Here is a 114,889-nt window from a genome sequence, read left to right as displayed (position 1 = left end):
GTTAGCGAAAGAAAAAACAAAACAAGCAATTTCGTGGTGGGAACTAATAATTTTAAATTTGAGTCAGTGTGTATTTTGTTGTATGCACTGTACTTTATATGTGTTTTTCATGCCAACAATGTTAATAAAATGATCAAATGCATTCAGTGGCACTCATAATTGGCTATTATAAGTGGAAATTCTGATTGGCTGGTAACTTTAGAAAGTTACCAGCCACATTGGCTGGTGATCAAAAAAGTTAATTTAGAACCCTGCTTAGACTAAGCCAGGATTAGACCATAGATCAATTAGGACATTTAAGTAATTTTTATAAACATGCTTAGAAAAAAACATTACCGATGTGCATCTTAAAACTAAAAAGGCACTGATATATTTTTAAGATCAGTCAGTGCAAGTTTATTTCAGTGGAAACAGCTCAGACTTACATTTTAGTCTAGGACTAGTCTTCCTGTCTGTGAAACCAGGGGCAAATGTTGATATATATGCAAAATATCTGCTCAAACTCCAAATGCAAGGTTTCTATGTATCTATCTATTTTTGATTTTAACTACACAGCTTTGGGAATGCAATATTGAAGTGAATGTTTGTACTAATGCGAACTGGTGAAATCCTCTCAGGTTACACTCCTCCTTCCGTAACTTTCACTTCTCACAAAACGAAAGTTCACAACAACTCGCTAGCAAGGATGGACAGGACGCATCTGCTGAGGTATGTTTGACAAAATTATGAAGAATAACTCAAATTATGAATTAATATAATTACAATTATGAAGCGAAGCCCTTTAGAAACAGCACGAATGCGGAGAATCGCAATTTCTGTCAAAACACCATAAACGCGGCAGCGTACTTTATCTCGCAAAACGCGATAAAAGATGACGAACTAAGGCTTTAGTCGCTAAATAAGGACTTGTCACGGGCAATGAGGCATTTAAGTGTCTCTTTCTTACTTTCTTTCTTATAGCAGCTTATTTCGAAGCGTCGTGGAACGATATTCTTATCACAATGTAATTGTTTTGTTTTTGTAATAGTGACCAGGATGAAGCCCACTGTGGTCCATCGTGTCCTGCTGGATCGTATGCAGGTAATCATACAGTTATAAAAAAAAAAGCACTTAAATCACTTAACCTTCGTGCACGAGCACTGTGAAGTCAAAAGGCCTGCAAGTAAATACTCAAACAGAAAACTTAGACTCGAATAATGAAGTGCACTTTAAAAAAAGCAGCAAAAAGCTGAACTCAGCATGAACAGCTGCTGAGAAATGAGAAGTTATATGTTGAAATGAATGTGTGCTATACGTGATGCAGATCCGAACACAACGCCGAATGCCGGGGCCACGGCTCCTCCTGCAGATGTGATGCCCGTCGTTCCTGGATATGAGAGTTTGGGACCTAATGGTGAGAACCGTTTCTGTAGCTTCAGCTGAAACCGAGAGCAAAATGCTGGCAATGAACGATACAGTGAATGTTGTATTGCATCCACAGTTATTCCACCATCAGATTTTGGAGTGGCTCAACCACAAGCCCCGTCCAGAGCTCCAGAGAGACGCTTCGAGTAAGAACCCAGCACTTACACAATAAAATGATTCATGATATCAGTTTAAAGCAGACTGAGCACAAATCCTAAACCAATTTTTGGGCTCTATCTTGGTGCATTATGGCTAAAATGCTTCATTAAGTGGAAAATATAAAGACATTTGACAATTTATGATTTCCCCTGATGAATAACCTATAATCACCCATATCCTTTGTCTAGTCTCTTTCATTTGGTCATGTCAGTTTTTTTTTTCTGAGGCAATTCTGGATTTATTTATGAGCTCCACCCTGTTTCTGAGTCATTTAACAATAGACTCGTGGATGCTCAGGTGTTGTGCAACAAAGACTCATTAAGACTAATTTAAAATGTGCAGGGAATCTAAATGCAGCTTAATGGGTAACAGAAAGAAGAAACTTCAATCACCAGCCAGTGGGCGAAACTAACCACCCCTCTCATTTTCATATCGAAATAGGAAATAAACATGTAAATAAATAAAAAAGAACAGCTCATAGAAATAAATGTAAAGATAAATACATTTTCAAAATTATTATTATTGATAATTGAATGAATGCATTGGTAAATAAAAAAAGAAATATTTTAATAACAAAAATCTTTATTTTTTGTATCTATAATTTATTTTGTGCAGCATACACTTTGGTGTTATTTTAGTAGCACTGGTGTATTATTTTAATTTTAGGTTTTATTTTTATACACTCTGTTTTAATTTAATACTAAGATGTGTAATTTTAGTATAATTTATTTTTAATTATTATATATATATTATACTTTATAAATATATATAATATAGATTATACTATACAGAATTATAATTATTATTATTTTTAATATGTCTATAGTTTTTATGAAGTCTTATATTTATTTTTTGATGTTTAGTACTTCAGCCTACACTAAGGTTAATCTTTATTTTTCAAATAATGGAAATGTTCTGTACACATTTTCAGTTTAATTTGCTACAATGGTTGACTGTAAATGACTGGTTATAAGTTGCGAACCCAGCTGAAGTTCACGTGTCATGTCCTCAGCATTCCTGCGATCACTGAAGAACTGGCTCACGAGGCCTTCATAAAATATGCTAGCAGCAGATGCTGTTACAGCTCGAAACCAGCCAAAGAGATGGTGTTCACAGACCTGCAGTCGCTCAACACATATCGGGTCAGCAGCAACAATCACATTCATCACATCCAGCAGTATACAGTATATGGCAGCCATGCTTACATTTAACATTGATATCTGTTTCTTCTAACAGTACAGACTGGAGACTTTTACTGAGTCAAGAACAACAGAATGGGACAGTGAACCATACAATGGTGAATAAAGACATTCTAAACCATAGATATTTACATATAATTCTAAATGATATGTTTAGATATGTCCGTCCCTTCATTTATCAGGTCAAGTGGTGGATGGTTTCGGAGTGGCTCCTGCTCCGTGGAGCATCCCAGTGCCCATCCCTTCACTTTTCCAAGACTGCAAGAAATCCATCCGCGTTCCTCACACATCCACTGTCAAAGTAAAAGTTGTTTTCAGTTTTGCATTCATCAAGTTCAAAGAAAAGTCCTCTTGGTTAATTTAGTTGTTGATTCAAAACACAGGGCTGTCATTCGTGCCTGAATCTGGGTAGATCCGCTTGCAGTAGATGCACGAATTCCGGCAGAGTAAGTGGCGTACGACGATCAGATGTAATTTTATCATTTCTGTGGTTTCATTACAATGATTGTATTGTTACAGGCTCGATGTGGATCCTGCAGTGGCATGGGCCGAACTTCCCCCGATCAGCGCTGTAATAGGTGTCACGGCTCTGGCATGATCAGGTATGGAGTCAACCCTCGGATTAGAAAATTTGATTTATTTAGTATAATTAGTTTCAGAAATTTCGGATTTGGTTCACGGTTTAAATTTCAACAAAAATTTAAAGAAAAAAAAAAGCAGAAATTGTTCTGTAATGCAGGATGTTTTAAAGCTTGTTTTTATTGGAGGAGATGTTTTAAGTGATGTTAATGATGATAATACTTTACAGTTGGGTTTAAATTGAAGTTATCTTGCTTCGTGAACTTCATATTTAACCCTCATGCAAAAGAAAGTTTTAGTCATCATCTAGCTGCTTAGTATTGCAAGAAAAATTGTGAAAAAGAGCCTGGGCTTGGAAAAAAAACACAAGAATTAAAGATGCTAAAAGCCAGAAATGTTTGGTGTAAGAACAGAAATAAAATATGGGAGAGGAAACGTCTCCCTCCTTTTGGCAAAACTGAATTAAATATTTATTATAAAGCCACTAAGGATGCATAAATTAAGTGCACTTTTATTTTATTATTAAACTAAAATTTGTTGCCTACTATTCATACATTCTTAAATGAACATTCACATTTTACTCGACTGCGGAAATGGTATCCCATTAGTCTGTTCTAGCTTGGCAACCACCTAAAACATCCCAGCAACGTGGCTGTTGGTTTTGTGCAGGGCCAAACCAGTCACATTTTCCTCAGAAAATGTAAGAATACATCACTCATTCGGTTCTCTGTATCTCAGGTGTCATTCCTGTGGAGGAGCCGGTTCAATCACCTGCAAAACATGCCAAGGGCAAGGAAAGCTCCTCTGCTTCATCAAACTTCAAATCACATGGTGAGAAGTCAATGGTTAACACCCATTTTCACAACACACTTTCACAGGTTCTCGATTTATTCCTCTTTTTTTCTCTTATCTTCTCAGGAAGAACAACATTTATGTGGCTGTGATTGACAAGGGTTCGGGATTCCCGGTTGCGCTTCTTGATCAAATTACTGGAGAGAAGCTTCTTACTGATATGGCTCCAGTGGTGAGCAAAACATCATGGGGCTCACAATGCCTTTGTTATTTAATGGGTTCATAACATAATACATTTCCTGTTGTTTGACAACTTTGGAAACATATTCAACTCAAAAGCAGTCCATTTCTTGAAAGCAAATGTATTGATTGAGAAACTTGGTCTGCTGTGTAGCACCTACAGCTCTGCATTTCTACCTGAATGAAGCCAATGTTTCTCAGTGGTCTATTATTATCAAAAGATCTCTGATTATTTCAGTCTAAGCAGCATATTTCAAACATGCAGACCAGTGACCAGTGAAAGAGTTCAAAACAGTTGCTAATTTCACTTTTAAAAAGGGCGTTTCTTAAAGGTGCAGCAGCTAAAAATAGCCTGTTAAATTCTTAGGTTAGAAAAATTTCGGAAGAGGTCGTAAAAAAACGAAATAAGTATACAATATAAATATAATGATACACTATTTTAAAATAAGATACGGTACATGTTTTGTAAAATAACAACAATTTATAATATATTAAATATGTTTAACATTATTGCTGTGCAAAAATCCTTTACCTAATTTAACATTAGCTAGCATTTTTGGGAGACAAAAATTTAAAATCTTAAAAATGACTGGAACACAAGATTACAAAAAACCCCCCCAAAAAAACAAATTAAAAACATGATTTGACTCCTAATATTAATGCATCAATCGTTTCACAATACAACCTTGTTTGTTTGGCGATGACACTGGAGTTTTGACTCATCACTGCAGGTTTATCCAGTTGCCAGTTTCCCAGACTGCTCCATAAACGCAACATCTCAAAGTGCCGTGACGGAACACCTGGCTCAGTTCGCCACCACTTGCCGTATTCTGCAACAGGTATAAAAACAAATCAAACACTGCTTCTGATGAAACCCCAGAAACCTGAGCATGTCTCTTTAAATCCACATCTCAGCCTCCCATTCTTCTGGGAGTTGATTAAATGAGTTCTTCATGTTGGCTCAGTCCCGTGGAAACCAGATTATAGCTTGTCAGAAAGCCTATAAATTCACACAAATTCATACAAACAAGACACAAATGTTGACAAGAAACATAATCCACTCACTGCTCTTGTCTCCTGTCACATATAATTCACAGTAAATTATTAAAAACACTTTAAAGTGGTTTGGCTTTGTCTTTTATTATTATTTCTCTAAAAGTATTAAAAGTGAAACAGTTTAGAAATGGTATATGTAAGGAATAACTGATGATGAAAACGTTAGATTGTATGGAGACAGAGCATGTTCTGACCCTGTGTTTGATTTTGCAGAGGCAGACCATTGAGCTAATTCCCATCACACGAGTGCATTACACCTGGAATGAGAAAACCCACATTTATTTTGTATATGGAACCGAACACGAAGTCTTCACCAAGGACTATCCTGCCAAATGCTGCTGTTGCTCCATCCTTTAGACTGCTGTGTAATGCCTGTGCTGCCACTGATTTCTGTTAAACCTATATGTTCTTCATATTATTGGTGAAACATCTTTGGCATTATTACAAAGAATTATATATAAGAAAATTGAAAAAAGATGGAACGTAGAATATCTAGATGTAGTTAGAGCATATAGGGCGTCTGCATTTCACTTTATCTGTATTTTCCAAAAGAAAAAAATCAGTTCTGTCCTCTTTTTGCAATTTTTTTTAAAAAGTCAGAAATATGAGGTAGAAAGTCTGAAACGCAAGACAAACTCGTAATTCTTATTTTTTCTTGGTTTTTCTGGCAACTGCGAGAAATAAACTTGTAATCTTCTGATCTGAGGAACGTTGGAACTAAGTTTTAAAACTGCAGTTGCAAGAAAAAAAGAAATTGAGAGATAAAAATTCACACTTAACTTTAATTTTCTCTTTTGTGGTGGAAGCAAAAAAAAATTAATTGAAAAATTTGAACTCGTAGATGTAGAATCGCAATTTTAAAAAGTCTGAATTTTTAGATTAAAAGGTTGCGCATATATATATATATATTAGTAAGTTCTATGACTATAAGTCCATATTTAATCTCATTGGTAATTTTTTTTATTGAGCATTAAAGATTTATTTTTTTAATCAGCGTTTAATATTAAAGGAGCATTGCGTAGGTTCTGAAATTTCTAACCGTTACTGACACCAGTGGCCGTTAGAGGAAATGCAGCCAGTCTCATGCTCGTTCTCAGTGCGCACGCTCTTTTTTTTTTTTTTTTTTTACTTACGAGGAGTGTCCGTGGGTGTCTGAATTGTGCTGGAGGCTGGTCGTTTCTTCCCATCCGCAGAGTCCATTTGAAAACACTATTGCCGCTGCTTACTATAATGGCTGGCGTGCCGTACGGTTGTAATCCCAAGTAGACGAGAAGGCGCATGACGTCACATTTTGTGAATTTTCGCGCCAATTCGGGCCCTACTCCTCCACACACAATTGAGCCTACAGGCTGATAGAGGCAACCGTGGTGGACAGTCGAGGTGTCATTCTTTTTTTTACATCATGGTTGGCTCATACATGTACAAATGAAAACTCTATCTTAAAGATTTTAAGAAGTAAAATCCTCCTCATAGCTCCTAAATTGTAATTGTTCAATTGTTTTTTTTCCTTTGAATTTGGGTAAAATGTTATGTTACAGTAGGGCTATTGTTTTTTGTTGTGTCATACTTAAACAAATTTCACGTCTGCTCATAAAAAAAAAAAACACTTAATATGATTGTTGTTGTTCTTAAAGTTGTTACACAGAGAAAATTATGACAGTCTTTCGTATTACAAAAAAAAAAAAAAAAAAGTGAAGTGCATTACATACATTTTTTCAAGTTTTGTATACACTTTTACCTAGGCTTTAAAAGCGTATTTTTTTTTTCTAATGTAGTCCCAGAGCATAGCCTACAAGTTTTCACGAATGCGTGTAGCTATATTAAATCATTTTATTTTAGAGTGTACTGTGCCTTTAAGGATTCTGCAGTTCGTGAGTTGTGTACATAGACTGTATAATGATATAATTGTTTGCGCTCTGCTTTAACACTGGGTTTTGTTATTGGCATAAACCATAAATATTTGACTGAAACTTTTCTATTAAAATCTTTTTGCCTGAACTTTAATTTTGAAATGTTTTAAGTGTTGCCCCGCCTTCTACTTCTCAAACCGTTCTTTCTATGATATAGTGCTGGAAAACACGGAGGAACATTGTGGTAGGGCTGGGAATCGATTCCAAAAAGCATCGATTCCGAGACGTTGGGAATCGAGAGTCTTTGGAATCGATTCCATCAAGGGGAATCGACTCCTCATTCAGAGTGTTTTTCAGTTCAAACGGAAGGCTAGATCTCTCTCAAAGTCTCTCATAGGCTACATTCGACAAAGGCTGCAGACATTTAAATTCACAAAAATAAACAGAAATAAAAAGAGTCAGTAGGCCTACTGATCAATTTAATTTTAGGATGTAGCCTTCCGTTTCAGAAGCACAAGTCGCCAAATCCATAATTACAAAAGTAGTGAGACAAGATTCATTACAGTTAAAGGGAACGTTCACCCATAAATGAGAATTCTGTCATCATTTCCTCACCCTTGTGTTGTTCCAAACCTTCTTTCTTCTGTTGACAGTAGCCATTGCGTGTGTATATATATATATATATATATATATATATACACATACATACACAAGTTTTCACCTACGCATATTAAATAATTTTAAGAGTGTACTGTGCCTTTAAGGATTCTGTGAGTTTTATCAGGCGCGCTTCACATTAAAACCAGACCATCAGAACATTATTGTGGGCGTGTCTTCATTACTGCCCAGTTTTCAGAGTTCAAAACTGAGGAAAAGCTCTCAGTGAACATTAATGGAAAGCGCTGCTGGAAGATCACTGTGAAACTGACTTCACCAGCATTTTGTGCGTTATGGATGACAAAGACGAAGACACAGGTGGGTAAATTAATGTGTTGAAATATCTGCATATTAGGCTACAGCTAACCGTCTTTTGCTTGTTTTATTTTCTTAAAGTTTTACTTGAAGATTTAATTCCCTACAGTTGCATGAAACAAATCTGTATGTAGTAAACATGTAAGCTTTTTATCCTACAAAAAGTTAGTTTTTATCAATGAAAAAAAAAACAGTTAAGAAAGTAACTTAAAGTAATAACAACCAAATGTTTTTAGAGACTGTAGTTTAAATGCTCTGTTCACTTTTGATCTGACAGCACATTTGCAAGAATATGGAAAGATCATTTTCTTTATGCACAACGTCAAATAAATGGGTTTGGCAACAAAAGCATTCATTATGTTCGAACGAAACGCATTGATTTAGTGCTAAAGTCATTTTGTTAAATATTAAGTCACTATCACGCTGAAGATCACGTTATATCTTGGCAATTGCGTCTTCACCACGGGACGTTCCACATTTGGATACCAATAAAAAACAGGAACTGCCGCAAACACTTAAGAATAACCTTTTTCAGTAACTAAATATCAGCAGTCTTGCTAATTGCATGTAATATAATTCGACAAACAACTCGGATTAAAAAAAAAGATCACTACACTCGTCAAGAACTCACACTTTAAAATACTTTTAAACAGAGTATTTATTAGTGTTGGGTGGAACTCATTACAAGTAATGGTAGTTATGTAATCAGATTACTTTTTCTAAGTAGGCTAACTAGTAAAGTAGTTTCAAATAAGTAACACCAGTTGTGGACCAATTATGGATTGATTTAATGTTAAATAACACAAATATCCTTTAAGTAATCTACCCAATTCCTTTGATGCTGACCTTTGATGACCCAGTTAAAAAAAATACAGTATATAATTAAATTAAATAAATAAATATCCTTCAGCCGGAGTCTTATTCATTTCACTTTTGGAGTGAAAAGGCTTATACATTTGTCAAAATTAGATTTTTATATGTTTATTTAAATTAAAAACAAAGAAGAAAGCCCAGCCCAGATGTGCAAACATTTATATTATCTTTATATGAAATTTCATAATTATTTTTATACGGTCTTTGAAAAATGGTTAAAGTGTGCTGCTGAATATACACTCACCTAAAGGATTATTAGGAACACCAGACCCCCTTTCACCTTCAGAACTGCCTTAATTCTACGTGGTATTGATTCAACAAGGTGCTGAAAGCATTCTTTAGAAATGTTGGCCCATATTGATAGGATAGCATCTTGCAGTTGATGGAGATTTGTGGGATGCACATCCAGGGCACAAAGCTCCCGTTCCAGCACATCCAAAGATGCTCTATTGGGTTGAGATCTGGTGACTGTGGGGGCCGTTTTAGTACAGTGAACTCATTGTCATGTTTAAGAAACCATTTTGAAATGATTCGAGCTTTGTGACATGGTGCATTATCCTGCTGGAAGTAGTCATCAGAGGATGGGTACATGGTGGTCATAAAGGGATGGACATGGTCAGAAACAATGCTGAGGTAGGCCATGGCATTTAAACGATACCCAATTGGCACTAAGGGGCCTAAAGTGTGCCAAGAAAACATCCCCCACACCATAACACCACCACCAGCAGCCTTCACAGTGGTAACAAGGCATGATGGATCCATGTTCTCATTCTGTTTACGCCAAATTCTGACTCTACCATCTGAATGTCTCAACAGAAATCCAGACTCATCAGACCAGGCAACATTTTTCCAGTCTTCAACGGTCCAATTTTGGTGAGCTTGTGCAAACTGTAGCCTCTTTTTCCTATTTGTAGTGAAGATGATTGGTACCTGGTGGGGTCTTCTGCTGTTGTAGTCCATCCGCCTCAAGGTTGTGCGTGTTGTGGCTTCACAAATGCTTTGCTGCTTACCTCGGTTGTAACGAGTGGTTATTTCAGTCAAAGTTGCTCTTCTATCAGCTTGAATTAGTCGGCCCATTCTCCTCTGACCTCTAGCATCAACAAGGCATTTTCGCCCACAGGACTGCCGCATACTGGATGTTTTTCCCTTTACACACCATTCTTTGTAAACCCTAGAAATGGTTGTGCGTGAAAATCCCAGTAACTGAGCAGATTGTGAAATACTCAGACCGGCCCGTCTGGCCCCAACAACCATGCCACGCTTAAATCACCTTTCTTTCCCATTCTGACATTCAGTTTGGAGTTCAGGAGATTGTCTTGACCAGGACCACACCCCTAAATGCATTGAAGCAACTGCTATGTGATTGGTTGATTAGATAATTGCATTAATGAGAAATTGAACAGGTGTTCCTAATACTCCTTTAGGTGAGCGTATACTGGCAAGCAAAATATGCTTTAACATTATTTCTATTAAAACAAGAATGTCATGTATTTAAATATATTTGGAATTGTCCATTTGTAATGTTGAAGTTGCATTTTAGTACATTTAAGATATAGTAACTTCAAATGTTATGATTAATAACACTACAGTAAAAACAAATCATGTGCTTTAGAATTTTTTTAATCAACTCATCAAAATAAGTGAAGCTTAATTTAAAACAAGCAAATTTTAAAATAATTATTTTTTTAATATACTTTTTAAAGTAACATTTTAACATTACAAAATGCACTTATGTATTTAAGTGTTAAACATAAGTGGCTCTCAGTTATTCCAACTGCAAGGTTTTTTGTTTTGTTTTGTTATACTTTTAAAGATCTGATGTACACTACAAGTCCACATTTATTACAATTAAAGGGAAAGTTCACCCATAAATAAATTCTGTCACCGTTTCCTCACCCTTGTGTTGTTCCAAACCTTCTTTCTTCTGTTGAACACAAAAGAGGATATTTTGATTAATGTTGGTAACCAAACAGTTGACGGCAGCCATTGACTTCCACAGTATGTATAAAAAAAAATCCTATGGAAGTCAATGGCTATCAGCCGTTTGGTTACCAACATTCTTTAAAATATCCTCTTTTGTCAAGCTTATACAGGTCTGGAACAACACAAGGGTGAGGAAACTGAGGGTGAGAATTTTCATTTATGGGTGAACTCTCCCTTTAAGTGCACTTTTCATCAGACTTTGTCCAAAATCTGGTTCAGGTCAAGATTAAAGCTTTTTAAGTAGCACTTTTCAGCAATAACATCAAAACACTCTTAGGCAGGACTTGCATAACTTGTGCGTAATAGTCTTTGTTATCTAGACTTTTTTTAACTTCACTTACAACACTTTCATGCATCGCAAGAGCAAAAATGCATTCTGAGGAAAACTGTACTATCTGAAACTGTTAACTGCAAATGTTATCTTAAAATTGAATGTATCCTGTTTGCTAAATAGATCTCTGCTTCACAAAGCAGCAGCGCATGTCTGTCAGTAGGAGCACAATTAATCACGTACTAGATTCTTAAAGGCACAACGGCCAATTGAATGAATCTAGACCGAAGGAATTGTTTACATGTTATTTCTTTTATCAATGCATTTTGTTCATGCGGGTGCTATTATTAGGCACCAGACTGTTAGAAAGACTTTTTATCAGGGTGTTTACCCTTTCACAAGTTTGCAAGTACACAGCAAGTGTGCCAGTTGGGACAGAGCCTTTGAGTGCTGCACTAATGATGTATATTTGAAGTTTGTACCCTCCACAAAAACCCCAAAAGGATATTTCCAATGGCTTTTGGATTATTGCAGAAAATAAGCTTTGCAACCAAGAAACATTTATGATTCTTATACATTTTGTTTATCATGATCAAAATTAACCCTCACAAATTAACGCAACTTTTATACATTTTGAAGCCTAAATACAATCAGCAGAAGTAACCACAAAAATGTAAACGCAGGCTATAAACGAATTACACCATGGTTGCCACAAAGGACAATCTCATTTTTATTCATAGCTATAAAATTTTGATGAATGTGCATTGCTAAATTAGCAGTTGAATCGTATCAGAGACGACCTGCTCCTCCCATCATTCACTGCTGCTGTATATTTTGAGGGCATTGTTTCTCTGGCATACAGGCCTGATTCTGCCCATTCTTCATGCTAAATCTGAAGCACGATCTCGGTTGAAGGAAACCCATTTCAGCTGATATTTATATCCACTTGCTAGCAGCATTGTTCACGAATCTAACAAGATGTTTGTGTGAAGTATATATAACTCACTGATGCATTCAGACAAGCTCTTTGGAGGGAAAGAACCTTAATGACTAAATGAACAGCTGCTAAGTGTAAAAGTGTTTGTATTCCGTTGCCTAGAAATGCAACATATCTTAAAGAAGTAGTTCACCCAAAAATGAAAATTAGCTCAGAATTTACTCACCGTCAGGCCATTCAAGATGTCTTGAAGTCTGTTTCTTCATCAGATTTGGAGAAATTTAGCATCACTTGCTCATCAATGGATCCTCTGCATTGAATGGGTGCCGTCAGAATGAGAGTCCAAACAGCTGATAAAAACATCACAATAATCCACAATTGATCAACTCCAGTCAATGACTTGTGAAGTGAAAAGCTGCGTGTTTGTAAGAAACAAATCTGTCATTAAGTCATAGACTGGAGTCATGTGAAGTAGTCTTGTGGATTTTTGTGATGTTTTTATCAGCTGTTTGGACTTTAATTCTGATGGCACCCATTCACTGCAGAGGTTGCAGAAATATAAAAATGGGAAAGAAAAAATAAAAGCACTGTTGTGTTTGTCAATAAAGTGTCATAACTGTTGGAGTTTAGTAGGATTTTCCCTCTTTTTCTGTCTTGCTTGTCCAAAGCCATTAAATCTGGTTGATAAATATTCCAGGATCTCCGATGAGGTTCCAGGATCAACAAAAAATCCGTCACTGGTTTAAGGCAGTGGCTGTTTGATAGGAATGTTCTTCCAGGACCAACAAAGGATGTTGATTCAGGATCATGTTACTCTTGGATAAATCACAAATGCCATAATCTTTCTCGCTCACTGCAGACACTTTTGACCCCAACCTTCCTGAAGAGGGTCCGTCTGCTCCACCTCCAGGCTGGCTTGACAGTGTAACAGGCTACGAGGAACACACGGGTGGAGGTGAAAAAACCCTTTGTGCCTACCACTCATAATGGCATTAATAATACTTATATTAAGATAACACTTTTTATAATAAAACAAAATTATATACACTAAGGCACAACAATCATTTTAATAATGACAAAATATTTTTATTAAGACGTTATTATTATAATTATACATATATATATATATATATATATATATATATATAGACACTATAATAATAATAATAAATGCTTTCTTATTGTAGTTGTGCTTTTCTTATAATAATACACTATTATATACATTAAGAGATATTTATCATAATATTTAACAATATAAAAAATATTTAATAATTTAATAAAAAATATATTTATTAAGATGCTGTTATTATTGCTGTTATTATAAGATGCACTATTATTTACCCTAAAGCACTGTAATAAGAAAAATAATAATTTATTATAAATATATATTATTGTTGTTATTATTTGTATGACACAATTATTATTATAATATACTGTTATTTATAGTATCTTTATATTATTATTGTTGTTGTAATGTCTATTAAGTTATTGTGTGAAAATGCTGAACTAATTAGAAATTGCTTTTGCTTACCGGTTATAGGATGCGTAAAAATATCATTGGTCAAAAATGTTAAATTGGTGAATATTTAACATCTTGTAAAATCATGTGAATATAGTATGCAGGATATGACCTAGTATCACAGTTGTCTTGAATGTCTATTTCTTATTCTTTTTTCCCCATTTGACATTTTTGTTGTTCATCTTGATAGACTGCACAGATCAAATCTGTCCTCCTCCGCCAGACTTTGTCCCTAAGCCTGAAAATGACAAGAACGCCTCGGTTCCAAATGTCATGTAAGTACAACATAATTTTTTGAAGGAAGTTACAGATTAAAAAACATATTCATACTACATCTGATGTGAAAAGAACATAATTTTTTTAATTGCACACTTACTGACAGGGTGCCCACCGTCTCAGAGGATGTTGCGAGAGACGCTCTACTCCAGTTCGTGGGTAAAAAATGGACGTACAGCAGCAAACCTGCAAAAAATCTGATCTTCAAAGAGCTGATACCTTTTACAGTTTACCGTGTAAATCTTGTTATTATCCATTCTTAATATGGAATAATTCTTGTTTTATTATTACCCCATTATAATAATAATTACATGAACACATGTTCTGTATCATTTCAGTACCGCTTGGAAACTTTCACAGAGTCCAGATCAAGCGCCTGGGAATCAGAGCCACACACAGGTGCGCGATGACACCAGTACATATACATATTACATACATATTAATATATTTTTCTCAGGTCAGTGTGTGGATGGGCCTCAGAATGGAGTGAGTCCTCCACCGTGGAACGTCCAGGTGTCTTACCCACCCAAATTCACCAACGCCGTTCAGAAAGTCAGGGTCCCCCACTCGTCATTCATAAAGGTATGCCTTTAAGCAACTTTAATTTACCATCAAAACCAACTCACTTAGTGTATCTTACCTTATGTGCCTCCTGCTCTAAATTTATTAGCGTAAGTCAGACTTTTGCTTATGTTTTGATGCCTGTCGGATTGCATCAGTGCATTGTCATTGCAGCCTTGCCACCGGTGTCATGGTAATGGCAAAGTGAGGTGTACCCACTGCCGAGGAAAAGGGTTGGTAAGTGATTTTTTTATTATTCATAATGTCTGCCAATGTTTTATTCTACTGACTGTTTTCTCCAAAACAAATTCAGACTCGCTGTATGTTCTGTCATGGCTCTGGTCACAGTCGCAACCGACGGTGTACAACCTGCCAAGGAAGAGGGAGAAAAAGGTAATTTGAGGGTTAAACTGACCAACAGTGTGGTATGATGTGTTTTATATGCTCACATGAAAATAAAAAGATCTCACCCTTTTTTTAGGTGTGTTTCTTGTCATGGAAAGGGCTACAAAGGCTGTCTTACGTGTAATGGTTACAGAAACCTTGTGCATTTCATACAGCTCACAGTTACATGGTAAATGTGCCAATAAAATAGCATTTTATGTGTGTGTTTTTTTTTTAAGTGCGAGATAAGCTACTGAAATGTTACACACTATGGTAGATGCATCAGTTCGTTATTAGTTATGATCTCAGTACCTATTTTGGTTACTGTTTAAGTCTGCACAATAATCTGTCCTGTTCATCTTTGTAATTCTGCTGTTATCTGTGTATAACACTACATTATTTTACAGGAAGAACCAGGTGTTTGAGTTTATACCCAACCGGGTGCCTGAATTCCCGCTGAAGAAGTTTGAGAAGGTGTCTGGGGAAGCATTCTTTGTAGATGAAAACCTCCTGGTATATATTGATTCATTAACTAACTGATAAATCCTTTATAAATAGGCCTATATATTATTTTACTTATTCATGTATAGGAGATGTAGAATTAATCCTTCTCAGACCCAGTGTCTCAAATTACATTTACATTGATGTAAAATAGTTTATATTTTAATGTCAACATGATATCATACTTCGACTGTTCGCTGTAAGTAATGTCAATTAGCCTCCGTTTACATGTAAGACATGAATATACATAATGAATTTACACATGACTGCCACCAGCAGGATCGATGTCTGAAGAGGTGACACAGCATCTCTTTCCCTCTCAGGGAACCATGGTTATATGTGTAACCAGAGACGTTCCCCTTTTAGGGAACTCGTGCTGCATCCTCTAGCCAACACTATGGGGAACAGAATGCCCACTAGGTCATGCCATGGCACATGTCTGTTCATTTGTTAATAGAGCACCAAGGGAAGTCCATCCCTACTACCTGACTTAACATAAGGGATAAAGGAAGTAGACCATCTATTTAAAAACCCCAAGGGGAGACAGCTAGAAGAGGCTCAGAGAACTGCCTACTTGAAAAACTCTGATAAGAGGAGCAACCCAACCTCAGAGTACTTGAAAAAGCCTACATCAAAAGGAAGAGACTGGACCTTCAGTCAGTGGTTTGCCAATAAAATAAAAAACACTTGAGAACAATACTAATCCAGCCTCGAAAGCCCGATGTAAGCAGTATCTCTTAGCGTTCACCTGCCTCTGCGCACAACCCCCGGAAGGCCACAGCAGAGCATCAAGATAAAAGAGGCTTACACCTCTCTCTCAATATCCGTGAGATTTAACCACATATGCAACTCCATAACCACCATTGCTTAGTGGTGTGCAGCCCTGCCTTCATCTAGGTTTCTGAGCAAGTCAGCTTCGTAAGCTTGTAACACAACCATCGTGTGCAAGGCTCCACCAGCTTGACCTGCCACCACATACACCCTGCCATCCAGATGTGCCCTGAAGATGTCTGGATGGTGGAGAACAAGTCTTTAAAGAAGACGACTCACCCTGGGAGAGAATGCTTGCAAGGGTCCTCTTCACAGGGGGTATCTTTATGTATCCACGCCCAGCCACACCCTCAACATCAGCGTAATCCACATGCTGAAAAAAGATGCAGCTGAGCTGAATATGGCTTGTCCTACAATCTCACTAACTCCATGTGGAGGTCAGGCAGAAATAGGAGACTCTTGGGGGAAGGGAGTTCGTGACTGGCCAAAAAGTGCTCGTCTAATCTGCCATGGTTAGGGCTTCTGCCTTTCACATGACCGGACTAAATCAAGCCTCGGAGGGTGTATTCACACCAAGAAAGTCCGCTAGTTCACTTGCTTTGGTCTGGGCCAAATACAATGTTGATTTTATTTTATTTTTTTTGCTGCTTTCACACTGCCTTTTTTTTTTGCAAGTGAACCAGAAATTTTAAACAATAACACGTGTGCTAAGATCATGCATTCATTGGACTGAAATTCTGAGGGAAAGCAGGGAAAAAAACAGATGGTGCAAAAACAGGCTTATCATGGAGATCTTTTGTAGTTACATTTTTATTCTTTTACCGATTTGGTGTTATAAGATACTAACGCAATATGAAGAAACTTAAGAGCATCATAAGAGACAATGTCATACGATGTTGTAATTACAACTTGCCGAAATTATATTATATAGAAATATAATCCTTAAAATATAACACAATGTTAGTTTAAACATTTAACCTATATAAATGTGCACTATAAGGTGCATGTCCAATTATTTGTTTAGAGATCGCATTTCAGAACATCAGTGGAAACAAATTAAATACGCTGTCATTTTTGCTCATAACGATAAGAATAATACATTGTTCGGAACTGTAAAAGGTCTATTTTCATCTGTGTGCACTCACAATATCAAGAAGACATTGTGCTTCTGTAAATTAAGAAAACAAATAGGATGTACTTGCCGTCTCTGTCTTTGAACAGGAGTGCTTCACAAAAATTCACCGAAACCTATTATCGAATATTTTCCTTACAGGCATGATGAATATATCTATAGAAAGCTTTAAATGACAACAAAAAATAGTTCAAATCCAAAACAAAAACTCTTTCTATTATGTAATTGGTAAAGATGCCTTTTTTTTCTAAAGTTGCATCCAATGATGAGTTGTGAGTCAGGATCATCATCTTCATCGTGACACTCGACACATAAAACACTAGTTTATTAATTTATAAATAAATCAAATATCTCCTTACTATTTTCCCCCAAACATAGTCATGGTAATTTTTGTGGCAAGCTTTAATCTATTTAGCGCACTCACATCACATTCCTCTTCAGCTGGGTCTTGGTGCGGTTGTTTGGTCTGCACTCAAGTGTGATTGATGTATTTACACCTGTCCAAAAGGTCCGCACCAGGAGGGGAAATGAACTTCAGTTTGATTCAATCAAACTAAACAAGACAGGTGTGAGTACACCCTTAGTAGCTCACGCCATTATGTCTAATATTCCCTGTATGTGGAACTGGAGCTAGCCAACCACTTTTACCAGATGAGCCCAATGTAGCACTATCCATGGGATTAGATGGCCCAAGAGAAAAGTATCTGGATCCCATCGAGCCCCTTGAGAGCCGGACATGCTGATGCAATTGCTCACTACTATACCTCGTGAGAGAACAGCATGAAAGGAACTCCAAGGGAAAGCACTTCCTGTCAGATTCCTTCCATGCCCTGCCTAAAATCCCCATGATTAGTCTACCTAGCTGCCTTGGCATCCGTGGGACCCAAACCATGGATAATAGGCATCAATTCTCATTCCTCAAAAGATAAAAAAAGCATACAAGGCATTTCTCAGCATGATAGCATCATGTACCATGGACTTAGCTCCCCTGAGGGCCATACATGATCTGTTCAAATACAAGATTCCCTCAAACATCAGGCAAAAAACATATTGCAAGACCTGAACCGCAAGACACAGACGCTTGTACCTGTTACCTCAAGAAGAGAGACAAACGCAAATGGAGCATTCTCACTGGAAAACTTGTCACAATGAGCACATTCAGAGTCCTCGAGAACCGAACATGCGTGCTCCTCACCAAGACACATAACCCATACATTGTGTGTGTCCTTGGGTCTCAGAAACCTAGGACACGGAGGCGTACACTTACTAAAATGCTCACTTTCCTTGGTTGCACGTACGTCAGAAACTGGTCCTGCTGGCAGAGGTTCCCCATAGCGTCCGTTAGAGGATGCAATGCGAGTTCTCTAGAAGGGGAACGAGAGATATAGCTTGAATCCTTAATGCCAAGGCTTGTAACGGCACCCTGGCAGCAGTGATTGGATTGCAACCCAAATGCATCAGAATAAAGCACTTGCAATCCAATCTGACATACGTGCTCCTTTTTTCCACTATCCTGTCCCTGACGAAGGTCTTTAGATCCTTTCTAATAATGCTTGATTTAATAAATTAACCTGATTGTGATTCCAAAATGTAACACACAGATGTTTTTAGCCTAAGTCACAATGCTTGTTGGCAGGTTTATCCGATAGAGGGCTTTCCTGACCAGGACATCTGCGATGCCTCAAAAGGAGCGATTCAGAATCACCTGCTGAAATATCCTGCTGTGAGCCGCATCCTGCAGCAGGTGAGGAGAAACTGTGCCAGCAGTGTGTGCTACCAAATACACAGCAGAATTAAATTGCAATAAATAAAACACTTTTGCAAATGTGAATACAGAGGGTTGCGAGAATGCATTTCCACATTTGACCACCATGTGGAAGCACCACCCCGACCAACTTAAAACTTTGAAAACTTGTGTGCATCGGCCTGTTTGATTGAGAATGATGCTTAAAACTTAACATTTCCACATTTACAGGTTAAAATATTAGCAATATATGATACAACAACAGATTGCACATTCTATAGCTGATATTCAGTGGTTACATTGACATTTTCTCATTCTCTTACAGCGTCAAACGATCGAGCTGGTTCCTCTCACTCATGTATATTACGCTTACAGTGGGAATGACTATGATTACTTTGTTTTTGGGCGAGAAAACAAAGTTCACACTACAAAATACCCTTCTTCCTGTAGCATCTTGTAATTAGTTTTGGTCTCAACCAATTTTGTAATAATTCAAACCTTTTTTCTTTCATAAGATGTAAATACAGTATATACAGTGTGTATGTATAATGTGGTATATAGATAAACTGTAAATGTCTGTGAAAATGAAGCTCCTTTCTCCTCATTCTCTCATTTAAGCATATAACAGCATGTCTCTTCATTCTGTATATTAAAAATACCTATACTAGTATTAAGTATTAAAAATAATTTGAGTACAGTTTGTTTTTTTTGCCATAAAAGCGCAGTTGATTTGCTAAATGTTTACAGATTTCTAGATATATTGCTATATAGCTTGATTATTTGAAAGGACTTGTGTTTATGTGTTATGTGTTTATATTTCTCAGTTTATAACGTTTTGTACACTGTTCCTTTTTAATCTTGTTAACCCTAACTTATAACATTATATGGGGTAAATTGTCACAGTGGGAACCTGCTGATTAACAATCCTGATTTGAGAATGATCCCTTTGAAATTTAAAGTTAATAAAGCTGGAACATTTCTAAAATAGCAACAATAAAAAAAAATATAGCATATTGTACAAAAAAAAATTATAATGAATGATTTGAGGAAAAAGGTGACAAAATGTGACCATGTAAACCTGACATGAAACAATATTATTGTTATTGTTATTAATCGATATGAAAAATGCACACTAGTGCGATTTTATTGTGTTCACTTAAAATGTAACTTATATGACTATAAATGTTTTTAGAGTTTAGATAAAATTCACACACACACACAAACATTTAAAAGTGTTTGAATTATAAACCTTAGAGAAAATGCACTTGGATTGTTCATATAAAATACTAAAAAAAATAGGTTTTCTACAGGTCTTAAAAAGTCTTAGTCCTTTCACAAATTAAGGCCTCAAAAAGGAAAGTATTCAAGTCATACAGTTATTAAATGTTGTATATGCACTGCAAATATGTAATACCTTCTGTAGGGTTTTCTTTTTTCTTTCTTTTTACAATACAAATATCTAAACATCCTTAAAACAAGATTAGTCGAGATGCAAAATAAAGATATGAAGTCTTGTTTTCTGAGAAAATGAGTGGGTTTAAATCTAAAACAAGAACAAATGTTTCTCAATGCGGTATGGAAACTTTAAATTAAGTTGATTTTTCTGCGCCAAGCAGTTTTAACCATAAACTTACTTCCCTTTGACCTAATTCTCAGAAAATAATTCCCATACTCGAATGGTTGGAAGCAGAGACAAAGATTTTCAAACTCTCAAGCGTTGCTAATACCACAACTATTGTGTTCTCCTTTAGAGACCATGTGTTATCCTTACATTTTCTAGGCTACTTATCTTAAAACGTCTTTTAACAGTCTTAAATGGTCTCTAATTGTCCTGCCCATGTGACAACTAAAACAATGGCGGTTCATCGCTTAGCTTTCGCCGTCGAACGGAGTTTCTCCGGGTCTCCTCGGGTTGGCGGGTGAACAGCACACCTGCCTCAGTAACCCTCCCAGAGGACGGATGTGATGACATCAGTGCAGGAGGCGTGGCTCTCAGCTCACGCGCATCTTCACTCCACTCACCTCACTGGCATTTACGCCCCAAACTGGAATAAAACCCATCAGGAGCGAGGAAAGCGACGGGCAAATAACACACGGTAGGTTTTTAAATGTTGTTTGTGGTTATTCTGTCAGCTCTAAATAACGATGAGTCAGTATTACATGTTTACTCATGGTGAAAGATGATAACACCATGATATTTTGATGTATGCATAATATAGGAGCTCTTTAAAAAAAAAAAAGAAAATACCATGTTTTACTACGATACTTTCTGCCACATTTTTTTTAAGTGACGGCTGCTAAAATTTAAATCGGTTGAAAATTGGTTCGTTTTACGTTTGTTTTCATGCTATGAAAAAAATAATTTTGTTGAATTTTACAGGTGTAATCGTTTTAATAGTCTGTTTTGTAGGAAAACATTTATGCCTTACTTATGCTATGTGAAATTATTAACTGAAGACTTTTGAAACGTTATTTTAACATGCAACATTTGTTAGTTACGAGCTCATTAAATAGAGAGAAAGAGAAAAGGTATAGGCTCAGAAGTGTAGGTTACTTGTTGTAATTAAACTATTAAAAGGAGCACGTGAGGGGTCTCCAGGACCCCAAACAGGGCATGAGGGTTAATCATTCAATACTTTTAAACCAATTCAATCTGAGTAGTTTCTGTTTGTACAGTATATAGTACAGTTTAATACAGTGTAGGTTCACTCTTGTGAACAGGACAGGACCTACATTAAATTTAGTTAAATGCTGGACGTCAGTGATGTTCATTGTCCTCTTGATTCTTTCCTTTTCCTGTTTGCTGGTGTACATATTGTGTTGCTCTGATTTGTTTGTTTCCGTCCTTCACATGCTGTAAATTTCCTCCCATATATAGGAATATTCAAAGATTATTTCATTTCATTCATATATCATTGTGGTTAGACATGAGTACTTACTAGTTTTAGATATATACACACATTTGAAAAGTAAATATTTCAAACACACATATATCTAAATATCTAAAACTCTAGATATCTATGAGAAAAGAAAAAAAAAACAGCAGAGTAGTAGTGATTTCTTATAAAACCATGTTAGGGATCCAATGTATAAAGCATATGCAAATTTTGTGAAGTCGACGGACACTTTGTCAGATTGGCTTTGATTTGAAGACTGATGGATTGCATTGTCAGGATGTGTTGTAATACATCTGTAAGTTCTTGTCAGAGAGGGTTTATGTTTCACACCCACTCTGAGCACTTGAAAACGAGAGGAGAAGCTGACAGATCGACTGTGATCTGCTTTTGGGAGGAGTCCTCACGTATAAGCCACGTGAGGAAAGCCAGGCGCGTCTGCGAGGGCCTTATCTGTGCTGGCCAGCACTGCAGTCCCGCAGATATTGTTGTTTTATCCGGTAACAATATCTCTGCTCCATGAGCAGTCATACAGTTTGATTGTTCAGCGCAGGAAACTTGAAGTTCTTCAGTATTATCAAAAGTAATAAGTTTACTTTTCCTTAAGTTGTGCTTTGATTTACCAGTCAAAAACAATAGATAAACCTACTCTTATATGATAACTAGCATTTGTTTGTACAACCTGTTAACAATAACTAGGTACTAACCCTGAACCTACCCCTAAACCTAACCCTACCCCACGAAGTTACCTTGTATTACCAGAACTTTCTTAGATAAATACACTGTAAGTAGACTATAAGTACATGTTAGTACACGTACTGTAAAATAAAGTGCAACCAATATTTTTTACGAATTGAATGCAGAATTTTGTTTTATTAAAATAAAATAACTAGATAATTGTAATTATTGATCGATTTTTTTCTTTTCAGTTTAACTAACAGTATTTTTTTTACACATTGGATGCAATGGTTTTATAAAAATATTTGTATAATTATTTTTACAATTTAACTGACAATATTTTGTTTTTGTTGTATTTTGTTTTTAAAAATTTAGTGCAATTACGTATCTTATTAAATGTTTTACATTTTATTTAAAAAAAACATTTTTTTTTGTTTTTACAAATTGATTGCAATTATTTATTTGAAATATTATTCACATTTATATTAATATATATATATATATATATATATATATATATATATATATATATATATATATATATATATAAATTATTTATACTACAAATTATTTTTATTTTTAACTTTTTTTTACAGAGTACATATTTTATTAAAATAAATATTGTATTTATGTAATACATTTTTACATTATTTTCAATTTAACAACACATATTTTTCACCAATTAAGTGTGATTTGTATAATTGTATTCACATAAGTATTAATATTATTATTATTTTTATTACTAAATCAGTTGGATGTGTAGACTTTCTGTTCAAACTGAAATGTTCCTTTAATGTTCTATTTATATATTTAATTTTAATAGGAAGATATGCATTGATGATTAATGGTTTGGGATTGGTTTTCTGATCTTGTGCCCAGAGAGCTCTGAGGGTTTTCGATTAAAACAAATCTCTGTGGTTTCACATAGCAAAATATGTAAAGCAATCAAAGCTTTTGTGGATTCTGGATTGGTGTGATATCCAGCTGACCAATTAAAATTGGTCTTGAAGATATCAGATGAAATTTTAAGAAGTTTAGGGAGAAGATGTTCACCTTTTTATCCCCTGAACAGATGAATCATTTCACTTTTTGGCTCTTGAAAATCTGATATAGCAGTGTCCTTTGTACTTGCTATGCATATCAAGAGTTTCTTGGGAACGTCCCAATCTTGCACTGCACTGATTTATACTTTCAGATCTGTTTCAGATCATCAGAGCATCTGCATCTGGTTCATGTCTATTTCTCTCTTATCTATACTCTTCTGGTTGTTATATATTAATTCCAGATCTTTCATCCAGTCATGCATTTGTGATTAACTGCCATGTTGCTGATAGTTCTTTATAATAAATATTCAAAGTAGATGTTTTGTGTATGCAGTTCATGGATTCTAATAATTAGAGTTTACCAAAGAGACCAGAGATCTTTGTATAGTACATATATTGTTCAAACTTTTCAACAATTCCTTATTTAAATGTGTTTCGGCAGTTTGCTGTACGTCATTGAACTTGGTAACCTGGGCAGGTGGATCTTGGGAAGCAAGCCAGAGTTGCCGATCAGCTGTCATTGTATCAGTGCGTTTGTAAAATAATTGTTCTGAATGTGCGTGTGTTGGTGGGACAGCAAACAACATCCTCAGTAAATGACTCAATAGCCCATTGTGGTGGCTTTCTATTATCTTAATTAATTGGCCCTTCTCTCTATCAGCTCAACAATAACAATGCTCTGGCAAACACTGCACTTCCTTCCAACAATGCATCTGTTTGAACCTGCTGTCTGGCGCCAACCCCAGGAAGGTCAGAATGAGGTTGGAAGTAGCTCTATGTGGGACAGGGCGAAGGGAAGCTCTGTCTAAACACCCATCCAGCTGTTTCAACAAATAATAGTAACTTCGTCATCATTCAGGCTAACTGAACTCTTCAGCCAAGCTAAATTCTGATGTTATTTCTGTTTGCAGAGCCCCAAACAAGCGCGGGTATCATTGTACTTCCACTGAGATTCACAATTTGTCGGTCATGAGTCATGTACAGTATATATTTGTCTTTCATTGTTTCTGAGTGATTCGATTGTAATCTGCAGCTGTTTATTCTTCCAAAATTGGGATGGGGTGTGTGGAGCTTTGCGGAATAGGGAACAATCCTAACATTTGTTTACATGTGTTATTTTATAATTGTGGTCACAGACAACAAATGACTCAAGAAACTCTTTTGACATTCAAGATGAGCAGCACTGAATCTAGACTGGCAATATAATACTATAAAAAGCAAGTAAATCAATCTAGAATCACCCAGGAGATGTTAGCAACAATATAACAGCGATCTGGTAGCATTCCACATGTAGCATTATGCTCATTACTTTTGCACGAGGGCAAATGTCATTTTCTTCACAAAATGTAAAAATCTAGCACATTCTTACTGTAAACTGTCTTTTCTCGCACTTATAATTTTGGACCCCATTGGCTTTCATTGTATGGACAAAAGGGGTTGAAACTAGCTTTTGTTTTCTGATGAAAGAAAGAAAGAAAGAAAGAAAGAAAGAAAGAAATAGTTTACATGCTTTTAGTTTAAACACTGCCCCGTCACCAAACACAACCCAGATTTACAAGAAAATTGCACCTTTTCCATAATTTCTGTAATTATTACATTGCTTCTTGATAATTTACGACACTTTCAAATCGCGATGTCTTGTGAGTGGTGCTAAAAGTGCATCCAGTTTTATCCGAAACATATGAAAGTTAATCTGGCAGTGTTTTATTACGATGGTTGTTTTTTGGTATTGCAGCAGTTATTACGCATCGCACTTGAAAAAAATGTAACACTACACTTGAGCCTAAACCTAATCAATAGTGTTAACAAGAGCAAACATGAGATAAAATCACAAGTTTTACAAGTCTTTTATTGTGACTCGTGTTTCTTGGATTTGGAATACTTACCGGGTGAGCTACCAAGCAAGTTTATTGCATCAGAAAACACAAAACATGTTCTTATGAAGAGCCTATGTGCCCAATAATATTTCAATATGCAATAGTATGTTAATAAATGTCTATAAATCTGTATTTTGGAGCTGTAGTGTACTGACTTTCTATTTTCTATATATTTTCTATATATTTTCTAATATTCTGTTTCCTTTCTGTGCAGAGTACTTACAAATTGTAGTCCATTACTGATTACAGATTACATGATGAAAATTGCGGTTAGTGACATAATCTAGGTTTCTCATTTTAGGTTATGTATTATGAATACTTTTTAGATTCAGAATACTTTTAGATTACTTTTGACCAAAATTGTTATAAACTAGTGTCCCCTCCCCCACCCAAATTCATAAGCATGGATGACAGAATTATTTGCGTGACATTTACATTGCCATTCTATATTGTGAAAATAGTCAAAGACTCAAAGTAGGATTTTTGGAATGGAAACGTTTAAAGAGATGAATCAATAAATTGTGAATAATTTAGAGCTGAAACAACGAATCGATTATTAAAATAGTTGTCAACTAATTTAGTCATCGATTCGTTGCTAAATAACTTTTATTTGCCGTAAGCGGCTCATTTCGTGCATATGTTAAATCTGCGGTGACCAAAGTATGGTAGTAATGAGCCACTGGAGGATTTACTCAGCCAGTACAGCAGGAGAAGTAGCGAATAGCCAATAGCTGGCCTCGTTTTATGTCACGTGCTTCCCGAACAGCGTCTCTGCAGCATTCAGCGTGATGTGGAAGACGGAGTACTGTACTTTGAGCCTTCAAAAAAGAAGAGTAACCTGTAAACTCTGCACTACTGAACTGTTTAAGGGGACGTTCACATATCGCGTCTTTTGCGCGCTCAAGTTCGTTATTTCCAACACCGAACAGCATCGAGTTAAAACATTTCAACTTTTCAGAATGCCGCAAGCGCACCGCGGGTCATGTGACAAGAACTAACCAATCAGCTTCATCCTTTCCCGTAACAACGTTAAAAGCTCAGTCAAGATGAAAGGAACAGCTGATCATAGTTGTATATGGATTTCCATTTTGAAATAAATTTAGTAGCAGAGCTACTGCAAGCGATTTTTGAGCTGCAAATCCATTTATCCTTTGCTGAAATTTCCGCGTCTTCAAGGAGAGAGCACATCATGGTTGCTTAGCAAAGACAGACGCCTCAGGGGCACTTCTGCCCGAGCGCTTTGGAAAGGAGGAGAAAGCAGTGCGCCTAGCGTTTTCCACGCGTTTTTAGGCGCGATATGTGAACGGCCACTAAGACTTTTATTTGTGCAGATTCTCCAGTACAATGTTGTTTGCAAATGTTTAGTCGTAAAAGCTGATAACATTGCTTTTAAACAGTTAACATTTAAAGCTTTACAAACATGTTCTGTGATCAGTTTGTCGTTTACCAGTTCAAAATTCAGTCGTGCAGCCTAATTATGACTGAATAAGAGAGGTAAATGTTTAAAGATATATGAAATGCACTTTTTTTTCCTAAGTATTCGCTGCTCTTTTTCACACAGCAGGTTTTTTGTGTGTGTCCAATTTTTTTTTCTGGACAACCTTCTGATGGATTTTACTTTAAATTGTGAGTTCCATTCAGGTTTCATGCCATTGGCACTTTATTCGAAGGATTGTTTACAATTTCACAGCATAAGCTATAAAGCTGTTTCCCAGTAAATAATAAAATACAATGCACTGCAATTTTATTCTGTTTTATCCTTATTCTTCGTGAAAATATGTTCTGAAAGATTCCTTAATAAGCTTTGTTCGGAATGTTAAACTACTTTAGGAGCTCTAAGGACTGCCATGGTGAAAACATTATTTGAAATCTACTTGTGAAATTTGCTAGAGTATGGGTCAGTGTTGTGATTGCAGAAGAGTTCGACAAAGGATTACTAACACAATAAAACAACTCCAGGTATATTTTTGATGAGGATATGACAGTGCAAAATGGTTAAAATCTCTTAAAAATCTATGCTGAAGGATAAAGACCATTTATTAACAATTTACTTGGGGAAAAAATGGAAAAAACTAAAATATAAGTACATAAAGGTTAATCGATTAATCGTAAAAATAACCGACAGATTAATCGATTATCAAAATAATCGTTAGTTGCAGCCCTAGAATTATTTACTGCCATTTTATAAATAATATGTAATCAAAAAGTAACTGTAATCTGATCAAGAGCATTTTAAAATGTAATATAATCCAATTACGAGTACTCATCTGTACAGAATCTGTTATTACCCAGCACAGAAGCCATACATATGATGAAAGGACCAAAATGTATTATTTTTTACTATTAGTTTTTTGTTTTTGTTTTTAAGTCATGCACTACGGTTAAAGTGTTTTAAGGCCATATCTTAGTATTGTGCAGTCATTCATCTTTAATCTATTCATGATCGACTCATGATTTGTGAGAAAAGGTTGAAATGAAAGTTGATGTTTTCTGCCACTATTGGTCATTTTATCTGGAAACTGCATTGAATTGTACATTAAGGTACATCTTTTAATTTTGCCATTTAGTTTTTTCTAAGATGTTATGTCACGCTGCTCTGAGTACAGTTCTGTTTGGTGCTACTAGCAGCGCAGAAATCCCACGCTTAGCCTTTACACCCCAATAACACAATACTAATTTTTACTATACCTCAGAGACGGAGGTGTCTTGGACACATATATCTGATTAGCCGTATCCTGACACGCCTGTCTAAACCTCTGAACCCTGCGTTCCTTGCCATCACATATCACTCCACCTGGAGCAGAGATACTAGCACCCCCCCTGGCTGGACGACCCTTGAGGTCCCAGGATGTCAGAGAGCCCGGCGGGGATCCTTACCTCTCTGTATGGGGCTCTCGCTCTGTTTTCTCATCCTTTCAAATTAACTGCACTGGAATTCTTCAAGGCCAAAGAGCCAAAGATAAATCTAGTGAAGATTATAGAGGATTGCGCATCAGCTGAGATTAAAAAAAATCAAAATCATAACGGGGGGCCTTTTAATATAAATATGTGTGTGTGTGTGTGTGTGTGTGTGTGTGTGTGTGTGTGTGCGTGTGTGTGTGTGCGTGTGTGTGTGTGTGTGTGTGTGTGTGTGTGTGTGTGTGCGTGCGTGTGTGTATATATATATATATACAGGTGCATCTCAAAAAAATGTTTAATATCATGGAAAAGGTCTTTATTTTTTGTAATTTAATTAAAAAAAGCTAACTTTCTTATATTCTAGGTTCATTGCTCACAAACTGAAATATTTCAAGAGTTTTTTTTTCAGCTTAGGAAAATAAAAACTTCAGTATCTCAAAAAAAAAAATATATATATATTCCATTTTGAGCTTGATTAGTTTGATTAATTTTGAGTATAGATACTGGGTACCTCTTGTGCCAGTTTAGAACATGCAACCACAATTATGGTAAAGACTACTGATATGACAGCTGTCCAGAAGATGATCATCAACATCCTCCACAAGGAGGGTAAGCCACAGAAAGTCATTGCTGAAAGGACTAGCTGTACACAGAGTGCTGTATCAAAATATGTTCATAGAAAGTTGACTGGAAGGAAAAACTGTGGTAGGAAAAGGTACACACACAACAGGGATGACCACAGCTTTGGGAAGATTGTCAGGAAAAGCTGATTCAAGAACTTGGGAGAGCTTCACAAGGAGAGGAATGAAGCTGGATTCAGTGCATCAAGAGTCACCACACTCAGACGTCTTCATGAAAAGAGCTACAGCTGTCACATTCCTACAACTAAGCCACTCCTGAACCAGAAACAAAGTCAGAATCATCTCACCTGGGGTAAGGAGAAAAAGACCACAGTCCTGTTTTCAGATGAAAGTACATTTAGCATTTCATTATAAAATCAAGGTCTACAGTCTGAGGGAAGACTGGAGAGGTCAAGCGCACATGTTTAGTGATGCTCTCTTTTTTTATTATGACGGTTGACCTGCGGTGTTTCATCGCCTGCAAATTGCTCTCAAAGGCTTAGCAGAGGGATTTCTAAGCTATCGGTAATTGATTTTAATTCATGTGCTCTCAGGTTCTGTTATGTGAGGCAAAACAGAGTCCTCTTACTTTCCTAATGAACAGCATTCGCAGAAAAAAACAGGAAAAGCCTCTCTAATTTTCATCCCTCGCTGCTGTAAATATAAGCCTCAAGTGCCATGGGAAAATACTAATGTACAAAAGAGTCTCTCTGGAAATACTTTGCTTAATTCCACTGGAGTACCTTATAATAATGGCCAGAAGGAATCTGCAGACGCTTTTTGGGGATTTTATTGATTTTGGGGTAATTGTCAGAATGTGTTATACAGACTACTTTACTTTACTTCACTTTACGTTGCTTTACCATTGATTCAGTCGAGTTCACTAAACCAACTACCAACCGACTCACTGAACCGTGGCCCTTTCAGACATGACAACAAAATAATTAATTTTAATTAAACAACAGTAGTTATTTTAATATTACTTATTCTGTAAGCTTAACTATTAATAAATATATTTACATTAATTAATCAATAAAATTTAAAAGTGGTTAGTTGAATCTCTTTCAGACACATCAACAAAATAATAGATAATCTCTAAATTAATAATTATTAATTGTAATTATTATATAAGCTTTATTATTAATTAATAATAATTGATTAATAAAACATAATAAAAAAAACTATGGAAAAAATTAAGTCCCTTTCAGATATGTCAACAAAATAATTAATATTAAACTAAATATTATTTTGAATGTTAATTATTCCAAAAGCTTAATTATTAAATAATATATTAATGTCAACAAAACAACTGATACTATTATAAATGAATTAATAATTATATATTATGTTATGCTTAATCATAAATATCTAAAAAAAAATCAAGCTTAATTAATATTTGATGTGAGTTAAGAAATCATTCATAAATAATCAATTTTTTGTCTTTGTTTTTGCTGTTCAATTTAATGATGCTAGTGGTGCAAAAAGGCCCATACAGAAATATATAAAAGTGGCAGATGATTTCCACTTGTGTATAAATACTGCACACATGTGAATCCCCTTCGATTGAAAGCTGTGTTTCGTACTGTGACTGGTCCTCAAACACAAACCCATCAAAGAACAAATACTCAAACAAATCCTCTCAGCGTAACAATAATGTGTTCCAACTATAGCATACTAAAGGAAGAGACAAAATAAGCATGAAACAATCTGGCTCCACTGGCAGTCTGAGTCTGAGTCCAATCTGCAGTCTGAATGTTAGTACTTGAGGTAGCTCTGTGGGGAACCATGACAGTGGTGTGAGATCCAATGCCTGGATTGAGGTCCCTTGGACCACCGGGGAGGAAAACACATGATAAGTCTGTATCATCCACTGAGCCGGAGTTTGTTGACATTGTCAGTGAGGTCAGACATATAAGGAGCGTCACACATGAATCAAGATAATTGTTATCAATGACAAAATTATGAGATAATTAAAGAGGAGCTTGAATGATGAAAGACATTTATGTCTGCATGCATCAGAGAAAACAAAGTCATTTTACTCTCCCTCACGTTGATATAAACGTGTACGACTTTCTTCTGTTAAACACAAAAAGAGATATTTTAAAGGAATAGTTCACCCAAAAATGAAATATTGATAAACATTTACTCACCTTCAGGCCATACAAAATATAGATGAGTTTGTTTGTTCATTAGTACGGATTTGTAGAAATGTAGCATTACATTATTTGCTCACTAATGGATGTTCTGCACATTGAATGGGTGCCGTCATAATGAGAGTCCAAACAGCTGATAAAAACATCACAAGTAATCCACACAACTCCAATCCATCAGTTAATGTCTTGTGATGTGAAAATATGCGTGTTTGTAATGAAAAAATCCACCAAGGTGTTTTTAACTTCTAACTGTTGCTTCTTGCCAAAATACCAGTCCAGGATTTTTTCCCCCCATGCAGTTATAATGGATCAGACCTAAATATATGTATACCCCATACATTTATACTGTATATACCGTATAAAGTGGGTAAAGTGATGAAAAAAAGCTATATGATAGTTTTGTTTGATGTTTGTTTGTAGTAGTTTTGTTTATTTGTCGAAATAATGCAGGTGTGTAAAATTTATGAAATAATCCAGCAAGTATAAAACATTTTACATTCTTAATCCAAGGAAAAGTCAAATATTTTATTCATAGATTTATTAAGTTTAAATTAACTTTAAATGTATTATTAAGTATGTATTATTATTTAAGTTTTTTTATTCTTTATTATAATTTTTTTTATTATTATTTTTTGACAGTTGAAGTGACCTTTAATAACTTCTCAATATATTCAAAAATATATATTTTAAAGTTTACTAGAAGAAATAGTTTACACTCCATGAAAGGGTGTTGGCACTGATATTGACTTCAAATGTGATGTGAGAATGATTTTACCAGGACTTTACATGTTTTATTTAAACAGAGTTCTTTTAGTAAATACTTATTATCTGAAACGTAAGCCAAACATTTTGATTTCTCTCTGGTATTTGTGTTTTTGTTCAAAGCAGGTTGTTAACATACATACCTGTTATTACACAACAGCCTTTGCTGTGAAGCCTTTGTTTTGTATCCAAATCAGGGATGAGCATGTTTTTGTCTTTACAATAAAACAAACAGGTATTAAGTCCAGCAGGTGTTGTCTTGCATTCTTTCTTCTCAGACTAAACAAAAAACAAAGCAGCATAATGTGTCTAGACAGTAATGTTAACAAACTTCCTTTAACCACTCTGTTGTAAAACTCCAAATATAGACAAGAGATGAGTTTTATTAGAGAGAAACAGTGGACACCCACTCTTCCCTGGGTGCCAGAAGTATTTTTCCAGTTCTCCATGGACATTTAAGGGAATCACAGGGATGAATCACAACATTAAAAGTACAAGACTATATATTTCACGTCCTTTATGGAAAATGAAGTGCATATCCTTTGAAGCAATGAATGCAACTGATGCAACTTAAAGTTGAATACACTAAAACTATTTAAGTATATGCAAATATATACAATTATTTAATGCAAATATATAAGTTTGTTTAATGTATATGTATAAATGTAAAAAAGTACAGTAAAAATTACATATAATGCAATGCAATGTAAAATTTTCACCATATATTATGTGACTTGCTGTTAACCAATTAACATGTTTTTACAATAGCATTTTACAGTATTTTACTGTAAAAATGACTAACTATTTTTGTACATATTAATTTAGTAATTCATCAGGAATTAAGCACAATTTTGCTATTATATAGCTGTAATCACATAGTATCTACATAATAGTGTAATGTTATTTCAGTATTAATGAGATACTATTATAGTTTTTACTAATAATAGTAATAATTTGAATCAGTTTTTTATTTTTATAGTTCATATTTTCATTTTCATATATGTTACCAATTCAGTAATTTTGACATTAATAGTAGATTGTTTAAATGTATATCTATATAGATTTTATTAGTTTATGTTTCCGTTTATGTTTTTTGTGTTTTTTTTTTTCAGTTTGGGCCCTATCATACACCTGGTGCAATGAGGTTCAGGTGTTTTTGCTAGTTTCAGCCAGACACAGTTCTCATTTTACCATCCTGTGCCACCTTGTTTAAAAAGCAAATGCATTTGCGCCAATTTGTGCGCCCATGTGCGTGCTGGTTTAAAAAGTATGTGTGTTCAGGCACATTGTTGGTGTGTTGCTATTTTGAGGAGCTGAAAATAGACCATTGACCAACTCAAACCTGGTATAAATTCTGGTGCAATATTTTTTCTTTGTTATTTAAAGAGCGCGTTAGTAATATTCGCCTATAGGCAGGTGCACAACGCATGTACACTTTGCTTATTACACACACAGGGAAGTGCAGCACACAAACATTTTAAAAATAAAAAAAATGAGATTCGGCCATGTAAATAGCGAATCCGCCATGGTGCGAGTGCAACTGGCTTTTAAAGGGGATGGGAGATGAGGCTCTGATTGGTTTATTGCACGTTACGCCCAAAAAACACCCATTACTCATTAAGAGAATAGGTACAACCCATTTAGACCATTCGTCCAGGCCACCAACCGTTTTCCCTTCGTCAGTCTAGCCAACATGGATTCGGACACACTCTGAGTGCACCTGCGCCGTGCGCTTTAGACCATGCACTTAGATCATTAAAATAGGGCCATATATGTCTTATATGGGTCATATGATGATTTCAAGTTTTCCTTTCTCTTTGGAGTGTTACAAGCTGTTTGTAAATTGATAAGATCCCTAAAGTTGCAAAAGACTAAAGTCTCAAAGCCAAAGAGATATTTTTTATAAAAGTTAAAACTCATCCACGTCCTCTTTAAAAATGCCTCTTTTAAATATTTATTCTCGCTGTAGTATTGTTGACGCAGCTGCCATATCAGACAATGGTGGAGACAATGGTTAAGTTGTATTAACAACACTGTTCCAGAACAGTTCAAACTAGTTATTCAGATGTGCCGATGCACACAAATAATGCTGACTCACAGTCTGTAAGTACGTTTTCATATGTAAAGGATTTGCCAATGACTATTCAAACGCGATTTCTGATTAGTGTAGAGCGCTTGTTGTTTGTCGTTTCTCTGATCCCAAATCCAGACATGGTTTTATGTTTACGCGACATGATGCAATGCAACACATAAAAAGACATTATAAGTCATTATAATCCATAATTTTTTCCCCACTGGATGCAACAAATGCCTCGTTTGTAATGGGTTTTATTGGTTTTGTCTCGTCGTGCTGGGACACATGGCATCACAGTATAAAGGGGCATAACATTTCCATTACACGGTTGAGGTAATCATCCAATCACAACACACTGGATAGCTGGCCAATCAGCGTACACCTTGCTTTTCAGAATGATAAGCTTTGTAAAAATCAACAAGTTTCAGAAAGGCAGGCATAGAGGAGAAAAAATAATGTAGAGTATGTAGAAAATAATGTATTTTTTAACCTTAAACTACATAAACACTTTGCATTACACAAAATACACGAAATAATGTGTAAATAGAGATGTCATATGACCCCTTTAACATAAAATTGTAATAAATTAAAATGAGAAATGCTACCTTGGCAACCTTTTTTTTTTACATTCTATTTTATTTAATTTAACGTTTATTTTAAGTAATTTTTTTAATGATTTAATTTTAGTTTCATTTTTACAGTTATTACAATTAATTGCAAGAACCCATATTATAACTAAACTTATAGTCAGTGTAATATGTAAAGTGTAAACAGTATATACAAATACCTACAGTACAAATTTGAATGCAGTCATGCTTTTTTAGTACCTAAGGGTTTGCTGTAGTAAAATCTTGAGAGGAAATCTCCTACTTGGATCTTAACCAAACCACTAATGGAAAAATTGTCATCATCCTATGCCCGGCAGGTTCATGCATTTTAAAAAGGGGGTCAGTCTGCTCGAAGCTGTTTTCTCCATCCCAAGGTCATGCAACTGTGAAGTACCCTGCTGTTTAGTTGTCCTCACAATTACTATCAGGAAGGCTCCTTGGAAAGGAGGAAATGAAGTGGAATTTTGCACATTGTGTTTCAGATTTTCTATTCCACTGCAACCACCAATGGCACTCTGATTATGAGTAATGGTTTTTCATTCAGATTCTCTAGTGAACATAACAAAACCATCTAGACGGTTGTTTTCCCAGTTTTGAGGGATGTGCAACATGTATTGTTTGACTCCCTCTCAAAACTCAATTCTGTCTGGAATGAACACCGCAGCATTCCATCAGGTTTCCTGAACTGGGACGATTCTTCCCATTCCCTCAGCCAAGCTGAAATATTTGTCTAACTGTATTTTCAAACATTTCAGTTTCACATCTCACATGCTGGATATTCCCCGCTCTTAAAAATACACAGACGAGCAGCTGTTTATTTTTTATTGTGGTGAGATGTAAAGGGCCTGACAGTAAATCACTTACAGTTGCACATGTTGATTTAAAACCTCCAGTGGTAGGACGTAAATTGACAGATTACTAATCGTAGATTTTTTTCCCATATTTTCCCACTCAGACTGCTGCTTCACGATTCAAAGATGAGAATGGAGCATTTCCGACAGACAATAACAGAGTTCAGACTCTTTCTCAGATGCTTTGTGGTGATTTTAGACGTCATTTAGGGAGCGGGAAAAGGAATCTGGCCCCTTTTATACAAAATTGAATTGCTCTGAGTGGCCCCCACCAGACAATCTCAGATAAACAGCTGAAACTATTCCATGTTTATATGCAGTTTACATCCAATGGGCTTCCTGGATGCTGATAGGAAACAGAAACATTCAGTGAGTAACTAGACAGACAATTTTCCTTGACATTACTTTCCAAGACGTAGTTTTGATTTATGACATATTATTCTTCTCTGTAGTTTCAAGAAATGAAGAAAGAAAAAGATAAAGATTAATTTCAAATTAAATTGGTTGTAAATCAGTATGTTTTAATGAGTTTTTATAAAGCATTCAGATTTACTGTTTTTTTTTTGTTTTTGTTTTTTTATAAAAAAAACTCAACAAATTTGACAAATCATTCTTAATCCTAATATTGACACTCATGTTTTGTTTTACCATTTGTTCTTATTTCGCTTTGTTGTTTTGTTTTGGTTTGCTTTGCTTTCTTGTTTTTTGCTTTGTTAATGTTTTATTATGCTTTATTGTTTTTCAGTTTTTTTTTTTCAGTTTTATTTTGCTCTACTTTCCTGTTTTGCTTTGTTTTGTTTTGCTCGTTTTCTAGTTATCTTTGGTTTAGTTTTGCTTTACCTTCTTGTTTTGTTTTCCTTTCTTGTACTTAACATTCAAACTCCATTTAAACACCTTTATTGAACTTAAGGTCTAACAACAATTTAATGCGTTTGGCAGACGTTACACCTACAAAGAAATTTAAGACTACAGTATGAAAATCTCTCGTTGCCTTCCAACAGTTTGTTCAGCATGCACATTTCAACAGCGATGACATGATATGCATACTGAATTGTTGCTGTAATTAATAAAAATACCAATAATATAGTAATAAAGCAGAATAATAGATGTTGTATGTATATTGTTGACTAACTCTCACACATTTAGACTCTAATACACATCTGAGAAGGAAGGAACCTTAATTTATTATAACCTAAATTTTACTTATTGTTTCTTGCTGGTAAATAGTTAAAAGAAACAAATGCGTGAAGTATTGCTGGAATGTTGCAAACAATGACGCCTAGTAAATATAACATCACTCATTAATGCTGTATTTCTGAAAATCCAGAACCCTGGACAAGATGTGGCAGATATTTTACCTTTTTAAATATTATTATAACTTCTGGCCTTTCAAGGCACCCCATCACATCACGCCTTAAGGCAGAAGTGGCCGATAGCCCTGGATCCTGTCAGACTGAAAACAGCTGAAGTGGACAGAACATCTGTCTCTCTTCATCCTGGTGCCAGACGCAGGTATTTGCGGGTGAGGAGTGCAGAGATGGGCTGGTATGAGAAGGAGAGGTGCTTTCTCTGGTCTGTTGATGACTGATTTCAGTGCCGAACTGGACTCGAGGAGCAGAATGTGATGTTTAAGATCACTGGGGTACTGCTGTGGGAGTTGTAGGGGTGGACGGTAGAAAGATCTCACGCACGGGGCAAAACATTGAACCATGTGTCACGGCCATGCTTGGTAATTTGGTTATGAAGCAAACCAGAGTTTCCAACACTGCCTAGAGGGTTCATCTGTTTATGAGTGGGGGAGATATTCTCCACCTGAATGCTCACATGAATCGTAATTGGCCTACTGCCACACTTACATTGAAAATAATACGAGTACTAGAAGAAAAAATGCATACATTTTCATCGTTGTCAAAGTATAAACTGAAAAACCAATAGCAAAATGTTATATATTTGTATTATTATTTTATATTATAAAAGACTGTGATTTATTTTATCTTCATTATTTAATATTTTTATTTAGCAATTTTATATTTTAGTATAAATTGATTTTATTTTACTTTTTGTAAACACACACACACACACACACACACACACACACACACACACACACAGTATATATAAAATGAAGAGTGAACATATCATTCATTTTTGTTTATTTAGGATACATGTATCATGTATCATGTATGCACAACTGCTTTCAATTCTGATACTACTAATAAAAGCTTCCTGAACAGCAAATCAGCCTTTCTGGATTTCCTCCAGGTTTTGATAAGTTGAGAATGAGTTCATAAGCAATTAACAGCCTACATAAAAGTTTACATTCATATTACAATGATCTCAAAGAGGTTTATGAATGTCTTTATACTTAACTTCCAACTTAACTTCTACGTTAAACAAATAAAGCACGTCACAAACAACAAAAGAACAAATGACTTTTAATAAAAGTAAATGGAACGGTTTTGCCTTTGCAATGCCATTTGTAAGCAGGGTGGAGGTCCACATACTCATTCAACCTTGACACCTTCCTAACATGCTCAGATAACCTTTCTGCCCTCTAGCACTCGACACATCCCTCGCCATCTGCTCCATATTATGTTGCAGAGAAACTGTAATCCTTCCTGAAAACCTAAAGTCTTCCTAATGAGTTAAACAATGACGTCCTCAAAATCGAGGCGGATGCTTTCATGTAAACTATCCTTTCTTTACTACAAAATCTGCTGGCATGGGTTGTGTTTATGCCCCTGAAGCTCACTAGTGCAACGGCCTGAATCTACTTCAGCTCACTCACTGAATGATTCCCAACAAACATGAAACCTTTTGACTGTTGTTTCTTTAAATTGTGGATTTTTGCATTATGAAAAGACTAATGAATTGTGAACAGTTCAGTGTGTCTGCACTCAATGGCAGTGCTTTGCAAACAATAGGGCTGATTTTGAATGCATTTGGTGGAAAAGCGTTGAGCTGGTGTCTTTGTGCGTGTTAAATGGGAGGTTTGGTTGCTTGTTTTTCTGCTGGTTGAACTCAGTGTTGTTTGCTCACTGGGTAGCAGATCCTTTCACAGCTTGCTACGGATCTTAGTGTGCCAACCGTCCCATTTCATTCACATTGAGACTTTCAACGAATAAGTCATTTTCTGCATCTCTCTTTGTACAAGTTGAGTTTGGCTGCTCATTTCTGAATTCACTTTGATTTTATAGAGTTAGATGTAACTGTAGTTTTAATGGGCCAGTTAGGGCATGATGGTACATGCGACGCCATTGGATACCACTATATATATGCAATATATATGAATGTGGATCAGCCAATCAGATTTAAGAGCCTTTGTTTTATAATTTGAGTTGATTCTTGTGTTTTAACACAAGATTTAGTCTTTTGGTCATATATACAACCTGATCTCATGAGAAACATAATTGTTTTACAAATTTCCAATCCTGTATGATTTCATGCAATTTTGTTTGCGTACAAAATATGCATTTATTTTTTTAATATCTCTATTTAACATGTGAGGTCCAGACAGAAAAGTGTCCCAGCAGAAGATAGGAGCTCTTTGACAGTATTTTCAATTGTCTAAAGCAGCATTAGTCAGCTTTGCCGGTCAGGGTTGTAAATGAGGTCATTTTTTCGAATGTGACCCTCTAGTTTTTTTATCATTCTTACCATTTTAGAAAAACGTATCCAAGGAAGCAGGCTTTAAATCTGGAGTGAGCTGGCATTTCTCCAGTGTTGGGGAGTAACTAGTTACATGTAACGGCGTTACGTAATTTAATTACAAAATTATAGTAACTGTAATTAGTTACAGTTACTAAGAAAAAATGAGTAATTATATTACAGTTACTTATGATTTTTTTTACGATTACAAAGGGGATTACATTTGAATATTTACACACATCCACATGCAGATTTAACTGATTTCTTTCCCAAATTGCACTGACTATTCTGAGACATACCGCCCTAATAATTTCCGGGATGCGGAAATACAGTCTGGTTCGTAGAATAAAAACGGATTGCCTAACGCGGACGGAATATGCCACATTTTGGATGACTAAATCAAAAGTAGGTCAGTACACTTGAATCAAAACATGACATGGACTAGTGTCTGTTAATATAAAGCCCCAGAAATGCAATATATGACTTGCACATTCTGCGTGTCTGTGGAAATCAGGCGCGGACTGGACACCGGGAGAACCGGGACAATTTCGGTGGCCTGGCAGCCGATTTTGCCATCTATTTAATATCATTATTGTATAATTGCCTGCCGAATGTACTAAAGCGATCATTTGCGAATCCGCCATTTGATAATTAAATCTCTAATAAGTCATGAATTGTTAAACATGACTAGCGCGCTCTCCGCGCCTCCGCCAAACGGTTTGGATCAGACTCAGAGTAATCAATGCGAGAGAGAGAGAGAGAGAGAGAGAGAGAGAGAGAGAGAGACAGAGAGAGAGAGAGAGAGACAGAGAGAGAGAGAGAGACAGAGAGAGAGAGAGAGAGAGAGACAGAGAGACAGAGAGAGAGAGAGAGAGAGAGAGACAGAGAGACAGAGCGAGAGAGAGAGAGAGAGAGACAGAGAGACAGAGCGAGAGAGAGAGAGAGAGAGAGAGAGAGAGAGAGACAGAGCGAGAGAGAGAGAGAGAGAGACAGAGAGAGAGAGAGACAGAGAGACAGAGCGAGAGAGAGAGAGAGAGAGAGAGACAGAGAGAGAGAGACAGAGAGACAGAGCGAGAGAGAGAGAGAGAGAGAGAGAGAGAGAGAGAGAGAGAGAGAGAGACAGAGCGAGAGAGAGAGAGAGAGAGACAGAGAGAGAGAGACAGAGAGACAGAGCGAGAGAGAGAGAGAGAGAGAGAGAGAGAGAGAGAGACAGAGCGAGAGAGAGAGAGAGAGAGAGAGAGAGAGAGAGAGAGAGACAGAGCGAGAGAGAGAGAGAGAGAGAGAGAGAGAGAGAGAGAGAGACAGAGCGAGAGAGAGAGAGAGAGAGAGAGAGAGAGAGACAGAGCGAGAGAGAGAGAGAGAGAGACAGAGCGAGAGAGAGAGAGAGAGAGAGAGAGAGAGAGAGAGAGAGAGAGAGAGAGACAGAGCGAGAGAGAGAGAGAGAGAGACAGAGCGAGAGAGAGAGAGAGAGAGAGAGAGAATACAGTGGATTGCTGGAGCAGAGAAGCAGAACTACTGTTCAGGGTTTCAGGTCAGTTTCATCTGTAAAGATGCTTTTTTTGTCTTTTTTTTTTTTTATTTAATCAAGCAGCAGCACGTTGCTCATCAGTCATCACTCAAAATACTATATAAAGGACATCATTATTATCTGTTGTAATGTTACAGTAGTAATTTAGCTGAAAAAAAAATCCGATTTTTTTTATAGGTTTAGGGGGAGCTTGACAGACAACAACACAACCCTTACGAAAATTAACATTTTAATATTTAACTATAAATCCAGAGAAAATGGTTACTATTGTTTAACTGTGATCACCAAAAATGTAAAATTATTTTACAAATGTATTTATTTAAAAATAAATACAAATCCATTTGCAAAAAAAACAAACAAAACAAGGTTATTTTACTTTTATATAGGCTAATAAAAGCATGGTAATTTTTTGTAAGGGAAAAACATGACTCGTGTACAGTATTAGGATTTTTCTATAAAGATATTGTAGTATTGTAGAGTATTGTATTGTAAAGTATAGTTTTGTTCAATCTTGAGTATTAAAGTCACGAGAGAGATGGATAACAGGGCAAAATAAAGAGACTGAAGAGAAAAATGGAAGTGAAGGTACAGTTCAGGAGAGAACTTTTAATTATTTTGCATGTCCCCAAATTAAAGATTTAAACCTTTTTTATGTCAGGTCCATACAAACAATAGTATTGTCCATGAATTTGTTTGTATGAGTTTGAATTTTTCAGTCGTAATTTTTTCCCAGTCCGCCCCTCCTGTAAATTAATGGCAAAGACATGGTTTCATTTTCTACACATAGGCCTACTGAAGCTTGCAGTGTTTTCAACCTCTGCCATCTCAATATAGGAGTACACGAGCACATAAACATAATTTCTAGAACTGCTTTGTGTCACTTCATGTGCATTTTACTTATTTTGAGAAAACTATCATCATATACAAAGAGACAGCAGTTAAAAAAAACACCAATGTTTCAGGAGTTTAGTACACAGAATACGTCACATGCTTATTAGATAAATGTATTTAAATTGATGTATATGCTTTTATTTATTATTCTTTAAATTTCACAAATTTAGAAAAGTAATCAAAAAGTACTCAAAAGTATTTAGTTACATTACTTTAATAAAGTAATTGAAAAAGTTACACTACTATTACATTTTAAACAGGGTAACTTGTAATCTGTAACCTATTACATTTCCAAAGTAACCTTCCCAACACTGCATTTCTCTTATGTTGTTCATCTTGTGTGGGGCATTTTCGCCTGGAAGTGAGTTATTATCAACTACTCCCTTTTCCCGAAGCTTGATGTTTTTCCCAAAGTTAGTGTTTGTTTGTTGTCTTTCCTCAAAAGCTGATGACTAACTGTTGTCTGAAACAGGTCAAGCTACAGGCAGATTTCATCTGTTATACCACATGTTCATCCTCGTTAATATTCACAATACTTCACTATCTTTACAATTATGCATTTAGCAGATGCTTTTATCCTAGGGTGGGCATGTGCGCCATTCATACGGGACACGTTCCGGCAAGGTTTTTAATATTGCCTAAAACATCCAAAGCAGTTTGACCAATAACATGCAGGTTTTGTTCATAATTGACCAATTGTGGGGCTAATTTGTTTTATTCTACATATAAGCCATTAAAAACTAATGTAGACATGTTAACTGTCTAATATAATAACGTGGACCAGACTTTATGCTGATAGTCAAAAGTATGTCTGCAGCGTTACTGACTCTAGAAGCAGCACATAATAGGCCACAAACCTCCAAAGAGTCATTAATTATGTCTGAAACCAAATCCCACTCATTCTATAATAACCAAAGCCACAGAAGGGACCTTTTTAATACAGCATAATTCAAATCTCTCCTGCTTTCCCAACTGTATTCATATCTTCTAAATAGAGACATAAAGAATACAGAAAGTACTCTAATAAATAATATGCCTATATCAGTCTCTGCCAGACGATCCCCACCTTGCATAGCTCACTCATAGTTGCCGTTGTGCCAGGAATGATATGTTTTCTTTCGCTTTCTCTGGGAGATTAATAGGTTTGAGTCAACAAATGGAGCTAATAAGAGTCCTTGATCTCTCCTTGAGCACCTGTACTCCAGCCAACACAGTAAATTCAGAAATCACATTCGCTGAATCAACCCAGAGGCCACTTAAAGGAATAGTTCACCTAATTGCTGATAATGTAGGCCTACTCATCCTCAGGCCACCCAAGATATAGGCGAGTTTGTGTCTTTATCATAACAGATTTGCAGAAATGTAGCATTAGATCACTTGCTCATCAATGGATCTTCTGCAGTGAATGGGTGCCGTCAGAATGAGAGTCCAAACAGCTTATAAAAACATCGCAATAATCCACAAGTAATCCACACCACTCCAGTCCATCAGTTAATGTCTTGTGAAGTGAAAAAGCTTCATGTTTGTAAGAAACAAATCCATCATTATGGTGTTTTTAACTTCCAACCATCGCTTCCCGGCTAAATGTCCTCTATCCGTAATATTGCTTTCTCCGGTGATAAAGTCTTGTCAGAAATGTGCACAGATCAAGAACCGTTTACAAGTGAAAACTGTCCAAAACAGCTTTAAACAAATATGTGGTGTGGATTACTGTGATGTTTTTATCAGATGTTTGGACTCTCATTCTGACGGCACCCATTCACTGCAGAGCATCGATTGCTGAGCAAGTGATCTAATGTTACATTTCTCCAAATCTGATGAAGAAACAAACTCATTTTTGGATGAACTATCTTGAAACCAGAATGAATTCCAGCCATCGGTTGTCTGATGATAATAAATTTCACGATAAATCAGCGTGCCGAAGGGAGCATTTGGTTTCCGTCACTCGAGGAACTTGAATAGAGTTATTATGTCCGAGTAACAGCGTAATGAGCTTAGATTTTGAGGTGATGAATGGAGCAATAGAGAAAGCCTATCTTCATTTTGCATATGTTTGAGCTCAAGCCCATTTTTTCATGTCGAAACCGTCCCCAGGGGTCCACTCGCGAGTCTAAGTGGTGCAACATACAATACTCTCATCATGGGAACATGCTTCCCCTGAGCACCAACACAAAAACTGCTGCTGTTTCAATGAGTCCGCCAATTGTTGGACTTTCTATACGGCATAACGTACAAAAGTTGCTAACAGACAAATGAAATCCATTCCGCTGGACTGAACTCTTGCGTGTCCTTTGACAGTGTTTAGCGGTTAGCATGTACAGGAGAAAGCCTCTCGAGTGTTTCTAGGTTGCGCATGCAATCTGTTTATGTAGAGTGACCTCTTAAAGCAAAGAAAATAAAGATCAGGGCAACTGATTAGCCATGGGAACTTTTCTCGAAACAATGCTCCGGTTTCCTTCTCCCGCGTGAAGCTAGTTCTCGCACGTACGTGAGCTCAGCACGCCGCTCACAAACTCTGAAGGTTTCGGGTTTCTAGTTTTGAAGTAGCATCTGTTGTGGCTCCAGATTTGAGCACTTGCTGAAACAGTTTTGACTTGAGGAGACTGTAAAGCCCATTGGGCAATGCTAGCGTTCTTCAGTCTGATGGATGTGGCATATTCTGTTTTCTATTTAGAAAAGATGATAAGAACAGGGTTAATGTCATTGTTCAAGAATGTCATCTGGAGCTTTCCCTTCCATAAGAGTCAAATTATCTGGTATCTTCATCTAACATATTGCTGCTTGGACGTCTCTTTGTCAAAGTCTTTTTTTTTTTTTTTTTTTTTACTCAAATCTTGGATTGCAACTTGGAAACATTATTTTACATTTATATGTTACGTTTTTTTAATATATATATATAATATAACAATTGTATGAATGTTAAATGTTAACTTTAAATATATAAATAAACATATATCAATATTTTCCCATATATCCTCTTATATATTATTAAATTGTTAAATTGCTGTCAAATATTCATTAGTATCTTATTACAGAAACAACTGCGATGTGCTTTAAAATCATTACACAAATTAAAATACTGATTAAAATATACAATTATTGTTCAACAAAATATAGTCCAAGTCTAGATTATTATAGATGAATGACTTGTAGAACTAAAAATAAATCAATGTCAAAAAACTATTAAAAAAATAATTTCGAAATTCAATATTGTAACAGAATATCGCACTGTTAAGTGTCTTAAATCATTATAAAAGTTAAATTATAATGTAATATTAGAACAGCAGCAACAACAATGTAATAAAAGACACAACTGCAAATATTTGTTTATTTATAAAGGGATTAAAATTCTAATCTATTCTATAATATTATATATTGATTAGAATCAGGTTACAGAAACATACAGTATTCCTATAACTACGGATACTTAATTTCAAGCGACATGCTCTTATCTGTTTGTTGTTTCTCCAGCATTACGAAGGTGATGTGACAGAGAAGACATCCTGTACGGTCAGACTGCAGGAAGCTGGAGATGAGGATTGTGGGATTGTGGAGGACTGGGCGATACAGTCCCCAGCTGGTCTTTCTGCTCCACTCGCTGCTGACTCTTATACAGCCCAGTAATGCTGGAAACCACAATATACCACGACTCCAGCTCTCGAATGCAGGTCAGAACTCACTCTCTCACAGTACATACTGATTTGACTTTCACTTTCAGAGAGACAATGATGGAAAGGATGAAATAATGTCTGCAACACTAATAGTTACGCCCTCTGAGTCTCTATGCTGTGGTAATCTGCAAATGTTCAGATCAATCTTCCCTGTTTTTGCTAATTTGCGTTTAGCCGTGAGGACATCAGCAGGGTCAAGCTGTTTTGATAGACACAATGAAACAAGGGAAGAGTGCTGTTAACCTCTGTTTCCTGAAAACTTACTAAGTTAATTAGTATATATTAAGTTTTTTTGTTTTTATGCAAGTTTAATTTAATAATACAACATAATATTGCACTGTATCCTAACTATCATTAAAATGTTATATAATAATGTTGTAATATGAGAACAACAACAGCAATGCCACTGTAAATAATTGTTTATTGATGATTGATGATGATTAAAATATAAAATGATTCCTCTACATTTTTTAGTCCATTATTAGGGATTTGTAGAAGCTTAAAAGTACAAAGCAAAAATAAAATATGAATAAAATGATAAAATATAATACAAATTAATAAATAAAAAAATACCAATAATTAATAAGCTTGTTTTTTTATATAATGCATATAATAAATGAAGTATTAAGCTATATATTTTATATTCTTAAACATTTCTACACTTAAATACTATTTAAAACATTACAATTTAAGTTATTAAAGACATAAAACATGTTTTAAAATTCAAAATAATAACTGATCAACTTTTTGATAGATATATTTTTCAATTCAATTCAAGTTTATTTGTATAGCGCTTTTTACAATACAAATCGTTACAAAGCAACTTTACAGAAAATTATGTTTCTGCAATATTTAGTAGTAGCTAGTAGTTTGTGCACGTTTGACAGGATTTTAGAAAAAATAAAAAATAATAATAATACAAGACGTAGTCAGCTAGACGATGAACTATCAATATTATTAATTAATAGTAATTATATGATGCAGTCACACATGTAGCAATAATTGTTAGTTCTGTTTGTTGATTCAAGGTTAGGATCATCTGGGGTCCTCTGAGGGTCAGCATCATCTCTTCTCAGGTGTTCTGGATCCAGACTGGAGCTTGTGTAAATCCCGTGGCAAAACATAGAAACAAAATAGAGACATCATTAGCATAGCTGCTGATCCAACAAAGTAAAATTAGTTTAACCCAAGCTAAAGAATAAAAATGCAGATGCAACTACACTCACAATTTAAGAGATACATTATTCGAATGCTTGGCGAAAGAGATGCGTTTTTAATCTAGATTTAAACAGAGAGAGTGTGTCTGAACCCCGAACATTATCAGGAAGGCTATTCCAGAGTTTGGGAGCCAAATGTGAAAAAGCTCTACCTCCTTTAGTGGACTTTGCTATCCTAGGAACTACCAAAAGTCCAGCGTTTTGTGACCTTAGGGTGCGTGATGGGTTGTAGCGTGGTAGAAGTCTAGTTAGGTACGCAGGAGCTAAACCATTTAGGGCCTTATAGGTAAGTAATGATAATTTGTAACTGATTCGGAACTTAATAGGTAGCCAGTGCAGAGACTGTAAAATTGGGGTAATATGATCATATTTTCTTAACCTCGTAAGGACTCTAGCTGCTGCATTTTGGACTACCTGTAGCTTGTTTATTGACGAAGCAGGACAACCACCTAGAAGTGCATTACAATAGTCCAGTCTAGAGGTGATGAATGCATGAACTAGCTTTTCTGCATCAGGAACAGATAACATGTTTCGTAGCTTGGCAATGTTTCTAAGATGGAAGAATGCAGTTTTTGTAACATTGGAAATATGATTTTCAAAAGACAAATTGCTGTCCAATATAACACCCAGATTTCTGACTGTAGAGGAAGTAACAGTACATCCGTCTAGTTGCAGATTGTAATCTACAAGATTCTGTGTGGTGTTTTTTGGTCCAATAATTAATATCTCTGTCTTATCCGAATTTAATTGGAGAAGATTATTTGTCATCCAATCTTTTACATTTTTAACACACTCTGTTAGCTTAGATAATTGGGAAGTTTCATCTGGTCTCGTTGAGATATATAGCTGAGTATCATCAGCGACAGATGAGGCGACACATCGGCTGGGTCTCCTTGGTCGCATCAAATGGCAGCAGCAAACCAAGAAACCGATCAAGCTAGGGCGTTCCCCCTAGGCGACGCGCGTCATCTACGCCCGGATGGTGTGAGAAATGGATGAGGGCTACCTGCTCAAGGACGGGGCAGGCTAAAGAAGAGAGTCCACCGAATCCGATTAGCCACACTTAACATCGGAACCCTCACTGGCCGTAGCCGTGAATTGGCTGATACTCTCAAGACCAGCCGCATCGACATCGCATGTATCCAAGAGACCAAGTGGAAAGGGAGCAAGGCAAGAGACATTGGAGAAGGGTACAAACTCATCTATCATGGTGTCACGTCGAGCCGAAATGGAGTTGGCGTGGTCGTCTGTCAACAACTACGAGACAGCATTGTCGAAGTCGAAAACATCTCTGACCGCCTAATCTCGATTAAGATTGTTTCCGGCCCAACCACCCTCAGAGTCATCTCATGCTACGCCCCTCAAGTCGGCTGCACCGAGCAAGAGAAGGATGAGTTTTGGGAAACCCTTGGTGCTCACCTACAGATAATCACCACAGAAGAACACATCCTGGTCGGAGGAGACCTAAATGGCCATGTTGGCGAAGATCGTGGAGGATATGACCAAGTCCATGGAGGACAGGGGCTAGGTACACGCAACGACGAGGGAGCCCGCATCTTGGATTGCGCCGAAGCCCATGACCTCGTCGTCGTCAACACCTTCTTCAAAAAGAGATCGAGCCACCTGGCCACCTACACCAGTGGCGGCCACAGAACCCAGATTGACTACTGGATGATCCAACGCGGTGACCTGAAATTGGCGCTCGACGCCAAGGTGATCCCCTCAGAGAATATCGGCCCCCAACACCGGCCACTCGTCCTCGACTTCCAACTTAATCTGCAGCGACAACCCAGACCGAGAATCACTGGGCCTGAGCGGGTCAAGTGGTGGAAATTGAACAAACAAAAGCAGCAGCTTGAGATGGCCCTCCAAGCACTGGATATCAATTTCGACCAATCAGTTGAAAAAATCTGGGACGATATCTCCTCCAGCATTCGTGATGCTGCCACCGGTGCCCTTGGCTCGACGAAGCCAGGACGGCGATTTATGGACAAGCAAGTCTGGTGGTGGAGTGAGGACGTCCAAGAGGCAATCAAGGCAAAGAAACTGGCGTTCATGACCTGGCACCGCACACGGCTGGATGATGATTTCCAACACTATCGGGCACTTAAATCAGCCGCAAAACGGGCAGTGGCCAAGGCGAAAGCCGTGCACTATGACGATCTATAAGAGAGGCTAGGCACACCTGAGGGAGAAAAGATGATCTACCGCATTGCTAACTCCCGCCACCAAGCGACCCAAGCCATTGGTCGAGTCATGCACATCAAGAACGCCGATGGGCAAGCCCTGCGAGACCCGTGTGCCATACTCACCCGCTGGAGCGAGTACTTCGCAGCCATCTCAAATGAAGAGTTCCCGCATCCGCCTATCCACAGCCTGGATCCCACCCTTGGACCTGTACCGCCAGTCACCATCTCTGAAGTCACGAAGGCCGTGAAGAGGATGAAGAATGGCAAAGCCACCGGCCCAGACGACATTCCTGCTGAAGCCTGGAAGTTGATGGGGCACAGAGGAGCGGAGGTCCTTTCCACCTTATTCAACAAGATCATTATTGAGGGCAAAGTCCCACACGCTTGGACGATCAGTACCACGGTGCCGATCTGGAAGGGCAAGGGGGACGTTGGTGAATGCAAGAACTATCGGCCGATTCGACTCCTATCCCACTCCATGAAGATTTTTGAACGCATCCTGGACAGCCGCCTCCGCAGCATTATTAAAATCAGCCAAAATCAATGCGGCTTCGTCAAAGGACAAGGGACCACAGACGCCATCCACGCTGCCCGCCTACTGATGGAAAAACACCGGGAAAAGAACAAGCCAGTCCGCATGGTCTTTCTGGATCTGGAGAAGGCTTTCGACCGCGTTCCCCATGACCTCATCTGGGCCTCCCTCCGACGTCACCACGTACCCGAAACCTACATCAGCTGGGTGCAACTCTTATACCAAGATGTCAGGAGCATGGTTCGTTGCACAGCTGGGATATCACCTCCTTTTAACATCAATGTAGGAGTCCACCAAGGATCGGCTCTTTCGCCCTTGCTTTTCATCACATGCATGGACACAGTGACACAGGACCTCCAGACGCCCCATCCATGGTCCTTACTCTATGCTGATGATGTGTTCCTTGCCGACAGGGAGCGGCAAGACCTCCAAGACCAAGGGCAGCAGTGGAAAGATCGCCTGGATGCAAATGGCTTGCGACTCAACCTCACAAAGACGGAGTACCTGGAGTGTGGCCCCCAGACTGATGGTAGCATTTGCATCGACGGAACGGATTTAAAGAAAGTTCAACACTTCAAGTATCTCGGATCAATACTCTCATCGAACGGTGACACCCTCCCAGATGTCCGCGCAGGTGTGAGTGCCGCCTTGTCAAAGTGGTGCCAAGTCACGGGAGTGCTATACGATCGCCGAATGCCCATCCGCCTAAAGTCCAAAATCTATAAGATCATTGTACGCCCTGTAGCCCTGTATGGAGCTGAATGTTGGCCAGCGACTGCCAAACATGGCCAGCTTCTACATGCCATGGAAATGCGTATGCTCCGCTGGTCACTCGGGCTGACAAGGCTAGACCACGTCATGAACATCGACGTCAGGAAGCGGATGGGAATAGCGCCGATTACGGAGAAGATGCTTGAGGCTCGTCTTGAGCCATGAGAATTCAGTGGCGAAGACAGCTATGCGCCTTGACCCACCCGGTAACCGGCCACGTGGCCGCCCAAAGATGAGATGGATGGACCGGATCAAGCAAGATATTAAGGATGTGCAAGTCGCCCCGGAGGACACTACAGACCGGAATAAATGGAGAGCGGCCTGCCAAAAAGCGGACCCTGCACCTGCGCGGGACAAACGCTAGGACGAAGAAGATCATCAGCATAACAGTGGAAGCTAATTCCGTATTTTCTAATAATATTACCAAGGGGCAACATGTATATTGAAAATAATATATATGTAGAAACATATATATGTAGAAAAGGTAATAAAAAAGTTTAAAAATAAAATCGATTATGAAGTATTTAATGATGTATTATATAAGTTGCATTACTTAAGTGATTAAAAAATAAGCTAATTATTTATTATCCAAAAATAAAAATCAGAAGGGTCTGAAATAACAAATGCTATGATGCTGTGTGATGATCAAACCTCTTTCCTGTCACTCCCCATTTTTAAGTAATCAAATAAAAATGTATTAAATTAAATGTCATACTATTAAATGTAATAATAATTACATAATAATATAATTAATAGATGAATATAATTTAATACATTCATATTAAAAGATTTTACCCAACAAAACACAATTTACACCATGAGAACTAACCACCCCTCCATAACCACATTATCACTGATAAGGATGAAACCTCTGAGCCACATTAGAGATACTGCCAGTTACCCAGCGATACATCACCGGACTGCTCTGTGACTGTCTGTCTGTACCCCCACGCCCCCCATCTGCCATTATCAGCACATCACAGCCGCCCCTGTTACTGACCCCTCACACCCTCCCAGAACCTGCGGGATGCGGCCGCTTCCTCTCAGGAAGGCTCTGTATACGGTGGCATCGGACAGAGCGCTGAACCTATAGTGTAAATGTGCTTCCCATTACATTCAGGGCTGTTAATAGAAAGTGTACATAATCTCAGGGGCGCCATGTGTTTACAGGTGCAGGACGGCAGACATCCCAATGTTGGCATCGAGACGCAAAAGCCAGACGTTATTCATTAATGGAGAGAAGTCACATGTTTTGCTTGGAGGTATCTTGAAGTCTTATTTGAAAGCCAAGCTAAAGAAGACAGGAAATGAGAACAAGTAAACAAAGAAGACTCTTGAAATAGCTGAATGTGGCGGTTTTATTAAGCTTTTGAGGGACATGACGGTTCAGGTTTTGTTTGTGGAGGGAAACTGGAGTTGATCCAACTAACAACCCTATAGAATCAAATGAGTGAATCCTTTTCTTGAACTGGTTGTAATATCTGCGCAACTACACTGACAACAAATGATGCAGTAGCTAATGCATCATCCTAGTATGATAAAGCTGTTTTGTTAAGTCTAATAGCTAATTAGACTTATTCATATTAATCATTTGAATGTACCAGCAGACTAAAACCCATAATATGTGAGAAGTCCAGTGTGGAGTACAGTGTGACGCTAGCATTTTTTCATGCTACTGTGTTTATTTATTAAAAAAGTATCTTCTTGCTGTAAAATCTGCAAAATACAGCTGATATTCATTTAAATTGTTGTGGATCTATGAAAAATATGCTACCATCCCGTGGTGGAAAGAGTACTCAAAACTTGTTCTTAAGTACAGGTACTGTTACAATGCTGATATAATAATCAATTACAAGCAAATGTACTGGTGTCAAAACACTACTTAAGTAAAAGTACAAATTACTCTTCTCGAAAACAACTCCGAGTACTAGTTACTAGTTACTTTTTAGCTGGTGATATTTAATGAATTACCCAAAAATATAATTTCATATCAAAGATCCATGTGGATCATTTTTACTTTGAACAAAACCCAATTTTATCTTACAAAAAAATCCCGAATTTGGTGGTCATGATACAGGAATTTCTAACTTCAATACCTTGAAGAAATCAATATTAAAGGGATACTCCATCCCATAATGAAAATTTGTCATTATTCACTTACCCCCATGTCATTCCAAACCCGTAAAAGTTTCGTTCATCTACAGAACACAATTTAAGATATTTTGGATAAAAACCAGTAGGCTTGAGACTGTCTACAAATAAGTTTACAAATAATTTCTACTTTAAAAGCACGAAGAGTCTGCGCACAAGCAATATCGGAGTGAGGGGACAGGCAGGCCTATTTGAGAGCTCACATCCAGTTTTCTGCGATTACATGGCTGTGTTCTCATGTTACAATAAAGTGCTCGCCACATTTGCACGGGAATGATTACAATTATGTGGAATACCTGCAATCCCATGCACACATTCAGACTTTGTAATCGACTGGAGACGGATGCGTGTCAAACTCACTATCGGAGAGGAGAGACGCAGCTTGTATCTGTGTATATTTGGCAGATACTATGAAAATGGATACCATAAATAAATGCTGTTGTTGCTTATTCACCCTTATGTTTTTGCAACCAACTTCAACAGGCATCTGATACATGGTGTCCCCCAAGACTATATCTTAGGTCCTATGGCATTTAGTATAGGAGTAGTTCAACCAAAAATATGTGTAATGTGTAAAGTGTAGCTCACACTTTTATTGGAAAGCAGCTATCATACTTCAGCTTATGACTTTTTTTATTTGAGTCAACTTCCACACTTAAATTGCTTATTTAACCTCTGATAATTAAGTTCTGCTGGCAGACTCACAGAAAATTGATTTTCCAGTGTCCTCTGACGTTCCCACTGGTGTTTACCAGTAAAATTCCTGCACATTTTGAGGATTTTCTGACTGACAGATGGGTGGATGGAACCCAAAAGAAACATTCTTGGCATTTGAGACTGGCTAAATGTCTCAATTTCTCCATGACAGGAAGGAGTTTTTGCATCGCACCCACTGGTTTCATTTTGACAGCTGCACCACATATTGTGTGTACTGGGAAGATTTGAGAAGAATATCTCTGATTAAGATTGAAGATTCACCAACATGAAGAAGCACACAAAAATCCTTTGAGACTTTTGAGTTATTTAAATGAACAGTTATATAGAACAAGACCTTTTGACTTGTTCACAGTGGCATACTCAAAGAGAACCACTAAATTATTTGAGTTATTTTTCCAATAGTCCTCAGAGGCCAAATCTTTGCAAGACAGTAAAACATTTTTATTACAGTCTATGTCATTGCAAAAATACAGTCCTTTGGCACCAGGAATGTGACCTGTGGGATATAGTTCCTGATGGCTGACACAATGGTGCGTCACGGTGATGACCCCTGACTGTGTAACCCCTTTGTATCCATGGCAACAAGGTGCAGGAGATAAGCAGAGTAGATGACTCAGGGTCCAGGGCTCTGGCATGGGCTAATAAAGCCATCAGGGCGTTAACACTGAACAAAGCTGGAGCCAAGAATGCTGCTAATTAGAGGAAAGAAAGATGCAAACAATCTGAATCACTTTCTTAGGGGCTGATGGGGTGCCAGAGTTTCTTAAAATAGAGAGCATATTAGCAGTTGAGTTGGAATTAATAGTGCAAATATCTCTGGGGAAAAAAGGACACTTTAGCATACTTTTTAAAAAGATCACTTATTATGAAAATAATACTTAAGGTTTTAGACACTTAATTTCATTTAAATTGCAATTAAATGACAATATAATGTATTTTAAATGTATATTTATATATAAATTTACTTTTTTTGGCCCACCTTCATAACAGGTTATATGTAATTTCATTATTATGTCCATTGTACATATGGGTGAAGTTTACTGTAAAGTATACTGTAAATGACAAGCCTTTATGTACACTAAAACATACTTTAATATAATTTAAATTGAAATTTGTATATCATGTACCTTTTAAGTAAATGTAAGTGGCCTTTTATTTAATTAATATTATCTGCAACTACTGTTATATATATATATATATATATATATATATATATATATATATATATGTACTTTTAAGATTTTACAAGTAATTTTTTTTACAAGGAAAACTGCATTTTGTTACTGCCAGCGCAAGAGCCCATGCAAATATGTACTACATGCTAAGTATGTCCAGTCGGACTGCGTGCCTGAAATGCTTTGACCAAGCTGTCACATCTGCGTTTGCTTACTTACAAAATGTATGTTTCTGGGCTAACTTGGAACTGATTCCTATATGAGCACAAACCTGGAAGTCAGTTACATTGATATTCCCTCTTTCTTACCTTCAAAAATATATTCATTCTACTCTTAGAGCATCATTTGATTTCAGTTGTGTCTCCTGTTGAAATGTCCTGACCTCATGCTTTAAACATGCACTCCATGGCCCCTTAGGGAGTTGACGTCGTCCCAGAGTGTAATGAAGAAAACAACTCTGGGGCTGAAAGGTGCCGCAGCAGAGGCCTCTCATCAGTGCAGTACGTCTGTAGAGGCACACTTTCTTTTCCCTTGAGAGAGACATTTAGTCCACACTCCTAGATAGGCAGTGAACTCAAAAACACGTAGGTCACAACCGCAAAAACTTCCAGTGGGAAGCACTGTTCATCAGAAAACCATAATTCTTACTTTGTTTGCTTTAGGCAACTTCAACATTTTGAACGGGTAGTCAATGTTTCTTGTTTCTTTCTGTATGGACAACAAATTTCCTGTTATTAGAAAAGAAAGAAAAGTTATTTTGTTATTTACTCACCCTTATGTTGTTTAAGGAATCTGATAAACGAGGTACCCCAAGGCTATATGTTAGGTCCTATTCCAGTATTAAATATATACTGGAATAGGACTAGCTCACCCAAAAATAAAACTTCTGACTTAATTTCCTCATCTTATGTCATTCTAAACCTGTATGCTCTTATTATATTTGTGGAACACAAAATGAGAAACTCTATACAGCTATGTTCCACATAAAGAAAAATACTTTATATGAACAACTAACAAACTTTTGGTTTGTTTCTCACACATTGTATTATATGAATTCAGCAGACTCAATAATTATTGGTCTTTAAAAGATCTTGAGGTTTTTATCTACTGTTATATTAAATCTAATGTTGTAATCTATTTTTATTTTGCAGTGCTAGCTGACTGTGGCTCAAATTTTGCAAAGGTTCACTGATCTGAAGTTTGACACCAACAACAAGTCTAAGAAAGTAAAACAAACTCCTAAACTTTGCTGCAAAATTCCCCAAAAGCCTATAAAAACAAATGCAAGGACACATATGAGAAATTAAGGGAGAGTCTAAACCTGACTGGGAAGATGAATTTCCATCGGTGGGATATTTCACAGACCACGTTTACAGGCTTTACATTTACTGTGTTTTATAAGCCATAAGACCAGTACTTGAGAATGTCCTCAAATTCGATGGGGAATAGATAGATGGACAGACAGACAGGGTTTAACACTGGAACATTTGTGTAGTACGTCACTGTCACGGTTCGTGAATGCACCGTCTCCAGCTGTAGTCTTGTTATGTCATGTTGATTGGTTCATGTGGGTGTTTCCACTGATCGCCTGATCAGCGGCAGGTGCATCTCATTCCAACCGCCTATTTAACGCCCTGTCCTTCGTCTCCTGTTTGTCAGATCGTTGTTTGAAGTCCTTGTGTCGATGTCTGTTCGTGCTCCTGTGTTCCTGTCCTTGCTCAGTTCCTGTTTCGGTCTTCATTGGATATTCACAGTCACACACGGATTATCACCGCCGATCACCGATCTACCACCACCGCCATCGCTACCAACGCACTCAAATCACCTACCCACCTGTCTGTGCTGCCATCGTGGTTCCTGCGTCACTCACCAGCATTCATCCATCACTACTCCTGTCAATAAACTACCTTTACTTGCATCTGCCTCCTGTCCTCCATTGTTAGCGTCACAGAACGATCTGACCAACATGGAGGCAGCGAGTAATCAACCTTCCTCCCTCGAAGCTTTCCTCAGCGCCAGTGTTCGGAGGATGGACTCCCAGGAGCGGACTCTTAACGACACTGGTCGCGCGGTTCAGGCTTTAGTGACGCAGGTGTCCGAGCTCACCCAACAGTTCCAGCTATTACGAGCTCCCACTGCGCCACTCACACCGCCTGTTCCACCAGCACCATCGGAGGCCCCCTCCCAGCCGGAACCACGCCTCCCGATTCCGGAAGCGTACTCGGGTGAGCCCGACTATTGTAGAGTTTTCCTTAACCGTTGTGATATGCATTTTGCCCTCCAGCCCAGAACGTTCGCCAGTGAGAGGGCCAAGGTGGCCTTCGTCCTGACCCTGCTCTCTGGGAGGGCGGCATTGTGGGGAACAGCGGTGTGGGAGAACCAGGACCCATGCTGTGCCTCGTTCGGGGCGCTCTCCGCCGTGATGAGACGGGTCTTTGATCGGGCCGCCGCAGGACGGGAGGCGGCCAGGAGGCTGGCGGAGTTACGCCAGCACGAGAGATCCGTCTCGGACTATTCCATCGAGTTCCGGACCCTGGCGTCCAACGAGTGCTTCAGAGGTTGCTAGAGAATGGGCTTTTTGTCAAGGCGGAGAAATGCGAATTTCATGCACAGTCAATTCCATTTTTGGGGTATATCGTGTCGACTGAGGGAATACGCATGGATCCCGAGAAGGTTAAGGCTGTGGTAGAATGGCCAAGCCCAGATTCCCGCAAGGCCCTACAGAGGTTTCTGGGGTTCGCTAACTTCTACCGGCGTTTTATTCGCAACTTCAGCCAACTAGCCGCACCTCTGACCGCCTTGACCTCCGCCAAGACTGCGTTCAGGTGGTAGGACACAGCTGAGGCTGTGTTTGCCAAACTGAAGAGCCGTTTCATTTCAGCCCCTATTCTGATTACCCCTGACCCTACACGTCAGTTCGTGGTGGAGGTCGACGCATCAGAGGTGGGGGTAGGAGCGGTGTTATCTCAACGTTCTCCCTTAGACGACAAGGTCCACCCTTGCGCGTATTTTTCATATCGTTTATCTCCGGCAGAACGAAATTACGATATTGGTAACCGAGAATTGTTGGCAGTTAAGATGGCATTGGAGGAATGGCGACACTGGTTAGAGGGATCGGGGGTTCCTTTTATAGTATGGACTGACCACAAGAATTTAGAGTACATTAGCACCGCCAAGAGGTTGAACTCCAGGCAGGCTCGGTGGGCACTTTTTTTCGGACGTTTTGACTTTACTATCTCGTACCGCCCGGGTTCCAAAAATATCAAACCCGATTCTTTGTCGCGTATTTTTGACCATTCCGAACGCCCGTCCACTCCCGAGTGTATTTTTCCTGAGACATTAGTGGTCTCCACTCTCACATGGGAGATCGAATCGAAGGTCAGAACGGCCTTAGAAGGGGTAACACCTCCGCCCGGGTGCCCACCGAACCGTTTATTTGTGCCGGAGGGATTAAGGTCCAACGTTATCCAGTGGGGACATTGCTCGAATGTAGCTTGCCATCCAGGGGTTAACCGTACTAGATTTTTAGTCAAGCAACGATTCTGGTGGCCACTTATGGCTCGCGACATTCGCAGTTTTGTTTTGGCTTGCTCGGTTTGTGCCACTGGTAAGACTTCCAATCGGCCCCCTGATGGGTTACTCCAACCGCTGCCGGTTCCTTCGAGACCCTGGTCCCACATCGCTCTAGATTTTATTACCGCCCTCCCGCCCTCCCAGGGCAACACGGTAGTTTTAACCGTGGTGGACCGATTCTCGAAGGCGGCCCACTTTATTCCCTTGCCCAAATTACCCTCAGCCAAGGAGACAGCGTTGACCGTCGTAGACCACGTCTTTCGTTTACATGGCCTCCCGATAGATGTGGTTTCCGACAGGGGACCACAATTTGTGGCTAAATTTTGGCAAAAATTCTGTAGACTACTGGGAGCGACTGTAAGTCTGTCCTCAGGGTTTCACCCCCAGAGCAATGGTCAAACCGAGAGAGCCAACCAAGATTTGGAAAGGGTGTTGCGATGTTTGGTCTCCAAGAATCCTTCCTCCTGGAGCCAACAATTGTCTATGGTGGAGTACGCCCACAATACCTTACCAGTATCAGCTACGGGCCTATCTCCTTTTGAGTGTAGTGTAGGTTACCAGCCACCTATTTTTCCCAGTATGGAATCCGAAGTTGCGGTCCCCTCCGCTCACGCCTTCGTCCAGAGGTGCCACCGCACTTGGACCAGAGCCCGTGAGACTCTACTCCAAGTGGGGGCGCGCACCAAGGCCAAGGCCGATCGCCACCGGTCTAGGCCTCCCCTATACGTCGTGGGTCAAAAGGTGTGGCTTTCAACCAAGAATATTCCTCTCCGGTCCATATCTAATAAATTGGCTCCCAAATTTATTGGCCCGTTTACTGTCACCAAGATCATTAGTCCGGTGGCAGTCCGCCTTAAACTCCCTCCTACGTACAGGAGAATTCATCCCGCCTTTCAGGTGTCCAAAATCAAGCCCGTATTTCATTCTCCCATTAATCCGCCTACCCCGGTCCCTCCCCCGCCGCGTCTCGTAGATGGGGAGACCACCTATTTGGTAAACCGTATTCTGGACTCTAGGAGGAGGGGACGCGGATTTCAGTACTTGGTGGACTGGGAGGGTTACGGTCCGGAGGAGAGAAGTTGGGTACCTGCTAGGGACATCCTGGATCACTCCCTTATCGATGATTACAATCGACAGGTAAGAGATTCTGGGGACGCCAGGAGGCGTCCTTAAGAGGAGGGGTACTGTCACGGTTCGTGAATGCACCGTCTCCAGCTGTAGTCTTGTTATGTCATGTTGATTGGTTCATGTGGGTGTTTCCACTGATCGCCTGATCAGCGGCAGGTGCATCTCATTCCAACCGCCTATTTAACGCCCTGTCCTTCGTCTCCTGTTTGTCAGATCAATGTTTGAAGTCCTTGTGTCGATGTCTGTTCGTGCTCCTGTGTTCCTGTCCTTGCTCAGTTCCTGTTTCGGTCTTCATTGGATATTCACAGTCACACATGGATTATCACCGCCGATCACCGATCTACCACCACCGCCATCGATACCAACGCACTCAAATCACCTACCCACCTGTCTGTGCTGCCATCGTGGTTCCTGCGTCACTCACCAGCATTCATCCATCACTACTCCTGTCAATAAACTACCTTTACTTGCATCTGCCTCCTGTCCTCCATTGTTAGCGTCACAGTCACAGTGTTACATCTGGAGCTAATTGAAAAGCTAATTAAAAGCTTACAGGGGGTCTTTCTTTATGGGCAGTTAATGGATTAGAACATTGGCCTGCTCTTTTTTTTACTCATAAACAATATACTGTTGTCAAAAATTTATTCTCGTTTGGAGGTTGCATCAGTCAGATGTGATGTTTTTTAAAGCCCTTTAGAATGACCTTATAAAAAGGACGGAAAAATCAATTGCAGATAGTTACAGACTAAAACTAAATCTGACCAAATTTACACCTTGTTAAAGTCCTAAAACAGTAATTTGTGCAACAAGGGTTTATAATTCCATTCACACAAAAGCATCCATTATTTGCCATTAGTTGATAGATAACCCCTTTGGTTTTCCCAATCACGCTATTACACTGCTTCTGCTAATGTTGGCGACCCAGAACACAACTTACAACTGGGGCTTATGGGTAATTCGAATGACTAGCTGCCGCTGACTTAAAGGAAAAAGAAGTCAAATGAAATGGGGTCCATCTATGTCTTCCATCACCGCAAAAAGCCTTCCTGGACAGTTTGAAAAAGACAAATGAGAAAAGACAGTTGATGAATGTGGGAGATAAATGAGGAGGTATGTTGATGTTAACACATCTCCCTCCCTCAAAGCGAGTCTCCTCTGGCGTCAGTTTCATGAATCACATCAAATGCAGTTTTATTTTTTTCCATGACTGATGAGCTTTCTCATATTTAGAGAAAAAAGCCACAAGAAGTTTTAAATTTAATTTAAGTCTGTACAAACATGCATTTGAAATTATAAGATATACTTAAATGTAATTTCTCTTCAAAATTACTGACTACAGTGAATACTAGAGGAAGGCCGCCAATTTTCTCCCGACCTGTTTATACAGGAAGAATAATAATGGCAAGAAGAACATTCACACCTTGAACGTTCCTCGTGATCATCCTGAACAAACAGTTGGAAAACGGCTGTACTGTAAGAGGGTGCCCTGTAGGTCAGCCATCTGATACAAAGACAAAGCAAACATGGCCATCATTCTCACAGTGTACTTGTAATTTCCCGTTGACTTACACAGACAATATTTTGCACATTTCAAGTATCATTTGAGGACTGTACTAAGGCATTTTGATTGGGTTTTCTATGTTTGTGTGGTCATTTTGGCCTTCACAACTGTCTCTTAACAGTCAGAATTGTCAGTAGAGGTATTTTTTGCCAATTGTGTTTTATTGTAAGTCATTTTGACAAATCCAAACCAGATTTATTGTTGTTAAGACACTTTTTTTTTCAATATTATGCTGCTATTACCACAAGATAGACAAATTGATTGCCCTAAAGATTTCAGAAAACAATGAAAATCTAATATCCAGTGATTCTAATGGTATTAAAGTGGAATTAGTTGTTTGTAACAAGGGTTGAAAGTCTCGTCCTGTTGTATTGATTTCCATCAGTAATTCAGTTTCTAGTCAAAGAATGATCTTTACCTTGGAAACCGATTCTTAATGTTCTTATTTTAATAGAGTTGTTGACTGCAGTTTTACAAACGGGGGGTCACTTAAAGTTCATGACATTTTCTTGACCGTCTTGATTATCAATCAAATTGTTTTCTTTTTCCTCTTAGTCGAACATGGGAAGAAGTCTTATCTGAAAATATATTGCTAAGCAAGTTCTACATCTCATTTAATCACTGTTGCATTGTCTTAACTTATACTCTCCACAAAAGTATCAGGACATCCCTCAAATAAATTTCTGCACACACTTTAGTCACTACAGATCAAATCTCATTGCACTTAGTGTACAAACAAATCTTCTGTACCCACACATTAGTTTGAAAAACATTTAGTATTGTAGCTAACTCCAGCATTTTTTGATAAAATTGCAAAAGCTACGATCTGCACGATATGGTTGGTGTGTGAAATACTGATTTGTGGAGTAAGAGGAATGTCTGGTCCAAACCATAGTGAAGCCAGCTTCCTCTCAACCTGAGATTCCAGATGTTACTGTATGTGTAAGACATTCAGAATGAGTTACAGGTCAATGACAGTTCAGTTTCTGAAGCACTGTTTTAAAAACTACTGCTTTCATATACAATTGCCTTCTAAGTGGCCATTCTCATGCGCTCTGGCATTCCAAAACAGCAAAATAGAGTGCAACAAAATGGAAAAGAATGCAGGAATCTAGAGATGTGTTTAAAACATTCTAACTGCTGTGGCACTAGAAGTTAAAGCCATCCTTACTGAAATGTAATTCAGAAATGATTGATTTGAAACAGTCCTCATAGACAGCAAATAAGTTTGCAAATCAGAACAGTTTATACAGTACAAAACAGTTCAGTGCTGCAGTTGAATCTGAATTGCTTTAAAAACCAAAAGAGAGACTTAGCAGTATAACATTGTGGCCTACATTCTAAAACAGCTACCTTAAAATGCTTCCTACAGTAGCTAGTGCATTAAAGTGCATTAGTGATTTTTTCTACACCCAAAGTTCTTTAAGTTGACATCATTATTCCCTGACCATGCTTTATTTAGTTTATATGGACAATTCTTGTGTCTAAGTCGTTACAGACGTGCCAACAGCAATCAAAACTGAAAGCCAAAACGGCAACAGGAATAAATAAGCAGCTATATTCTCCTCACCACTTAGGATATTCAAGGGCCCAGAGAGGAAACAGAGTCAAATTTATTAGCTTGCATACGTCACTCTGACTTCAGGGGACTACCTGAAAAATTTTGGTACTGATAACCGTACAGTAGGCCAGTGAAATAAGCCTGCGTGTTTCTGCGACAGATTGATGTTGCTTTGCGTAGTCATGCATCTCTTACTTTAGCAGATGGAAAAGATCTACATGTCCAGGTCTGTGTTGTTTTTGATTCTGCCCAGTGCTTATTCAAGTGGTCGGATGCAGATGCAATGGCAGAGAGAGGTTCTCTTGATTTCTACCTTACAGCTGAGACTTCTGTGCCCCGTTCCTTGAGATTCCAGTGATTTTCCCACCACTCAAGCTTTACACCCAATTAAAGGCCCCCAGCATTGGATGAAATCCGAGATACCGAGAGAAACGGACTCCCCGCTGTTTGAGGATGACAGAACCTGTCAGTGACTTTAAAAGTCCTCAATAGAGTCCCTCCAGCTAATTAACCATCTAATATTATGAGAAAAGAGTTTCAAATGTTCTTACTGGTGGAGAAACTAAATAGACTGAGTAATAGCATTAACGCACACAATCACCACTATGCCATTTGTAAATAAAGAGACAGTTCACCTAAGAATGACAATTCTGCTAATATTTATTTACAGGTTATTGACATGTACTTCCAAGAAACAAGCAAGTGATTTCATTTATGAATTGCTCTCTGAATCATTGGCTCATTCAATCACTTAAAAAACGTGGATTTATTCAGAAACTAAACACTACTGTGTGTTGCTCGTAGATGCACAACAGTTCTCCTCTGGCTTTCTTTGGAGCCATTTTCGTTTGTGATATTGAGCGAAACCAGACAATGTCATGTCTAGAATTTAAAACAATATCAACTTCTTGCTTATTGAACTATTATATAAAATCAATATCACATTTGCAACATCACATTAAGTCCTCATCCTGCATCATGTTTGTCAGCCACCACGTGCGATGTAAGATTTTCGAGATAGAATATTTGTTTATATTATTTAGATGAACTGTTTCTTTAAACTTCCAGAGTTCTATTAGAGCCAAACTTCCTAATATCTCAGAACTGGCTGTTTTGAGATGTTTCCCCTTTTCTTTGCTCATTTCCATTGACCTCTGATCTTCTGCAAAAGGCAAGAGACTGTTACATGTGTTCGGCAGAGTCCCAGTGAACGTCTCTGTTTGATGTGCCCATGGATCACAACTAAATGTTTGCAATTGACTTGCATCAGACACAAGACAGAGCGCCTGAGTTTTATGATCTTTAAAGACTGAACTCGCCAGCACCTCATTCCTGCATACGAGAAGCAAAACAACTCTCGACTTTACTATCAGGGTTTTGCTTTTATTCAATACTGGATTTGCACAGATACTTTATTAAAGAGCTCAGAGCCGAACAGAGTTCTGGGTGGCATAATTCCAATCGCAAGCATAATCCACAAAGTTGAGTACAAAAAGAGAAATGGTAATCAAGACATATCACCTTTGACTTCTTAAATCTGTAAGGTTTCGGCAACTTGGCCTTTGTAACCCGTAGCTGAGACTGAACAAAAGACACACGGCCTGGTGCATCAATGTCACACAGCTGATGTACTGAAAGACCGAACAGTTTCTGACAGTCTACAAGTTGGTGGCCATTCCTTTTTTTTTTTAAGCACCACATAAAACAAATCATATTAAGTGTCAGCTGATGTTTAGTATTTCTCACATCAGAGGTTTTGACATTCTTGACTTTATCCAATTTTAAAGTCAGATGTATATAATAAATAAATTCTGGAAACCACGAAATTACACAATATGACGTTTTGTACAGCATGGCATGACAACTATTTAATTTTCTCAGTTTTTTACAGAATTGTATTGTTAACTGCATTAATAAAGCTCAATCATTCAACCCTATAACCCAAGTAATAATAAAAAAAAGAAATTCACTTAAGTAGCCTATATATATTTTGTTTGTTTGATTTTTTCTTACATAATGGGTTATGTAAGTTTATCATTAACTACAAAACAATATTTTGTCCTAACCTAGCTATCCTCTGCAAAGCAGCATTGTAAAAAACCACAAAAAAATAAAAAAGCACAAATGTAAATACTAGATGAAAAACTTAAAAACGTTAATGAAAATGAAAGCAAAGAAAACTCAAATAAATGCCAAATTACAAATGTAATACTAAAAATAACATTATAAAATTAATATGTAAACTGAAAATTAAAAGCTAATTTAAAATATTAGCTTGATTTAGGCTATATTTGCAACCCTGTTATCCATTCAGATGTTGCTTTTTTATTCATTGTAATAACTTTTTATTTATGTATCTATTATTTATTGCCCAAGAGAAAGTAACAAAAAATAAGGTTTTCAAAATATATTTAGACATGTCCTAAATATTAGTAACAGGGTTGAAAAATGTAAATATATTTCATTCAATAAATAATCAGTAAAACTTAAATATACTATTTAAATTTGTATATGTATGACTCTGGACCAAAAAACCACTCATAATGGTCATTTTTTTTATTTCATTGATATTTGATTTGTTAAGAATATTTGACCAAGATACAACTATTTGAAAATGTGGAATCTGAGGGTGCAAAAAAATCAAAATATTGAGAAAATCGCCTTTAAAGTTGTCCAAATTAAGTTTTTAGCAATGCATTTTACTGCTCAAAAATTAAGTTTTAATATATTTACAGTAGGAAATGTACAAAATGTCTTTATGGAACATGATCTTTATTTAGTGTCCTAATGATTTTTGGCATAAAAGAAAAATCAATCGTTTTGACCCATACAATATATTTTTGGCTATTGCTACAAATATACCCCAGCGACTAAAAACAAAATTAAACATTTTATATGAATATAAACAGTTTTGTGTCCTGCTGTGGATGAACGGCTTTCTGAAGGTTAAGCTCCTGATGTTCACAGACCTTTTGTTAAAGAAGAAATTGAAAAAGCTGATTTTACTCTCTATTCTGGCCCATCTTGCCGCTAGCTGATCCCAAAATGTCCAAAAGTGACGTTCTGAATAATAAAATAAGTATCCGAAATTGTTGACAGCAAGCTAAACACATTAATGGATCAAACAAACAATATTATGTTCAATTCATCAGCGTCTACTTGTGTGGTTGCTGTAATACGCCTGGAAACAGACTGCCAACTATCTTGAAAATAAACCACTCAGCAACCCATTTAACCCTTGACATTAAGTTTTAATCAAGTTTTTTACATTGCATTGTCATTCGCAATGGGTGACTTCAAACATTTATGAATGGATGATTCAAGAGCGCTTGATTCCAGCTGTATCATGTCGACCAGATGTGCAGGCGTCAGTCTCGATAAACATTGAAGATCTCACCATACCCCCAGAGTCTTACAACCCTAATCATTTCATCAATCACTATGAAGTCAATTAGCATGCTAGTATGGTTGCTAAGACGCAGAGCATGAGTGTTTTTCAGTCCTATTGATTTATGACTTATTAACTGTCCAAACCATCATATTACGAGCAAACGTCATTGGTTCCAGGTCAGTGCTTAGATGTTTTATGGTTGGGACACATTAATGGAAACCATTTCCTCTCGGATTCTGGCTGGACCTCAATGTGAAATACAGTTCATAAGACATGATATAACCTATACATTGGCCCAGCATCTTAAAAGCCTGGGAAAGTCTGTCCATCATGCTGATAGAAGGACTCCACGGACCGGGTGGAGTCACAACCAGATGCGTCTCTCTGTGTGATATAAGGAAAGGAGGCTTTTGTGGCTATGCTTGAGAATGTGTGTGTTTAGGAAGTGGGTGGGAAAAGGGGATTTTTCTTCATTTATCAGAAACACAGATTAAAAGACTGTGTGCCAGTTGTTCCTGATCCAACGCATGACACATGATCAACACATGCTAGACTGTCTATGGCCATGATCTCATCGGAAGGTTGTTTCATTTGTCGACAATACAATAAAGATGCAGTGTGATCATGTGATGCAAACGCTGTTTTCACGCTGTACGTGAACTCTAAATAAACTCAGACCATCACTGGAGAGGAACAGATGAGCTTCTAGTGTTATGGATTTAATGGGTTTATTAAAAAACTGTATGTAAACTACATTTTCAGTTTTAATGAGAATAATACGGATTGAAGTTTTAATTCAGTGTCAAATGTTGAAAAAAAAATATTCATAAATAAATGTATTACCACTTACATAATAGAAAAAAAATCTAAATAAAGGCACATACAAATTACACATGGATAATCTGTAGATGAAATTAAAATAAAGAATTAAATAAACAACATAAAAAATTTCAATAAAAAGAATCACCTCACGTTTACTGTTAAATAAAGTTAAATCATTTCAATATAAAAAGTACTTAAGAATGACTAACTAAATGAAGATTAAGAATAATTTCTAACAATTTAAAAAAGTAGACAAACAAATCAATGGAGCAATTACTAAAATAAATAGGTAAATAAATAACTAAATAAAAACATAATGCTGTCTAAATACATTTAAAAATACATTTTAAAATCTTATTAAATGAAAGAAAGAAAGAAAAATATTAAATGATATTTTTATTATTCATGTTATATTTTCTTTTTACAAATAAATAAATATAAAATAAGAATAAATCTAAATAAAATTAAAGAACTAATTATAAACATCAATAATTGTTATTACAATATTAAGTACATGTAAAGTGTAACAAGGACACCTTCAAATAAAAAGTGTTACCGAAATATCTTTTGATAGATAATATAATATTCTAATGTTGCACATTTCAAAAAGTAATACTAACTGGGAAGTGTAAACTTGTTTAACACTGAAATGGATAAACATGGCATGAAAAAAAATAAAATTAAGTAAAAAGTATGGATCACCTGTGTTTAAACTCTCAGTATGATATGGTGCCAAATTCTCCGAGGCTGACGAAGCCGCTGCTTTCCGGAAACATTATAACGCGGCGCTGGAAGCTGCAGTGGAAGGATTCCAGCAGGTGCTGTGACTTGTAGGTTGGCCTCTGTGCTAAATGACTTTCATGATGGATAGCATCAACATGCCCCAATTATACGATTTATTTTAGTTGTCGGTGAGAAATCACCTTCTGTCATTTAAGAATCCCTTTAATGGTGAGTCAGGCAATGTGCAGCTTTAATGAAGGATGAAAACTTAAAAAGAAAGCTGAAGAGATGTGAAATATAATCCAGGAAGACATTTGGCTTACATTAATCACAGATCCTAATTACATTCAATTTGATTATACGGGTTATTCAGTAATTAACTCTATGCTTTTTAGTATATCACATTCCTGGATATTTTTCTTTTTTAATTGGCAGTGTTTCAAGATGGTTTTTTTTATTCCCCCACAAAAATTGGCATTATTTAAAAAAAAAAAGAATGCAAATGTTCGTCACAACACAGCCTTGTCATGCTAATTAACACACACAAACTGAGCTGTGTATGAAAACATTTTTTAGAGGTATACTGTTACAACGCTAATTTAATATAACAAAACTAAAAGAAAAGAAGACGAAGAAGAAGAACAGAGAGCAATGTCCAGATGCATCATTTCACCTTCACCTTGATGTGACCCAGCCAGAGAGACCATGAAGCCAAAAATGCAGTCACTAGACCTTGAGCTATTTCCTGTGCAACATCTTAACTCTCTTTCAATGATATCAAGGCATGGTGTGCGGCAAAAAAAAAAAAACCCTGTCAACGTTTATTACCAAAATCCTCCCCTCACCACAACATGCCTGACACCTCCATGAGCTGAAAGTTCTGCTAGTCAAACAGCTTGTCAGTGTGTAATCATGCACACTTATGCCGAATATGTGGTCCACTTTGGCCCCTCGTCCCACTGGAATTGTGGGTAGCAGGAGTGCAGCTGTCAAGGGGTTTGTTGCGGGTTAATTGGGTTTAATTAGGAGAGTTGTTTTTGCCTGTTCAAGCACCAGCGGGGGAGGAGGGGGTGGTTGTGGAGATGTGGACATGTCTGAATGTGTTTATATGAGAAATGCATCATGTATAATTGTGTGCGAATTCAGATATTTGTCATCTGAAATGAGAGCGTGCCAAAACCACTTCGGCATATGATTGCCATATTTGTTTTACATATCTATCAAAGATCAGATCCACCTCGCAATGATCTCGATCTAACAAGCTTCAAACTGCAACACAATCCTTCCAAAATTAGTCTATGCAGTAAAATTAATTTTTAAAATGAAGGGTCTTTATTGGTATGGATGGTTGAATGAAGATGTTTAACATTTCATTGCACAAAATATACTTTATGATGGGGAAAGTTATTGAAAATGTTCTTCTTCTTTGGAGAACCTATAAAATGGTTCTTCTTGAGTCTTAAAAGAGTGTATAAAGAATGATTTGTGTAATGGAAAGGTTCTATGGATTTTTAAGTTTCTTTGTGGAACTATCAATGCCAGTAAAGAACCTTTATTTTTAAGAGTGTGTTTCCGTGAAGGACTCTTTATAGTGGAAAAGGTACATAGATTTTTTTTTAAATGTTCTTCACACTAAGGGGGAAAATTGGTTCTTTGAAGAACTATTCACTGAAAGGTTCTTTGGAGAACCTAAAATGGTTCTTCTACACTCTTAAAAATCAAGGTTTTTTTTTATCAGCATTGATTGTTTAATGAAGAACTTTTAACATCCTTGGAATCTTTCCAGTGCACAAAAGGATCTTTATAGTGAAAAACTAAAAACTTTTAAATTATTAAAATGTAAGAAAAAAGTCTTTCACTGGAAGGTTCTTTGGGGAACCCTCTATAGTAACACTGTGAAACCCCCATTTTTGGAACCTTCATTTTTAAGAGTGTAGCTTATTTTTAATTAGCATGTTGAATATTCTATTTAAGGTCATGTGATAACAGAACATTTGGGTGTTCAGAACAACTGCATTTGAAAACATCAGATTTTAGTAAAACCTATCTGTTGTTTTCTGGCAGAACTGAGGTCGAGGAACAGCTCTGCTGTGTTCTGGGACGGTGGAGAGAGGGGAGCATACGAGGCCCTTCTGCTGGATGAGGACCGCGGATGGCTGCTGGTCGGAGCCCGAGACCACATCTACATGCTAAACTCTGACAGCTTCACCCAACCGGCACACAAGGTCAGTGCACACAACTACCACCATCTGACAGCGCATGATGTCATTTAGTGATCGCAAGGGTCACTAAAGTGAAAACAGACCATGACTACAGTGTTTTTTTTCTGTTCACATGAATCTGTACATCTGTAATGTTGTTTTCATGGCTCTCTGAAGTTACAGGATTCAGTCTTTAAACTGCTCCACCACATACAATAAATATGTTGATTAGCACAGAAAAAAATATATTGACTCGTCCCTCAGTCTGTAAGTATATGAAAAAAGTACTGTATATACTGTAGTACACTTACAATTACTTACAAAATGTAAACTATATTATTGCACAGCTCTATATGTAAATGATGATGAGTAAACAATGTAAACTATATCATCACAAAGCTTGAACCTGCTAAATGTGATTATAAGGCATGAAGATATTAAGATACGTGAACATTAACATTACAATTTTCTGTAATATGTATTGTGACAAAAAAGTGCTATTCAGATGCAATGGACTTAGAATTGACTAGCAACATCGCAAAACTTTACTAATGGTTCATCACCGTTATTCACATGTGTTACGTTAGCATATTAGCTGAGATTGGTTTGGTTGATTGGTTTGAGCAAATTACATCCAAACTTTCAACTCAAACAAAATTCAAGCTAGGTTTTCATTGTATATGCTACTGTAAACACACTTTTTGTACATTTTTGACAAACTAAGTGACAAGATGAAACTATGCTCTGAGGTAATCGTCTCATAACATACAATAATCTACTCAGGTTTAACATACACTGCATGAACACAGACTCTTTTAGCTATATATGTTCTATTTGAACCGCAATGTGTGCTAAAAACCTCGCTGTAGGTTAGCGTTTGAATATATTTTTCTACAGGTCACTACTATAAAGCAAGTTTGAGGATATTCTTACTGAGCTAATTAGCTAAAGCTAGTTGACTGTATAGCTAGCTTCTAATAGCACACAGTTTAATAATGCAGATAATAAAAAGTGCCTTTATTTGCAAAGTTGTTACAGCAGGATTGCGAGCTTCCAATTTGTTTGCCAGGCATTAATGTCTGCATTTGCATACTTTCTAGCCTTAATTCTCCACTCCAATCATCAGAGCTAAATAAACATTACATTTGGTTCAATGTTAATTGATTCTGTCTTTTATAATAGTGAAATACCAAAAGTTGACTGTAAGAAATAATGAGGTCATATGTAAGGTCATGGCATAGCCATACATACGTGATCTTCATAAGAACTCAGAAACGCCAGGTTCTCCATCTCCCAATTATATAATTATGTACAGTGTGCTGATTGCCAGCTAATGATTAGGTCAATTTCCACATGGAAATGATTACAAGTTGAGAGGCATTTAAATTGTTGAGTAATGATGGTAAAAAGGCAAGGTCTAATCAAAGGTTTTTTACAAGAACATTTATGTGATGTGCAAATTTAAAATGGGCATATGAAAAATTGTAACAATAATCTATATTTTTTAAGTAATAACTATCTTTTACGTATTTAATAACTTTTAAATGTAATATTATTTTTTAAATTAAATATATATATATATATATATATATATATATATATATATATATATATATATATATATATATATATATACATGCACATACATAATATGTTTTGAATGTTTGTAATATTTTGCTTTATTATGCATTCTCTTTTATTTTTAGATTCACTGGCCAGCTGGACAGGAACACATTGAACGCTGCAAATATGCAGGAAAGCATCTATCGGTAAGTGGGGCATAAATAGAAAAATAAAGCTTTTGAGGACCCATAGATGCCTTTTTAATGAAGTGCTCTCACAGACTCAGGTAAAAAAAATACAGTAAGTGCAATGGGGGGGGGGGTATTTCAAGCTGGAGAGTCTTAAAGGAGTGTATGTCTAAAGTTTTAACATCAGCCCCCCCTGCAATAATAGGCAAGAATCAGTAGGTGCATTACTGTGTGATTTAAAATGATTTATATTTACCTATTCACCTCTTTAAAATTGTGCTTTTAATCAAATACCACATGTAATTTTCAGATGGACTGTGCCAATTATGTGAGACTCCTACAGCCCTTCAATAAAACACATGTCTATGTATGTGGAACCGGCGCATTCCACCCACAGTGCACCTACATTGACCTGGGACACAATCTTGAGGTAAGCAAACTTTCTTTTTTTTGGCCAACAACCATTGGGAAAGGCAGTAAACACTTTTAAGCTTGTTATCTTGATCAAATGAGGAGTTGCAGGGCAAATTGGACCCTACAGAAACCGCTGAGAGTTCTTGACCATAGAGGTGAACTAATAATGAGGGTAATGGTGCAAATAGAGTGACAGCCTTGTTTTGGTATGCCAGAAACCCACTTTCCAGCTCCATAGCCAAGTTGGAGAATCCGGGAGAGGAAAATGTCCCTTCAGTCCACAGGAGCCCTTTACCGCCCGACTGACAGGTGAGTTCCTTGTGCGCACTGTCCTCAAAAAACAGCCCATCGGCCCTTTGAAGTCAAAAATATGGACAAAAATGGCCCATTTGTTAGACGTTCTCCCATATGAATCATTGATAATTGGATCCATATAACTCCAGGCCAGATGTTAGTTTGCATCAGGAAATTTGGAAGTTTCTCCCAGTACAAAAGTTTGTCACCCATATTATTTTTTTTTTAAAAGCATGTATTGCTCAGAAGACCAAAATGCATAAACCATATGCTACCTAATTAAAGGCTATTACTGCAACCAGAGACCTTTTTGTCCATTTAATGATGCCCTTGGAATTATCGAAATTTGGTTTTCACACAAGCTGCTGTAAAACAGAGTATTTTGACAAAAGATCTGGAGTCAGAGTGTAGAATCATTAAACATTAGTTGTATATCATGAAAAAACAATTATCAATTTAAGTCATTCTGGATGTGATTATTATTAAACTGTTATTAATGCTCGCCTTAGATGGGGACCTGTATGCCGGGACGTCTGTAGACTTCATGGGAACAAACGCTGCTATTTTTCGCACATCCGTGCATAGCAGCAATCAACACTATATCCGCACTGAAGCTTACCAGGACCACTGGCTAAATGGTGAGTAATTAAATAAAAAGTTACTGGTTATTGTTTTTATTGTTTGCAAGGATAGCATAAGTCTCTATCTGGAATAATATGGGTGCGAGAAAATATTTGTATTACTAGAAAGTTTAACTGATAAATAAACTTTCATATTGCTCATAGGTTAAAACACCAAATTATTATTGATATCACAATTATAAACACTGTTTGCCCAATTTAACTAGGAAGCAAGAAGGTTTAACATACCTGGGGACAGCTATCAGTTTAGATTTTCCTTTTATCTCAATGGAAGTTCCTCAGGATGCAGCCTGAAAATACATACCCTGGATGCTGACACACATGGGCCTGCTTAGTACTAAAAAAAGAAGAAGAAGAAAAGACAAAAAAACCTTGACAATTACAGTTTTAAAATCATGTGTCATAACCAAAGCTGTAAATGGTCAAATAAATTTTTTTTGAGTTCTATATTTCTTCAATTAGCTTGCAAGCTAACAGTTAGCTGACTTCCAAAGAATACTGTTAGTTTAATATATTTGTAACTTATTGGATTGTTAGCTTAGCAAACTGTTTTGAATCAGCATCTTATCTTAGCATTCAGTCAACATATTAGTCTGTTCAATTATCATACAGCTACCCAAATCAATGCTAAATTAGTTATCACTGCTACAAAAGACCAAAAAAAAAAGTTGATTACCTAAAATAAATCACAAATAAAATTATTCATTTTTGAAGAGGCTTTACAAACAGCTACCTCTTGGGGTCCAAGAGGATCATTTTTTTAAGCCAGTCACTTGTGATGTTTCAGTCATGTGACTAATCACTCTATATCTGAACTTCTTGCAGCAGACAGGGAAAAAGTCTAGAGGGCAAAAAAATGTGTCTTGTTTTAAGGATGTATAATGTTTAAGGATGTACATTTTTTGCTAAAATACAAGGAATAAATACTGGTTTAGAAAATTTTGGCAGTGGAACAGAAGGTGGTTCATGGTCTGACATTTGGAAACCACTGTTTTGGGGTTACCGGTGCTGCCTAATTAACTTCTGTTACTTCCTCCAACCTCACTCTGATGCCAATTTCTTTTCACAGAGCCAGAGTTTGTTGGATCGTATTCTATCCCTGACACACACAGCTTGGACGATGACAAAGTCTATTTCTTCTTTAAAGAGACCGCCTTAGAGTCCAACCAGCTGGACAAGCGTATCTACAGTCGTGTGGCTCGTGTTTGCAAGGTGAGTGCCAAGTCCAGTGTCGTAATGAGCCAATAAAAACCTGAAATGGATCCAAAAGAATTTTTTTTTTTTTTTTGGTATGAAGAATCAATGAGTCTTTTGTAGACACTAATGAATAGACATGTAATCCTCAGTATCATCTGTTGCACTGTAGTGGAAGCATTGTGTGTCTAATAATGGATGAATGAGGGGTTTATTTTAGAGTAATTAGACACTAATCTAGTAACAAGTCTAGCAAACTATGTTGTCAGTTCAGGCTTTTCATGTCAGAGCATTCTTAAGATGCTTTATATATTTATTGTATAAAGGCTGGAATACACTACACAACTTTTGCAGAGATTTTTGCCACAGTTTGCAGTCTGGTGCAGTCAGAGCCTGTCTGCAGATTTTGGACAGCTAGAGTTGACAGATTTAAAAGAAAATTGCATAGTGTATGCATGGCAACAGACTCATCAAATGGGAAGATATCAGACTCAACATTTTAAGTCAGTTTTAGAACACGTTGTAATTTGTCGTGCCTCTTCTAGAAACGAGCAAAATGTTTCTGCATGAGTTTGTTGTGTTTGAAAGAATGTAAAAGTCTGGTAATGTGTTTTATGGTGACTAGTGTTTCAAAATCGGTTCAGATATTAAAAGTCCGGTAGTGTACAGCTTTACATGTTCTTTGTGTTCATTAGAATGACATAGGAGGAAAACGAAGCTTAATTAATCGCTGGAGCACCTTCCTGAAAGCCAGGCTGGTTTGCTCAGTACCAGGACCTGGAGGCATGGACACACACTTTGACGAGCTGGGTATGTTCACACACTCTGATTATACTTTGTCATCAGGAACTCAAAAACTTTTTTACATTTTTTATTCAACAACCTTGTTCCTTTCTGCTGACTTTGTTATTTTTAGAGGACATATTTCTCTTGGAGACCAAAGATTCACAGAATCCAGTCATCTATGGCATATTCTCCACTTCCAGGTAACTTTATTACCTGAAAAGTCTGATTCATGAGTCATTCTTTGGGCCACCACCCCATAATCCTCAACTTCTTAGAACCACATTCCTTTCAGTTTTATATTTGTTTATCTCAATTGTTGAATTATCATTGGCTCCATCCAAATCAACCAATCGGTCACACTCATTCCCATTTAACTAACTCTTCAGATTCTTAGACCTCCCTTGTTCATTCCAACCACCAAAATCTGTTGGTCTCAGTTAATCTTGTAAACTAAAATCATTATAAAAACTCTGCTAAAATCAACAATCTGGTCACAGGATGCTCTCCTCCCCACCCAATTCATTTGGAACAATCCATCTTGGTGCCGAAACTTGAGGGTGAAAGGTCACCAAGCTTGAGGTACTCTGTTATTTTAACCGGCCATCAGACTAATACATGTTTCCTTTTCAAAAGCTCTGTTTTCCGAGGTTCAGCCGTTTGCATCTATTCCATGGCCTCTATACGAGCCGCCTTCAATGGGCCATTTGCCCATAAGGAGAGCCCTGATTATCGCTGGATGGAGTACAAGGGGAGGATCCCTTATCCACGGCCAGGGACGGTAAGCTCTCAACAGGAAGGAATTATATTTGGTAAAGTAGAGAAGATGATTTGTCTTTATATCTTTATATTGTCTGTATATGAGTTGCTTTCTTTTGGCAACTTGAAGGATTTCAGTCTGGTCAAACTGTAATCTTGGTGTTGTGAGCAAGATTTGAGATCTACGGTTGGTTCTGGATTGCAGCTATGTTGGGGCAGCTTGAAAACCATGTGACAAGTTACTCCATGCACTTGCTGCACTACCTCAAGGGGGTTGTAAAGATGTCAGCAGGAACTCAGCAGGGCCACGCGAATGAAGTGGCTGGAGTGTGGACTCCAGTGAGGTCACCAATAGGAAGTCAATTATCAGGGCTGTGAGGTCTGCTCCATTAGTTGCTGAAGTCATAACCACAGACTGACCTCAACTAAACCCTTTCAAATTCTGAGTGTAATGATAAAAACTCCATAATCATCGGGAAGAAGGAGGCGGGAACCGGCGGACAATTAAATGAAACTTTAATAATCACAAAATAAACAAAACAGCGCACCAGCCCCTCACGGACGACTGATGCAAACAAAATAAAACCAAAAAACAACTAAAAGCCCAGGCCTGGTCCTCTCTCGTCCTTCACTGTCGTTGCTCCAGTTTTATATCCTTCCATCTCCTACGTGGGACTCGAGACCGGCGGTGGGCCGCAGGTGCCACTGATTTGCCCAATCATTGCCGGCCTCACTCCTTGTTCCCACGTCCCTCGGCCCCGCCCCACTCGCCACATACCCCCATCGCCCCTCGCAGGCTGGGGGGTACCCTCGAGACTGCGCTCTACCCCCCCCCCCCTCCCTCCGGGGGGTACCGCTCACGGGGACCTGCTGGAACCTGGGGGTAGGACAGACGAGGCGAGAGAAAAGGAGATGGAAGGAGGAGAGACAGAGACGAGAGAGGGGAGAGAGAAAAAAAATAAAAAATTCCGGTTCCCAGACGCACTGCTGCTCGGCCCTCCACCGGCTGGGCGATCTCCTCCGCGGTGCCTGGCGGTGGCACTGGACGGCCCTCGACGGACGGCACGACACTCCTCCGCCGCCCGGTGGACGGGGACGGCTCCTCCGGTTTTGGGCAGCCGGCAGGAGTCCCCCGTTCCCTGCTCCTCCCCGTTCAGGCAGACGGCAGCAGGCTCCGGCTCTCTGGCGAACGGCGCCGACTCCTCCGCTCCCTCACGGACGGTAGCCGCCCCTCCAGATAGCGGGCAACCCGGCAACTCGCTCCAGTCCACCGCCTCGAGCGTCCACGGCAGCATCCTCCTCGCCTGCTCCGTGGCACCGCGGATTCACCACAGCGGCGAGGGATCTTCAGCAGCGCGTCCCTCCTTCTCCCGGGCTTCGGCACCACTGTAATGATAAAACCTTTGTAATCTTCGGGAAGAAGGAGGCGGGAACCGGCGGACAATCAAATGAAACTTTAATAATCACAAAATAAACAAAACAGCGCACCAGCCCCTCACGGACGACTGATGCGCACAAAATAAAACCAAAACACAACTAAAAGCCCAGGCCTGGTCCTCTCTCGTCCTTCACTATATCCTTCCATCTCCTACGTGGGACTCGAGACCGGCGGTGGGTCGCAGGTGTCACTGATTTGCCCAATCATTGCCGGCCTCACTCCTTGTTCCCACGTCCCTCGGCCCCGCCCCACTCGCCACACTGAGGTTTAGTGACTAGAACACGGGTGTCCAGACCTGTTCCTAGAGATCCCCTCTCCTGCAAAGTTTAACTCCAGCCCTAAGTAACACACCTGAATCCACTAATAAAGGTCTTCAGGATTACAAGAAACTTCCAGGCAAGTGTATGAAGGATGGTTGGAGCTAAACTCTGCAGGATGTTCTTGGCCCTCCAAGAAGAGGTTTGGACACCTTTGGACTAGAAAGCACTATTAAGATCATGAACATATTTTGAACTCATTTCACACATAGTTGTAAAATGGATCTACTTGTGTTTATTTCATTCAGACACCATGCTCTTACCTTTGCGGGCCTCGTTTGAAGGTCAGCATGTTTAATGGTTCTACAAGGTAAAAGTTGGTAATACCTTGCCTTTACACAGGCAAGTTTAGTAAGCAAGTTTTATCATACTAGACTGTGTGAACGTGTAACATTCCCTGCTTTGGAGGGACTCGCTAAACCGAATTGTTCATGACAACAGAAGATTCCTTAAAATCTGCATCTCTTAATATGGATAATCAAGAATTATGATGTTCGCTGCACTATGTTCTCAAACAGTGGCCAAAATCCATATCTGCCAAATGTTTTTGACTATTTTTACCTTAGTCTGGGACTGTCAAGCCAAATTCAGTCCCCATAGGGTTCCAAAATATAAGCTTAACTAAAGCTCCTATATCCCTTCAGTGTCCGAGTGAAACCTATGACCCTTTGCACAAGTCCACCCGAGATTTCCCAGATGATGTTGTGAGCTTCATGAGGACCCATCAGCTGATGTGGGAGCCAGTGATGCCCATTCATAGGCGTCCCGTCTTCACTCGGATCAATGCCCCCTACAGGCTAAAGAAGCTTGTGGTTGATAGGGTTGATGCAGAGGACGGGCAGTATGACGTCTTACATCTTGGCACAGGTATGTTGGAAAGTGTTTAACAAAAGATCTACTTATTTTATACTAGTATAAAAAGTGTTACCGGTTGGTGTTAGCATTAGACCTAAAACTGCACTGCAAATATGGAAATCTCCTTCATCGGCTCGTAGATCCAGTAAATTCAATCAAAGATGACCTGTGTTCCCACACTTGTCAGTGGTCCTGTTGCCTGGGATTATTCTGACATTCCAATGTTTCTTTTCCTGTCTAACATTTGTTCCCCTGGACTGGTGGATGTACGCGTGAACCACATTTAAGTGAATCATTTAGGGCAAATAGATACTCTGTTCAGAATAAATATGCTTAACCTGTGTGTACAGAGAACCAACTCGCAATCTTACTGTGTACTGGACAAGAACAGTGTAACAGCTGTCAGCCCTCAGGGTGCTGCATATATACACACACCAAAAGCCTGTGCTCACTCACCATGGTAACTAAGTACGGGTGAATTAAGAGATTTATTCGAAGATGGTATAATTGATGGGTTTAGGTTGAAGTTTGATGGTGAATATCTATCTATCTATCTATCTATCTATCTATCTATCTATCTATCTATCTATCTATCTATCTATCTATCTATCTATCTATCTGTCTGTCTGTCTGTCTGTCTGTCTCTCTGTCTAACAGTCTGTCTGTGTCTGTCTAACATTCAATCTAATTATATATCTATCTTTCTGTCTGTCTGTCAATTGTTCTGTTTGTCTTTCAGTATAACATTTTATCTATCCGTCTTTCTTTCTGTCTTTCTGTCATCTATCTAGTTTTATACATAAATAGTTTATCTATTGTTATGCTATGTTATCATTCTAACTACCTTGTCTTTCAGTTTTTCTGTCTATCTACCTATCTGTCTATATGTATATAGTTCTATCTGTTATATATCCTTCTATCATATATCTGTCATTCAGTTGTTCTGTCATTCTGTTGTTCTATCGTTCTATCTATCTGTCATAATCATACATGGTTAATCTTCTGTATCTCCAGATGATGGCAGAGTATTAAAGGTGGTCTCTGTACCTAAAGAGAATTGGGAAACTGAAGAAATCATTCTAGAAGAGCTTAATGTCTTCAAGGTAATTTAAAATGATCTCAGTTTCTTCTCTCACTTCTTGTTTATCGTGCCATCTGTTGTACTCATGACCTCTGACCCTGGGCTCTTATTGGTTGTTGTTTTCATGTCAAGCGCTTCCCAAACAAAAATAACTCCTAAAGAAGAAAACCAGGTTTCCCATGGCTGTCTACTCAAGTGAACAAACCCAGGAACAGGAGAGGGGGTGTTACACTAAGAATACTGTGTTTAGTGAACAAAAAGATCTAATTTATCCAAAACTTTAGAAAGTGAGGAACGTGTCGGTTTTGCTCAGATCAAATCGAATCAAATCACAGATCAGATCAAATATTCACTTTTTTAAGTACTGCTGCTTCCTCAAATCTCTACTCAAAAATGTGTAGTACATTATGAATATCAGATATTTCAAGTGATTTACAGTTTTTCTCGATTGGTTTGGCTCATTTCTTGAAACCGAGATGACATTCTCAAAACCATAAGGTCATTTGGCCAAACAGTCTTACAGTTCTGCTCAACATTATAGCTCACTAGCAAAATCAAATATCTTTCCCCAAACTCTTCTTCCATGCTTCAAAAGCAGATTCGTTTCCCATATAAAAGGTCAGTACAGTCAAAATAGCACAGATCCTTCTCAATTGCCTTGGCACATGTGCATTCATTTAGTGCTTTTGTCAAAATAACCTGGATAGTTTAGCACAACACCATGGATCCCCTGCAAAAGCTCATATCTCTCCCAAAACAGTTTATCCATGTGTCAAAACTAAATATCCTTCTCATATAAATGGTCAATGCCCCCAAAATGCATTATACCTTTGGCATTGTTTAAGCACTGCTAGTCAAAATGCTTAGACGTTTTGTCACTGAGGCACAGGACTAGCAACAGAATACCACTATGAATAAAACTAAAAGATTTTACAGTAAAATCAGCCTCCAATAAACCACTCATACTCAAGGAAACTGTAAACATTTTTATTCGTACAAAGAAATATTAACATTAGAGAACATACTGTGAAAAGAAAACATATACAGGATTCTGTAAATGTGAACAGTTATAAACACAAACAAAAAAAAACTCTAGCCTACCATACTGTAAATAAAGTTACAGAACTATAGTACAGTAATATTTTCAGTGGTCGCCATTGTCACCCTCTCTTTCCTGGCCACCATCCTCATCCTCCTGGCCATCGACGCACTGCTCTCTGTTAGGCCATAAATTCTCATCCACATCGCAACGGATATTTTCTCTTGCGATGCAGCTAGGGAAGAAACGGCGTAAATGTCTCAACCATCCCCTACATTGATCCCCTGTGATGTCCTCACATGCAGCATCCATTGCATGCAGCAGGGCCCTCTGGTCTTGAGCCTGATGCTCATACACCCTCCACCTCCAAGCTGAAAAAAACTCCTCAATTGGATTTAGGAAAGGAGAGTAAGGTGGAAGAAACTCCATTAGCATCCGGGGATGGGTGGTGAACCAGGTTCTGATGCGTGGGCCACGGTGGAAGTTCACATTATCCCACACAATGACATAATGTGGTAGCTGAGGTCCTTCTTCACCTCTCTCATTTTCCGGGATCAGATCAGTATAAAGGTGGTTCAAAAAATTGAGGAGCTTTTGTGTATTGTAGGGCCCTAAACTGGGAATGTGTGTGACCACACCTCTTTCTGATATAGCGGCACACATTGTTATATTTGCTCCTCGCTGGCCTGGGACATCCACAGTGGCTTGGTGGCCAATGATGTTACGGCCACGCCTTCGACCTTTGGCCAGGTTGAAGCCAGCTGCATCAACGAACACTAGGATGTGAGAGGTTTCGTTGCCTTCTAATGCCATTATTCTCTACAATAGAATAAAAATAAATCTAATCAGTCAAGTAGAGACAGATACTGCAGGGAGGATCTAAAGTACTGTAAAAAGAGGGAGTGAAAAACTGAAGACAATTTCTAGGCAAAATGCTCTAGTCACACAAAGCTGGATTCTGAAGGTAAAAAGGATAAAGCAAAACAAAAAAAAGTGGTAACCATGTCTTACTGTAATAGTGTTACAATGATAGACAACCAGTAGTTGACTTACATGCACATACTGGTACCGCAGCTCTTTCACTCTGTCAGAGTTTCTCTCAAATGGTACACTGTAAATCTGTTTCATGGTCATCTGATGTTTCTTCAATACCCGGTCTATTGTGGAGATGCTGATAGAGTTTATATTTTGGAACATTACATTGTCTAGAAGGATTGCATTACGAATCTGTCTCAGTGTGATGGCATTATTTGCAATGACCATGTTGCATATTTCTCGTTCTTGTTGTTCATTTAGAAGTTTTCTTCTGCCACCCACTTGAGGCTGTCGTCCAATCCTAGACATACAAGTCAAAGGTCAACACTGTAAATTTGTTACAAAATGAGTTACCAATGTAATTGTACTGCTGTTTTATGGTACTAAAAGTGTGATGCACTGCACAGTGACTGGAATACTATTCACAGTATTTTCTCCATTTTTCTTTCTTTGTCATTTTTATAGTATCATATAACATCACATGAAGATATTGCAGTACTCTAGGCCTACACACACACCAACACTGAATAGTTCAATAGAATAGTTCTGTACCTGTTTTCCCTGCGAAAGGTTTGGATGATGGAGGAGACTGTAGACCGAGGCACATTAGGCTGCACTCGGCGACCTGCCTCTGCCATTGTGAGGCGATGGTTTATAACGTGGTCAATAAGGGTGGCCAGGATTTCATCTGGGACATCATGGTGCCTCCGTGCTCCTCGGCCTCTTCCTCCTATTCCTCCACGCATTCTCACTCCTCCTCTTCCTCGAGAAGGAAGTTGCTGTTGTACTTGGTGAGGTGCTTCCATGTTCACACTGCAAATGAAACTGGCCCTGGGCCAAGCTCTGTCTATATACTTTTGGCAGCAGTCATAATCATAGACAACACCTGTCAGGTAACTAAACAAACTGTTTGATTGGTCATCTGAGATGTGGGAAACTGCTCCTTCGTTAGTTCTAATTTCACCTGATTGATTGTCAAGTACTGTCATAAATTTATCAAATGTTCCAAGAAATTCTTTCATGGTATTATATCTTTGACTAATTTTGACAGTTGAACAGACAATTGTGCATATGATGACTTACACAATGAAACCATGCTGATATGTTTTGGAGAGAGTAACCATTTCACTGAAAAATCAACTAATCAGTTTAGATCAGCAAGATCTATTTATTTGGAAAATGTGCTAAATGTGGGCTCATTGTGCTAACTGTAGCTACTTGTACATAATCATTTGAAAAAAAGCACAGAGTCACTTGAGACATGTACTAAAGCATTTGCAATTTGATAAAACCAATGAAAAATGACATTCTGTTGTGAACAATTGCAAGGTGGTTTGGAGATTTGTCCATGTTATTTTGAGAATGTCATCTCGGTTTCAAGAAATGAGCCAAACCAATCGAGAAAAACTGTAACTGCATCAAAAACATCATTATGTATATTACAGAGCAGTCAATTAAATATCAGGAGACATATAATAGCAGATATTGCCTGCCATTTGAAGAAAGAGACCTTTTAAGAGTCAAGGCTCATTTGCTGCTGTATATGAAGGAGAAATGAACCAACAGAGCAGAAAGCTGTAAAACTTTCACAAGAGCCTGCTATGATGAACTGCTCCTTTTCAGCGCCAGCCATGCTTGTCTTCTTCCTCTTTGTTCAAGTAATTTGTCATTTTATGTGTTGATGTATTTTTTCTTTCTTTGTTTCTTTTTTGTAGACTCAAACCCCAATACTAAACATGGAGCTCTCCACCAAGAGGGTAAGTGGACATGTTTTAGTGGGTGGCCATTTGCTTTCACAAAAATATGAGCTTCACGTTTTTGCTTTTAAACCCACCGCAATGTCTTGCCCCATAGACTTCCTTTGTGTGTCACTGTAAATGCTAGATTTGATAAAAGTAAAAAAAAAGTATTTGTTTATTAAACGTTAGTCTGTTGTTTTTTATCACATTTAGACATACGTCATCATGTATTTTGGGTTTTCTTCACTAGCAAGTGCTCTTTGTAAGCAGTGATGAAGGGGTCTTCCAGCTTCCTGTGCAGAGGTGTGAGCTGTATGGTAAAGCGTGTGTAGACTGCTGTCTAGCTCGTGACCCATACTGTGCTTGGGACGGGTCCTCCTGTACCAACTACTTCCCTAGCAACAAAAGGTACTTCCCTTTGCATTACATTTAATACATTCTCATTGGTCGGAAAACCATATAATAATTTTAGTAATTATTCAAAGGAATATTTCTGAAATATATATAAGTATGTGTATGTGTGTGTGTGTGTGTGTGTGTGTGTGTGTGTGTGTGTGTGTGTGTGTGTATGTATGTATGTATGTATATATATATATATATATATATATATATATATATGGTAATAATTTCATGTTTAATTTAAATTTTACTTGTTTCTTTGTAATTATTTGTGAAACATACTAGCAATTTCTGAGTGAAAATAGTTTCTACACCAATATTTTATTTATTTAGTATTTTGTAGAAGTGATTTCAGTGTTAAATGTATACATTTTGAGTTTTATTAACAAACAGTGGAGAAATTATACACTTGGTTAGAGTGAATTTGTATTAATTTTATATGGAGTGTTTATTAGAGTAAATGTCTTCGATTACTTGTACTGAAAACCACCAGGAAACCTGTCAAATAATGGATCTGAGGGTCAGTAACATCCTCTTGTGGTCCACAGGCGTGCCCGGAGACAGGATGTGAGGTATGGAGACCCCTGGAGCCAGTGTCAGGACATGAGAGACGGTAATAAATCACTTTCTGTTCACCTCACCACTTTCCACCTTCAGGTTGTAGATGATATTGGCCAGTCCTGAAAACAAGAAGCACACTACTCCCTCTAGTGTACAAAATGGATACTAGCACATGCTAAGATGTGTGCACCAATTAAATATGAAATCAAAAATGAAGAAGTGATAGAACACATAAATAAATAAACTTTTTGGAAGCTAAAAGTGTCCATTCGTCTCTACAGGTTCAGAGGATGCTGAACTAAAGACAGTTTACGCTGTGGAGACAAATTCAACCTTCCTGGAATGTATCCCACGTTCACCACAAGCCACGATCAAGTGGATAATTCAGCCAAACCACAGCCAAAACAGCAAAGAGGTCCGTCCACATCCTGTTTAGAAGACTTAATCCAAAAAAACATAAAATAAGTGGATATACACTTAACTCACCCTCTTCTATTCTAACACAAACCCCTTTCTATTTCTCAGTTGGTTCCAGGTGAAGAAAACCTCATCCACATGCAACGTGGGCTCCTTCTCCAGCACTTAGCATCCGCTAATGCCGGCCTGTATCTCTGCATAGCCTACGAACACCTGTTCTTCCGCACGTTAGCCCGCTATGAGGTCCACGTCATCCCCAAGAACCACATGTCAAGAGTGCAGAACACCCATCCCGGAAATTATGCAGCCTTGCCACGGAGCTATAAGGAACTCCATCTAATGGGAGTTAGCGAGCTAACGTCTGATGAGTACTGTGAACATCTTTGGTACCGCGAAAAACGACGACAGCAGAAACTACGCACGCTTAAGTTGAAGCAGGTGGCTGAAAATCGTAAAGCGAGAGTTAGGCGACAAAATTCACCCATCAAGCCTCTAGACAGTGATGAAACCACAGATTTAAGGACTGTGAGACTTCATCTGGACAATTAGCATCTTTGTAGCTTAATGGCTAAAGCTACATTCTGACTAGCTGCAAACAGCAAACCAGCTACTGTTAATGCAACAACAAAGGGCTACAGAACTTAAGAACTGTATTATTCTTCTATTAGGTTCTCTATTAAGTTTTATTTTGTAGCTTGTGCTAGTGTTAGCATGTAGCTTTAACCCAATAGACTATAATCTAACAGAATGTAGCTGTGCAACTGAGATGAATTTGTGTAGTCTGGCATCCACATTTTGCATACATTTAAAATAATATTTCTAACGGTTTCTATTGTTTGTGAAACTTCTTGAAAGACAAGCATCTAGGCTAAATGCTAGGTATGCTTGGTAAGCTAATATTGAAAATGGACAAGCTAAGGCACTGTTTTGAGCTAAATGCAGTGCAACGATGAACTGACTTCTCTTGCTTTCACTAGGCATGTAGATTAAATAGTCCCTAGAGCTGTATATCATTGTATTGATATTATATTTGGACTCTTGACACAATCATATTTAGGCTACAAATTTGAAGTTTGTTCTGACAGCAGCACGTGCCTCCATGTTCAGAGGAAGTTTGCCAAGGATGTGCCCTTCATGCCTTTCCTCCACTCTGGTCCCTTGTGTGTACAGTATGTGTAAGATGTATTCATGTGTAAAAGCATCTGGGGATGGGAAGTAGAAAATGGCATCCAAATATCAAAGAGCTTTTTAAAATTCTCTTCACTGCCCATGAAAATGATTTTCAGAACCATCATGCTTTTGTTCTTTACCGTAACTAAATGAAAAGTTGTCTTTGGCTTACTGTGGAACCTGAAAAAGTTAAACATCACTAAATGTACATTGTTTTAATGTATGTTGATTATATAAGTAATGGAGCTCACATGTTGGGTTTCTCCTTTATGTCTCTAACTCTCTCTAGCATGCTATACTTTTAATGTTGTAGTGGTTGCTATATATTTAAATAGCTGATTTTAGATTTGTAAATAATACTTTTCAAAAAATGTTTTTTTTTTTTAAGATATGTTACAAAAGTTTTCTTTTTCAAATAAATGCTGTTCTTTAGACTATTCTATTCATAAAAGAATCCTGGAAAAATGTCAGAAATATATAAATGGGTTAGTTCACCCATAGATTAAAATGAGCCCATAAATTACTCACCATCAAGTAATCCTAGGTGTATGTGACTTTCTTCTTTCAGATTAATCCAGGCAGGGTTATGTTAAAAATTGTGTTCATTCTTTCAAGCTGTTTAATGGCTCTCAGAGGGTGTTGCATGCATCAGTTCAAAAGAAGTGAAATAAAAAGTGCCCATCCATAATAAAAAATTGTCCCACACTGCTCCGGGGGGTGAACAAAGGCCCCCTGTAGCTAATCAGTGCATTTTTGTAAGAAAAATATCCATATTCAAAATGTAATAAACACTTTAATGTAGCTTGCGTCAACAGTTGTACACAGAAGTAGCTCCGGGCGGATGACACATGAGGTAGGCGTTGAACATGCGCTGGTGAGTCTCGTGAAAACCAACGTTTGGTAACAGGAGGCAAAGTTTCTGTACTTTAGCAAAGGAAAACCAATCTTCTCTGGGCTTATTTCGAAATCTTCAGACATTCTTCTTTATAAATCCTAGTTTTGTACTTCTAATTACTGACCGTTGTTTCGTTTTGATCTCTCCACTGCGTTTTCTTGTGCGTCACTTTAAAGCTGACCTCCTACTTCATTCTCCCAGAACTGCTTCATTTACAACAGTCAGCGCAAGCTAGAATCAGAAATTACATTTTAAATATGGATATTTTTCTTATAAATAGGCATCAATTCACTACAGGAGGCCCTTGTACATTTACATTTAGCTGACGTAAGTCGCTTTTATCCAAAGCGACTTACAATTGCTATACATATGTCAGAGGTCGCACGCCTCTGGAGCAACTAGGGGTTAAGTGTCTTGCTCAGGGACACATTGGTGTCTCACAGTGGATTTGAACCCAGGTCTCTCACACCAAAGGCATGTGTCTTATCCACTGCACCAACACCACCCCATACGGTTGTACACCCCCCCGGAGCCGTGTGACAAACTTTTTTTTCATGGACCGATGGAGTGCAACACCCGCTGAGTAGCATGCAGCTTGAAAGATCAAAGACAATTTTAAATATAATTCTGACTGGATTTGTCTGAAAGAAGAAAGTCATATACACCTAGGATGCTTTCAGGGTAATTAATTTATGGGCTAAATTTCATTTTTGGGTGAACTAACCCTTTAAGCAGCACAATCATTTTCAAAATTAAAAATCTGATATTTCTTGAATAAGAAAATATTTCTTGAGCAGCAAATCAGCAGATTAGAAGGATTTCTGAAGGATCATGACAATGAAGACTGGAGTAATGTTTGTTAGTAATGTTAGTATCTTCAGTTAGAAAGCTTATACTGTATAGACAGAGGACAACACAAGAGTTACAAATTCTTAAAATTGACATATTTTCATCTTTGTGCCCATATTCCTTTTTCCTTTTCTATATCACTATGACATTGTAAAGGGTTTTTTTATTATAATTTTTTGGGTCAGACCACTAGTAAAAGTGTAACTGGGAATTATATCCAGTCTCTTTCAATCAATATCCCACATACAGTAATGTGTAAATGTGTACTTTTGAAATGGATATATGGCATACATAAGCATATGGCATACTGTTCAGTACAGTACTTTACATCAGAACATCCCTCCAGAGTACAATGTTATACTGACAAATGACTAAGTAATCTGACTGTCTTATCCGTAAACTATGACACAAGGACTTGTCATTCTGATGGCACTGACATGTTCATTGACACAGATATTTATTTTTGAGAGATGAACTAAGGATTTTGAGCAAGAGACTGGCTTTTGCAGGTACAGTAATCCATGGTGTTTTGCTATTTGTACGAGTTGTTTTGAGAAATGCACTTACTGTTTTGCAAATCTCAAGGATGATTCGAGAAATGTACCAAAGCAACTGAGAAAAACTGTAATAATAGAATGTATGAAGAATATATGCCTACGACTATATTTCATAGGCAAACATCATTTAGGCTTTATAAAAAATCTAAATATTGGAGAAAACACAGAAAACCAACCTGGGATTTGCTCATTGTAACACACACACACACACACACATATATATATATATATATATATATATATATATATATATACACACATACATACATACATACATACCTACATATACAGTATATATAGAGGTGTGATGCTATGAAGGGATTTAATGCCACTTTAATTTAGTGAGCACTTTAATAACATTAGCAGTAGCTGCAAAGCCTTCATTTGCTCTAAAAATCTATGATGTGTAATATATCATACAGTATCTTATCAAAAAGTGAGAAGACTGATACACATATGTTAACATCAGAAAATGTCAACCACGTCAAGCACAGGAAGTCACATTTGCTTTGATCACTTTTTTACTAATTATCTCCACTTCATAAGTGGAGATATTATATTATATAAATCTTAAAGTTTACATTTATAGTGCAGCAGAAAGTGAAAGAGAAAACTCTTCAGTGGGTTAAAGTGCAGATCCCTCGTGCAGAACACTTTTTCTGAAGAAATCAAACCACAATACACATCCATCATCCACATGTGTGCTTGGACATCCACAAGAGTTTTATTTCAGTTTGTTCTTAAACGCTATGAAGTCAGTATGAGCTTGGCTGTACACTTCTGTTTATGATTTTGGCAGCTGTAGAGCAACATAAGTGCTATTGACTGAACCAAGATTAATTTTTGTACACAACATGGAAGAGTCCTCTTCAGCATGCTGAAAGATCACCGAGGAAAGGAGTTTTCGGCTGTAGGTAATCACATCGTGCTGATATACAGCCATATCTCACGGTTCCGAGTGTAATATTGCATTTATACAACAGTTTGACGGCACAAGTGAGTGAACAGCGAGTACGTAGCTTTTTACTTCTCAAATAACTATGGCGGAAGACATACCCATGTACATATTCCAGTGAGTGAGTGAGTGAACAAAAAAAGAGACTACAACGGAGTGTCTTTAAAAACCCTCTTTTGTGCAGAAGTATTTTTTTCTGTCACAGATTCAAATCTCAGTTTGACATTTCACTTTTACATTGACTTGCCTCATTTTTAACACTTATGAAAACTCACCTATGACAACAAGGACCAAAACAGCATTTATCAGACCAAACATGAGGGTAAGAGTCTGCAAAGATGACTGATTCTGCACTTCTGTATAATTCTGTCACTCAGTTGGTGGAGTTTGTTCTGTAAGGAAGGAGTAAAGTCACAGTTAATAATCTCTAAATAATCACTGTACTGAATGACTTTATTAACAAAAGTGCACTTACCAGTGATGTACAGTCTGGTGGCATTGATGTATTGTGGATCAGTATCAGAATCAGAATCAGAATGAGCTTTTGAATCAGAATCAGAATTAATCAGAATGAGCTTTATTGCCAGGTATGTTTACAGATACAAGGAATTTGTTTTCATGATAGAAGCTCCGCAGTACAACAGAATGACAGCGACGGAACAAAAACAGATAATAAAAGAATAAAAACACTAAGTAAGTGTGTTAGATAAGTAAATGTGTATATAAATAAAAATAGTGTAGTGTGTTCCACAGTTATTATCAATTGTTCTTTAGATGTATTGCCTGAGGGAAGAAACTGTTCCTGTGTCTGGTTGTTCTGGTGCTTAGTGCTCTGTAGCGTCGACCAGATGGCAACAGTTCAAAGAGGGAGTGTGCTGGATGTGAGGGGTCCAGAGTGATTTTACTAGCCCTTTTGCTCACTCTGGATAAGTACAGTTCTTGAATAGAAGGGAGGGTTGTACCGATGATTCGCTTAGCAGTCCGGACTACCCTCTGTAGTCTTCTGAGGTCCGATTTAGAAGTTGAGCTGAACCAGACAGTTACTGAAGTGCAGAGGATGGATTCGATGATGGTGGAGTAGAACTGTTTCAGCAGCTCCTGTGGCAGGTTAAACTTCCTAAGCTGGCGAAGGAAGTACAACCTCTGCTAGTCCTTTTTCACAATGGAGTCAATGTGAATGTCCCACTTCAGGTCCTGAGAGATAGTGGTGCCCAGGAATCTGAATGACTCCACTGCAGTCACAGTGCTGTTCATGATAGTGAGTCGGGGGAGAGCAGGGGGGGTTCTCCTGAAGTCCACTATCATCTCCACTGTTTTGAGCGTGTTAAGCTCCAGGTTTTTGAGAGTGCACCAGACAGCCAGCTCTTTAACCTCCTGTCTGTAAGCAGTCTCGTCACCGTCCTGAATGAGGCCGATGAGTGTGGTGTCATCTGCAAACTTCAGGAGCTTGACAGAGGGGTCCTTAGATGTGCAATCGTTAGTGTACAGGGAGAAGAGCAGTTGGGAGAGTATGCAGCCCTGGGGAGCTCCGGTGCTGATTGTACGGGTGCTGGATGTGTATTTTCCCAGCCTCACTAGCTGCTGCCTGTCTGTCCGGAAACTGTTGATCCACTGACAGACGGAGGTGGGCACGGAGAGCTGAGTTAGTTTGGGAAAGAGGAGGTTTGGGATGATCGTGTTAAAGGCCGAGCTGAAGTCCACAAACAGGATCCTCACATAAGTCCCCGGTCTGTCTAGGTGTTGCAGAACATAATGCAGTCCAATGTTTACTGCATCGTCCACAACCCTGTTAGCTCTGTAGGCAAACTGAAGAGGATCCAGTAAGGGTCCATTATTGTCGTTCAGGTGGGCCAGCACCAGTTTTTCAAATGACTTCATGACTACAGACATTACAGCCACAGACCTGTAGTCATTAAATCCTGTAATTTTGGATTTCTTTGGGATGGGGATGATGGTGGAGCGTTTGAAGCATGAAGGGACTTCAAACAGCTCCAGTGATCTGTTGAAGATCTTTGTGAAGATGGGGGCCAGCTGGTCAGCACAGGATTTCAGACAGGCTGGTGTAACACAATCTGGGCCTGGTGCTTTTTTCCTTTTCTGCTTCTGGAAGACCTGGCACACCGCATCCTCGCTTGTCTGTATTGCAGGTGTGGGGGAGAGGGGGATGCAGGTGGTGTGAATGGTGAGAACGCTTGATTGGAGAGGTGTTCAGGGCGGGTTGCAGTAGTTGTTAGTGGTGTGAACGGTTGTGTGGGGAGGTGTTCAGGGCAGGTGATGGGTGTTCTTTCAAACCCGCAGTAAAACTCGTTCAGATCGTCGATTCTCCACAGTGCTGGGGGGTGATGTCTTGTAGTTGGTAATCTCTTTAAGATTTTTCCACACTGATACTGAGTCGTTGGAAGTGTACTGAGTCCTCATTTGAACTCATACAGCAACAAACTCCTAAATCATCAATGGTGACATTATTTATGAACAGATTAGAGTTCACTGCATCATTGTTAGAGAAAGAGCGTAATATCACAACTGGAGACCCAAGTAGTTTCAGTAAAAACTAATACACCTCAGTATGATTAAGATGACAGGTTATATTCACATCTTGCCCCAAAACTGTTAGATGATCTGTTAAAGTCTCTGCTGTGTGACACCAAATGAGTAGATCTACAAGATGAAAAACAAAGTAAAAATAACTACTTAAACACAGATTATATGACATTTCACACATTCACAGTTTATTTGCTGGCCACCTGTTGACTGATTTCCTTAATTATCTAATTTTAGCTACCATTTCTACTATCAGATGACAATAAACTAGTACAGTGTGTCAAAACATTTGACTGGATGTTGTGACAAGTGTCCCGAGCTCTCATCAGCATTGCCCTTAAACCGAGCAGGCACACCTGCACCTGCTCATCATGGGCTGAGCGGCCACAGCTGCGCCCCATCAAGCACTGCTTACTTAAACCCCGCAAGCGGACACAGAGGGGAGAGATGTCTTTGCAAGACTAGGCTAACCCTTTCTTTCGTTGTGCCCGCAGAGAGCAGCGTGTGACCGCCAGCCCCAATGCCCATGGGAGAGCACGGACCCACACTGCAAAAGCGCACCACTAACACGGAAGCCGAGCACCAAGCAACACCTTTTCACCACCCGCTTCTTTTGTTGAAGCAGTTGAAGTTGAAGCACCTCACCGAGGTGAGCATTAACCAGCAGCAAATTATGGAGCACTTGGCCTCCCGGCAAGAGGAACCCAAATGTGAGCTGGCCGCGCTCCGTCTCGCCACAGCCCCCCGAACTCTGCTACCTGACACCCATGTCCAGGCAACGCAGCTACTACCCAGGATGACAGTGCACGATGACGTAATGATGTATCTCCAGATGTTCGAGACCGTGGCTCAAGGAGGAATGGGCACGCATCGTCGCCCCAATGCTCAGGGGAGAGGCTCAGCGAGCGTACTTTGCGCTTCCCACAGAACAAAGCACCTCCTACGAGGACTTATGGAAGGAGATCCTGGGCCAGGTGGGGCTGTCTCCAACCAGCTATTTAACGAGTGGACCTTCGACCCGCGGCAGCTGGCTTGGGTTCAAGCCGCTAGCCTCTCCCGTCTGGCCCAACACTGGTTGCTGACCGGTGGTCCCACCGTGCACCAGGTAGCGGAGCGCGTTGTGGTCGACTGCCTTCTGCGGGCCCTTCCCCGCCCGCTTCGTCAGGCAGCCAGATTTGGTGGGGCCGCTGCCGAAGTCCACCCGGGAGCATGAACATATCCTCGTCATCGAGGATTATGTCTCCCGCTACCCTGAGGCCATTCCCCTCCGTAAAGCCACCACGAAGGCCATTGCCCAGGAGCTGTTCCTCCTCTTCAGCCGGGTCGGCATTCCCTCCCAGATTCTGACTGACCAGGGCACCGCGTTCATGTCCCGGATGATGGCAGATGTCTGTAAGCTCCTAAAGGTCCAACAGCTCCACCCCCAGGTCCACCCCCAGACCGACAGGCTCTTAGAGCGCTTTAACCAGACCCTGAAACAGATGTTGCGCAGAGTGGCGGCCGAAGATAAGCGAGAAAGGGGACCAGATGCTCCCCTACGTGCTCTTCGGTGTTCAAGAGATCCCTCAGGCCTCCACCACCTTTACCACGTTCGAGCTGCTCATCGGCCAGCAACCCCGCGGTCTGCTTGACGTTGCCCGAGAGGCCTGGGAACAACAGCTGGCGGTACACCGGACCACCATCGAACACGTGCGCGAGATGCGGGAGCGGATCAACCTAGTTATGCCCATCGTCCGGTAGCACCTCGTCAAGGTGCAACAGGCGCAGCAACGGCATTACAACCGGGCGGCCCAACCACAGGAGTTCCAACGAGGAGACCACGTCATGGTGCTGGTCCCCACGGCCGCCTGCAAGTTCTTAGCCACCTGGCAGGGGCCCTACACTGTCACAGAAAAGGTTGGTCCCGTTACTTCAATCTTCTGAAGCGCTGGGTTGGGCCTACACCAGCTCGACTCCCGTGGTTGTTGATATGGATCCCCAACTCTCCGCCGTCAAGAAGTCGGAGCTGCAACACCTGGTCAGTCAGTTTCCGGATGTGTTCTCCCCCCAGCCTGGGCGGACCCACGTCTTGGAGCATGACGTCCGCACACCACCGGGGACCATCGTCCGGCAGCGGCCCTACCATGTCCCGGAGGCTCGGCAACACGCCATCGAGGAAGAGGTACAGTAGATGCTGAGGTTACGGGTAATTGAACCATCACGCAGCCCATGGTCCAGTCCTATCGTCATGGTTCCGACGTCATCATCCATTCGGAGACTTGGGAGGACCATCTGGAGCGGCTGTGGAGGGTGCTAACTTGGGGTGTCACGATATCGATTTTAAATCGAAATCGATCGAAATTAAGTCACAGTCTCAAACTTCGAATTAAAAAATGGAATCGTCGATGCTGCCACGCCTCCATGTTGCGTCTGGTTACTTGCCAAGCGGAAAAAAACACATGTGTTGAAGTGCTGTGAGTCAACCTCCTCTAACAGCCACTCAAAAGATGGCATGGCAACTGCAGATGCAGGAGACCCATCGACAGAACTCGAATCCCCTCCTCTTTCACTGAAGTCGCTAGTGTGGAAGTATTTTGGATTTCCAGTGAGTTATGTTGACAACGTTCACGTTGTCGACAAAAAAACAACAGTTTGCAAGCTGTGTAACATATTCTCTCACAGGCAGCACGAGTAACATGGCAGGGCTTCTCCGCAGGCACCACAAAAACATAGATTTATCTGTTAAACCAACAACTACACAAACTACTCTTCCGTCTTCATTTGGAATTAAACTTCCAAGCAACTCAACTCGTGCAAATGCAATTACGCGTGCGGTAGGAGTATTCATAGCCGCGGACATGCGACCTTATTCGGTGGTGGAAAACTCAGGTTTTAGGCATTTAATTAGCGTGCTAGAGGCACACTACGAAATCCCAAGTAGAACGCATCTCACAGCTACGGTGATTCCCTCCATGTACAATTATGTAAAAGAGAAAGTTATTGAAGGTCTGAGCAGCACACATTTAGTTGCCTTGACTACAGATTGCTGGACATCCAGAGCAACACAGAGCTTCATGACTGTCACAGCACATTACATTAATGATGACTGGGAAATTCAAAATCCAGTCCTTCAAACTCGCCCCATATATGAAGCAAACACAAGTGAACATTTAGCAGAAGTGCTGAGGGAAGTGGTAGTGGAATGGAAGTTGGACAAACAAAATTCAACCATCCCTGTGACAACTGATAATGCTAAGAACATTGTCAATGCCTCAAATGCAGCAGGATTGTCACCACACATTGGATGTTTAGCCCACACTTTGAATCTGGCCTCCCAGAAGGGGTTGGGAGTAAACCAGATTTCCCTTCTTTTGGGCAGAGTCAGGAGGGTGGTCACTTTTTTCCACAGAAGTACCACTGCAGCAGCCATCTTAAAGTCAAAACAAGACATGCTTCAGCTTCCTCCTCACAAGCTGGTTCAAGATGTCATCACAAGGTGGAACTCCACCTATGACATGATCACACGCTATTTAGAGCAACAAGCTGCTGTCTATTCTGCACTTGCAGAAAAAGACATAAAAAAAAATGCCAAAGACCTTATCACTCTCTCTGATCAAGATGTGACTGTTCTGGAAGATGTATGTCAGGTACTGAAGTCCCTGAAAACAGTCACAACCTTGATGAGTTCCGAACAGCAGCCTACTGTGTCTATGATCATGCCCCTACAACACACCATCCTGAAATCTATGAAACACAGTGACACAGATTCAACGATTGTAAAGGATGTTAAATCTGCTATAGAGGCAAACTTTGAAGAGAGGTATTCAGACCCAAGACTTCAACAGTTCCTGAATGAGAGCACTGCCTTGGATCCTAGGTTTAAGACTTTACCCCACCTGGATGACAAATCTCGGAATGAGATCTTTAATTGTCTGGAGGAGAAAATTTTGCAAGAGCACCCCACACAGGTATGTGATGCATTTAGTCTAATGTGATGAAATAACCATCTTATTCTGTAAAGTAGTTTTTTTCCCCCTTCACATTCATAATATTTCAGGAATAGGACTAATCACAATATGCTTTCTGCTTCTTGTTGTCACACTTAAATATAATTTCAGCAAAGAGAACAGCACTCAGTGAACTGTTTGGTGATTTTTTCAGCACAGCCTCCACTGCATCATCATCAGCAACCAAACCATGGCCTGATGTTGTGAAAGACGAGATTCAGCTATACAAAATGGCTAAAGTAATTTCTGTGGATTCAAATCCACTGAAATGGTGGAAAGATAATGAGCACCAGTACCCACATTTGTCCAAGCTTGCCAAACGTTATCTTGCTGTACAAGCAACAAGTGTGGCAAGTGAGAGAGTGTTCTCAACAGCAGGGGACATTGTGAGAGCTCAAAGAGCAGCCCTCTCTCCAGAGAATGTGGACATTCTCATTTTCTTAAAGAAGAACATGAAAATATAAAAAAAAATCACAGTTGTCGTCTGCCCATAGAAATGTAAATAGTTAATATTTTAGCAATATTTTAGTAATATTTTAGCAGTTCTCTTTCCATATTGTTACAGTTGTCTTGTGTTGTTCTATTATAAAAAATGTTAATGTTTTTGACAACTCAAAGAGCAGCTCTAAACAACATATCCATCTTTAGGAAGAACATGAAAGAATGAAAAAATACAGTCATCATTCTCAGGGGATAAAAAGTAGTTATCAGTGTGGTATATGTTCATCTGTTCGGAAATAGTTTAAGACACTTAATTGTTCAGAGACTATGGACATGTCTGTTTTATTGTTTTTGTTTGTTTTGTTGTGAACTTGAATGTCATCTTTTGTGAAGAAGACTGCACTTACAAAAGAGAAACTGGATGGCAGTTTATTTTAAGTTTTCAATTGACTAAAGATATAAGTTATTGTTACATTATGTTGTTAATAAAAGTTTTAAATTTGACAATGTAGTGTGGTACATTGCAAACAAAGGTCAGATATTATATTGCATAAAAGTCTAGTTTGAAAAATGACAATTTGTGCTTTGAAAAGAATAAATGTAAAAATCGAGAATCGAATCGAACCGTGACCTTAGAATCGAAAATGCAATCGAATCGAGGATTTGGAGAATCGTGACACCCCTAGTGCTAACTGAACTACGCCAGCGAAGAAAAATACTGAATTTAGAAGAAGAAAAAAAAGACTTAATTAAATCTGCAAGCAGCGATGAATGGGCCCTCGCACCCGGGCTCACAGCCATCGAGTGGCTTTAATAAAAAGGTGAACGGCAATGGCGGCGCCGGGGGGGTCTTTGGGGGTCTCAAGACCCTGCAAAAAAAATGCTTTGTCCCCCGATTTGACCCCCCATCCTCTTCCTGATTAAAAAAAAAAAATATATATATATATATATATATATATATATATATATATATATATATATATATATATATATATATATATATATATATATACACATATATATCCGGGATAAAGATTAAAAAAAATTCTCTTCAAACTATGCAGAACAATAATAGATAATAATTATTTCGACATTTATTCATACACTGAACCGAGAACCGTTTCTGTCAGACGTGTCCGATTCGAGAACCGAGGAGCTGATGATACAGCGCATGTGTGATTCAGCGTGAAGCAGACTGACACACAGAGCGTCTGAACCGAACTGATTCTTTTGGTGATTGAGTCGATGTTATAAGCCGAATGTTATATTGTCCGAAAGAACCGGTTCACTTGAGCACCTGCTCCTTTGCCCCTTAAGTGCCCTTTTGTCCAAGCAAAATTTCCTCAAATTTTTTTGTAATAAAATTCCCTTTTGTGAATGCCTGCCCACGCCCAATCATAATATTAGTATTTTCAACACCGTGGCAGCTGGTAAGTGGTGTTTCATTCTCAGCGAAGTGATTTTGATGTTTATTTACTTATTATTATTTTACAAGAACGATGTGATGTGAGAACATGCAGATATGTTGTTTATATTGCTGTGTGTAACCTGTAGTGTAGAAGTAACGCTAGCGTGCTGTTTGAGGGAGAAAAGTTTCACAGGCATCGAAGGGTCTGGTCTTTTTTATGTTATTTGACTAAACTTTTATTATATTACAGTACTTATTTATTTTTTAACATGTTGAGTGCCTTAAAAATAATTATCACAACACTGGTAATGCTTATTCAGATTTTCTCATTCTCTGAATTATCATTATGATAATAAAAACAATTCAGAAATGAATTAAAATATAATTATATTTTAAATGTGACTCAAATTTTTTTTTTTCTACAATAGCAAGTGTTTGCAACAGCAAGACCACTTTAGCCTGTAAACTCAATAATATCTCTCTGGAAATAAAGGTAAAAATGTCAATGTGAATAAAAAATGAATAATATACCTGCCATCAAAGTGCAGTGTGAAGGATATGACTAACAAATGTAGCCTGTTGTTTGTTTACATTGCAAAGGTGTTCAATTTTAGGCAACTACAACAGTAATAATAACATTAATCACTATTTTCCAGTGTATCATTTTTTTTATGTTTTGTATCAATATTTAAGGTGGACTTGTTGATTAGGTGCAAGAGTAGTAGTGATGGTTAAAATAATAGATTAATGCTGAAATAGTAAATTGAGCCTTGTTCCTAGATGGACAGAGAGTGGAAAGTAATAGATCAAATGAGGAGATGGAGATAGAGGAAGAAAAAGAGGGAAATGTAGAGGCACAAGTGACAGAAAGAGCAGGTAACAGTAAGCCAGGAGACAGAGGCTGGTGAGAAAGAGGAAAATGTAGAGGCACAAGTGTTTTCTATAGTTTTTACTATAACCGCTGTTCTTAATTATTCTGTAGAACAAAGAAAAAGCCATCAGGTTGGGACAATTCAAGACATTTCATTTTCTAATCCCAGAGCTATTATTAATTTTAAACTTAAAATTGTCTTCTCTATTGTTTCTTTTTAAAAACTGCATCAAAGCATTTGCTGCTGTATCAATACATAATCATCCATATCGATACGCGAATCAGCAAGGAATGCATCACAATATATTGCTGTATTGATATTTTGAACAGCGCCATTTAAAGCCTTGTTCCATGTGCCCCTTTTATACTTTGAGCACCTGCCCCTCCAAAGGTCTCTGCACGGCCCTGCTCAGAGGGAGTGTCAGCCACGTTAAAAAAAGTTTAAGTCATTTGTGGATTAATGCTTATTGGAGACGCGAACCATTTCAAACAATTCAGTTCGATTTGGTGAACTGGTTCAAGAAGATCCGGTTACATCTAATGATTAGTTCGTGAACCGGATATCACTACACTTCAGTGTTTTGAAATCTCACACAACAGACACTGAAGAGAAGACAATGCTGAATAAAGTCATAATTTTTGCTATTTTTGGACCAAAATGTATTTTCGATGCAGTAATATGCAGTTACTAGCCCTACCCACTGTATTTTTTGTTGGTTTTCATGAGACCCCCATTGAAATGACCAGGACCCCCCATTGCCCCCCCAATCAAAATTGTCTGGAGCTGCCACTGGTGAACGGTGAGAAATATGCATTTAAAGGCATAAATATAAGTGGAATATATCAAAGTATATTCCATATATGTGCCATATGTCTTCCTGTTGCCAGCAGGTGGCGCTATCATTATAATGGAATATTGGCCTTCTGATGTGTTCAGGCCAGGACTCTTATCGAACATGTGAAGTTTGGGGAAGATCGAACATTTTATGCCTGAGTTACAACAACTTCTCTTTCTGTGGCGAGACATCAAATTTTGTCATGGCGCCATGGACACGCCCTTTAACAAAAACTTAAAATCTCCACAATTTAACATTGCACCGGCCTTTAGATTAGACTGACCACAAAAATACATTAATGTCAAAAAATCTCTAGGAGTAGTTTGTCGGAGCGTAAAACATGTCATTTCCTGTTGCCAGCAGGTGGCGCTATGTCTATAACTGAATATGGGCATGTAGATCTGTTAAGGGCAGAAGTCTTATCTAACATGTGAAGTTTGGGGCAGACTGGACATTGTATGTCTGAGTTATAGCAACTTCCTTTTTCATGGCGAAACTTCGAAATTTGTCAGGCCGCCATGGACACGCCCTTTAACGAGACCTCAAGATCTTCGCAATTTAACATCGCAAAGGCCTTAAGATTACACTGACCAAGTTTGGTGTTGATCTGAATAAATCTCTAGGAGGAGTTCGTTAAAGTACAACCCCTGAAAATGGCAAAAACAACACCAATTTTGCAGAGAAAATTCGAAATAACCAACTTCCTGTTGGGATTCGGATTTCGTACCAAGAGACTTTTTCGTAGGTATTGGTGTGTTACATGTGTGTACCAATTTTCGTACATGTACGTGAAACATAGCTCGAGGCGCACTCCGTTGAATGTGTATAGGTGGCGCTATCGAGCCATTTTGCCACACCTGATGGAATATTGGCCTTCAGATCTGTTCAGGCCAGGACTCTTATCACACATGTGAAGATTGGGGAAGATCGGACATTTTATGTTATAACATCTTTTATTCCCATGGCGAGACATCGAACTTCGTCACGGCATCATGGACACGCCCTTTAATGAAAACTCAAGATCTTTACAACTGAACATCACACAGGCCTTTAGATTAGACTAACCACAAAAAAAGACATTAATGTCGTAACATTTCTAGGAGTAGTTAGTCTCAGTGTAAAATATGTCACTTCCTGTTGCCAATAGGTGGCGCTATGACTATAACTGAATATGGGCATGTCAATCTGTTCAGGTTCGGAGTCTTATCAAACATGTGAAGTTTGGGGCAGATTGGACATTGTATGTCTGAGTTATAGCAACTTAATTTTTCATGGCGAATCATCAAAATTCGCCAGGCCGCCACAGACATGCCCTTCAACGAAAACTCAAGATCTTCGCAATTTAACATCGCAAAGGCCTTTAGATTAGGCATACCAAATTTGGTGTTGATCTGAATAAATCTCTAGGAGGAGTTCGTTAAAATACAACGCATGGAAATGACAAAAAATACACACAATTTGCTCATAATATTAAAAATAACCGACTTCCTGTTGGGTTTAGAATTTTGCTCCAAGAGTCTTTTTTGTAGGTATTGGTGTGTTACATGTGTGTGCCAATTTTTGTGCATGTACATGAAACATAGCTGGAAGGCTGTTGATTTTTTTAGTATAGGTGGCGCTGTCGAGCCATTCTGCCACACCCTCTTTTGAATCCTATATCAGACGTAAATTTTCACCAGGTTTGACGCGTGTGCAAAGTTTCATGACTTTTTTAGCATGTTTAAGCCCTCAAAATTGCGATTCATTTGGAAGAAGAAGAAGAAGAAGAAGAAGAAAAAGAACGGAGCAGATACAAGAGGGTCCTCACACCATGGGTGCTCAGGCCCTAATAAAATATTGCAATTAGCTTCTAACCATCCGACACCACAGAGACGTCTGTTTGATGTTGGTGTTTTCATTTGATGTGCAAATAGATAAAAGAACACACATAGATACTTAATATTTCATTGTAGAACATTAATTAATTGCATTTATAGATAAAATTAATTCACACACGATTGTACAATAACTGGAGTTATTTTGTTTGACAGTGAGAATTGCACATGCGTGAAAAGTACAGTGTGGTGATGTTGCAGATTTGTGAGTTGGTCTTGATAAAAGCGGCATTGTAGTGCACTTCAGCTGAGAAGAAAAACAAGACATTCCGTGTGATTCTACTCGGCCTACTGTGCCTGCAATATGAGAACCAGGTATAGCCTAAAGCTATGTTTTATGATATGTGATTTTTTTTTGTAGTAATTGCTGTTTTCATTATAATTGAAATTACTATTTCTGTAAATAATCAATTACATTCATATTTTTCTTTGGTTGTTTGTTCATTTGAATAGTTGTTTGAACACATTCTAATTGAAGCGTTTCTCATTTTTAGATTGCAGTTCTGTGTCGGTCCCATTCAAAGCATGATGTATGTCATATCGTGTCCTTGCACGCACTTCAGTCTAGTTTTAATACACCGAACTGTGATTATATTTGGCTTCATTTTGTACTGTAATGAATTGTAAACTACTATGGGGAATATTATTTTAAAACAGTGGCCTGTAATTGTGCCCTGAAACGTTGTAGTACAGTAATATAAAGGCTCTTTAAATCCAGTAGAGTTTGGTGCAGAGACATTGATCCACATGACAGCTCAGCAAATTCCAAGTACCTGGCTGCATCACTGCATAGTATGCGAAACAAGAAACCAGACAAGAATAAGCTATACTCTTAGTACAGACTTCTACAAATGGGGTGCAAATAGTGGAGATAGTGTTCAGTGCAATGTATACCTAGTGCAAATAGTCACTTTTCTCAGTTTAGTAATTTTTTGTTGTTGTTTCTGTAAAAGGATATAAAATACAAGGTTTTTTGTTTGTTTGTTTTTCAGGTGCTGCTGTTTCTTTATCTGTGTGTTTGCAGTATTGTTAAACAAGGGTAAGTGTAGCCTTTACCATTGGATGTGTAATATATATATATATATATATATAAAGGGAAGGAGGTGATATTTGCCTCTAAGAATTGATTCTCAAAGGCTTGTCTCTCATTTTCAGTGTATTTGCAGGTCACTGTTGAGGGTAAAGTTGGAGGCTCTGCTGTCTTGCCCTGTTTTTCTGTTGACAATGTCCTTAAAAATGAAGATATAACGGTTTATTGGAGACATAATAGCAGCCAAAATGTTTATGACATAATTGAAGGAAAAGGGTCAGTGGAGAATCAACACCCAGCGTACAAGAACAGAGCTGAAACATTTCCTAATGAGTATATGAGAGGAAACTTCTCGCTCAAACTCAAGAACCTTCAACACAGTGATGCAGGAAAGTACATCTGCTACATCACAAAGACAAATCAAAATCCAAGCATGCAGCTTTTTATCAAAGGTGTGTGAATTATGATAAAATAGTCTATTTTTTTAAACAAATTTGTATTTATTTAAATATTTCCAACTTTAATACAGTTTGTTAATGACTCATTAACCCTATCTTATCACATTTCTGAGTCCTATTATATTGTGGTCAAGTATGCAAAATGCATTTTAATTACAATTAATATGACAACATGTACAAAGATGCACAAAGGTTTTATTGTTTTTATCCTTAAATGAAGACTATAGGTGCCACTTTCAGGCCTATTATAAGTTGTTTGTTGAATCATTTTCTGTAACGTTTTGTCTTTCAGATGAAGGAAACCATGGAGCAGCAACAATAGCAGAGAGGATTGCGTCATTTTTAATTCTGCTCCATATTCTGCAATTTATTTGAATGAGCTGCTCTTGGTAGATGGTGTTGGTCATTATGGTAATGCTCTTGCTGCGTTTTTACGCATTGTCAGTACATACCACAGATATATACACTCCCATCGGCGCTGTTTTGGAATTGCGCTCTCGCACTAATTTGCCCTATTTAGATAATCTGGTCGTAAATCACTGCACGTGGTCCCATGTGAGAAGCCATGCATGGTCTTCCATTTACAGGAGATCTGTACTACATAAAGAGAGCTGTGAGGTTAACCCTCATATTGTGTTCGGGTCATTTTGACCCAGAGAGGATATTCTTTCTCCTGAAAATGTTAGTAAATGTAATCGCATTGGACTAAGATCTACTGACTTTGTACACACAGGGTAGGACTGCTTCCACCACAAAAATGTTTCATTTTTGTAAAACACTTTTTGTTTTATCCAACATTGTTACCAGTCATAAATAACCGGCCTACAAAAAAATAGCTTATACTAAATCTCTTGTTATGCTATATTATCACCAAATATGGGATTCAGTCATTTTGTCAATGTGTTTTCTTTTAGTTAGGACTGGTTTTGTATTGATTTTTGGAACTGATTTATCAAAGGCCTCATTAATTGGAGCTTACACGCCTCGGTTTTTGAGCGAAAAAGCATAATTTGTGAATAATTTTGTCAAATATTAAATAAAATATGTAGAAACAAATGTGCACTGTTCTTCACACTTGCATGCTCTAATGTAAATCTTGTCAAAAATAATAAAAATATAAATAGCACAAAAGAACACTTCTGGTATTGGTGTTTAAAAATGACTGGCCTCCAAAACAATTGCTTAATTTTGGTACTGACTGTTTGTAGGCCTTATTGATTAGAAATCTGAGAAATATTTAGTGTTCAGAAGCATGTTGATCATGTTCATGTTCACATATGTATTTATGCCTGCGAAAACACTGCTCAAAAAAATGAAGGGAACACTTAAATCACACATTGGGTTTCACTGAATGAAATATTCAATCAGAAAATCTTTATTTATATACATTCTATATGTGACAACAGTCAATGGAAACCAAAATCACCAACACACTGAAGGCTGGATCACACTAAAAATCATTGTAACAAAATAAACTTAAAGGCTGATCCAACTAGCATTAAGTTCATCACAGCAACACCGGACACTCCAAAACTTAATATCCAGGAGGTTCTCAATTGGATTCAAGTGAGGGCCAGTCAATGGCAACAATGGTAGTGTCATCTAAAAACTGCGTAAGGTCTGACAGTGGCTCTGAGGATTTCATCCTGGTACATAACAGCAGTAAAGGAACCATTTCCAAACCCCTGTAGGTCTGTGGAATACCCCATGGATATGCCTCCCCAGCTCTCATCAGTGTAGAGAACAGGATGTCAATGTCGAACCTACCAATTCTGGTTGTGAGCACAGGTCCCACTATAGGACATCAGGCCGTTACTCCATCCTAATAAAATCTGATTCTGACAGTTTGGTTCAAAACATGCTCACTATAGCCTGCTGGAGGTCATTCTGTAGGGCTCTGACAGTGCTCATACTATTCATCCCAGTACAAAAGAGCAGATACCGCTCCTGCTGCTGGGTTGTTGCCCTTCTACAGTGCATCCCTACTCGGCTCTCCTCATTTAATGGCCTGTCTCCTGGTATCTCCTGCATGATCTTCAAACTGTGCTGGGAGACACCGCAAACTTCCTCATGGAGGAGCTGGACTACCTGTGCAACCTGCCTGGGTTACAGGTATTGCCTCTTGCCACAGACAGTGAGAAGAGCCCTAACCCTAATCCTAGACTCAGATCAATGAGGCCTATGATCAATCAGTTTAAAAAATAAATACAAAACGAGGCCTAACTGAATGAAAACTAGTTGACAAAAAGACTGAATCCAATATTAGGTCACAATATTGCACAACAAGAGATTTATAAGCTCTTTTTTCTAGGCCGGTCATTTTAGACCGGGAACACCACAAGTGTAATTCTTTTGCAATTTTTCACAAATTAAAAGTTTTCTAAACTAATTTATTGATTAAACATTAAAACATACTAGTGTTATAAACAGTGCAATTTATTTTTCATATTTCATTTCATATTAACCACATTTTCCACAAATAATGCTTTTCTCACTCAAAAATTGAGGTACATAAGCTCAGACTAATGAGGCCTATGATAAATCAGTTCCAAAAATTAATATAAAACCAGTCCTAAATGAAAGAAAACAAGTTGACAAAAAGGTGGTTACAAATATTTAGTGATAATATTGCAATAATAATATTTACAAGCAATTTTAAAAGGCCGGACATTTTTGACCCAGGAAAACCACAATGGTTATAGGGATTTGAACACAACCTGAAGGTTAATGCAGTTTTGACCCAAAAATGCTTTATTTATCTTCGAGATCTCCAACCTGGAAACACTTCACTCCCCTTTGCGAGACAGAATGCGATGCTGTGATATAATATAGTTTTGTTGCTACCATGTGAATTGCGTTTGAACTCTGTCACGTTATTTTTTTATCAACTATTTTTTATCTTAAATATCAATTGTATAAACCATAATTTCCATTTCTATAACGTGTGAATATATCCACTATCATATTCTACAACAAAAACAATCAAAGCGCCTTGTTATCACTAGTTTTATTTTGATTTCCCGGGTCCGCTATTTAGCTTATAGCCTGTTAGAATTGCCAGCTTGGTCACCACAAATCCCGCTTACATTTCTAATACTCTATTCACACACATTACCACTGCTTTACTTCCTGTTACTTGCTTTAATGGCGGATGTATGTCTACCTTTGATTGCAGGTGAGGACATGTTCGAGCTGCATTTGGTGCAGATTCGCGACCTGGAGCTGAGGCAGGCCCAGCTGAAAGAGCGGAGAGCCATGCTGGAAACCTCCCGGGCTGATGCTCACAAGTCCGGGGTAGGTCCGGATGTTTCTGCGCAGATACCCGCGATCCTGAAGGCCGCAGATGCCCACTGCCCACGTATTGACGAGGACACGAAAGGTTCAGTAGACTTGTTGCTTTAAATGAATGGTTATTGTCATGGTGTAAAGAACAGAAACTGCTATTTGTTAATAATTGGAATCTTTTCTGGGAGCGTCCTAGGCTGTTTCGCGCTGATGGCCTGCACCCCAGCAGAGTCGGAGCGGAGCTGCTCTCTGACAACATCTCCAGGACACTTCGCTCCATGTGACTAGTAAGACAAATCTCAAATAACTTTAATGATGACTTTTGTTCCACCCGCTGCTGTCCTATCTATTAAGACTGTGTCTGTTCCCCAAATAGTGGGGTCAAAATGTAAATTTAATGTAGGATCTAGAAAAAAATCTTATCGTGATTAAACCAGAAAAATGTAAAATAAATTAACACAAACTATTTTTTAAGTTTAAGTTTTAAGTTTGGGCTCATAAACATTAGATCACTCACACCAAAAGAAGTTATTGTAAATGAAATGATCACAGATAATAGTTTTGATGTACTCTACTTGACTGAAACCTGGCTAAAACCAAATGATTATTTTGGTCTAAATGCGTCCACTCCACCAAACTACTGTTATAAGCATGAGCCCCGTCAGACTGGTCATGGTGGAGGTGTTCACTTTTCACCAATACATAGTAATATTCTCAATGTTACCCAGAAAACAGGATGCAGGTTTAAATCATTCTAAATGAATGATTTAATTGATTTGCGTTGTTTCCTCTCAGACCTTTTGGTTACAGTTGATAAAGCACTAATCGTCTGAGATTTTAATATTCATGTCGATAATAGAAATGATGCATTAGGACTTGCGTTTACTGACCTAATAAACTCTGGAGTCAAGCAAAATGTCACCGGGCCCACTCATCATTTAAATTATACACTATATTTAATTATATTGCATGGAATTGATCTTACTGATATAGATATCGTACCTCAAAGCGATGATGTTACTGACCATTTCCTTGTATCTCGCATGCTGCTGTCACCGATATTAACTATATGTCTCAGCGTTACCGTCTGGGCAGAACTATTTTTACAGCCACCAAAGACAAACTCGCAAATAACCTGCCTGATTTATCTCAACTGCTATGTATACTCTTAAATACACATGAATTAGACAAAATGACTGGCAACATGGACACTATTTTCTCTAATACATTAGAAGCTGTTGCCCCCATCAAACTGAAAAAGGTAAGAGAAAAACGTACTGTGCCATGGTATAACAGTAATACACACTCTCTCAAGAAAGAAACTCTTAGTCTTGAACGCAAATGGAGAAAAACTAACTTGGAAATTTTTAGAATTGGGTGGAAAAACAATCCTAGTGGGGGAAAAAATTCTAGTGAACTGGCAAATTACCGAACCATTTAAAATCTTCTGTTTATGTCTAAAAGTTTAGGAAAAGTTGTGTCTGCTCAATTGTGCTCCTTCCTGCAAAAAAAAAAAAAAAAGATCTGTATGAAGATTTTCAGTCAGGATTCAGGCCCCACCATAGCGCAGAAACTGTACTAGTTAAAAATACAAATGACTTTCTTCTTGCGTCAGATCAAGGCTGCATCTCATTTCTAGTTTTACTTGATCTTAGTGCTGCGTTCGACACCATAGATCATGACATACTTATAGATAGACTACAAAACTATACAGGTATTCAAGGGCAGGCTCTAAGATGGTTTAGATCCTACCTGTCCGATCGCTATCACTTTATTTATTCAAATGGGGAGTCATCTCATTTATCACCAGTAAAATATGAAGTCCCACAAGGATCTGTCCTTGGTCCTCTGCTATTTTCAATATACATGTTGCCGCTTGATAATATTATTAGAAAATACGGAATAAGTTTCCACTGTTATGCTGATGATACTCAACTATATATTTCCAATACTGCCAAGCTATGAAACATGTTGCCTGTTTCTGATGCAGAAAAGCTAGTTCATGCATTTATGATCCCTAGACTGGACTATTTTGATGCACTGCTAGGTTGTTGTCCTGCATCTTCAATTAACAAGCTACAGGTAGTACAAAATGCAGCGGCTAGAATCCTTACCAGGTCAAACAAATATGATCATATTACCCCGATTCTTCCCCAATTCCATATTTCCATATTTATTTTTTAATTTGTCTTTTAAACACTTTTTGTTTATTGGAGAACACTGGGCAGAATATGTCATTTGTAATATCACAGTCTAATTGTATAGATATATAAATATTAAAAGGTCTTGACGACAGGCCTTGCTGATTGTACATTGTACATAAGTAATGAGTATTTATTTATTTATTTGAAAGTGAATAAATCTTTTTTGGATATATTTGTGTGTGTGTGTGTGTGTGTTTTTTTTTTTTTTTAAACTTAAAATCTTTTTTACAAAATCTAGGCAGCTAAAAGAGATTAGCTCATGTATAAACACTAATTTCATCCACATACCGCACAATGCTGACAGAGCTGACTGTTGTCCCGATGTTTGGTCTGGTTGCTGATGTTTTTGTTTAGCACACAGCTGTAGGATTTTTTATGCTGATGTTCCACCTCCAGAGGCAAAGAGAGACTGATACTGAGATTACACTTTCTCCTTGGAGAAAGTCACATGACTCACATTCAGCACTGAATACAACAGTGAATACATACAGTTTTGGAGAGACCAAATTATTTTCAAAAGCTTTTCTTTTTTTTTTTTTGAGGGGGGGGGGGGGGGGGGGGGGGTTACTGTTTTCAATTTTGTCTTATTCTTGAGTGTAAATCACTGCTTCTTTACATTTTCTTTACATCAATAATTATTTATTATGCACTGATTCTATCAATCTCAGGTTGTATCTCAGTTCACAGCACAATAATAAAGGCTTTTCAGTTTCTCCTCGCAGGATTCAAACCAACAACCTTCCAGTTACCATCCCAGAGCTTTAGCCAAATGGACATTATAATCATTGATAATTTGACTTGAAATACTGTTAATGATGAAAAGTTTCACAAGTTTTGAGCAGAATGCATGTCAGACTTGTCGTGGCTTAGTGGTTAGAGACTTCTAATCCTAAGGTTGTGGGTTCGAGTCTCGGGCTGGCAATACCACAATGTAGGTGCCCTTGAGCAAAGCACTGAACCCCCAACTGCTCATTATTTTTGAGGGTGCATGTTTGGGGGGTGGGGGTGTCGTCATGTGACACACAGCATCCACAACAGCATATTGGCAAATTATTATTAATAATTATCATTTTTATTAGACACATTCCCAGATGCATTAACTATTGTATATCATGAAATATCTCGATTCTCACCTTCATAGATTATGTTAGATAACATGCGATGGTGAAAGTAGCCTAATAATGTAATCTAAACTATGCATATAAAAACCTGTCTGTTTACTTAAATAACAGATCATATGGGTGTCATGCCCTAACACATTTTTTGAATACGACTGACTTTATATTAAATGTGAATTTAACATTGAAAGTTAATGTGATATAAATATTGCTACTAATCTTTCATTGTTCAGAAAGAGAGCAAATAACATTTACATTATTAAAGATCATTTTCACTGATATTCTAGAGTTCAATCACTCTCAAAAACTCCCATTAAAATCACTGAAACTGTTAACACTGTGAAATCAATATCTTATTTATAGATTCGTACACACATCTGCACTTTGTTGTTTCTGATGAGAGAAATTCGTCAGAAAGAGGTATTCATTCAGCGAGCGAGTGAAGGAAGCACCGACATTTTAGCGATGACTCATTGGAACGCCTCTGATTGGTCATTGCATTCACAAGCTCAACAGAATCTTGTGTGATTGTGTAAATCATGCCTTTGAATGAGCATGATGCCTCTGGGAACAAGTACCCTTTGTTCATCCACGGGAATATACCACATTCATCTAGTTGACTTCTATGCTTCACTGACCCAAAAAGAGCTCGGACCACAACAGGTTTCTGTTTGAAGATGGTCAGAGAGTCTTTATATTTCTGACAAGAAACAGTGCACGAGTTTTCATATGTGATGGTTCATTATTAGGTCTGATTCTGCATTCTGTCTCATTTGTTTTTGCTGTTGTTTTTTATTGTGTGTGTGTGTGTGTGTGTGTGTGTGTGTGTGTGTGTCTACAACAACTTGTACAACAACTTGTAAAATTACCATGAAATAATAGTATAAATGATTTAATGAAACAAAATAAAAAATAACATATATTAATATATATATTTAAATATATTAAAAATAGCTACATGAATTGAAAGTGCTCATTGACTGACTAAATGTGTCTTATAGACTCACCTCCAGTGATTACAGTCTACTGTCCCCTGGTGTTATTTCCTCTGCTGCTTCACTGGAATTTCCTATCTGCCTTGAATAGATGCTGATGTGTCTTTTTCACCTAAGAGGAGTTATGTAACATAAACCTTGATAGTAAGATAGAAAGCCAACCTGTTCCAATATACACATAAATGTTTGTGATGTTCAATGACAGTAAATGGTTAGAGAGTTGGACTAGTAACCCAAAGATTGTGGGTTTGAGTCTCAGGTCCAGAAGGGATTGTAGGTGTGGGGAGTGGGGATTTTCACTTTTAGTAAAAAATGAATATGTGTAAGATAAGAGTGTTCTTTTCTGATTTATGTTGGTGATACAGTTTACAATAAAACATGATAATACTATCTTTTGATTATTGTTAAATGTTACTAATATATCACAAAATGTCATATATTATTACATAAGTTATTTGTTTATAAGACCTATTGGATATACAGTGACTGCCGACTTTTTACTTCTACTCCTTACATTTTTACGCAAGTATCTGTACTTTCTACTCCTTACATTTTAAAAATAGCTTCGTTACTGCTATTTCATTTCAGCTTGTTTTCATTCCGGCTTGTCATCATTCAAAAAAAACCTATCCAGATAAATCGCGCCACCCGGATGAAGTGAATTTGATTGTGGTAGGATGAGAAGTATAAACATATACCATTCCGACACCCTATTGGTTTGTACGCGATCCATCGCACCAGCACATGACACAAATAACATCAAGGACATAGCCAGTTTTGGGTTCGTTTATCAAAAAATATATTTCTTAAAAGTAGGGTTGGGTATGGAACCGGTATCCGATCGCCTCAGAGTCAGTCCGCTTAAATTTCATATGAAACCGGCGTCAGACCGGTCTCCTCTCCGTCTTTCAGCGCGCTCTTCAATCCGCAGAGCGCGGCGGAGCGCAAGCGCACTCAAACACAAACAGAGGACACAAGGTGTGTGTTTATCGATAGATTGTTAGAATATCTGTATCTGTGCAGTTCTTTGTCATAAATACAGTTTACAAAAGGTAACGAGGGAGCCGGTTTCATCTACTGTAAAGTTTTCGCTTGTCACACCACAGCTGTTTCCTCCAGCGAAAATCTAGCCCTTAACACAACGAACACATACTTTAATTACACTTATTTAAATATACTTAATTTAATCATACGTACTTTATACATACACTACTGTGCAAAAGTCTTTATATATTTATATATTATTAATGTATTTACATATTTTGCTGTAGTGTGTCAGTATAAAATATCAGTTTACATTTCCAAACATTCATTTTGCCGTTGTCAGACTGCTTGTGCATTCAAAATCGCACTAGATTATTATTAAAATGAATGGCAAACTGATATTTCCTACTGACACACTACAGCAAAAGATATAAATAACCCTTTTTTGGGGGTGAAAATACTAATGTGCCTAAGACTTTTGCACAGTACAGTATTTTACAAACGACATTGTTTATACTTTATAAAGAATGAGCAAACAGTTTTTCACAGGACTGATTAAAGACAGTCACAGACAGCACTCATCTTAACTAAATATCAGAGTGAGTGACAGAGATACAGTAGAAACATTATGTGGTTTTGTATTAAGTAATGACCCATATTGTGATATACATTTATTAGCCTATCCAAGTATCGGTTCAGGCACCGTTTAGGCGACGGTATTGTTTTAAAAGTATCGAAAAGGCACCGGACCCTACTTAAAAGTTATTATTTCTCACTGGCTCACCATAACAATACTTATAGGCAATTAGTCATCTTATCTCTAGTTCTTTAATGTATTTGCATTGTACTAAAGTGCATTAATTTTCAATGGGCATATATGTGCATCCCAAATTTTTCAACATGAACATCTTAAAATAACATTATAGTCATTATGCTTTATGGCCTTTAGAAAAATGTTTTTTGAGGAGGTGGTGTAGTGCACAATAGGCCCCTGTGGCACGGCCTAAGCTTTTGTTGTTAATGCCATTTTTTTCCCCTTACATTACTTTTATACTTAAAGGTGTTTTTATAACCAGTACTTTTACACTTTTACTTGAGTAAAAAGCTTGAGTTGATACTTCAACTTCTACAAAAGTATTTTTAAACCCTAGTATCTATACTTCTACTTGAGTAATGATTGCCAATACTTTTGACACCACTGTTGTTAACTATGGTAACCTTTTCCTTTCCAGTAGAACATCATTTCACAACGCACATAATTAAGTAACAGGGATGTGGATTTAAATAACTTACATGGTTGGTCAGGTGTTATTAAAAAGATGCCATGTGATTTACTTGAGGTCAGACTATGTTTTTGTGAACAGCAAATCCTGTTTGACTGGATCTACCCCATCTATATTTGCATCTGCTTTAAGCAGGAAGACTTTAAGTCTACAGAGTTATGAGTTGAAGCTACTCGAAACCTGATGAGTAGAGCACTTGAACTGTCTGACTGTTGATCCAATGCTCAGCTGTATGGGTAAGAAAACAACATCTGATATTTTGCATTGCTGTATGAGACTTGATCTTACGTTGCAGTGTATTGATGATGAATCTGAGAATGGCTCTTCTGTGTTAATTCTAGATCAGAGTATGAAAATTGTGTTGTTTGGAAATTCTGTCGCAGTCCAGTTTCAACACGACAATGTTCTACTTGGACAAATGCAGCCAACTATTGACAATCTAGCAATATCTAAGACCGTTCCCTTGCAGATGAAGAAATCAGGATGCCACGTCTCAGTTATTAACCTGATTGGCTTACATGAAACTGATCTTAATCTGGATCCTCTCACTGATCACATAATGAATGAAAATGAAATCATTGCTTTCATCTTTGTTGTGCGACTGGGCCAGTTAACAGATTCTGATAAGGTGGGTATTGAGTGGCTTCAGAGAGTATTTGGTGACCGAGTTCTTCAGTTCGCGATGATTCTCTTCACCTATGAGAGCGAGGAAGAGTCTGACTCTATAATCGATGACCTGAAGAAAAACTCTGCTCTGGAGCGGCTGATTGAGAAGTGTGGTGGAAGATATCACACCTGTAGCAAGAACATGAACAACCAATCAGAGATGAGAGACCTGATGAACAGGATTGAGCAACTGTTTACTGAGAATAAACAGCAGTGTTACACTAGTGAAATGTACAACACTGCGTTAAGAGAAAGAGGAGACATGCAAAACAGGACAGGTCAGTGGTTAGTGGTTAGAACGCAGAAATTGATGTTATGTTATTTCTTTCATATTTATTTGCCCCTGACTCATATATATAATAATAAATGTTGGTGTTTTGTTAAATTAGACAATGTAAGTGGGTTATGTACCAGCCTATAATCCATAAGTATTTCACTAGTATTTCATAGTAAGTCATAGTCCAAAAAGTGTACCTTAAAACGAGACATAATGTGAGAAAACTAGTTATACCAGTCTTCGGCATTTTTTTTAGAGCATGGATTTGCGTTATCATAATTCCAGTGCCAATTTCAATGTCATTTTAATATTTCGCTATCTTTTTCTGTCCTGTCACAAGACCAACCGACACTTATTGGAAAGAGTATGGACTTCACCTGGACCACAGAGACAAGAGAGACACATGAGGTAAGTGTTGAGTGTAAGATAAAAATAGAACATGAAAAAGGAAGTTACAAAGAATTCCATAAATGCACACATACAGCTTGTAGAAATAGTTTCTAACTGGGTGGTTCCTGATCATATAGTTTCACTTGACATTTTATGGTTTTGAAGTTAATTACTGGAAAATGTACTTCAACGAATCTTCTTAGGTATTTTGTCACAGTAGCAGCCATGGCTATGAACCGGTTCAAGGAACGAAAACCAAAACAAACAAAATTTTGGCAGGAACAGAACCAGAAACAGAAACAAAATTAAATATTATAGTTCCGAACAGAATCGAAAATGTGAAATTTGAAATGGTCATTAACCGGTTAATAACGTTATTTTATCGTTCCATTTAATATTTAAAATCTTCGGGACACAGTTTAAGATATTTTAGATTTAGTCCGAGAGCTCTCAGTCCCTCCATTGAAGCTGTGTGTACGGTCTACTGTCCATGTCCAGAAAGGTAAGAAACACATCATCAAAGTAGTCCATGTGACGTCAGAGGGTCAGTTAGAATTTGTTGAAGCATCGAAAATACATTTTGGTCCAAAAATAACAAAAACTACGACTTTATTCAGCATTGTCTTCTCTTCCAGGTCTGTTTTGAGCGCGTTCACTGCAGTGTAGTGATATCCGGTTCACGAACGAATTACTCGATGTAACCGGATCTTTTTGAACTTTTTTTCTCTGAGTAATTCATTTACTCAAACAGTACACTGACTGAACTGCTGTAAAGAGAGAGATGACGATGAACACCGAGCCGAGCCAGATAACGAACAAAAGACTGACTCGTTCTCGAGTCAAGATCTGGTTGCATCAGTTTTCAGATCACCAGTAGTGATGGGAAGTTTGGTTCTTTTCCGCGAACCGGTTCTTTTGGACAGTTAAATTCAATAAACTGGTTGAAGCTCCTTGTTTCTCGAATCGGACGCGTCTGACAGAAACGGTTCTTGACTCGAGAATGAGTCAATCTTTCGTTCATTATCTGGCTCGGCTCGGTGTTCATCTTCAGTTCTCTCTTCACAGCAGTTCAGTCAGTGTACTGTTTGAGTACATGAATTACTACGGGATATTGGTTTGTTTGAACTCAGAGGGAGTGTCAGCCACGTTAAAAAAGTTAACAGCTCAAGTAATTTGTGGATTAATGCGTATTGGAGACGCGAACAGTTTCAAACGATTCAGTTCGATTTGGTGAACTGGTCCAAGAAGATCCGGTTACATCAAGTGATTCGTTCGCAACCGGATATCACAAACTGCAGTGAACGCGCTCACAACACACACGGTAGAGAAGACAATGCTGAATAAAGTCGAGGTTTTTGCTACTTTTGGACCAAAATGTATTTTCGATGCTTCAACAAATTCTAACTGACCCTCTGATGTCACATGGACTACTTTGAAGATGTTTTTCTTACCTTTCTGGACATGGACAGTAGACCGTACATACATTTTCAATGGAGGGACTGAGAGCTCTCGGACTAAATCAAAAATATCTTAAACTGTGTTCAGAAGATGAACTTATGGGTTTGGAACGACATGAGGGTGAGTCATTAATGACATAATTTTAATATTTGGGTGAACTAACCCTTTAACTCAGCCGGTTATTGGCTAACATTACCAGATCTCTCTTTTTTTCCTTTTTGAGTAAAGAAAACGCTGTACTTTATTATTATTATTATTATTAGGCAAATTATAGGCAAAGAAATGTTTTTTTTTTTTAAATAATGTTATTAACCGGTATTTCTTCCACCCGAACTGGTTTCGGAATGGTAATAATATCAGAGGAACACAGAACAGAAATGTTACAATATCGATTCTGCTCTAAGTGAACCGATTTAATTTTTTTCCCGTTTTCAAGCCCTGGTAGAAACACTTTTAGCTATGCTGCCTTTATATATATATATATATATATATATTACTAAGACAGTATAAGAAAACAACAAAGTTTCTTT

General features: G+C 38.1%; 4 protein-coding genes across 5 annotated transcripts in view; all 4 read left to right on the top strand.

Moving 5' to 3' along the window:
• The first annotated feature begins 610 nt into the window (after window positions 1-610).
• On the top strand, window positions 611-5,988 carry ssuh2.2 (ssu-2 homolog, tandem duplicate 2). Its single transcript, XM_059543176.1, has 13 exons — window positions 611-708; window positions 1,028-1,080; window positions 1,304-1,393; window positions 1,481-1,550; window positions 2,576-2,705; window positions 2,800-2,860; window positions 2,945-3,063; window positions 3,146-3,208; window positions 3,282-3,364; window positions 4,080-4,172; window positions 4,260-4,365; window positions 5,105-5,212; window positions 5,643-5,988. Exons 1-13 carry the CDS (start codon window positions 686-688, stop codon window positions 5,784-5,786), a joined length of 1,143 nt encoding a protein of 380 aa, XP_059399159.1. The 5' UTR covers window positions 611-685; the 3' UTR covers window positions 5,787-5,988.
• A 2,124-nt stretch (window positions 5,989-8,112) lies between these two features.
• Window positions 8,113-19,704, top strand: ssuh2.1 (ssu-2 homolog, tandem duplicate 1). The gene is made up of 12 exons (XM_059543845.1): window positions 8,113-8,254; window positions 13,175-13,270; window positions 14,025-14,109; window positions 14,217-14,346; window positions 14,449-14,509; window positions 14,568-14,692; window positions 14,846-14,908; window positions 14,985-15,064; window positions 15,153-15,245; window positions 15,463-15,568; window positions 19,096-19,203; window positions 19,529-19,704. The coding sequence occupies exons 1-12, from the start codon at window positions 8,230-8,232 to the stop codon at window positions 19,661-19,663; spliced, it is 1,107 nt and encodes a 368-aa protein (XP_059399828.1). The 5' UTR covers window positions 8,113-8,229; the 3' UTR covers window positions 19,664-19,704.
• A 1,442-nt stretch (window positions 19,705-21,146) lies between these two features.
• On the top strand, window positions 21,147-84,972 carry LOC132131455 (semaphorin-3D-like). Its single transcript, XM_059543480.1, has 18 exons — window positions 21,147-21,299; window positions 45,200-45,396; window positions 68,975-69,135; window positions 70,818-70,880; window positions 71,173-71,292; window positions 71,492-71,585; window positions 72,080-72,208; window positions 73,281-73,423; window positions 74,101-74,215; window positions 74,322-74,391; window positions 74,825-74,969; window positions 77,347-77,569; window positions 78,572-78,660; window positions 82,428-82,469; window positions 82,702-82,859; window positions 83,399-83,463; window positions 83,693-83,826; window positions 83,937-84,972. Exons 2-18 carry the CDS (start codon window positions 45,261-45,263, stop codon window positions 84,375-84,377), a joined length of 2,328 nt encoding a protein of 775 aa, XP_059399463.1. The 5' UTR covers window positions 21,147-21,299; window positions 45,200-45,260; the 3' UTR covers window positions 84,378-84,972.
• Window positions 84,973-111,552: 26,580 nt separating this feature from the next.
• LOC132131810 (interferon-induced very large GTPase 1-like) overlaps window positions 111,553-114,889 on the top strand; it is an 8,300-nt gene continuing 4,963 nt past the window's right edge. The window contains exons 1-3 of one of the 2 annotated variants that reach the window (XM_059543932.1): window positions 111,553-111,804; window positions 111,910-112,512; window positions 112,852-112,919. In XM_059543932.1, coding sequence (XP_059399915.1) covers window positions 111,789-111,804; window positions 111,910-112,512; window positions 112,852-112,919 — 687 coding nt within the window. In that variant the 5' untranslated portion in view covers window positions 111,553-111,788. Of the gene's footprint in view, window positions 112,513-112,851; window positions 112,920-114,889 lie in introns of both variants that reach the window. The other variant, XM_059543931.1, reaches the window with a different exon arrangement.

Source organism: Carassius carassius, chromosome 48, assembly GCF_963082965.1.
Source record: "Carassius carassius chromosome 48, fCarCar2.1, whole genome shotgun sequence".
Taxonomy (NCBI): domain Eukaryota; kingdom Metazoa; phylum Chordata; class Actinopteri; order Cypriniformes; family Cyprinidae; genus Carassius; species Carassius carassius.
Note: the sequence above shows the minus strand (reverse complement) of the source record. Positions and strands in the feature narration are given on the sequence as shown.

What these genes read in the sequence shown, in the direction of transcription:
- ssuh2.2 (XM_059543176.1), top strand. Translation starts at nt 686, where the DNA reads ATGGACAGGACGCATCTGCTGAG. An exon ending in TGAGAGTTTGGGACCTAATG is followed by an intron (nt 1,394 to 1,480) that starts GTGAGAACCGTT and finishes TTGCATCCACAG; the next exon opens with TTATTCCACCATCAGATTTT. An exon ending in TTACTGATATGGCTCCAGTG is followed by an intron (nt 4,366 to 5,104) that starts GTGAGCAAAACA and finishes TCATCACTGCAG; the next exon opens with GTTTATCCAGTTGCCAGTTT.
- ssuh2.1 (XM_059543845.1), top strand. Translation starts at nt 8,230, where the DNA reads ATGGATGACAAAGACGAAGACACAG. An exon ending in ACTGCCGAGGAAAAGGGTTG is followed by an intron (nt 14,909 to 14,984) that starts GTAAGTGATTTT and finishes AAACAAATTCAG; the next exon opens with ACTCGCTGTATGTTCTGTCA. An exon ending in TGAGCCGCATCCTGCAGCAG is followed by an intron (nt 19,204 to 19,528) that starts GTGAGGAGAAAC and finishes ATTCTCTTACAG; the next exon opens with CGTCAAACGATCGAGCTGGT.
- LOC132131455 (XM_059543480.1), top strand. Translation starts at nt 45,261, where the DNA reads ATGAGGATTGTGGGATTGTGGAGGACTGGGCGATACAGTCCCCAGCTG. An exon ending in AAGAGCTTAATGTCTTCAAG is followed by an intron (nt 78,661 to 82,427) that starts GTAATTTAAAAT and finishes TCTTTTTTGTAG; the next exon opens with ACTCAAACCCCAATACTAAA. An exon ending in TACTTCCCTAGCAACAAAAG is followed by an intron (nt 82,860 to 83,398) that starts GTACTTCCCTTT and finishes TGTGGTCCACAG; the next exon opens with GCGTGCCCGGAGACAGGATG.